General features: G+C 42.5%; 2 protein-coding genes across 2 annotated transcripts in view; both read left to right on the top strand.

Moving 5' to 3' along the window:
- The window catches only part of MORC3 (MORC family CW-type zinc finger 3), a 113,990-nt gene extending 75,592 nt beyond the window's left edge, over nt 1–38,398 (top strand). Inside the window, exons 11-17 of the mRNA XM_089677924.1 lie at nt 1,606–1,728; nt 1,822–1,899; nt 16,001–16,022; nt 16,114–16,265; nt 22,500–23,262; nt 25,549–25,673; nt 31,722–38,398. Of these exons, the coding sequence (XP_089534050.1) occupies nt 1,606–1,728; nt 1,822–1,899; nt 16,001–16,022; nt 16,114–16,265; nt 22,500–23,262; nt 25,549–25,673; nt 31,722–31,881 (1,423 nt within the window). The 3' untranslated portion in view covers nt 31,882–38,398. The remainder of the gene's footprint in view (nt 1–1,605; nt 1,729–1,821; nt 1,900–16,000; nt 16,023–16,113; nt 16,266–22,499; nt 23,263–25,548; nt 25,674–31,721) is intronic.
- An 11,157-nt stretch (nt 38,399–49,555) lies between these two features.
- CHAF1B (chromatin assembly factor 1 subunit B) lies at nt 49,556–135,090 on the top strand. Its single transcript, XM_089677923.1, has 14 exons — nt 49,556–49,624; nt 58,825–58,962; nt 70,730–70,862; nt 73,951–74,074; nt 75,228–75,331; nt 94,700–94,796; nt 94,977–95,061; nt 103,185–103,278; nt 103,373–103,442; nt 105,670–105,758; nt 107,007–107,169; nt 114,483–114,926; nt 119,513–119,610; nt 129,526–135,090. The coding sequence occupies exons 2-14, from the start codon at nt 58,840–58,842 to the stop codon at nt 129,654–129,656; spliced, it is 1,755 nt and encodes a 584-aa protein (XP_089534049.1). The 5' UTR covers nt 49,556–49,624; nt 58,825–58,839; the 3' UTR covers nt 129,657–135,090.
- Nucleotides 135,091–144,179: the final 9,089 nt, after the last annotated feature.

The raw sequence follows: 144,179 nt of genomic DNA, 5'->3' as shown, positions 1-144,179 counted from the left end.
CCCCCAAGTTGATCCCTTTTTGGAAAGCAGATACCCCCAGGATTTAGCAGAGTCATGTGAGTCCATGGAACATTTTATTTTTTACCACAATTTTATTGAAAATGACAATTATTTATTTTTTTTTTACATAAAGTTGTCACTTTAATGATATTTTGCTCACGCATGCTATTGGTATATATGGATTAACACCCCAAAACACATTCTTCTACTTCTCTTGAGTATGGGGATACCACATGTGAGAGACTTTTTGGCAGCCTATCTACATACAGGCCCCCAATATCCAATGACCAACTCCAGGCTTTCAAAGGGCATATTTCCTCATATCACTTCCCCACTACCTATCACAGTTTCGGAGGCTCTAAAATGCCAGGATAGTACAAGCACCCCCCAAATGACCCCTTTTTAGAAAGTAGACACCTCAAGGAGTTTGATAAGAGGCATGGTGAGTATTTTACAGATATCATTTTTGTCACAGGGTTTTGAAAATGAAAAGAAAAAATACATTTGTTTTCTTTCTTCGTTTTCCAAAAACGTAGCAACAAATGAGATCTGCAAAATACTCACCGTGTCTCTTAGCAAATACCTTGGGAGTGTCTACTTTCCAAAAAGGGTCATTTGGAGGGGTTGCTTCTACTATCCTGGCATTTCAGGGCCAACATTAGAAGCTTATGCCACACATCACTCTTGAAGACCAAGCCTTTTCTGACACTTTGTTCCTATCAAAGTTTTTTTTGCTAGAAAATTACTTTGAACCCCCAAACATTATATATTTTTTTTAAAGCATAGGCTTTTACATCACACATTATTTGCACAGTGATTTTTCAAATGCTAATCTTTTGGGAAAAATACACTTTTTGTAATTTTAATGGACAAAAACGCAATATATTGCCCAATTGTTTGATAGATGATAAAATATGTTACGCCTAGTAAATGGATACCAAACATGACATGCTTTAAAATTGCGCTTGCCGGTTCAATGGAAACAAAGTACCTTCCCGCTGCTTGTAAAAAGCAATTTAGCAGCTAATTGGCCACTAGGATTGCTTTTAATCCTAACATGGACATTGCTTGTCCATGTTAGGCATATATGTAACAGCAGAGAACATGGGTGTATGATGAAACGGGTCTGTGGACCACTATGACTGCAATTCATTCTTTTTTGTAATGCCCATGTTGAATGTAAGTCTCAAAAAAAGTTTTCAATTCAGAAACCGTGATAGGTTTCAATGCGAATTGTCTGGCAAGAGCTGTATTTGGGTGGGTGGCGATGTATTGTTGTGCATATAAATTGCCTTGGCCCACAATCGGTACAAATCATCCTTGAAAAACAGCGGAGGGCCTAAACGCTAGTGCTAGTGAGAACGGGGCCGATCCTGCTAACACTGTTTTTGGGGACACTATACAAAGGAAGCACTAGTATAGTTCTGTTCATGATCAATATATTGATCTGTACAGTGGTTGTGGGGCATGGGAGCTCCGGGGATGTGTTGTTGGGAATGTCTGTAATTTGATTTTAATTTCTGTACAAGAGTAGTGGTCAGGTCTAGTGTTTATATGCTTATCATTTTTTGAGGTGCTCTTACTGTGCATGTCTTGTGTGTTTAGGAAAAAACCTGATCAGAACTGGGTTCAGTGTGACAGTTGTCTGAAGTGGAGAAAAATTCCTGATGCTGCAGGCAAACTGCCATCTAAATGGTATTGTTCCATGAACGCCGACCCTCAGTTCCGGTAAGTGTAACCACTCTGTGCTTATGTGGTGGATTTGTTCATTGGTTTAAGTGTTTGTTTCCCGAATCTTCATCACTGATTTGTTTAAAACAGGGACTGCAGTGTACCGGAGGAGCCCGAGGACGACGATGAAATCACACATTCAACCTATGAAAAGACACACAAAAGAAGGTTTGTGAGGTTTCCTGTAAGCATTTCCCTTTTTATACTGGAGCAACAGACCCTGTTTTTCACTTGCATTACAGTTTAAAAAAAACATTTTTTAAAAAGAATAAAAAAAATGTAGTGCTATATGCCCTAATGCAGTCTTGCTCAGCCAGGGTTTCCGTGAGAGCCTAGAGTAGTTCCTCCAGAGATTTCTATGGTTTCTTGAGCTGTGGTTGATTGTCCTTCCATTTGATGGTACCTGCATAGTTCCATGGTCAATGCCACTTGGCAAAGCCATCAGTATTACTCCAATGATCCACTATCTTGCCGAAAGTATTGGGCCAGCCCTCCAAATCATTAGATTCATGTGTTCCAATCGCCTCCATGGCCACGGGTGTATAAAATCAAGTACCTAGGCATGCAGACTGCTTCTACAAACATTTGTGAAAGAATAGGTCCATCCGTGAGATTTCCTTGCTACTAAATATTCCACAGTCAACTGTTAGTGGTATTATAACAAAGTGGAAGAAACTGGGAAAAATAGCAACATAGCCATGAAGTTGTAGGCCATGTAAAATGACAGAGACGGGTCAACGCTTGCTGAATCGCGCAGTGCGCAGACATCGCCAGCTGTCTGCAGAGTCAATAGCTAAAGGCTATTGGATTAGCACAACAACCGTGTGTAGAGAGCTTCATTGAATGGGTTTCCATGGCCGAGCAGCTGCATCCAAGCCTTACATCACCAAGTGCAATGCAAAGTGTTGGATGCAGTGGTGTAAAGTACGCCGCCACTGAACTCTAGAGTGATGATTTGCACTTTTCTGGCAATCCGATGGACGTGTCTGGGTTTGGCGGTTGCCAGCAGAACGGTACTTGCCTGACTGCACTCTGCCGATTGTAAAGTTTGGTGGAGGGGGGATAATGATGTGGGGTTGTTTCTCAGGGGTTGGGCTGGGGCACTTAGTTCAAGTGAAGGGAACGCTTAAGGAGTCAGCATACCAAGACATTTTGGACAATTTCATGCTCCCAACTTTGTGGGAACAGTTTGGGGATGGCCTCTTCCTGTTCCAACATGACTGCACACCAGTGCACAAAGCAAAGTCCATAAAGTCATGGAGGAGCCAGTTTTGAGTGGAGGAACTTGACTGGCCTGCACAGAGTCCTGACCTCAACCCGATAGAACACCTTTGGGATGAATTAGAGTGGAGACTGTGAGCCAGGCCTTCTTGTCCGACATCAGTGCCTGACCTCACAAATGCAGTTCTGGAAGAATGGTCAAACATTCCCATAGACACCCTCCTAAACCTTGTGGACGGCCTTCCAAGAAGAGTTTAAGCTGTCATAGCTGCAAAGGGCGGGACAATTCAATATTGAACCCTACAGACTAAGACTGGGATGCCCTTAAAGTTCATGTGCGTGTAAAGGCAGGCATCCCAATACATTTGGCAATATAGTGTAAATTTAGCTGTCTGTAAGAACGCCAATCTGACCACCACTCTAATGGTTGCATTCTTCTTACTTACTGATCATTAATGTGGGGATTAATGTAGAGGGCATTTACCCGATTGATCCCCCGATTTTGGTTTAAGGGTTCCTGGGATCTGAAAATTATTTTAGAGGTTCCTCTGGGTTAGAAAGGTTGAGAAAAGCTGCCTTCGTTTGATGTGTACATCTGCACTTATAGTCTTCTCAGTCCCCCTGCATAGTCCTACAGATACCTATTAATCCTGCCAGTGAAGTCCACCTAATGCATCTTCCTTTGATGGTGTGGCAACAATGCGGCTTCCCTACTGAATTCACTCTTGGGTACTACAGTATACTGCACTACAGTGGGATGAAAAAATGTTGCTGATCTTGCTATCAGCATTTCATTCACTGAAGGACACAGCCTCTCTTCTTTATTCCTGGCCAACAGATGCTATACCTACAGATGTAGGACACTAGACAGAAAATAACTTGGCACCTCCTGTGGGCAGTCCTCTTTGGGCATAAAACTCCCATTTCTGCTATAGGCATGCCAGATATTCTGCCTTGTGGTTTCATGAGTATGGATCTGTCCCCTGCTGGGACTTGTGGTTCCAAAACTTTTTTTTTTTTTTCTTTCTATCCTGAGCTGGGCAACAGGCTGGATAATCTAGATTCAGTAGTCACCCCAGTCTGCCCAAAGAGCGCGACACAGCTTGATCTTGGACTGTGGCTGCCAGCAAGGTAAACGTTTTGCGGGGACACATGCCCGAGCGCCTATAGTCTGTGTCACAGTGTTACCTTGGCCAGCAGCCCCCCCCCCCCCCCCACTTTGGTGGAGAAGAGGATCTGTCATGGGAGCCTTACCTGCATACTCAACTGGATTGGTAAGTAGATGCTCCCCATTCCCTCCCCGGATGCATTGTCGGGTGCAGGTACTGCATGGGATGGTCAGTCCTGCAGTCCCCCCCCACACACACACACACTTCATATCAGGTGGCTCCGCAGGGGGGACACTGCCAGCCACAGTGGAGGTTGCAGGTTTGGGCTGTTTTGCATGTATAAAGGTGCAGCTCTGGTAGTGTCTGGTCCCTCTCCTACCTTCGAACCTCAACCCCCCTCCCTGTTCAGCCTTTGTGTATCTGGGGCACCTCTGGGCAGGGGGAGACTGTGCTTTGGAGGGGGGGGAGGGGTGCTGCTTAGTTTGTCTCACCTCTGGGGTTCGGGTGGGGACATGGTTTGTGCTGGATAGCCGGCGGCCTTGTTTTTGGTGCCGTGGTAATTCCAGCGGCCATCCAATAGAAGCAGGCATAGTGGCCATTTTGCCTGTGCTCTATGCTTGTATATGCTATGGGACCCAGCTGGAGGAGATCCTAAGCAGCAATTTTTATGTAGCTCGTGGCAACCATCTTTTTTCAGGATCTTGGGGTGTGGGGGTGTTCTCGGGGACACGGCGGGCAGCAACACGTGGGTCACTTCTACAGCTTCTGGTAGTCTGATGGTGAATCCTCCTTGGGGGTTTTCTCTCTGCTGGGTTAACCTAGGGGTTGACTCTTCTGGCTTTATACCTTTTTTGGGGTCCCTTTTGTGGCAGTGTCCACCTGACTTAGCTGGTCCCTATGAAGTTTCAGGAGCATGCTGCCCGTCTGGAACCGCTCCTGGAGGTGGCGTGTTCTTTGGTTCCCTTAGAAGCACTGTCTTGGAGTCATTTGTCTGCTGAGGGAGGCAGCATTCAGACGCAAAGCGAACAAGATGTGCCCCCTGCCATTACCCTCGCTGTCTTCACATTTGCTACAGATCCCAATCACAAATCCCCCGATTCCTTGGATGAGGACGACAGGTCCTCCACCTCTGTAGTTGTACAGGAGAAGGCATTAGTTGCCACGCTCATTGATTCTGAGCGAGAGACGTTTAAAATTGGGGTGTCTCTCCCTTTTGGTACGCACATTCTGCCTTGGACTACTAAGGTTTTTCCATACCTCATGTATTTTGACACATTTTGTCTAAAAGAACTGGGGTCGTCCAAAGCTTCCGTTTGTACTTCCTAAGTGCTTTGTGGTACATTACCCTTTTGAGGGGGCCCTTCTGAAGAAGTGGACTGCTCCTTTTGTGGTGGATCCCCCCATTTCCAGGCTTAACAAGGTCATGGTGTTCCCTGTTGCACAATCCCCCTCCTTTAAGGATCCTACAGACTGCAAGGCCGAGGCAGTGTCCGTTCTATGTTTACCATTGCCGGGGTAGCACTTTGGCCTGTGTTGGCAATTGCCTGGTGTTCCAAACACTGACTGAATGGGAGGATCAAGGTCCTGCAACAAGCCTTGACTTCTAGTCAGGCACGCTAAGCATATGTGAAACTGGCGGACCACTTCGTCCAGGGACGTACATTTGCGACGCTTCCCTTGATGTAGCTTCACTTCTTTCCAAACTTTCCGTTTTGGTAGTGGTGCTTCGGCGGGTCCTTTAGTTCAAGTGGTTGTTGGCTGGCCAGACTTCCAAAAAAGGCCCTGGAGGACCTGCCCTCTGAAAGACATGATCAAGAACCTTATGGGTGGCAAGAGTACCTTATTCCCTCAAACCAAGAAGGGGAAGGAACCGCGTTGGAAATCCAGGCCTACTTTCATGGCGCATAAGCGCATTTTTTCCTTCCCGTCCTCTGCCAAAGGCTCCAAGACTCCCGTGGGTGATGCCAAGAGTTCCTGACCCCAGAGGCCCTCCAATCATTCATTCAGTTTACAAAATTGTTTCATTCCTTTCAGCCAGTTTTTTTTCCCTCCAATCTGCAGCTCTCGCCGGCACACCTACAGACCCTGTAAGTCCTGTGGCCCACGGCTGGGCAGGACCTGCTCCTTCGAGGAGTGATTCTCCCGGTGCCCTTGTCAGAGCGGTTCTGGGGATTTTACTCCAATCTGTTCAATTCCCAAGAAGGATGTAGTTTGCCCGATCCTGGACCTCAAGGCCTTGAATGCCTCCATGCAGGTTCACAAGATGGAATCCATTTTTTTGGTGGTAGCTTCTCTCCAGCAAGGAGATTTCCTCGCCTCCACTGATATCAAGGACACTTACCTGCACATTCCCATTTTCTAGGGACATCAACCTTTCCTAGGCGTTGCAAAGCGCTTTATCAATTTGTGGCACTTCCCTTTGTCCTGGCCTCTGATCCCCGGGTGTTTACCAAGGTCCTGGTCCTTGCCTTGCTGAGACAATGAGGGATTGCTGTGATCGATTACCTGGACGACTTGCTTCTACATGCTGAGAGTTTCTTGTCCCCGATGGACATCCCCGTGTGGAGATCACCATGTGTTCCTTACATGATTTTGGTTGTATCTTGGACTTCAGGAAGTCCGTGTTGACTTTGTCCAAGCGCTTGAGGTATCTGGTGCTGATTCTTGATTTGGAGCAGGCCAAGGTGTTCCTCCTGTTGGACAAACCCTAAAAGCTCCAGTTGGCTGTTCAGCGGCTCTTGTCCTTCAAGCGTCCCTCCCTGCATTTTTTGCTTGCAGGTTTTGGGTCTGATGGTGGCTACCTAAGCGGTTCCGATTGTCTAGTTCCATACAAGAGCTCTGCAGAAGGAAATCCTATGAAGTTGAAACTGGTCTCCTGCTTCCTTGGACAATCTGATTTGTCTGGAATGGTCAACGAATGCCTCTCTTCTCTTGAGGCTGTGGTCACCGGTGCCCTGATTGGTCATGAAAAAAGAAGAGCGGCTGTGTCAGTCAGTGAACTCAGATAAAGGGATTTCGCAGTGAGTAACCAAAAATCCCATTTTCACCACTGATTTTATAAACCTGTAGATTGTTAATCAGCACCTGTCCACACCTAGACCTGCCCACTGCTTTCTGGACTGGCAGAGTGATCTCAGTTGCTGAAACCCTCCCTTGGCGAGCTGCAGTGTTTTTTTCGAAGAGGAGCTTGAGAGACACAAGTGAAGAATTTTGGCTCAGTTAGGGAAGGTGAAGGAAGTTTACTATTGCATAGTAACTTTAGTATGTGTTTAGACCAGGTATTCTGACTCAGATTGTTGTGATAGCGATTTATCCCTTGTGAGACCTCTCTGCCTAGCCTGTATAAGCAGATATAATCACTGTAGGCAATCCTTGTCAGATAGCTGAACTCACCAATACTGTGTTCATCCAGAAGTTGCTTTATTCTGTACATGTGAAACAGGATACAGCAGAATGAATGGTTTCCAGTATTATGCGGTCAAAAGATGATACTTTCTGTAGCGTACTATGCAGAATACATGTGTCCCTGTTACATGTGGTCTGTTAGCTGCATCCATGACACAGGAAGTGCTGAACTCAAGAAGAAGGGAGGAGCTTCATATACAAAGGAACTGTGTCATAGATCTCAGGAAGGCAACATGAAAAACAAAGTGTATACCAAATAAGACCACTGGATGGCAGCATTACTAACTATAGAAATGTCCATAGAAAATGGTACAAAAAATAAACTATATGAATTCTCATGTACAGTAACATAAATATTAACTGTGTAACAGCATACTCCCCGTCTGGCATTGTAAATGTCACTATTTAAACCATAACGGTAGTTATACAATTGAAAATAAACAACAGTGCAATTTGCTTGATGTCTTGAAGACCTGAAAGACATAAAAAAGAGAACATGCATATAGTGCAACAATTATAACGTAAGGCTTCAAGTTATATCAATTAAAGTTCAAGACACTTCCTTCTTGAAGTCACAGGTTGGATCCAGCAGCATACACAAGCAAGTTCATTCTCCAAAGGGCAAGAGCAGAACAAGTTCCGTGATAGGTCTGCTGAAAGTCTTTACAGTCCCTTGTCTTGCAACTTTCACCTCCACCTTGCGTACCTTGCCGTCATCACTAGGAATGCTCTTTACAATGAGTCCCATAGGCCACTCGATTCTTTCAGCTTGCTGGTCCTTCAGCAGAACGAGATCTCCAACTTTAATGTTAGGGTTCAGGCGTTGCCATTTTCTGCGTCCTTGCAGAGTAGAAATATACTCCATTCTCCAACGATTCCAGAAGCAGTTGGAGAGGTGTTGTACTCGCTTCCACTGGTCATAGCACATATTTCCTGTTTTAAAGTTTCCAGGTGGAACAGGAACGGACCCAAGCTTCTGGGTAAGTAGAGTAGCTGGGGTAAGGATAGTTGGGGTCTCTGGATCTGTAGAAACTGGAACAAGTGGTCTTGAATTGATTATGGCAGATGCTTCTGCCAGGAAGGTGGTTAGAATCTCATGGGTAAGTCTTGTGGAGTTCAAGTCCATAAACATAGAGTCCAGTATTTTTCGTGTGATGCCTATCATTCTCTCCCAAGAGCCACCCATGTGGGAAGAATGAGGAGGATTGAAAATCCATGTACAGCCCTTTTCAGCTAAAAGGTCTTGGATTGGCCTAGAGTTAAGCTGTAACTCTCGACAGGCTCCAACAAAATTAGTTCCACAGTCAGATCTTAGTGTCTTGACTGGTCCTCTGATGGCAAGAAATCGTCTTAGAGCATTGATGAAACTTGAGGCATCCATAGATTCTATGACTTCAATGTGTACTGCACGCACACTCATACAAGTGAACAGCACTGCCCATCGTTTGCTGTTTGCTTGGCCTCCTCGAGTTCTGCGGGCTGTTACCATCCATGGTCCAAAGACATCCAAACCAACATGAGTGAAAGGTGGGTCAGTACTTAATCTGTCGGCTGGTAAATCTGACATTTGCTGTTGCTGATGTTTACCTCTTAGTTTCCGGCACTGAACACAGCTGTGCAGTGTAGTTGTAATCTGTCTTTTTGCTCCTATAATCCAAAGGCCTGCAGCTCTTATGGCACCCTCTGTGAAGTGTCTTCCTTGGTGCTTAACCCCTTCATGGTAGTGCCGTATGAGCAGAGTGGTGATATGATGGCGAGCAGGTATAATGAGAGGATTCTGTTCCTGATCTCCCAACTCAGCCTTGTTTAAACGTCCACCAACCCTTAACATGCCATCACTGTCAATGAATGGGTTCAGGTTAGCAATTGAACTGTTTTTTGGAATGTCCCTCTTGTCACGGATACATTTAATTTCTGAGCCAAAGACATCCTGTTGTACATTGTGGATTATGATCATTTCACCTTCAGCAATGTCTTTTGCAGAAAGAAGCCTTTGGCACATGTGCCACCCTTGACATTGAACATTGGTGGGCTTTGTGTGAAAGCAGTGTGCAATATGGACTAACCTTGCGATGGTGCGTACAAGTCTTATCCACTTAGAAAAACGTTCAAAGCGTTGACAGCCCAAGACGAGTCTTTGTTCAGTTCTGGTGACAAGGGTTTTGACTTCAGGACGAATCTCTGGATCTCTGTCAGGTTCTAGAAGACTGAAGATATCAGCTGAGGTTTCTTCTGGATGATCCAGCAGGAATTCAGGACCTGTTAACCACGAAGAATTTGCAAAGACACTTGCAGACACTGGCCTGGTGGCATGATCTGCAGGATTCATTTCAGATGGGACATAATGCCATTGTTCAGGTTTAGATGATTTCCTGATTCTTTCTACACGGTTGCTGACATACACATAAAAACGTTTAGTCTGGTTGTATATGTAGCCCAGAACAACTTTGCTGTCTGTGTAGAATTTGGTGTCATCTATCTGAGTGTCCAACTCGCGCAGTATGAAATCGGCAATTTCTACAGCTAGCACAGTTCCACAAAGTTCAAGCCTAGGAATTGTGTGCTCAGGCTTAGGTGCTAACTTAGCTTTCCCAAACAGAAACCCTATGTGGGTTTGATTAGAGTCTATTACCTTGAGGTAGGCAACAGCTGCTATGGCCTCAGTAGATGCATCTGAGAAGATGTGAAGCTCTTTCCTCTGACTTGTAGCAAGGGAAGCTGAGGTGTAACAGCGTGGTATACTGATTCCATCTAAGGCATGTAGAGATTGTTTCCAGGACTCCCACTTTGGAAGCTTGTCTGTAGGCAGCGGAGCATCCCAATCTTTAATAGACTCCGAGAACTGTCTAAGTAAGGCTTTACCTTGTATGGTGATGGGAGCCACAAATCCCAATGGATCGTATAAACTGTTCACCACTGACAGAACACCACGCTTGGTAAATGGTTTGTCTGCAGAGCCGACTTGAAAGCCGAAGGTATCTTTTAATAAGTCCCACCGTAGGCCCAGACTTCTCTGTACAGGTGGCATGTCCATTCCAAGATTTAAATCTTTAAACCCAGTGGCATGATCGCCAGGTTGAAAGGCTTTCATAACAGCAACACTATTCGAGGCAATCTTGTGTAGTCTGAGGTTAGCCTCGGAAAGCATACCTTGTGTCCTTTGGAGCAGGTCTATGGCTTCTTCGTCTGTAGGTAAAGACTTAAGTCCGTCGTCAACATAAAAGTCTCTCTCAACGAAGTGTCGAGCATCCGCACCATACTCCTTTTCTCCATCAAGGGCAGTCCTTCGTAAACCATATGTTGCAACAGCGGGTGAGGGACTATTTCCAAAAACATGTACCTTCATGCGGTATTCAATTATCTCATTGTCCATGTTGTTGTTACGGTGCCACAGAAACCTTAGGAGGTTCCTATGGTCTTCACGTACAATGAAGCAATGAAACATTTGCTCAATATCAGCAGTTATGGCAACTGGTTCTCTTCTAAATCTCATAAGTATACCTACAAGGTTGTTGGTTAGATTCGGGCCAGTGAGAAGAACATTGTTCAGGGATACGCCTTGATGCTTGGCACTGGAGTCAAATACTACCCTGATTTGTTTTGGCTTACGTGGATGATACACTCCAAAGAAGGGCAGGTACCAGCACTCATCGTGTTTTTGAAGTGGTGGCGCTGGTTCGGCGTGATCATTATCAAAGATCCTTTTCATAAAAGCGATGAAATGTTCCTTCATTTCAGGCCTGTTCTTTAGTGTTCGTTGAAGTGAGTGGAATCTGGATAGAGCCTGTTCACGATTGGTTGGGAGTGTGGCCCTTGCAGCACGAAGAGGTAATGGTGCGATCCAGCTGTTAGACTCATCCTGGAAGAATTCTTCGTCCATTATTTTGATGAACTCTCTATCTTCGACCGACAAGGCTATTTTGTTGTCATCACTTGTAGTACAAAACACTGTGGTACCTAGGTTGTCATCACAAAGAACAAGAGTAACATCAGGTACTTGGATGATGTCAAGAGGCTTCTCCTTTACTTCATAATGGTGAGGGCACTGTTTGAAGTGGGATGCACGTCCATTTCCCAACATGTAAGTTTTGAAGGAGTGGATCTCAGTTGATGTTCTGTCCAGGCATACATCGCCCACTATTACCCAGCCTAGGTCAAGTCTTTGTGCATAAGGGGCATCGTTAGGTCCATCGCATTGGTCGCGTACTTTATGTACTCTGAGAATGTCTCTTCCTAGCAGGACCAAGATTTCAGCACTCTTGTCCATCGCAGGAATCTCATCAGCAAGGTGCCTTAAGTGAGGATGATGATATGCAGCTTCTGGAGTAGGAATCTCTTCTCTTTCGTCTGGTATCTGATCACACTCAACTAATGTTGGGAGGGGTATGCCTTCTCCATCCTTGATATGAGAGACCATGAATCCATCGACCCTTCTGCCAAAGGTCTCTACACGACCAGAACAGGTTCTGAGAGTATACGGTGTGGCGTGACCTTCTAAGCCAAAGATCTCAAAGAATTTAGGCTTAACCAAGGATCTGTTGCTCTGTTCATCTATTATGGCATACATCCTAGCAGCTTCCTCAGGATGATCCTTGGGGTATATCTTGACTAGGCATATCTTGGCACAGCATTTGTGATCCAGTCCCTCTCCACAGACTTCTGTGCATGAAGAAGAAACATTACTTTTGGCTAGAGCATGACTTTGTTGCTCCCCGCCATAATTTGGGACAGGGGTTGAGGTAGGTAGCTGCTGCGGGTTGTCTGGAAGTGGAGTAGGATGCATGGCTGTAACATGTCTGTCGCTACCGCATTCTGTGCACTTGATGACAACTTTACAGTCTTTAGCAAAGTGGTTATAAGAAGCACAGCACTTGTAGCATATTCCAAGTTTCTGGAGAATCTCCTTGCGCTCTTGTAAAGGCTTTGCCCTAAGCCCACGACATTTCTTAAGAGGGTGAGGCTTCTTGTGAATAGGACACTGACGATTAGGGTCTTTATCTCTGGCGTCCACAATGCCTTGGTCAGTAGGTGAGGTTGTGGAGGGTGAGATGTCTGTCCTTTTAACAGATATTGCTCTAGTATAGTCTCTACATTTAGCTGCTGTGTTATCATACCTTGATGATGATGAGGATGAAGCAGGCAAGTTTGGTTCACTGAAGCTGAAGCTGGGATCGTTTCTCGTCCAGGCATGATCACTAATGAACCTGCAAAAGTATGAGAATGGAGGAAAGGATACGTTATAGTCTCTTTTGTACCTTGAGCCCTGTTGTGCCCATTTCTCTTGCAGGCCGTATGGCAGTTTAGACACCACTGGGTTGACACCATGAGCGGTGTCCAGGAAGCTTAGTCCAGATAGACGTGGGTCTGTCTTTGCCAACTCTAGCTCCATGAGGAGGTCACTTAGATCTTGGAGCCTGCGATAGTCTTTGTTTCCTATTTTTGGGAAGTTTTGCAGTCTCTTGAATAGAGCGCTCTCTATGGCTTCAGAGCTACCATAGGCTTGCTCAAGTCTTGCCCATGCAGCAACAAGACCTGCGTCTGGGTGGTCAACATGTACTGTTCTCAGTCTTTTAACACGATCTGCAGATTCTGGTCCCAGCCACTTTATGAGCAAATCAAGTTCTTCCTTAGTAGTAAGGTTGAGATCAGCAATAGCAGCCTTGAAGGTTGATCTCCAGGCCCTGTAGCTCTCTGGACAGTCGTCAAACCTTGAGAGGCTGGTGTTAATGAGCTCACGGCGAATCATATATCTGGCAAAGTCATTCAAGTCTGATCTCTCACTCTTTGGTGCCAAAGTAACTTGTGGAACCCCTTGGGTGTGAAAGTTCTCTGGTGATGTAGGGTGAGGTTTACCAGGGTAAAATGATGTTGCATGAGCGTTTAACTGTGGTGTAGTCTCTAAGGCTTGTGCTTGCTGTGGCTTGAGCTGCGACTTGTCACTGGAAGTCACCTTGTTGTTGGCAAGAGTTGATGTGGTTTGCTGCATAGATGTACTTGTGTTGTAGATTTGAAGAGGCTTAGGCATATGGAGCTGAGAGGTCTCTGTGTTGAGAGTCAGAACAGTGTTGTTAGTAGGAGGTACAGGAGATGACTCTGTATCTTCGCAAAAGTTATGCTTTAATACGTATTCACTGGTGTGTTCAACTGGATCTTCCAGTTCTGCTGGGATAAGGCAGTCTGAATTAGTACTTTGTCCCATTGCTTGTTCAAGGACTTTCAGCCTTGCTAGGGAAGCTGCTTCCTCCCCTTCCATATGCAGAATCTTTATTTGGGAATCTGCCTCTGCTTGTTGAGAAGCCATTTGTGCTTGGAAAGCTTTGCTTTTAGCTTCCATCTCTGCTTGCTGAGCTATCATCTCTGCTTGCTGAGCCATCATCTCTGCTTGTTGAGCTTTGCTTTTAGCTTCTATCTCTGCTTGCTTTCTGGTAAAAGAGCTTTGCGCCTTTTTTGATTCAGCATCAGCGCGGGCCTCTATTAGCTTATCGCTTAACGTGGAACTTCTGGAGCGAGAGGATCTAGAAGAAAGTGCAGTGAGCTTGGTTGAGGTGGATCTGTGAGATCTGGTCTCCTGCAGTTGAGTAATGCGGAGTTCTGCTATAAACGTAGCATTTTTCACTGCAAGATCCCTTTGTTGGTTTAGTGCATCAGTCCTGGTCAGTTCTGCTGAAGAATCCTCTATATTAGAGTCCTGCAAGAAAGCTGAGTATTTTACAGACAGCCGCTGGTAGCGTTCATACGCAGCAGATAGGCGATTTATAGAGTCTCATAATTCAGCTGGTTGATCATTAAAGTGTGACAAAACTGACATGCATTGTGAAGTTCGGTCCCAGAGGTCTGACAGATTACTGGAGAACTCATCTCTAGTGGCTTCATAGTTTTCCCTGAGTTTCTGTGTCGGTTTTATTGTACATTTGGGTTTTACGCTCTGTTCGGGAATGTCTGCAGACTCTGCTCCCTGTACGTCTGCTGGTTCAGGGGAATTATGTATCTGCGTTGGTTCGGCCATAAAGGAGTGTTCAGAGCCTTGTCTAGACATTTTTTACTGTTCTGCAAAAATTGGTACTGTCTCTTTAAGAAGACGAACAGCAGCTTAGACAGGTGGGGTAACACAGTTCAATGCAGAGAAACAGTTTTCAACATTCACATGAAGTGCAGTAAGCTTGTGCGACCATGTGCTTTGCAAGATGGCGGATGGCACTGAGCTTGATTGCAGATTAGGCACACACATATACACAGCAGGCTGGAGGGATTCTATGCATCTTTTGACTATTCTGACTCAGATTGTTGTGATAGCGATTTATCCCTTGTGAGACCTCTCTGCCTAGCCTGTATAAGCAGATATAATCACTGTAGGCAATCCTTGTCAGATAGCTGAACTCACCAATACTGTGTTCATCCAGAAGTTGCTTTATTCTGTACATGTGAAACAGGATACAGCAGAATGAATGGTTTCCAGTATTATGCGGTCAAAAGATGATACTTTCTGTAGCGTACTATGCAGAATACATGTGTCCCTGTTACATGTGGTCTGTTAGCTGCATCCATGACACAGGAAGTGCTGAACTCAAGAAGAAGGGAGGAGCTTCATATACAAAGGAACTGTGTCATAGATCTCAGGAAGGCAACATGAAAAACAAAGTGTATACCAAATAAGACCACTGGATGGCAGCATTACTAACTATAGAAATGTCCATAGAAAATGGTACAAAAAATAAACTATATGAATTCTCATGTACATTAACATAAATATTAACTGTGTAACAGCATACCAGGGGTGGGCAAACTTTTTGACTTGAGGGCCGCAATGGGTTCATATATTGGACCCGGGGGCCGGACCAAGAGTAGATGAATGATGTGTATGTGTCATCCATAGTAAGTATAGTAATATTCCCCCATAGTAAGCATAGTAATTAATCCCCCATATAGTAATTCATCCCCCATATAGTAATTCATCCCCCATATAGTAACTCATCCCCCATATAGTAATTCATCCCCCATATTCATCCCCCATATTAAGTCCCCAAGTCCCCCCTGTGTCAATTCACTTACCTTTGCTCCGCGCGTTCCTCTCGCCGTGTTCCCGCGCCGTTCCGGTGTAGCATGAAAATCTGTCCCCCTCGACGTATCTGCGCATGTGCCAGTTTCAGGCATTAGCAGCCGATCGGCGATCTCCGGCACATGCACAGATACGTCGAGGGGGGACAGATCCTCATAGGAGACAGATTTTCATGCTACACCGGTCTTCAGGGCGGACTGTGAGAGGAGGCTAGCTCCGTGGGCCGGATTAAAAGGTCCGCCGGGCCGTAGTTTGCCCATTGCTGGTTTAGACTGTCATACAGGAGCCTTTAGTTGTACTTTAACACCATGTTGGGCAGTTTTACTTTTTGTACAGTTTTATTTTAATTAAAGGCAGAGCAAAATGTACATTTCTTAGTATAAACTCTGTGGTCTTTGTTTTGTCTTGGATTTAGTCTTATACAGCTGTCCAGTTTGTGTTGCTGAAAATTGAAACCGTTATTTTTCTGTTCTTGCAGGAAATCTGAACTGCTCCAACAGGTATTTTTTTTTTTTTTTAATATATAAACATCTGATAGTATATTTCATGTGAAAAATGTATCTTATTCCTCGTAAATTTATGCTATTGCAGGTTAGCAGTAAGATCATTCTGTCTACTCCGCTCAATAAAGAAATGCAAGCAGCTCTCAGTCATGTGCAAGCACAATACAGACCAGGACTTATGTCAGCACATCAAGCAGTAGCAACTGCAACAGCTGGGCAGCCCGGGTTCCTGGCTAACAGGTAAATTACTCTAGCCCCTTGTGCCATGTTATTATGAAATGTATACAGTGCAAATTTAAAGTGTTATTGAACCCACAACAGTAAAATCAGTCTGCATATGCAGTAAAGCATGCTGGTTATACTCATTGTGGAACCTAAGGGGTTAATCCTTTGCATTGTGTAAAAAGGCAGTTTGATCCTGACTTCTCTGATCCTCCCCTTCTTCCAGTATCCCCGTTATCTTCTTATAAGACATATTGTGTGGAGTCACTCTGCAGATGCTCAGTTTGTGGGGTTTTTTTTTTTTGTTTTTTTTTTCTTGGGGAGTGCATGTTGTCAGCACAGGGCCAATCAGTACTGTCGAGGCAGAGGTTAGGGATTCTGCATCCTCCTAAAGCAGAATGAAAATTCCTTCCACAAGCTTTAACCAGTTCTCTGCTGCACACTGATAGAAGTCACAAGACTGCTATATACTGCTGATGAGATATTTAGCAGTTTATATTTACTAAAATAATTGCACTTCCATGTTCTGTGTACTGTGGGAGACCAGATATAGTGACTGCAGGGTCCGGGGAGACCGGATATAGTGACTGCAGGGTCCGGGGAGACCGGATATAGTGACTGCAGGGTCCGGGGAGACCGGATATAGTGACTGCAGGGTCCGGGGAGACCGGATATAGTGACTGCAGGGTCCGGGGAGACCGGATATAGTGACTGCAGGGTCCGGGGAGACCGGATATAGTGACTGCAGGGTCCGGGGAGACCGGATATAGTGACTGCAGGGTCCGGGGAGACCGGATATAGTGACTGCAGGGTCCGGGGAGACCGGATATAGTGACTGCAGGGTCCGGGGAGACCGGATATAGTGACTGCAGGGTCCGGGGAGACCGGATATAGTGACTGCAGGGTCCGGGGAGACCGGATATAGTGACTGCAGGGTCCGGGGAGACCGGATATAGTGACTGCAGGGTCCGGGGAGACCGGATATAGTGACTGCAGGGTCCGGGGAGACCGGATATAGTGACTGCAGGGTCCGGGGAGACCGGATATAGTGACTGCAGGGTCCGGGGAGACCAGATATAGTGAATGCAGGGTCCGGGGAGACCAGATATAGTGACTGCAGGGTCCGGGGAGACCGGATATAGTGAATGCAGGGTCCGGGGAGACCGGATATAGTGAATGCAGGGTCCGGGGAGACCGGATATAGTGAATGCAGGGTCCGGGGAGACCAGATATAGTGACTGCAGGATCCGGGGAGACCGGATATAGTGACTGCAGGGTCCTGGTTTAGTAACACCTTAAGTCCTCTTTCAAAAGAGTAAGGTTAGTCACAATATTGAAATGTTATGCTTCATTCAAAGAGACTTTATCTTTGCAGGGAAGGAGTGGCAAACTGCTGCAGCAGCCTTCCAAGCCTTCCTGTCGCAGCCAAATTTCAGGGTGTTCCTAATTGCAAAGCTTCAGCACTTTCTGAAATTGCTCAAGCATACCTACCTGTTACTGCCCCCTGAACATTTCTATGGGCCTGCGAGTCTGCTCATTATTGTGTTGGACCAACAGAAAAGCAAGCTTTAACTCCACCAAAAGGTGGCAGGGCTTTACCTGGCAGAATAGCCGGACGTCTGCCTGGACAGGAGGTTTTGGGGAGGCTGTAGCAGGTATGTGAAGGCATCTATGCACTTCATACCTGCAACAATTGTTCCGCAACCCCCGCCGTGACAATTCCTTTAGAAGTTAGAGCTGTAAAAACAGAACATCTTTGTGGAAAAAAAAAAATAGAAAATGTGTTTAAATGTGTTTACCTTAGATGTCTGGGCTAGGGTGAAGTCAAAATCTTTCTGGAGAGATTCTGGGAATGATGAGGATTCCAAATCTCATAAGAAGATCCCTCCTACTGCCAGCATGCCTATGTTTTTCCCAGTGACCTAGGAGGATAGTTAGCTTTTTTTTTTTTCAGCTCTGCTTTTTAAAAGATCTAAATCTGTTTTTTTTTTTTTTTGTTTTTTCCCCTCAGCAATTTTTTCTTAAGACTGCTGAAGGATTGCTTTCGATTTGTCGTTATCCTGAGATGGTTGTCCTCATTCTGACTTTTGGACCACACTGCATCCGGACTCCACTGGATTAGACATTTCAGGGTGAGCCTGAAGTGACCTTCGGGTACTGCCTGGAGTGCTTTCCAGACTCCGTTCTGGTTAAAGTTTAGCTGTGTGGTGCTTTTTAGGTCCAGAGTCGCTGGCATTGCCTATGCGCTTGCTCTTATTCTGAAGACCCAGTGAGTAGGCCAGTGTAGCTGAGCACTTAGAGCGCCCTCATTTTTATCGGTTGCTGAGAGCCTTTATTTTTCATTTCATGTTGGCTTTGCCATGGAAAGGGTTTATGCTGTGGGTCAGAGTGCTGCATGGAGTATCACGCACACACTCGTTCCTGTCATACACTGTTGAACCACCTGCTCACTTTTGCGCCTATTGATATTTTTTGTCGCTTGCCTACAGTGACTTTGGTCCCCTCCTGCCATCTGACCCTCAAAGTTTTGTGAGCCTTGTAGCTTACTTTGAACCAGTACGTTGCCTAACCACACTGTGGCCGCAAAATGTCTAATTCTAGACGGGGGGACCCCATCTGTACAGGGTGCTCCCAGCTCACTTTACTTACCGGTTGAGGACTGCTTGCAATGCACCCACTGATGGTGCTGATGTCTGCAGCTTGGAGTCATGCTGTCTTCTACTGTCAAAGTTTTTCCCATCCTCCATTCCTGCTTGGCCCTGTTGGGTGTTGTTAGGTCCTCTGATCTCTCAACTGAGATTTTTACTAGTCAAGCAAGACTTTGACCCAACTGACTCTTATCGCAGAGGCTGCATGTGAGCTTCTGCACCTTCTCTGATAAATTCTGCATCTGATTTACCTGTAGCCATAGTGGCTTCTCCGCCATTGGCCTGCAGAGACTATTTCTGAGTTGCTCAGACCCTTGGCAGAAGAGATTGTTTTGACTCTTAGTGATGCGATGCACACATGCCTGGGGCAAGAGTATCAGCCTGCTGCTTCTGTCAGTCCGGTTTCCAGCCTTAGGTATTATCATTCCCCTAAGACAGCACTTTCCCTTTCCACCTTCTTTTCCAGTGGTTTCTATACAAAGATTTCGAACCTCCTGATAGGTTGTTCGCTCCCCCTAAAGTGTTTGCTGGTGGTGTAGCTTTTTGATATGGATTTTATTCAGAAGTGGTCTTTCTACTCTGAATCCAGCCACGTCTCACCTTAAAGTCACTACTTTGTGCAAGTGTGTAGGATGCAGCTGCATCAGACTTCAAGAACTGATTTTGAGATTTGGGTGGGGGGGGGGTACCATGTAATAAGTGGAGTTTTACTCAGAGCAGGATAGAAAAGGGGGTATATGGCATAAACAGTATTGTGTGTGTGAGTGTATATATATATGTGTGTATATATATATATATGTGTGTATATATATATATATATATATATATGTATATATATCTATTTATATAGATATATATCTATTTATATAGATGTATATATCTATATATCTATCTATATATCTATCTATCTATATATATATATATATATATATATATATATAGATAGATATCTCAGGGGCAGGCTGACAACTCATGGGGCCCCCGGGCAATAGGGGATCATGGGGCCCCTGTGTCCTTGCCTAAACTCAAAAAAGCCTATAAAAAAGGTACCAGGGGCATCTCATGAGGCCCCCTACAGACCCCGGGCAGTGCCCGAGTTTCCAAACGATCAGTCTGCCCCTGATAGAGAGATATAGATAGATAGATATATATATATATATATATATATATATATATATATATAGATATATATATATATATAGATATATATATATATATATATATATATATATATATATAGATATATATATATATATATATATATATATAGATATATATATATATATAGATGAGTTCAGAAAAAAAAATCTAAGTCCAGTTGGAACATTCCAGGCACCTTCTTGCTGGCCCCAGACATTTGATACAGCACCTCTTTAGAAACTGAAGTGGCTCTAGGTGAACAGATAGTGAGAGGAGAGGGTGCAATCTAAGTAAAAAAACTATTGGCAACTTTAGGCTGCTTTCACACTGATCCATTTCTCTTTTGCTTTTTGGTGCAGTGATTAAAAAAAAAAAGCACCAGAAATGCACCTCCCCAATTGAAATCAGTAGAATTTGCTGAAAAAGCGCACCAACGTGTTTTTGGTGTGATTTTTGAGGTGCATGTACGTTAAAAACGCACTGCAAGGCCGGTAATACCGCATGTGTGTTTTTGCAATGGATCAGTGTGAAAGTAGTCTTACACAGTTAAAAGAATTTGCTCATCAATCAGTTAGGGCTTCTGACGTTAATCTTCAGCATAGCAGGACACCTAGGTACAAGCAAATACACTAGGTGGGCTGATGGGTTACCAAGAAGTCACACCAGGGGTCACCAGACTAAGTGCAGTAAATTACAGCCTCACATGGTACATAAGAAATGTTGTTCTTTATATATATCATGGTCAGCAACTAGCTCTGGCATGTGGAGCATGGAGTCTGTTCTGTAAAACGTGCAGCCTTGTTGTCCACAGGAAGTGCCAAAAACTGGATGCAATTGAGAAACCAAAAAGATGGCTGCTGGACTCTAGTGTAGACCGCAGTGTATATATAACCACGCCATTTCTTATGTGCCATATGAGTTCCTAATACTGCCTGTAATTTACTGGCGCCCCCCTGGTGTATCTTCTTGGTTCTCTAGGTTACCCACCAGCCTAGCTAGTGTGTTTGCTTGTACCAAGGTGTCCGCTATGCTGAAGATTACCACCAGAGGCCTTGACTTATCTGTTGTTTTAACTGTTTGTGTAAATTGCCAATTGCCTTTCACTCCAATACATATATTTTATATTACACTTAGTTCGCACCAGGGTGGATTTGATTTAAATCAAACTGATTTAAATCACAATTTAAATCACTAGTCAGTAAGGCTTGATTTAAATCCTAGTTTTCTACATAGACTAATTCTTGCTGGTGTAACTTTAATATGCAAGTAGATGAAGATTTTTAGAATAACAACTTTTCATACTAGTTTTTTTTATCCGCAGTTTAATAGGTTAATCATTCATATTTGGACAACTTTTCTGTTGTACTTAGGAAGGAGAAAAATAATCATTACCTTAATAATAACAATTTAAATAGATTTATTCAACTGAAACAATAACATTCCAGCATATATTATTTGCTTAAACATCCATGTTTGTTAACTAATTTGGCTAAACAAAATATATATATTTTAAGAAACTTAGACTTAGCCCCTTCCTCCTCACACTTCATTTCACTTTCTTCTTGTGCAGATCTATTCCATTCCAAACAATCAGAAAAATATTGTTTCTATTCTATTCACTGAACTTCTTGAAACTTAGCACTGAAGGGGTTGATTCTGTATTCATAGGTTTGTAGAAGTTAGGATGAAGGTCTTTTTCTTAACTCTGTTCATGTTATAACATTTTTGCTGTGAAGAAGAGGCATGTGATCTCCGCTGAGTCAAATTCAGTTTTGAGAACTGCAAAAGTAAACCAAACATCTGTGATAATATCTTGTAGGCAGAGAAACTGCCCAATAATCTTACAGAAACCTCTGGAAGAGCATGACATTGTGAATGGATTCATGGAATTTATTTACCAAAAAAATTAAACATATACAGCCTTATTCTACATAATTAAAAAACTAATCTTTATTTCATGATGGAATAACCTTTGGATGGTAATATATTTTCCTCAAAAAGCATTTTATTTAAAAAAAAATCAGATTTAAATTTAAAAAATCCGATTTTTTTAAATCATTGATTTTTATCCACCCTGGTTCGCACCCCCTCCTCTCTATAACTTTTAGAGCAAGGTCTGCTTTGACATTTTGTACTGCTTCTCTGAAAGTGCTTCATTTGCCCCATAGGGATACTTATGGACATTAGGGTGTTTCATATGTGAAGAAATTTCCTTTCATAGAAGTTTTTTGTTTTCTTGTGCAGAAATATTACTTTAAAACGTTGAAAAAGTCTGATAGGTTAATTTCATGCACAAATGTGCTATGCTTCATTGTAAGGAGATGGCATCCTTGATTTTATACAGTAGATTCTCATCCTGGTTGTGTCTGCAGAGTAAGAAAAATACTATGCATATGGCCAGTTTCGCATACTCTGGTGTTTTTGAGGTTTTACTAATGTTACCTGCCTCCTCTTGTCACCATAGGCTCAAACGTCCAGGTGCTTTTGAATCTTCGATGACCCCTGCTAAAAAGTCTCATATGACTATACCAGAGACTATTGAGCTACCAGATGGCGATGATGATGAAGATACAGCTACTGACTTTGATGTTATCATCATTGAAGAGGACAGCACTCCCAAACCCAACGATAATTCCAAACCCTCAAACAGCACCGTTCCTAGTTTGAACACAGGAGTAATGACTGTAGCCACCACCCAGACAGACAGAGGAGTAACCAATATAAAACAGGAAGTAGATTCCAATGGCTATGCCAACTTGCAGGAAAGCCAGCAGGTGCCCAATACCGATTACAGCTATTGTAATGGAACCACCACACAAGATGGACTTCACCATGTAAACAACCAAAACTCTGCAGACTATTACCATAAGCAATGTGAGGCGCTCACTGCAAAGGTGAAGCATCTGGAGGACCAGTTAGCTGTGGCATTAGGCCAGCAAGTGAAGAAAGAGACTTCCCAGGCCTGTATTCAAACTACACTGGAGCCCATACAAGACATGTCCAGCAAACAAATGGTATCCAATTATGAACAAGCCCTAAAAGAGGTGCACAGGCTGAAAACTCTGTGCAGCACGCTGCAGGCAATGAAATCTGAGCCGGGGGCCAGCCAGGTAAACGAGGCCGAAGCAAATGCCCAGAGTGAAGTAGATGAAATGGCAATCCAGCTCGATGGAGTGTTCCGCCAGCTTGACGCTTGCTGCACTGAGCGGGATCAATACAAGTCTGAGGTATGCTCCTTGGACAATATGGTGGGGTCTTTGTTTTTTGTTTTTTTTTCTTTTATACATATTTAAATTAGTCTTCAGACATGACCCAAACTTGCCTCCAAAGCTCCACTCTAAAATATGTGTTAAAGGCTAAGTTCACCTTTTTGTAACCTGTTTATATTCAGGGTTGTTACGTTTAACCTGTTACAATTGCATCGGCCTCTGCACCCCCCGATCCCCCCATTGTGACAGCTAGGGGGGGGGTCGTCTTCTCACCCCGCTGTCTGTCACAATCTGAAAATCCGTTCACAGCGTTCTGTGAGTGAGAAAACAAAGTCCCGACAGCCTTTGCAGCTGTCGGCTTGTAGTTCTCAATGAACTTCCAGGGCGCTGTTGAGAGCTCTAGGTAGTCCTGTGTCGGAGGTACGGGCAGACAGTCTGCAGGACTGTGGCATTACACCCATGATCTGCTGATTGTGGGTACAATTCTTTACAGATCCCTAACAAAAAAATAATAAAGCAAAAAAAGTGCATTTATTCTTTTTTTTAATATAATAGGGTCATTTCACACCAGCCTTTACTAGCGCAGTCCCATTGCAAGACAAGTCAAAAGGCCTTGATCCCCTTGATGTAAGTTCAAACCACTATGTTGTAGTTGGGTGCATTGAAAAACGTATAGCACTGCAGGGTGGTGCAACACAATCCACTGCATCACATTGCAGCCAGTGAAATAAACAGAAAATTGTGGGGCCCTGGGTGGTTTAGGCCTAATTGTAGTATGCACCACATACTAGCACATCATGGCAGACTTCTCTTAAAATGAAGCCATTCAGCAGCACGCTATCCCCACTTACAGAGCTTCCATCTTCACATGGTCTTCCTTCTGGGTTCCCGGCTTCCGACTGTTTTGAATGGCCAAGCCTCGATAACATCGCTTCTGCCCATGTGCACGGTGGCCACAGCACAGTGTTTTGAATTAAGTTCCTGGGATGTTACCGGCTGCTTCCAATGTGAATATCTCTAAATGTTTAGGAGATATTCACTTTTCCTACAGTCAGCCAGTATTATAGGCTTACCAGTAAGTACAAGTACAAAATCTGAGTTTACTACTGCACCAATGAAAGGTTAGCAGGCTTACAATGCTGTGCACTGTTTATAGTGCATTAGCAGCTGCTGGTGAGAACTGGCTCTTGAAATCGAACTAAAAACAGCAATAGTTACTTCAATGGTCATGCACCCGTGAGGTGCCTCGCCAGCAGCTTCTTCCCAGACTTTTCAAGTGCCAGTCTGAATGGCCACTGGAATTATACCTCTTCTGTGCATGCGCAAGAATGTAAACTGAGCTGCAGGTGCACCTTCACTGTACATTCTACTGAAGACTGAGCAGGCAGATAGGTGTATTTTATTGCAGAAGAGACTCCACTTTTCTCTTCTGTAATAAAGAGCATGCTTGCTCAGTTTTTTAAAATTAGACTTTAGTTTCTCTTTATTTATTTTTTTTTGCCTCATTCATCGCCAGACTCATGAAATTCTTGCTTTTCTGAATGAATACAAAGCATTCTCTAATTAGACAAGATGGCGAGTGTGATATCACTGACCCTCCCCTATATCTCATCCACTCGCAGAATGATTTTATTTTTCCTTCCTTACAGGTTTTATTCCTAACCCCCTATTGCCCAGCAGACTGATTTTAGTGCTCTTCTGCAGATGAAGATCTCTAATGAAATCTAAATTTTGTTTTAGGCTGTTAGTGATTATAAAGGATTATTTATTTTTTAAATAACAAACATGTCTATACTTACCTGCTGTGTGCAGTGGTTTTGCACAGAGCAGCCCGGATCCTCCTCTTCTCGGGTCCCGCCTGCCGGTGCTCCTGGCCTCTCCCGCCTGCCGGTGCTCCTGGACTCTCCATCCTGCCGTTTGCCCCCGACAGCAAGCAGCTTGCTATGGGGGGGAACCTGCTGCTTGTTGTATCCAGTCACACATGGAGCCACGACTTGGACCCCCTCTCTCTTCTCATTGGCTCTCTGGCTGTGATTGACAGCAGTGGGAACCAGTGGCTCTCGCTTCTGTCTCACGTAATGAGGAGAGGGAGTCCGGGGATAGCCGAGACTCCAGTGCATATCGCTGGATCGAGACTGGGCTTAAGTGAGTATTGGGGTAGGCTGGGGGGGGGGGATGCTGCCCAGAGAGAGTTTTTTTACCATCATGCATAGAATGCATGAAGGTAAAAAAAAAAAAAAACCTTGAGCCTTTACATCCACTAAACGGGACCTTCTTCATTTCAGTTTTTCTCTCTTGTCACAGATTGAGCGGCTGAAGCAACAGAAATTTAAGCTGGATTCTGAAAATGGCAAACTTAGAACTAAAGTGGAACAACTAAAGAAGGAGATCCAGAACACGGCCTTAGCCAGTACATCAAAAGATGAAAGGTATCTCCTGCTTTATTACATGTTGTCTTTGTTTTATTATCTGATTTCCTAGCTGCAGGCTTCCATGCCGCAGATTGCTGTGAACTTCAACTAGGACTACTGACAACTAAAGCTGAGCTCCAGGAATGATCTTAATCCTTGGTTTGGTGCACCTTTGGTCCCAGAGCAACGGCTGGGAAGTTGACAATCACAGTAGTGATTGCTGTGATCTTCTGAGTCCTGTGACAAGTGGTTTCCCGACTGCGCACTGACCATAGGAGTTTTCTCTTGGCACTGCTGCCGTTTATAGAAAGCCTTGTGTTTTTTTTTGTTTTTTTTCTTCTTTCTTTTTAATTAACCACTTGAGCTCCTGAGGATTTACCCCCCTTAATGACCAGGCCTTTTTTTGCTGTTTGGCGCTGCACTAATTCAAATGATAATTGTGCGGTCATGCAATGCTGTACCCAAACAAAATTTACATCCTTTTTTTCACACAAATAGAGCTTTCTTTTGATGGTATTTTATCTGTGCGCTTTTTATTTTTTGCGCTATAAACAAAAAAAACACAAATATTTTGAAAAAAAACAATATTTTCTACTTTCAGCTATAAAAAGTATATCGTAAACTCAGTTACTCATAAATTTAAGCCAAAATGTATTCTGCTACATGTTTTTGGTAAAAAAAATACCGTGCATTAGCGGGCAAACTGGCGCTATATGGGAGGGGCGCTAACACTATCGGAAGTCACCAGTGACACTAATACAGTGATCAGTAAAAATCTGTTCACTCTAATCAATGACACTGGTGACAGGGCAGTGAAGGGGTTAACTGGGGGGGGGGGGGGGCGATCAAGGGGTTAAATGGGATTACTGGCGTACTGGCGGGCAAACTGGCGCTATCTGGGAGGGGCGCTAACACTATTGGAAGTCGCCAGTGACACAGATACAGTGATCAGTAAAAATCTGTTCTAACTGTAAATGTGTAGTGTTTTACTCACATTTACTGTGTCTTCTCTGTCTGGAACGGAATGTGTCCAGGCAGAGAAGAATGACATCATATCCTGTCCTGTGTAAATGTCAACACAGGACAGGGACCGATCATCTGATTTCAGCCAGACATCACTGGCTGAAATCTAATGATTGATCCCTCCGGGATCGAATGGTGTCACGGGTGCGCCCCCTGCCGGTGAAAACGTCGGGAGAGCGGAACCCGTTTTAAAACGTGGTTTTGCGCCCCAGTGCCGCCCTGCACACGTATATATACAGTGGCAGGGCGGCAAGCGGTTAATACAAGGTGTTCTCTGATTGGACAAAATGGAGATCATGACATTACCACCCCATTTGTTCACCTCATCCAATCAGAGCGGAGAATTTTTCATTACAAATTTGCCTAAGGTCTAAAATTTCAAGCCTCTATAAACCCCATCTGTGGCATGTGGAAGTCAGCACTGAAACAAACTGACCAGACAACACAATAGTCAAATTAGAGCACAAGGTATCCAAATAGCATTGATATCAGTGACAAATACTCTATTACTGTGTTCCATAGATGGAGTGAAAAATTGGTATTGGTGCATGCTTGCAGCTACGTATTCAGATTATTTATACTTTTTTTATGGAGAGTTGTAATAGATCCTTTTGGAGGTCACCTGTGTGTCTGGTAATATGATGAGCTCAGTTAGCCTTTATAGAAAGCCTATTGTTTTCAGACTTGACCTATAGACCGCAGTGAAGCACACTCGTTGTGCAGCACTACTGGGCAGGAAGCAGAACCTGCATATGTAAAGAGAAGATATGGCTGCCCCTATATAATAGAATTTAAACAGAAAAGACATGTTAAAACATTTACATTTATTGATATGAATATCTACATTAAAGAAAAACGTTTAGGTTTTTGGGTGCCTGGGTTGCAAATCGTTCTCAGGAAATGTATGTATCCTCCTGGATCACTGGCTGTTGCTTGCAATTCACGCTATCATTGATCGTCGATAGTATAGCTTTTGCTATACTTTCAGCTCTCCAACATGAGACTGGTGGTTCTACACAACAGCTATCTTGTCATTCGCTCACCCCTCCTCTCCTCTAGTCCATCCCAGAACGCTTCGTATTCTTTGAACCCAACTGGTGAACCTGACTGGTCTTCTAATGTTTCTCCACTCTAAGACTAAAAAAAAAAAATGCTTTGCCTTTTGGTTTTAGTGTCAGCACCAATTCCTAGCCAGTGGTGCTGATTGCATTGTCTTATATAGATGGACACTAGAAGGAGAATGTACAAACCGGTGTATGAAATAAATAACCTTGAAGATATAAATATATAACAAGCAATTATGTACTCGCATAAAAAAATAAATATTTTTCATGCAAAACTTTGCAACAAGTCAGAATGCAATACACTGATATACCCTACAGCTTAACCTCCCTGGCGGTATTCCCGAGTGTAGCTCGGGGTAAAATGTCAGTACCAAAAGCGGTAACCCCGAGCTACACTCGGGCTTACCATGCGGTGCTGCATAGGGAGTCCCTGCAGAGCTTACCTTGTCCTTCGCTCCCGCGATGTGTCCCCTGCAGCGTCCCCGGCCATCTCCTCCGGCCGATGCCGGCATCCGGCTTCTGTGTTCCGGTCCCTGTGACGTCGGGACGTACGGGCGGCGGCGGCGGGAAATTTGAAAATTTAAAAAAATGTCATTTTTTTCCAAACAAATTTTACATAGTAAAACATTGCTGTTTCAACCCATTTCACATACATTTTGTCTCGAGTGCTCTGTCCTGTCCCCTGCCTGCATTTTGAATGTTATTTCTGCCTGGAAACAGAGAAAAGTCCATGGCGTCCAAAAAGTGTCCCTTTAGGTCAAAAGCGGTTTTAGATCAGCTAGAGAACAGCGATAGTAAATCAGAACCACTTGCAGAATTGAGTGATAATGATTCGTGGGAGAAATTCGTCATCAGACACTGAAAACGATTTTGCGACTTTGCTCAGTGATGTGCGAACTTGGCGCTATATTTCAAATTTCAGTGTTTTTGGTTTGATTATATTATTGAATTAAATGTATTATTATATTATTTTTTATGATTATTAAATTATAATTTACGATTTCGTGTTTCAAATTTTATCATACCCGGGATGTTTACTAGACTCTTGTTCGGACAGATTTCAGTGAGTTATTCCTAAAAAATACAGCCTACAATAAAAAAACTACATATTTCCATGCAAAATAATGGTACCGCTTTCAGCTCCAAAAATCTGAAATAATCAGACCGCCAGGGAGGTTAACTGACCAGCCCACGCAAATATATTATGGGCCAGTGGCTCTTCTGCGCCAGATCACATACATGTACGTGATCTGGCATCTCCAGGTAGGGACGTGCGCGTGCCACTCTGGTTGTGCTGTTATTGACCAAAGCACAAGCCAATCTGCGGTCCTGGCCAGATTTTTCTGAGCGAATGACAGAAGAGAAGGGCTATATACAGACACCAACAATGTGCCGTTTTTATTTATTTATTTTTTTCTCCCTGCAAAGTAGGGAGTGAAAATAGGCACATTGCTCAGTAAAATCAGCACACTTTACACACAGTAAACATTAAGCATAAAATTAAGAATTTGATTGCCCCTTGATGTTAACCCCTTTCCAGCCAGTGTGTCATTAGTACATGGAGTGTGTATAGCATTAGCACTGATCGCTGTGATACTTTCACTGGTGATGTCAGTGGCAGTTAGTATCCACAAAGTGTCAGCGTTAGATTGCCTGCGCACTATCACAGTCCCGCTATAAGTTGCTGATCACTGCCATTACTAGTATAAAAAAATAAAAATTCCAGTATACACAGTGGATATAAAAAGTCTACACATTCCTGCTAAAATGTCAGGTTTCTGTGATGTAAAAAAATGAGACAAAGATAAATCATTTCAGAACTTTTTCCACTTTTTAACGTAACCTATAAACTGTACAACTCTGTTGAACAACAAACTGAAATCTGGAGGGAAGTAAAAATAAAAAACTAAAATAATATGGTTGCATAAGTGTGCACACCCTTAAACTAATACTTTGTTGAAGCCCCTTTTGATGTGATTCCAGCACTCAGTCTTTTTGGGTATGAGTCTATCAGCATGGTACATCTTGACTTGGCAATATTTGCCCGCTCTTCCTTACACAAACACTCCAAATCTGTCAGATTGCAAGGGCATCTCCTGTAGACAGCCCTCTGCAGATCACCCCACAGATTTCGATTGGATTCTGGTCTGGGCTCTGGCTGGGCCATTCCAAAACTTGAATCTTCTTCTGGTGAAGCCATTCCTTTGTTGATTTGGATGTATGCTTTGGGTCGTCATGCTGAAAGATGAAGTTTCTCTTCATGTTCAGCTTTGTAGCAGAAGCCTGAAGGTTTTGTGCCAATATTGACTGGTATTTGGAACTGTTCATAATTCCCTCTACCTTGACTAAGGCCCCAGTTCCAGCTGAAGAAAAACAGCCCCAAAGTATGATGCTGCCACCACCATGCTTCACTGTGGGTATGGTGTTCCTTTGGTGATGTGCAGTGTTGTTTTTGTGCCAAACGTATCTTCTGGAATTATGGCCAAATAGTTCAGCCTTGGTTTCATCAGACCATAACATATTGTCCCACATACTTTTGGGAGACTTCAGATGTGTTTTTGCAAAATGTACCCGGGCTTGGATGTTTTTCTTCATAAGAAAAGTCTTCCGTCTTGCCACTCTACCCCATAGCCCAGACATATGAAGAGTATGGGAGATTGTTGTCACATGTACCACACAGCCAGTACTTGCCAGATATTCCTGTAGCTCCTTTGGTACTGACTCCTATTTAAAATGATTTTGAATGTGATTGCTTAATTCTGAACACAGCTACATCCCCAGTTAAGAGGGTGTGCACACTTATGCAACCACATTTTATTTTTTTTTGTGTTTACATCCCCCCCCATCATAGATTTGTTTGTTTTTCAATTGAGTTGTGGAGTTATAGGTCACATTAAAGGTGGAAAAACTTCTGAAGTGGTTTATCTTTTTAACGGCTTCACCAGAAGAAGATTCAAGTTTTGGAATGGCCCAGCCAGAGCCCAGACCTGAATCCAATCGAAATCTGTGGGGTGATCTGAAGACGGCTGTGCACAGGAGATGCCCTCGCAATCTGACAGATTTGGAGTGTTTTTGCAAGGAAGAGTGGGAAATATTGCCAAGTCAAGATGTGCCATGCTGATAGACTCATACCCAAAAAGACTGAGTGCTGGAATCACATCAAAAGGGGCTTCAACAAAGTATTAGTTTAAGGGTGTGCACACTTATGCAACCATATTATTTTAGTTTTTGATTTATTTATTTTTACTTCCCTCCAGATTTCAGTTTGTTGTTCAACAGAGTTGTACAGTTTTTAGGTTACGTTAAAAGGTGGAAAAAGTTCTGAAATGATTTATCTTTGTCTCATTTTTGTACATCACAGAAACCTGACATTTTAACAGACTTTTTATATCTATATACCATTGTTTGGTAACAAAAAATCCCAATAAGTTTGTGTCAAAGTTATAGCGTCTACAAAGACATAGCAGAATACATTCTGGCCTAAATTTATTTAAGAAATTTCATTTAAATTTTTTTTATTAGGCATGTTTTTTTTTTTTTTTTTTATAGCAAAAAGTATATAAACATAAAAAGACTATAACATTTTTTTTTTTTTTAAATTAAAAAAACCAGTGGTGATCAAATAACACCATAAGAGAGGTAATTTTGTGGGGGGAGAAAATAAAAAATCCATTTTGTTCAGTGTTGCATGACTGCATTATTACTAGTTAAAGTAACGCAGTGCTGAATAGAAAAAAAAATGAAGGTGATAAAATCTTCCAAAGCTGAAGTGGAAATGGATATTAAAAAGGGTTGTGTGTTCTGGTTGCACAATGTCAAGAAGTCACTCCCTGCTTAGCTGGCATGAAGTTCCACGTTATTGGACAATGTATTGGAGATTTATGACTGTTTCACTTTGTGAGAATACGTTTCAAAAAATTGATTTTTTTTTTTTGTTTCAAACATAAATATATATGTATAAAATCTTTTGTCTTTCTAGCACAAAACTTCGGACGCTCAGAGTTAACGTTGCCCAGTTACTCACCATGCTGATGCCGGATCTGAATTTAGAACAGATGGACTATGAAGTTGATGTGATTGATGACATTCTACAGCAAGTCCTGGAACAGGCGGAGAAACAAGTCAATGGGAATGAGTAACTTTGACTGCACAATTGAGCATTTCCGATTGTCTGAACTGAACTCAATGCTGCCCCCTTGGTGCTGGGAAGACTGCAAGCTTTTGGATCGCTCAGCTTCCGCAGGATCAGCAAGCTATACCTTTCCAAGCAGACTGATGGTTAGATTTTATACAAGAGAAGATTTTTTTTTTTTTTTTTTTTTTTAAGGTATACAAGAGAAGTTTTATGCACTCTGCTGTTACCTCAGTTTTTATACAGATTTTCAGATGTTTTGCTGTATTTTTTTTAAAGCTTAAATTGCCAAATAAAACAGAGTGGTAAAATAACATTAATAACAAATATTCAAGGATTTTGGACAAACTATTAACTTTCAAACATTAGATAAAACTGCCATGTTTTGAACCTTGCGCAGCATAGACTGTTTCTGTTGTAACCCGTTGCCGGTGAGCTGTCATTTAAAACAGTATTGTCAAGCAAAATCTGAACTCTGTCAGCACTACGGCCAAAGTGGAAGATGGATTCCAGTGTATAGAAATGCCATCACAAGAGTAACTACACCCAGCAGAACCTCTCACAGCTCATAACTCAGCGATGCATGCTGGGATTTTTATTTTCTTTAGCGGGATTCTGAAAGCACAGTGAGCATGCCCTAAGCCAGTAACATGGCGGGTCATGCTAAAGTTATCATTTCTGGAAAGATTTTATTTGCCTAGATGAAAAGTGATTTCTGTTTTGTGTTCGAAACATCCTGTCTGTCGTTTAGAGTCAGTGCCAGGAGTCTTCTGTTGCCTAGATTGGCTTACACTTAAGTATTTCCATATTTCAGCCACTTTGTAATATGTGTAGACACACTATCAAATAAGTCCAATGAGGTGCATACCACGGCCTGGACTTATCTTTTATTTACATCTGACAGGTTTAGAGCTCTGCTGGAGGATACTTTGCCGTTCTGAGAGGAGAGAAGCACACATAACCGCTATGCCCAACCCTCTCCTCTGCTGCCTATTCACAGAAGCCTTTGTATGTTATGAATGCGTTTATATAATACAAGGATGTCTGTGATTGGGCGGGAGGAGCGGACGGGCAGGCATTGCAGCTGCAACGACTCTAAAGTTGAAGATGCAGAGATCAAAAGGTCCAGTGTCGGTCCTGGAACTACAGCGATGGTTGTCTTCTGGGAGTTCTGTAAAGCTGTCAGATCTAAATAGAGAAGTCCAGGAGATGTCCTGCACCTCGTTGGACCTAACTCATAGCATGTGTTCACTTTTTACAGAGGAGCTGAATTTCTGAAGCTCAGCTTTTAAAGCATTCTGCATCTGTAACAAACAACTGCTATGGGTATATAGTGCAGGCATCTGGAGGTACACCTCACTGCAGCAGCTTACAAATGTCTGCTAATATGGCTGAAAGGAAAATCTCCAAAATGTCCAGGAAGTTTTGGTGTCCCACCTCTCATGTCTCTAATGGCTTATCACTATGATGTTCTTTAACTGGCCAGTAAGAATGTGCAGGAAAGCTTCAGCGCTACTGGGACTTGTTATGCAGGGGTAGACAAATCTCAGCACTTCAGCTGTTGTGGAACTACAAGTCCCATGAGGCGTTGCAAGATGGACAGCCACAAGAACTCCCAGAGGCATGGTGAGGTTTCTAGATTCACCTGAGCTGGAGTGCTGAGGTCGCCTAACCATGTGTTAGAACGTTACCTATAAAAATGGCCCTGTATTCCACCGTAAATTGAGGCTTTTAAGGTTGCCGCTGCTGTGTGGAAGCAAATCCCCAAGTGGATGCACCTGCAGCAGATTTATTCTAGAGACCGTCTATACAGAGAACATACAGAGGCTGCCAGTTCTGAAAATGCTTGTTACCTGGCTGGGGTGCTGAATTAAAGTGATATTAAAGGCAGATTTTAATTGTTTTAATTTGTTTTTAACAAATGTTAAACTTGCCTGCTCTGTGCAATGGTTTTTCACAGAGCAGCCCCAATCCTCCTCCTCTTCTTGGGTCCCCCACCAGCGCTCCTGCCCCCTCCCTCCTGCCAAGTGCCCCCATAGCAAGCCGCCACTGCTTTGTGTGTCCATTCACACACAGAGCACTGCTCTGCCTTGCCCCCGCTCTCCTCATTGCCTCACTGGCTGTGATTTGACAGTAACTGGAGCCAAGGGCTCCCACTTCTATCTCAGCCAAGGTGGAGGAAGAAACCCAGGAGGCCGTTGCTCTCGTGCGCATTGCTGGATCAAAATGGGGCTCAGGTAAGTATTGGGGGGCTGCTGCTGCACACAGAAGGTTTTTACCTTCATGCATAGAATTCATGAAGGTAAAAAACCTTTAGCCTTTACATCCATTTTAAAGGCTCCAGTTCTTTTTGAGACATTGACTTGGAACACATGCTGGAATTACAAATTATGCTTTTTACTGATCTGCACATCCACAGCAAAGCATTGGGCATTTTTAGACTGAGATCAGTATTGGTGGCCTCTGTATTTCTCTGAAGATTTCTTTCTATACTGGACCAGAAGTGGAGTTGTGTGTTGCTTTGTGTAGCAATGACTGTATTGTTTTTCTTATGAAGGAAAAATGTGTTTTCTTCTCATCACTCCCTGCCTCGGAGAGCCCATATGTCTACAGAGCTTATACATGCAGGAGGGTCACTATACATACAATTTTTATCTTTTGGAAGGAAACCAGAGCATCCAGAGGGAACTTAAGCTCATAGTACATGGGCTCCTGGTTTCATTTGACCAAGACGTACTAATGCTTAGCCCACTGTGCTGCCTGACAAGGAGAGGCTTTTCTGACCAATGGGTGCAACAGCTTCACTTCATTTCTCCTTCCAATTTTCATAATTTCACATCTTTTTGCTTCTAATAATTCAGTATTGTCACCTTTTCCTTTGAATCTGATAGGATGTACATTGGGCTGGCCCACAAAAATAAATTCTTCAGATACTCTTCGTTGACTATACTGTGGCAACACTCCTATCATCTATTGGAATACAGGAATATGTTATTGAATAAATTTGAGATATTGTAATGTATTGTAAAGGAGTTTAGTAATACTGGGTCTCCATGATTAAGTCTCGGTTCACACTGTTGTTTGCGGGGCAGGAAACCGAAATCGCACCGCATTCCTGTTCAAATCACGTTTTTTTTTTGCAGTGTGATTTGAGCCATTCATTTTGCATGGGTCAAATCTTACCGCACCAGCAGGAAAGGTGCATGCACCTATGTCGCTGATCGGCAGTGATCAGCGACTTATTCCGCACTGGAATCAGATATCATGGGTGTTCACACCCATGCAATCCAATTCAGCCAATCGCACTGTGTTCTGCAAACTGTTTTTGGGGTGTCGTTCATGTAACAGAGATACCAGGCAGCCATTCACATGACCACAGTGGGATTGTGAAGCGTTGCGGGAAATGCACAGAATTCACTGAGAATCCCGCACCGCATCAGTGTGAACCGGCACTAAAGTGTATGTATGGGTAACAGAAAATATTCAGTACATCTCTGCAATACATCCACATTTTCCCATGTTTGGGTATTTATAAAAAAAACACTGCAAGTACACAATTAATACCTGTTGATCCTGGTTTGCACTGGTTTTCTGTGTTGCACTGGTTTTCTGTGTTGCACTGAAATGCCAAGCAGTGTTTTTTAGCTAACTTCTGTGAGCTGCACCATGCAGTATAGAGCGTGTTATCAGGAATGAGCAGCCTAAGGTGACAACAGTGTGCCTCCGGAATAAAGCACAGTGAATGAGCGTTGTTGCCCTAGGACAAAAAGTTTGTTACTGGCAGATAAAAATAAATGGCGAACAAAAGTCTTAAAAAGGGAGGGGGGGGGACCTAATGCAGCCAGCACACTTAAGGACTGGTAAGCTGAAATATATTAAATTTTCTTGGTTTTGGGAACACTTTGTCAGGACCCATTGGATTTTATCATCAGGAGTAATAAAATTGTAAAATGCCTGAGAAATTACCCCAATGCGTCCTGACAGCTTGAATTTAAACTTGAATGGACCAGCACACAGTGTCACTTAAACACCTAACTTTCCAATATTACCCTTTTGTTTTTTCAATTGGGCTGCTTTAAGGGGGGAATTTTTTTAAATTATTTGCTATGCATATGTCTTCACATTTGCACAGCCATCCAGAATAAGAATAAAGGGTTAATTTCTAATTATTTCCTATGATCATAAGCTCCATCTAGTGGCCATAATGCAGTGTTTTCCTGATTCCAGTATTTAAGGAAAATACAGCATTATGACCACTAGATGGAGCTGATGATAATTGGAAATCAATAAAACTGACATTTCTCCCATATTTCACACATTATGGGGATTATTTGAGATGGCTGAGACATTCACACACCCGTGGGGTCATGGGTCTTGTAGAGCCTCTTGTATGAAAAGTTAAAAAAAAAAAAAAAAAAATATGAAGATACATTTGATTTTGTTGTCCGTAACTAGTAAAGTGCACCTAAAGCCTGATAGTTTGCATGTCTCCGACAACTTTCCTAATTGATCCCACAACTGAATTAAGAAATCAATTAAATTAAAAAAAAAAAAAGTTTTGTCATTGTAGTCCAGAAATTTGGTGGCTGAAGATAACAAGGACCGCTCATCGCTGGAGCGATACCTCTGGAAATAGCTAACCTGCCTAGCTCCAGACTTCTTCTCCAGAATATATTAAAGCGAAGTTCCAGCCGGTTTTGTGTTTTATTTACAGTCAGCAGCTACAAAAACCATAGCTGCTGACATTTAATAAACACCCGGGGTCCAGCGATGTTCTCACCTGTCCCGTCTCCTCTTCACGGCACCGTCATCTCAACTGTGGGCACCAGGCTGTGACAGCTTGCGGCTTCACAGCCTGATGCCCACTGAGTATGTGCGAGTCACGCTGTGCCTCCTGATTGGTCTGGCAGTCTTCTGGGACCTGTGAAGGTTCCCAGGAGACTGCAGGAAGGAATGGGGCGGAACTTCCGTCTTACTTCGCTGTGGCAAACTGAGCCGGAAGTGGGAGCGGATACCTGTCAAAACCAGGTAACCCACCCCCAAAAGGTGCCAAATATTGCAGTGGAGTGGGGGGAGGAGCCAAACAAGCAGAGATTCCACTTTTGGGTGGAACTCTTTAAGTATATCTAAACCCAAGAAAAAAAAAACCTAAATATATCTCCTCTTACCATTCCTTATATGTGGTTGTTACATAATTTTTTTTTTACCTAGTGATCCTGCCAGTAATACATTTCCTGTCTTATAACGATTGCTCAGTTTACTGTATCTATGGAGGAGCGGGGTTGGCACCCTAGGACTGGGAGGTGTGCTGGAATCACAGAACAGTACTTCATATACACTGCTTGGAACAGCGCTGCAAAACAGCACGGGAACTGGCAAGCTCACCGAATATCCGGCAAGGCAACAAAACCCTTTCAAGTATATATTTATCGGACCAAAACGGGAGCAAATTGGAAAAATTGCCACATTTACATACCTTTAATGAAAGAGATGGGTCCTCATTAAGGCCCAACTCATACAGATGTGGAGGCCCGTACACCATAAATGGCCTGTTTTATGCAGGCAGCCAATGCAAGTCCATGAGGATGCAGAGGGTCCACAGACAGTCTCATGTCATCATTCAGCAGGTGTGCAGGGGGAGAGCGGCACCGAATGCAGACTGCATTCATGGCTGCCTCTCAAATTAGAATGAACAGTCTTTGTGCAGCTGCATCCCTATAGACTTCTATTAGCTGCCTGCATGCAGCTCATGGTGTATGTGCCCAATACGTCACATAATGAGGCCCACTTTGACTTTCATTCTCCAGGTCTTAGGTGTGATCAGCATTGGTGTGCTCTCGTATTTTGCACCTAATCCCATATGTGCAGATAACCGCATGGCATTGCAAGACTGATTGGTTGCTATAAAATCCTGCCATCCCTCGTTCTTTAACACCTTGTTCAAAATGAAATTTATTATACATATTTATGGCAATATCTGGCCTTTTAGTGTTGAATTTATGAGGCATTTATTACTTTTATTTATAAAATATATACATTTTGTTCCATTTTAGCCAGGTATTAATGTAGGGCTCCACGACTTGATGTGGAGCCAGCACGAGGGTCCGTTGGGGCATATTTCCCCCTCCTTAAATAAAGGTACATGGATAAGTGTTAGTTATCTCAGAGGTGACTATGCAAAATTCACTGGTATTAAGAGCATTTTATTTATTTAATGCTGTGAAGGCACTGACAAGGAGATGTCACGGCAAAAGTAATTTTATCCTTGATTTTTTTGGTCAAAGATTATAAAAGAAAATAAAAAAAATAAAAACAGCTGTGTTGCATCACTCTGAACCTTGGCTGAGTATTGTACATAGATGTAAGATTTTCTCTGTATACTTCTAATGCGACTTTGTAATGTTTTCCTATCTAGTGTTATCAGCAAAAGAGGATTGAATCAGAGTGATATTGTCTTCATACCTGTATTTATAATTCTGAGATTTTTTTCCATTTACCATTTCAATAAATACAATTTGATTGATTTTTTTTTTTGTGTGTGTGTATTTTTTTTTTGCAGGTCCCACACAGTGCTGTCGGCTTTCCTCCTTTCCCGCTTTCCTCTCCTCTCCCGACGGCTACTGCAGATACACAGGGCAGGGATCTTCAGGATGGAGAGCAGGGAATTACATTTACTGGCCCCTTTTTCTGAATGAACACCATGAGCGATCGCTCCCGTGTCCATTCATAATTGAAGCATTGTAAACCGTTTACTATGCTTCAGTTACCAATGAACAGGAGCGTTTTTTCAGCATTATCAATTTACCTACAGGTATAGGATTAGGTGTCTAGCTGCTGGTACTGTCGCTATATATTTGTATTTTCCATCTCAGCATGGGGAGACCCTCTAGTTACTAATGAACAGGAGCATCTGCCTCCTGTTCATTCATCTGCAGTGCAGCTGAGGCTACAGAGAAAGGGACTGGGGAATTTTGTTTCTTCAGTCCCTTTCTCTGTCTCAAATGTGAGACTTCAGGGGTCTGTTTAGATCCCTCATATTTCCCCAAAGCCAAATGTAAAAAAAATAAAGTTTTAAAAAATAAAATAAACTAGTGACATCAGACATATCTGCTCTACTGAATGACACCATCCCACTGCCCCACCCAAAAAAAAGCATTGTGAAAAAAAATGTAATAAATAAAACAAAATTGCAGCAAAACAAAGTAAAAATAAAATGTAAAAAATTCACACAGGTTATCTGGCCCATACAGTGTTTGTTTGTGCAGCTGGAGCCGCTTGTTACTCTAAGGGCCAGTTCACACCACAAAAATGTCCTCCAGATCTGTTCCAGATGCTTTTCTGCATGTGCTTTTTTGATGTGTTTCCGAATGAATTCCAGGTGCTTTTTTTCCCACCTTTTTGTTTCAGATCATTTCAATTGCAAAATCTTTATTTTCATAAAGACAATGCTTCCCGATCACTCTTCCTGTCAGATTGCGTCCTGTTTATTCCATGGAAGTGTGTTTTGTGTGCTGCTCTGTAGAGTAGATGTCTATACTGGCACCCTTCTTCATGGTTATGGCTAGAGATGAGCGAATCGAACTTGGCGAAGTGGAATTCGTTTCGAATATTAGGAAAAATTCGATTCGCACCGAATCCAAAAATTAGCAAACTTCGGATGCACGAATCGAATTTTTCCCGATCGGCCGATTTTCATCCCTTCTACAGCCGGCAAAAAGTGTCCCTGCAGAGAGCTCCGCTATTTCTGACAGTTCTCTGACAGTTCCTTCACATTTACAGCGGTTGAAACATTGTATCTATTTGTTTCCATTTAGGATACAGATGTTTTTATTCGGAAACAAATAGATACAATGTTTTAACCGCTGTAAATGTGAAGGAACTGTCAGAAATAGCGGAGCTCTCTGCAGATACACTTTTTGCTGTACTGGAATCCTCCCTCCTCCCTCCTCCTCCTCCCTAAGATCGACGGCACTCATCTGCATGTCATACTGACTGACAGTATTATTTCTCTTCCCCAGCAGACTCCAAGGGCATTTAAATTAAAGGTACAGTGTTCTGCACTAATATAAAGGCTCTCTGAAGCCTAGAAACCCTTTTAATAAGTTAAATTCGCATCGAATCGAATTTATTCGGCGAATCAGCCGAATCGAATTTTTGAATAATTCGCTCATCTCTAGTTATGGCCATTGCAGAGCTGAGAATGCACACCCACGAGAGAAGGTGTTGAGTACATTTACTGTTGATGGAGCCTATCAGTGTCCAGATACAGCCTTCTAAGCTCCATCTTGTCCAGATGTGCATGTGACCAGAAGAGGATCATGGGAGGAGTTAAAATAAAATTTTCTTCCCTTTCCTGTCACTGTTCTGGGGTCCAGTGCATTTTTGATGTGTTCTAGCAGTTTTGTGCAGAAAAAAAGCAGTATGAACTTTTTTTTTTCTGGAACGGAAATGCACTTGTGTGAACTATGCTATTGGATCCCTTCTAACATCCTTTCCATTCTTTTTGATGCAAAAAAAAAAAAAGCACTGCATGTGGTGTGAACTGGCTCCATAGGTACACAGCGGCTGTCAGATGAGTGGCCACGAATGTATGTTGTCTGTGTACATGTGCATCCACACACCTGTCAAATTAGGACCAATGGCTGTGTTTGTACAGTTGCTGCATCCCTATAGCATAACATAAGCTGCCTGTACATGTGTTAAGAAAGCATCTACAAGACAATTCAGATACTTCAGGCCTTCAGTTGGGAGTTCACCTTCCAAAACTCTGCTCTTCAGTCCTGGAATATTTGGGCCTGATTTTGGACACAGCCCCTGATTTGTAATTCTGCATTAATGGTGTTTTCTACACATTTATTGTTTTCACTTTTGTTTATACAGTGGGGCAAAAAAGTATTTAGTCAGCCACCAATTGTGGAAGTTCTCCCACTTAAAAAGATGAGAGAGGCCTGTAATTGGCATCATAGGTAGACCTCAACTATGAGAGACAAAATGAGAAAAAAAATCCAGACAATCACATTGGCTGATTTGGAAAGAATTTATTTGCAAATTATGGTGGAAAATAAGTATTTGGTCAATATCAAAAGTTCATCTCAATACTTTGTTATATATCCTTTGTTGGCAATGACAGAGGTCAAACGTTTCCTGTAAGTCTTTACAAGGTTGGCACACACTGTTGCTGGTATGTTGGCCCATTCCTCCATGCAGATCTCCTCTAGAGCAGTGATGTTTTGGGGCTGTCGCTGGGCAACACGGACTTTCAACTCTCTCCAAAGGTTTTCTATGGGGTTGAGATCTGGAGACTGGCTAGGCCACTCAAGGACCTTGAAATGCTTCTTACGAAGCCACTCCTTCGTTGCCCGGGCGGTATGTTTGGGATCATTGTCATATTGGAAGACCCAGCCACGTTTCATCTTCAATGCCCTTGCTGATGGAAGGAGGTTTGCACTCAAAATCTCACGATACATGGCCCCATTCATTCTGTCCTGTACATGGATCAGTCGTCCTGGTCCCTTTGCGGAGAAACAGCCCCAAAGCATGATGTTGCCACCCCCATGCTTCACAGTAGGTATGGAGTTCTTTGGATGCAACTCAGCATTTTCTCTCCTCCAAACACGACGAGTTGTGTTTCTACCAAACCGTTCTATTTTGGTTTCATCTGACCATATGACATTCTCCCAATCCTCTTCTGGATCATCCAAATGCTCTCTAGCAAACTTCAGACGGGCCCAGACATGTACTGGCTTAAGCAGGGGGACACGTCTGGCACTGCAGGATCTGAGTCCTTGGAAGCGTAGTGTGTTACTGATGGTAGCCTTTGTTACGTTGGTCCCAGTTCTCTGCAGGTCATTCACTAGGTCCCCCCGTGTGGTCCTGGGATTTTTGCTCACCGTTCTTGTGATCATTTTGACCCCACGGGGTGAGATCTTGCGTGGAGCCCCAGATCGAGGGAGATTATCAGTGGTCTTGTATGTCTTCCATTTTCTAATTATTGCTCCCACAGTTGATTTGCTCACACCAAGCTGCTTGCCTATTGCAGATTCAGTCTTCCCAGCCTGGTGCAGGTCTACAATTTTGTTTCTGGTGTCCTTCGACAGCTCTTTTGTCTTCACCATAGTGAAGTTTGGAGTGTGACTGTTTGAGGTTGTGGACAGGTGTCTTTTATACTGATAAGTTCAAACAGGTGCCATTGATACAGGTAATGAGTGCAGGACAGAGGAGCCTCTTAAAGAAGAAGGTACAGGTCTGTGAGAGCCAGAAATCTTGCTTGTTTGTAGGTGACCAAATACTTATTTTCCACCATAATTTGCAAATAAATTCTTTCCAAATCAGCCAATGTGATTGTCTGGATTTTTTTTCTCATTTTGTCTCTCATAGTTGAGGTCTACTTATGATGCCAATTACAGGCCTCTCTCATCTTTTTAAGTGGGAGAACTTGCACAATTGGTGGCTGACTAAATACTTTTTTGCCCCACTGTATGTAGACTTTTTTTTGTATTTAGTGAATTTTTTTTATTGCCACAGTTTATTTATGTACAGCTCCTCCCTTCCAGAGAACAAACTGCTCCATCTCAAATCTCGGGCTTGGGTCTTTAGATCAAAGAAGCGCCCTTCTGTGAAATTCTCTAAGAAAGTCCTGGGGATCAGGATGGTCTCCCCCAGGGCTGTCCTATTCACCCACTTTATTCCATATCCCTCCAACAAAACATTCTGTTGGCATGGAACAAGCAGACTCCTTTCAATCTAAAAATTCTCCTCTCTAGCCAGGGCAGGAACTCCCTGATCTGGTCGATTTCCAACCTTGCTCTGACAATGGAGAAGTTTTTTTCTGTTTTATTACTTGAAAATGATAAAGACAGATGCCAGGCTGACGGTTTGGGGAATAGTATTCCAATCTCCTATGGTCCAAGAAACATGGCCACCAAAGGAAGCCTGGCTCCCCATCAACATGCCTTGAAGGAGCCAAGTCAGACCATCTCATGGATAGAAAAACATTGTCCAGTGATCTCTGCTATCCACATTCCAGGACTGAAAAACTGGAAGGTGGATTACCGGAGCCATCACCTGAGCAAAGGGAATGGGCCCTTCACCCCAACATCTTCAGCTTTATAAGTTAGAGATGTGGGATTGCAGGCATTATTATTATTATTATTATACAGTATTTATAAAGCGCCAATGGTTCGCTCAGCGCTGTACATTACAAAGGGGGACAGAACATGTGACAGAACAATAACAATACAATGCAAAACATGAGGGGATTGAGGGCAAGTCTGGCTGAAAAAAGACAAAAGTCCATCCGGTTCAACCATAAAAAAAAAAAAGTTATAATCCTACACCCACAGTTGATCCAGAGGAAGGCAAAAAACCCAGCAAAGTATGAACCAATTTGCTCCTGCAGGGAAAGAAAATTCCTTCCTGATCCCCCAAGAGGCAATCGGATATTCCCTGGATCAACTTTACCTATAAATGTTAGTATCCAGTTATATTTTGTGTATCTAGGAAAGAATCCAGGACTTTTTTAAAGCAATCCACTGAGCTGGCTAGAACCAACTCTTGAGGGAGTCTATTCCACATTTTCACAGCTCTCACTGTGAAGAAACCTTTCCATGTTTGGAGATTACATTTCTTTTCCTCCAGATGTAAAGAGTGCCCCCTTGTCCTCTGTGATGACCTCAGGGTGAATAGCTCTACACCGAGTTCTCTATATGAACCACTGATGTATTTGTACATGGAGATCATATCCCCCTTTATGTATTATACATGGAGATCATATCCCCCCTTATGTATTATACATGGAGATCATATCCCCCCTATGTATTATACATGGTGATCATACCCCCCCTTATGTATTATACATGGTGATCATATCCCCCCTTATGTATTATACATGGTGATCATATCCCCCCTTATGTATTATACATGGTGATCATATCCCCCCTTATGTATTATACATGGAGATCATATCCCCCCTTATGTATTATACATGGAGATCATATCCCCCCTTATGTATTATACATGGTGATCATATCCCCCCTTATGTATTTATACATGGAGATCATATCCCCCTTATGTATTATACATGGTGATCATATCCTCCCCTTATGTATTATACATGGAGATCACATCCCCCCTTATGTATTATACATGGAGATCATATCCCCCCTTATGTATTATACATGGAGATCATATCCCCCTTATGTATTATACATGGAGATCATATCCCCCCTTATGTATTATACATGGAGATCATATCCCCCCTTATGTATTATACATGTTGATCATATCCCCCTTATGTATTATTCATGGTGGTCATATCCCCCCTTATGTATTATACATGGTGATCATATCCCCCCTTATGTATTATACATGGAGATCATATCCCCCCTTATGTATTATACATGGAGATCATATCCCCCCTTATATATTATACATGGAGATCATACCCCCCCTTATGTATTATACATGGAGATCATATCCCCCTTATGTATTATACATGGAGATCATATCCCCCCTTATGTATTACACATGGAGATCATACCCCCCCTTATGTATTATACATGGAGATCATATCCCCCTTATGTATTATACATGGAGATCATATCCCCCCCCCTTATGTATTATACATGGAGATCATATCCCCCCCCCCTTATGTATTATACATGGAGATCATATCCCCCTTATGTATTATACATGGAGATCATATCCCTCCTTATGTATTATACATGGAGATCATACCCCCCCCCCCCCCTTATGTATTATACATGGAGATCATATCCCCCTTATGTATTATACATGGAGATCATATCCCCCCCCTTATGTATTATACATGGAGATCATATCCCCCTTATGTATTATACATGGAGATCATATCCCCCCTTATGTATTATACATGGTGATCATATCCCCCTTATGTATTATACATGGAGATCATATCCCCCCTTATGTATTATACATGGAGATCATATCCCCCCTTATGTATTATACATGGAGATCATATCCCCCCTTATGTATTATACATGGAGATCATATTATTATTATTATACAGTATTTATAAAGCGCCAATGGTTCGCTCAGCGCTGTACATAACAGAGGGGGACAGAACATGTGACAGAACAATACCAATACAATGCAAAACATGAGGGGATCGAGGGCCCTGCTCTTTCGAGCTTACAAACTAGGAGGGAGGGGATGGTGGCACAGGAGGAGATAGCTGTGGGGGATGGAGTGGTGGGAAGAGTGGAGGAGGTCGGTCAAGTTAGCAGAGGGTGGGGTAGGCTTCCCTGAAGAGATGGGTTTTTAGGGTGCGCCTAAAGGAGAGGAGAGTAGGTGATAATCTGATGGGTTGGGGCAGGGAGTTCCAGAGGATGGGTGACACCCTGGAGAAGTCCTGCAGGCGGGCATGGGAGGAGGAGACCAGGGAACTAGAGAGAAGGAGGTCTTGTGAGGAGCGGAGAGTGCGTGCTGGGTGGTACTTGGATATTAGGTCGGTGATGTAGTTCGGGGCAGTATGGTGGACAGCTTTGTACGTCAGTGTTAGGATTTTGAATTTGATCCGTTGCGCAATCGGAAGCCAGGGATTGGCAGAGGGGGGTGGCGGAAACGGAGCGGTTGGAAAGGTGAATGAGTCTGGCAGCCGTATTCAGGACCGACTGAAGCGGGGATAGCCAGCGGCGAGGCAGGCCAGTGAGGAGGGAGTTGCAGTAGTCGAGTCGTGATATGATGAGGGAGTGGATGAGCTGTTTAGTGGTTTCTGGGGTTAGGAACGTGCGGATTTTGGCGATGTTGCGGAGGTGGAGTCTGCACGAGTTTGTTAAAGATTGGACTTGGGGCTGGAAGGATAGGTTGGAGTCCAGAATGACACCCAGTACTCTGGCCTGTGGGGTGGATTTGATATTGGCGTTGTTGGATGTGATAGAGAAGTCAATGGGGGGTGGTGTCCGGGCTGGGGGGAAGACAAGAAACTCGGTTTTGGAGAGGTTCAGTTTAAGGAAGTGGAGCAACATCCAGTCTGATATGTCGCTCAGTAGGTGTGTGATTCGGGCAGAGACCGAAGGGGTGAGGTGGGGGGTTGAGAGATAGATTTGTGTGTCGTCGGCATAGAGGTGGTAGTTGAAGCCGTGAGAGTGTATGAGTTGGCCAAGGGAGGAGGTGTAGATGGAGAAGAGAAGGGGCCCGAGGACAGAGCCTTGAGGGACCCCAACAGAGAGGGGGAGTGAGGGGGAGGTGGTAGCATTATAGGTAACGCTGAAGGAGCGTTGTGACAGGTAGGATGAGAGCCAGGAGAGAGGAGAATCTCTGAGGCCGAGGAAGTGTAGTTTTTTGAGAAGGAGGGGGTGGTCGACTGTGTCGAAGGCCGCAGAGAGGTCAAGGAGTAGGAGCACTGAATAGTGGCCATTAGCTTTGGCGGTTAGCAGGTCGTTGGAGAGTTTGAGTAAGGCGGTTTCGGTGGAATGTAGGGAACGGAAGCCGGACCGTAGGGGATCGAGGAGGTTGTTGACGTTGAGGTGAGAGCATAGGCGGGTGTAGACGAGGCGCTCGAGGAGTTTAGATGTAAATGGGAGCAGGGAGATGGGTCTGAGGTTGTTCGGGTCATTGGGGTCCAGGGAGGGCTTTTTAAGTATGGGGGTGATGTGTGCATGTTTCAGAGGGGAGGGGAAAGTGCCTGAGGAGAGGGAGAGATTGAAGATGTGGGTGAGGGAGCGTAGGATGGAGGGGGAGGGAGGTCGTAGGAGTTGTGAGGGGGCAGGTGGTGAGGCGGGCATCAGAGAGGATCTTGGAGACTTCCTCGATGGTAGTAAGGTCAAAGGTGCAGAGTGTTGGGGGAGCTTCAGTATGAGGAATGTAGGGTGGGGTGGGAGTGGAGGTCAGAGCAGTGGTGGGGCCATGTGAGAGGGGTGATGAGGGGGTAGCTGAGTGAGGGGGAACGTGGTTGGAGGGAGTTTGAGCAGTGACTAAGTCCCTGCGGGTTATGTCGAGGGGGAGGGGGGATGAGGGGGTAGCGGTGTGAGAGGGGACGGGTTGAGAGGCGTGTGAGTTGCGGCGATGTCCTTGTGAATTGTGTCAATCTTGTTTTTGAAGTGATTGGCAATCTCAAGGGCGGTGAGTGAGGTGCTGGGTGGAGGTGGGGGTGGCGAGAGTAGAGAGTTGAAGGTGGAGAAGAGTCGGCGAGGATTGGAGGAGAGGGTCTTGATGAAGGTCAGGAAGTAGGCTTGTTTGGCTGCGTGGAGCCCCCTTAATCTCCTCTTCTCAAGAGAGAATAAATTCAGTTCCTCTAATCTTTCCTCATAGCTGAGCTCCTCCATGCCTCTTATCAGTTTGGTTGCCCTTCTTTGTACTTCTCCAGTTCCCCAATGTTTAGGGATTGGATAACAAAAATGTACACAAGACATGATTTGCAGGTATAAAAGTGAGGACATGTTTTTTGTTGAAAGCAGAAGTGACCTAACATTCTTTTGCTTCCACTGTGTGATGAGACACCTAGTGACCATCGAATTAGAGGAATCTTGGCATGTTGGAAATTTTTTGAAAAACAACTAATTTATAATCAATGATGGGAGAAATGCAAAAAGAAATGCGCATGAACCATGACCTGGATTCCTGGCCACAACATTTCTTTTCTGTAGAAACATGACGTGAAATTGAAGATTTGGTTGGTTGAATTTTGAAATCAGTGGTGTCATCATACAATGAAAAAACGCACAAAATTTCTGATTTTTGAAAGAAAATTCATTCAGAATTCGACCTGTGTATGGTTGACTTAAAGTGTTACTAAACTGGTGTGACCTTTGCCATTGGAAACCATGTAGCCTACTATCAATGCGTTTTTCATGTAGAAAAAAAAAAAGAACTGGACTGCATGTGGTGTGAACTGGTCCCAAGGCTATGTTCAGACCTATGCAGGTGGCATTTGAGCCGTTTCTGCATTGAGTTGCGTTTTTGCCGTGTTTTTGATGCGTTTTGCATTATTTTTTCTATTTTCTTGTTGCTAGGCAGATTTACAAAGCAAAATGCATCAATAATGCATAAAAACACAGCAAAAATGCACTACATGCTTTTCTGCAGCATTTCCATTGAAGCCTATAGAACCAAAAATGCAACTTTTTTGTGATCAAAAAAGTCCCTGACCCTTTCCAAAAAACGCTCCGGGTGACAACGTGCAGATGTGAACCTGTCCTTATTTATTTTCATTTATTTCCTTTACTAAGTGCATTTCTGCGCGTTCCCAGGTGTCCGCACACATTCCTACTGCGTTTATTCTGCATTTAAAAATGCATCTGATTGCATCAGCTCTTAGGCTAGGTTCACACCTATGCAGTTTGAATTTGACCCATTTCTGCGTTGCGTCTTGCATTTTTGCACCTGCGTTTTTGCAGTGTTTTGTTTTTAAAATTTTCAAAAAATGTTCTTGTTGCTAGGCAGATTTACAAAGCAAAACGCATCAAAATGCGACAAAAACACACTACATGCTTTTCTGCAGTGTTTCCATTGAAGTCTATAGAACCAAAAACGCAACTTTTTGCGTAAAAAAATTCCCTGACCTATTCTAAAAAACGCACCGGGTGAAAATGCGCAGATGTGAATATGTCCCATAGGAAATCATGTTAAATGGACTGTTGTGCTTTTCTGCAACAGACTGTGGAAAGCGCTTAGGTGTGACCCTGGGGTAAGGCTCGGTTCACACCTATGCAGGTTGCGTTTGACCCTTTCTGCGTTGCGTTTTGCTCCAGTAATTTTGTCACGTTTTGCTTTTTTTCCATTTTTATAATTTTTCTTGTCGCTAGGCAGATTTACAACGCAAAACGCATCACAATACGGTAAAACGCATCAAAAACGCACTACACGCTTTTCTGCAGCGTTTCCATTGAAGTCTATAGAACCAAAAACGCAACTTTTTGCGTTTCAGAAAAGTCCCTGATCCTTTCAAAAAAAACGCACCTGGTGAAAATGTGGAGCTGTGAACGTGTCCCATAGGAAATCATGCTAAATGGACTGTACTGGGTTTCTGCAAAACGCTGCGGAAAACGCTTAGGTGTGACCCTGGGGTAAGTCTACACCTATACAAGTTGCGTTTGACCCGTTTCTGCAGTGCGTTTTGCGTTGCGTTTTTGCAGTGTTTTCTATGCTTTTTGTTTTTATATTTTTTCATTTTTCTTGTTGCTAGAAAGATTTACAACGCAAAACGCATCAATAGCGCATAAAAGCACACTACATGCCTTTCTCCAGCGTTCTCATTGAAGTCTATAGAACCAAACACGCAACTTTTTGCGTTAAAAAATGTCCGCGTTCCAAAAAATAGACTGAAAACGCATGAAAAGGGGTAGAAACGCGCAGTGAGCGCAGACATGGCGGATTGTATCCTCGGATTGTATAGTGTATGGGCGCCTGTAACAATGTAAAGCAGGGGTCTCCAAGCTATGGCCCTCCAGCTGTTGCAGTACTACAAGTCCCATCATGCCTCTGCCTCTGGGTGTCTTTCCTGTGGATGTCAGCGTCTTGCAAGGCCTCATGGGACTTGTAGTTCCTCAACACCTGGAGGGCCATAGTTTGGAGATGTAAAGGGAAGAAAAACAGAAAGGGAAGGCGATCCCCGCACTGCAACGCTCCCTCTTGTTGCCATGGAGACGGCTGCAGTTCTCCCGCCGTGCCGCTGGGTGTCGCTGTAGCAGCCTCTGCCGGGGCGGAGCAGAGAGAGGGGCGCGGGCGGGAAAGTTTCTCCAGTCAAACATTGCGCTGAGTGACGCACGGAGGAGGTGAGTGCCGGTGCCGGGAGTGGTGGAGGCAGGCAGCACCCCCGGCATGTGCTATACGTACCGGCCAAGGCCCGGACACAGGCGGGAGAGGGGACAGGGAGGGAGGGTGCAGGCTGGGCTCATTATCCCGGGACATGGGGGGGCTGTGTGTGACTCCAGACAGGAGGGGGTTCTTCCCTCATTGCTGCTTATGAGGATTTGGCTCCTGGGGGCCCCTGATGGTTTATACCCCCCCCCCCCCAGTCTGCCGGTCACCTGCATGGCTTCCTCCAGGCCTCCCAGTGTACACATCACACCACACCGGGCGATTCCACTTCTGGGTGGAGCAGTGAAGGGTTAAACCTGTGTCAGGTGACGTCACTGCTCTCTGTGTCCCATACAGGAACTTTCCCTTCACTTCCTGACCCCAGTGACACCACAGGAAGTCCTCTCCCAGCTCTCCTCTGTGGGAGGGTTTCCTCTTCCCTACCGGGCCAAGTCTGACACTTCTCTCATACATTTCACATACAAATCAATGGGTGTTGTGCTTAGAATCCCCAAATATATATATGGCTCATAAAATGAAAGGAACACTTTGTAATCAGAGTATAGCGTCAAGTCAGTTTAGCTCCAGGGATATTGATCTGGTCAGTTAAGTAGCAGAGGGGTTTGGTCATCAGTTTCAGCTGCTTTGGTGTTAATGAAATTACCAACAGGTACACTAGATGGGCAACAATGAGACGACCCCCAAAACAGGAATGGTTTTACAGGTGAAGGCCACTGACATTTCTTTCCCTACTCATCTTTACTGACTGTTTTCACTAGTTTTGCATTTGGCTAGGGTCAGTGTCACTACTGGTAGCATGAGGCGATACCTGGACCCTACAGAGGTTGTACAGGCAGTCCAACTCCCACAGGATGGCACATCAATACGTGTCATTGTCAGAAGGATTGCTGTCTCCCAGCACAGTCTCAAGAGCATGGAGGAGATTCCAGGAGACAGGCAGTTACTCTAGGAGAGCTGGACAGGGCCGTAGAAGGTCCTTAACCCATCAGCAGGACCGGTACCTGCTCCTTTGTGCAAGGAGGACCAGGATGAGCACTGCCAGAGCCCTACATAATGACCTCCAGCAGGCTACTGGTGTGAATGTCTCTGACCAAACAATCAGAAACAGACTTCATGAGGGTGGCCTGAGGGCCCGATGTCCTCTATTGGGCCCTGTGCTCACTGACCAGCACCATAGAGCTCGATTGGCATTTGCCATTGAACACCAGAATTGGCAGGTCCACCACTGGTGCCCTGTGCTTTTCACAGATGAGAGCAGGTTCACCCTGAGCACATGTGACAGACGTGAAAGGGTCTGGAGAAGCCGTGGAGAATGCTATGGTGCCTGTAACATGGTTCAGCATGACCGTTTTGGTGGTGGGTCAGTGATGGTCTGGGGAGGTATATCCATGGAGGGACACACAGACCTCTACAGGTTAGACAATGGCACCCTGACTGCCATTAGGTATCGGGATGAAATCCTTGGACCCATTGTCAGACCTACGCTGGTGCAGTGGATCCTGGGTTCCTCCTGGTGCACAACAATGCCCAACCTCATGTGGGGAGAGTATGCAGGCAGTTCCTGGAGGATGAAGGAATTGATATCATTGAATGGCCCCCACGCTCACCTGACCTAAATCCAATAGAACACCTCTGGGATATGTTTCAGTCCATCTGATGCCGCCAGGTTGCACCTCAGACTGTCCAGGAGCTCAGTGATGCCCTGGTCCAGATCTGGGAGGAAATACCCCAGGACACCATCTGTTGTCTCATTAGGAGCATGCCCCCACATTGTCAGGCATTCATACAAGCACGTGGGGGCCACACAAACTACTGAGGACCATTTTGAGTTGCTGCAATTAAATTTCAGCAAAATGGACTCGCCTGCTGCATCATTTTTTCCCTTTGATTTTTGGGGTGTCTTTGAATTCAGTCCTCTGTAGGTTGATCATTTCCATCAAACGATGGGACGTCCTTACATTCCTAACACATTACCCCGTCTATATCAGTATAGATATCCAGCAGGAGATTTCTCCCCATTGAGATCTGATGTGTATTCAAAGTGTTCCTTTAATTCCTTATGAGCAGTGTATTTTTTTTTGGTTGTAGCAGACACCCTAGAGAATAAAATAGCAGTCACTGCAATTTTTTATGTCAAACGGTATGTGCACAGCGATTTTTATATTTATTTTTTAATTTTTTTTTTTGGGGGGGGGGGTTGTTTTTTTAACACAATTTTTTTTTTGGAAGAAACACTTGAATGAAGAAAACAAAACACAATATATAACTTAATTTTTTTTGTAAAATGTGAAAGATGGTGTTACGCCAAGTAAATAGATACCCGACATGTCGCACTTGAAACTTGCTCACGCTCGTGGAATGGTGCCAAACTACGGCACTTAAAACAATCTCTATAGGCGACACTTTAAAAATTTCTACAGGTTACCAGTTTAGAGTTCTAGGAGATCTGGTGCTAGAATCATTGCTCTCAGTCTGATGTTCGCGGCTCTACCTCACATGTGTGGTTTGAACACAGTTTACATATGTGGGTGTGACCTATGTATGCTTTCACCACTGTGCGGAGGGATGGGGGCACTTACATTTTTTTTTTTTCTTTTTTTAGGTTGATTTATTAAATTTTTTTTATTTTTACAGTTTAAAAAAAATTTTGATCACTTTTATTCCTGTCACAAGGAATGTAAACATCCTTTGTGATTGAAATAAGCAGTGACAGGTTTTATGGAGAGATCTGGGGTCAGTAAGACCTCTACAATGTAAAGCTTTAGATCATAGGAAAAGCATTTTATCTAATGTTTAAAAAGAAAAAAAAAATGGCCTTGTTTACATTAGGCCGCAACCAGAAGTGACATCATGACGTCACTCCGGTCCTCTCTAGGCCATAGAGATGAGTGGAGGCCATCTTTCCTTCTCTCATCTCTATGCCCAGCCACCGCAGTCATCAGATGGGTTCTTGGGCTCACCGATCATCCAGGTAAGCCCAAGAACCATCAGCAAGTGGGTGGGGGGTGGCCCCTCCCGCCGCTTCTAAAAGAGATCCAGCGTCAAATCTGCTGCTAGAATCCCTTTTAGTTGAAAGGCAATCGCTGGCTGGAAAAAACAATACTGGGGTTATGTCACATTGCTGCAGCCATAACCCCGGTATTCCACTTGGGACGGTTAGAGTAGAACTATAAGCAATTTCTATTTCATTTTGGATGGAGCGTGGGAGGGTTATAACCCCTGACAGATTATTTTTTTCTATCTGTATCCTATTAGGGAGATTTCCCTTCATTTCCTGTCCCATAGCCAAATCAGGAAGCGACGGGAAATCCTTCCAAAGTGAGGGAATCCCTAGTTGTCACCAGAACAAGTGTCCCCATTGGGAGATTTTCCATCTATTCCTGTTCAGGTGACAACCCAAAATGTAAAATTTTCAATGATAATGGTAGTCTGGACAAATAGAGAGGGGGAATCTCTCTAATGGGGACACAGTGATCACATCTAACAGGGGGTCTAATCCCTCTCCACTCTATCCAATACTAAAGAAATACAATTTGCCTTTATCCCTGGTTCACACCAATGCCATTTGTCATGCAGTTTGACAGTTAAAAATCGCATGACAAGTCGCACACTGTTTGCATCGATGAAACCGTTTAATTCGTTGCGACTCAGAAAAAGGTTCCCGCTCTACTTTTTTGCCATTTCATTGCGATGTTAAATGAAGTCGGCAGCCGCAATAAAATTGTGAGGAAGTAGCGCGATTTGAAAGGCTAATTTATACTCTGAAGTGAACCTTCACCATGAGGCTGCACTCACCTTCACGTTTACAGAACATGCAAAGAAAACGCACGCCGCGTTCGCAGTGCCATTAATTGTTAATAGCACTGCAAGCTTGTGCAGATGCACATTTTGAACGCGCATCAAAAAATAAGTGTAGCGCTCCGTGCCTGTATTGGTTTTAGATTTTCTGTGGCACGTTCAAGTGGGGGCATCGCACAAAAGCACCAAAAAAAAAGCTGCAAATGGGAACATGTGCCCCTGCTATGCTAGGTATGAATGGGGGCTCATTTACACCAGCAGCTGCATTACAATGTAGTGGCGGGTGTGCAGTCCACTGCAGTACCAATGCGTTGATCTTAACACATCACATTGTTCACTTTTTTTTTTTATTACAAACTTTATATAAATGTCACACAGTTACACTTTTCTTGCTTAGGCAAAATGCTTTCCCCACCCCCTGCGTGTGTACAGCATGTGCTGCAGGGCTCAGTTCCTAAGAAAGTCCCACCCATCTGCACATGTGCGGGTATTCCCGCTAACATGCAGACCTGCAACAGGCAAGTCCAAAACCTTGCCCATCTTTGTGCACTTACACCCCCTCCATGTGTGCTAACGGGCCCAAAGGCTGGGTGGAGCCCCGTGGGTGCAACTGGACATACATTGTAACCACTTGAAGACCCACTAACATATATATACTTGAAGGGTTTCAAGTGTTGTAATGGGATATCTACAGTTGCAGGCATCATCCTGGTATCACTTTTTTTTTTTTAGCTGGCGGCTGGCTTTTTTCTAAAAGCCATCCGAGCAGTTAATTAGCCACTGGATTGCTTTGACAGGTGGTGGGAGGGGTTGCCCTTCCCGCTGGTGCCTCTCTGAAATCTCCATCCCACCAGAGATTCTGGAAGTGAAGCCAGCAGTTCCATCGGCTTACCCATAGAGCAGGGGTGGGCAGCTGTGGCCCTCCAGCTGTTGGTGAACTAGAAGTCCCATCATGTCTCTGCCTTTGGGAGTCATGCGTGTAACTGTCAGTTTTGCAATGCCTCATGGGACTTTTAGTTCTACAACAGCTGGAGGACCACAGTTGCCCACCCCTGCCATAGAGGACCAGGCAGTCTTCTATGAGCTCTACGGTATAAAAAAAAAACGGAAGCGACGAGTACCGTTGTCACTTCTGGTTTCCCGGGAAGTACACAGCACCATTTTTTTAAATCTTGAAAGCATTTGATTGCTTTTAGGGCACAGGAGAGGTCTGGAGTCTAATATACCCTGATCTCTCCATAAAGAGGACCTGTCACTGCCTATTGCTGTCTCAAGGGATGTTTACATTCCTTGTGACAGCATAAAACTGATTTTAAAAAAAATGAAATGGTGTAAAACAAGTGTGTGTATATACGTGATTTCGCATTTCCGGGTAGGTGGCGCTCACGCACCCCGCCCGCGCCATTTGCGGATGCCAATCAACGGGTCCCGGCCAGTGATTACTTGCCGGTGCCCAGTGAATGCCGAGCATCTCCGATGTGGAGAACAGCCCCATAGTAAAATACACCCAGCACACAGTTAACTCTTTGATTGCCCCACATGTTAACCCCTTTCTGTCCAGGGCCATTAGTACAGTATCAGTGCTTTTTTTTTTTTTAATCATTTGTCGCCCAGCCAATGGCCGTTTGGCGGCTGCAAAAGCGCTTCGGCATTCCGGGTGCACGCCATTTGGCGTGCTCCCGCACATGCGTAGTTTGCGCTCCTGCAGAGCCGCGCAGCGGCGCGATCTGTCACCGGCCGTGTACCTCGGACACGGCCGATGACAGATCTGAGTACCGGCCCCCGTTGCCGGTACCATGTGACCTGCTGTGCCAATCACAGCAGGTCACATGACAGTTGTATACAATGGATGGCTTCATTCATGCCATCCATTGTATACTAGTGCCTAGCTGTGAATGGTCACAGCTAATCACATGCACATGTCGTGATTAGCTGTGACCAAATCACAGCTATGCACAAAAAAACAAACCCTGAATGAATCGATGTCATTCAGGTAAATGCTTGCTTATAGCAAAGTAATTCTTTGCTATAAGCAAATTGTGTAAAAAAAAAAAAAATACTGATCACTTCCCCAAAGTAGTACAATATTACTATGGTAACATTGTACTACTTTGGTCATAGTAAAATATGAAAAAAAAATCTTTAAAAAAAAAAAATTAATAAAAAATTAAAAATTATACAAAAATTAAAAAAAATATATATTTTTTTTCATACTGTCACCAGTCAGTGTCCCTGATCACCGCCATGCCAGTTATATGATGACGCTGTACTGCACTGGTGACAGTATGTAAAAAACAAAATAGTGAAAATAATTTGTTTAATTTTTTCATTTTCCGAAAAATTATGACAAAAAAAATACAACTTCAAAAAACTTGCCATGCCTCTTATGAAGTAGGTCGGACTGTCTACTCTTCAAAAAGGGGTCATTTGGGGGATATCTGTACTATTCTGACATTCTTGGACCTCAAGAAATTAGATTGGCCGTCAGTACTTCAGGATTGATCAATATTCAGATCTATACCATAGTTTGTGAACTCTATAACTTTCCTACAAACTAAATAATACATCCTAATTTGGGTTATTTTCACCAAAGATATGTAGCAGAATACATCTCGGCCTAAATTTATGAAGAACAATTATTTATAACAGACATGACCAGAGACTGCGGACAGTACAGGGGATGACCAGAGACTGCGAACAATACAGGGGATGACCAGAGACTGCGGACAATACAGGGGATGACCAGAGACTGCGGACAATACAGGGGATGACCAGAGACTGCGGACAATACAGGGGATGACCAGAGACTGCGGACAATACAGGGGATGACCAGAGACTGCGGACAATACAGGGGATGATCAAGAGACTGCGGACCTTTGGGGAGGGAGGGGGAGCGGGTACCTGAATTTGACAGTACTGTACTGTGTCCGCAGTCTCTGGCCATCTCCTGTACTGTGTCCGCAGTGTCTGGTCATCCCCTGTACTGTGTCCGCAGTCTCTGGTCATCCCCTGTACTGTGTCCGCAGTCTCTGGTCATCCCCTGTACTGTGTCCGCAGTCTCTGGTCATCCCCTGTACTGTGTCCGCAGTCTCTGGTCATCCCCTGTACTGTGTCCGGGAAGATTTGACCATTCTTCCAGAAGAGCATTTGTGAGGTCAGGCACTGATGTCAGACAAGAAGGTTTGGCTCACAGTCTCCACTCTAATTCATCCCAAAGGTGTTCTATTGGGTTGAGGTCAGGACTCTGTGCAGGCCAGTCAAGTTCCTCCACCCCAAACTGTCTCATTCATGTCTTTATGGACCTTGCTTTGTGTACTGGTGTGCAGTCATGCTGGAACAGGAAGGGGCCATCCCCAAACTGTTCCCACAAAGTTGGGAGCATGAAATTGTCCAAAATGTCTTGGTATGCTGATGCCTTAAGAGGTCCTTTCACTGGAACTAAGGGGCCAAGCCCAACCCCTGAAAAACAACCCCACACCATAATCCCCCTCCACCAAATTTTACACTTGGCACAATGCAGTCAGGCAAACATCGTTCTTACTCCAGAGAACACATACGATTCATCACTCCAGAGAACACATCTCCACTGCTCTAGAGTCCAGTGGCAGCGTGCTTTACACCACTGCATCCGACTCTTTGCATTGCACTTGGTGATGTAAGGCTTGGATGCAGCTGCTCGGCCATGGAAATCCATTCCATGAAACTCTCTACACACTGTTGTTCTAATCTGAAGACCACACGAAGTTTGGAGGTCTTTAGCTATTGACTCTGTAGACAGTTGGTGACTTTTTCGCACTGTGCGTTTTAGCATGCGCTGACCCCGCTCTCATTTTACGTGGCCTACCACTTTGTGGCTGAGTTGCTGTTTTTCCCAGTTGCTTCCACTTTGTTATTATACCACTAATAGTTGACCGTGGAATATTTAGTAGCAAGGAAATTTCACGGATGGACTTATTGCACAGGTGACAACTGAAAGGTTGTCGCTAGCCACTGGCTATCTGTCTTTATCAGTCTGTTGAAAATACGGACGCGTCCGGAGGATTTGACTTCACCTCAGAAGCAACAGACACATACACACAGTGATAGGTGAAATCAATCTCTCAAGTTTATTAGCGGGAAGAAAATTAATATAACAGAAAAAAGAAAGATGGGGGGCACAGAGTATCAAAAAACTGCGTTGTCAGTAATTGATTGGCTGAATACAAATAATACAAGCATTGACGTCAATTCTGAAAAATGAGAAGCCGAGTTTCATTTTCCCAGGAATAAGGAAAATGTCTACATTGTTTTCAAAAACGTATCTACTACATACAATAGAATCTCGCTAGATACTTGTCAAGGCTGTAAACATGATTTTTCTCAGACCTTGAAATCAGTTACAAGTATCCAACAATTGTTTCCCATGGGACAGAAGTATTTGACTTTTAATTATATCATAACAGAAACAGGTGCTGTTAGTATAAAGAAATAATTGGATACTATCTGCGCCTCTGCGAAGGCTAAACTAAGATAAGAAATAGAAGAATATTGTGAGTACAGTTCTGTAACACAACTGACACAGCATATTTTCATTAACTCATTCTGGGTATAATACAAAACAATCAACATGTTAGTACAAAATATAGAATGGAGTGGGGGGGAAACAAAATGACAGACCTAAAAAACATACATTTCCTTTCAACAACCTATCATGGTACAAGGCTAAGTTTGCATTTGGGGCAGACATCTCTGAAAAGTGATCTGAGGTGGATCTTTTTTTTTGAACTATTTGTTAGGCAGTGAGGAGGCGATGTCTCCTCCTCACATCCTGTTGTAACCCTGTAAAGCCCGCACCACTATGCACTTTGCATTTTGTTGCAGGGTGACTCTTGACTTGAATAGGTCATGTTCAGCAGCGGTACTGCCTGACACATTCAGTGGGGAAGAGTATAAATTTCACCTTACAGCCCCTTCTGACTGCCTTTGCAGTGTAAGGAGGGCAATAAAAATGTGGCTCAACAACCTTCCCTGAGCATACATGAACCTTTACTTTGGAATAAATAGAAAATGCAGAGGGGCACAAATTTAGGGATGAGCACCACATCTGAGTGCCTGGTCATCTTATCATATATGTGGAACAGGATATATAGAAAATATTGGGTTTTTTTTTTGCATTGATCAACATAGCTCAACAGACAGTGTAAATGAGCCCTATGATAATATTGTCACCAGGATAGTAAGCAAGGAAAACATTTTATCATGGGGTCCTGGTAGGCAGAACTGAGGTTCCACTGAATTTTTTACCGAACTAAAAGAGGCATTCGCTACTTTTTCGGGTATTTTATTGAATTAATCTTTCTTTTCTGCTATTTTCCAGGTCCCAGCATTTAGAATGAAGGTCAACACCTGTGAGATTTCCTGGCATAACCGTGAGCCCATCTATAGTGTTGATTTCCAGCATGGGACAAGTAAAGTGAATAGAATGGCATCAGCAGGAGTGGACACTGCAGTGCGGGTATGTTACTTTTAGAGCTTGTTCACACTTGCCTCAAAATGTGACTTCGGACAAGCTTTTTTAACCACTAGCCTACAGGGCACTTATACCCCCTTCCTGCCCAGGCCAATTTCCAGCTTTCAGCGCTGTCACACTTTGAATGACAATTGCGCGGTCATGCAACACTGTACCCATATGAAATGTTTATAATTTTTTTGAGACAGATAGAGATTTCTTTTGGTGGTATTTAATCACATCTGGGTTTTTTATTTTTTCTTAAACCAAAAACCACTGAAAATTTTGAAAAAAAAATTTTTTTTCTTAGTTTTTGTTATACAATTTTGTAAATAAGTGATTTTTCTCCTTCACTGATGTGTGCTAATGAGGCTGTACTGATGGGGCACTGATAGGCTGCACTGATGGACACTGATGAGGAGGCACTAGTAGGTGGCACTGATGGGCACTGAAAGGCAGCACCCATGTGGCACTGATAGGCGGCACTGATGCACACTGATAGGCGGCACTGACTGGCAGCTCAGATGGGCACTGGTATGTGGCATTGATGCGCACTGGTAGGTGGCATGGATGAGCACTGACAGCTGGCACTGAATGATACTACACAGATCATCAGGGCACACTGAGCATTAGTGCTCTGATCAGTGTAGATGTCCCCTCTGAGGACCGGCTCTCCTCTCCTCACGAGCTGTCAGCGTGACAGCTCGTGAGCAGAGAAATGCAGATAACTGGCATTTCCCTGTTTACATGTGATCAGCTGTGATTGGACACAGCTGATCACATGACTGAGCCGACATCTTTGGCTCTTTCCGTTGATCGGTGATCCGCTGTGTCTGAGGGACACAGCGTTCCACGCATGCGTGGTTCGAATGGGAGGACAGTACATGAGAAATACAGTAACAATACAATACACGAGGGGTTCGAGGGCCCTGCTCTTTCGAGTTTACAATCTAGGAACGAGGGGGTAGAGGTACTGGAGGAAGTGGCTGTGGAGGATGGAGTGGTAGGAGGAGTGGAGGAGAACAGCTGTTAGGGTGGGGTAGGCTTCCCTGAAGAGATGGGTTTTCAGGGTGCGCCTGAAGGTGAGGAGGGTAGGTGACAGTCTGATGAAATGGGGTAGGGAGTTCCAGAGGATGGGGGAAGTCCTGGAGAAGTCCTGCAGTCGGGCGTGGGAGGAGGAGACCAGTGAGCTAGAGAGTAGGAGGTCTTGTGAGGAGCGAAGGGCCCAGGTAGGGTCGTATCTGGGTATCAGGTCAGTGAGGTAGTTTGGGGCAGCGTTATGAATGGCTTTGTATGTCAGAGTTAGTCATTTGAATTTGATGCGTTGGGCAATCGGGAGCCAGTGAAGGGATTGGCAGAGGGGGATGGCAGAAGTGGAGCGGTTGGTGAGGTGGATGAGTCTAGCCGCTGAGTTCAGGATAATCTGGAGTGGGGATAGCATGTGTCTGGGTAGGCCAGTGAGGAGGGAGTTGCAGTAGTCCAGGCGTGAGATGATGAGGGAGTGTACGAGTTGTTTAGTGGTGTCTGGGGTGAGGAACATACGTATCTTGGAGATGTTGCGGAGGTGGAGCCTGCATGAATTTGATAGTGATTGGACATGAAAGACTTGAGTCCAGGGTGACACCCAGGACTTTGGTGTGTGGGGTGGGATTGATGGTGGCGTTGCTAGTCGTGATGGAGAGGATGGGGGGGGGCGCGGGCTGGGGGGAAAACTAGGAGCTCGGTTTTGGAAAGGTTTAACTTGAGGAAATGGAGCGACATCCAGTCTGATATGTCATTTAGGAGGTGGGCGATGCGGTCGGACAGTGAGGGGGTGAGGTGAGGGGTGGAGAGGTAAATTTGTGTGTCATCGGCATAGAGGTGATAGTTGAAGCCGTGGGACTGTATCAGTTTCCTAAGGGAGGAGGTGTAGATGGAGTAGAGAAGGGGTCCGAGGACAGAGCCTTGGGGGACTCCAACAGAGAGGGGGAGGTGGCAGCGTTATAGGTAACGCTGAAGGAGCATTGGGATAAGTAAGAGGAGAACCAGGAGAGAACAGAGTCCCTGATGCCAATGGAGTGTAGTTTAGTAAGGAGGTGGACGTCCTCCCAGAACGAGAGAACCGCCTTGCGCCTGTCATTGTACTATATGGTGGGAGGCGGTTAAAGCGCTCTGAATGCCAGTCAAAGTCCCTGTCATTAAATAAGATGGTTGGCTTACAGTCCTATTTACACATTGCTTTTGCTTTGCTTCGATTCAACAATTATATCCCATGTCGCTTTCTTGGTGCTTCAGAGCATCTCCGAAGCCTCCATAGAAGTCTATGACAAAGCCTCACTTACAGCACCTGCGGCTTTTATTCAGCTTTAGCTTCGTTTTGTTTTGGAGGTATTGCAGGTATGAGATATCCCAGGAAGCACTGGGAAATCGAAAAGCAAACTTTGCCATCCAGATTTAAATCTATTAGAGCCACTGATGGACTTTTTAAAAATGTGTACTATTGAGGAAAATCATATATTAGAAATAAATGCAATATTTATATATAATATTTAAAGCATTTCTGCGTATTCTGTCTCCCTTTTCACTAGATAACAGGTTATGCTTTCAGAAGCAACAAAACGTATATTTCTAGCTCATACACTATATAGTTAAAGGTTTGTGGACACCTGACCATAATATCTAGATGAGCTTTTGTGGCTAAACATTCTTTTGGGAAGGTTTTCCATAAGATTTTTTAGTGTTAATGAAATTGTACGACAAAGGCTGTCTCTCGTCATCAGCAGTCACTTGTGGTTCATGTGTTTATATTCTGGGAGTATTTGGTGCAGATGTCATATCTGATGTGGAGCAGCAGAAAGGTGAGTGGGGTCCAGAGCAGAGCAGATGGCGCACATGGTGTGCAACATGGGAACGTTATAGCAGAAGGTGCGTGGGGATTGGGGGAGAGAGGACTGAGCGGCAGATGATCAGCTCAACTGGGGCAACAGAGCAGGAGAAACTAGCAATGTCACAAGTGCTGTGCGGCATTGGAGCAATATAGAGGGAGGTGAGCGGAGACCTGGGAGAAAGGAGGAAGAGCAAACCAGAAGATCAACAGAGCTGGGGGTTACTAATGAGTGGGGGATTAGCAGAGCTGAGGGTTACTACTAAGCAGGTGATCTGCTAAACAGGGGTACTAATAAACTGGGAATCTGATAAACAAGGGTACCAATGAGCTGGGGATCTGCTGAACAGGGGTACGAATGAGCTGGGGATCTGCTGAACAGGGGTACTAATGAGCTGGGGATCTGCTGAACAGGGGTACTAATGAGCTGGGGATCTGCTGAACAGGGGTACTAATGAGCTGGGGATCTGCTGAAAAGTGGTACCAATGAGCTGGGGATCTGCTGAACAGGGGTACCAATAAGCTGGGGTTTTACTGAGCCCCTTTAAAACAAATCGATAATCAACACACACACCGTGCATTTGCCATTGCGCATTTGAAGCATCAAAAAAGCATGCTGAAGCGGTAAGCGCATTGTGTGTTGAAGTCCAAGCAAGTGTAAATGAGCCCATACACTAAGGAGATCTAAATGTAACTTGAGGTTAACACTTCATTTAACTCCTTGCACAACAGTGTGTTGCAATGTCCCAGAGTGCATTGTAACACCTTTTTTCTCAGTTTCCAAGCATTAGGCTTGCATTGATCAAAGGAGATCAGCTGGTATAAACGAGCCTTTAAAGCAAGCTTTCCCCCATCTTGGAGAATAAACCTGATTACATGTAATCTATCTAGTAAAATTAATAAACTGAGGCTGGCCATTCATTGTATAATGTTCTTGTACAGTTGTCCTTTAGCTTTACCAAAAACATAATATGCGGTGAAACCTAAACAACACTTTACATTTTTATCCAATCGGGTAGGTCCTTGCACTACATAGCTGAAAGAAGGAAATTGTATAATGTATGGCCTGCTTTAGTAGTAATTACCTCCATCCTGCACTGTTTTCAAAGGTGCACCACTTCCAGGCGGAATCCCGTACCACCATTTAAAAAAAAAAGTTGGAGGCAGTCTTCTTATTTTTTATCCAGTGCCAGCCCACCAATGACATTTGCACCTCGTCTGATGCATGTGCTGTGCAGCCTCCGTTTGACCCTTGAAAAAAAAAAAAAACAAACCAACCCCTGAGATACTGCTAGATTATGCAAGATTGCGAGAAGGAAGGCAGGGGAGGTTTCTTTTTTCCCGCAGGTCGATGATATGTCATACTGTGCATGCAAGATTTCCCTGGATGGTTTTCATAAAGTAATTTTCTCAGGGGGTATTTGTGAGGCCTGGGCTATGTCTCCAGTGGCCTTAATCAGGAAGTAGAAAAAATAAATATAAGTTTACAGATAAAATATTTTGTAATGTGACTTAGGGATGTTCAATGATCAGTGTGTAGAGCTGCATGCACCTGAAATTATTTGCTTAACAGGGTAAAGGTCCACTTTACAGCAGAAATTGGTACATAAAAACTTTCATTTAAAGATACACCTCAATAACCAAAAGCATATACATCCACTTTGAGTGCACCAGATATATTTGCAAAGCCAGATATTTATTTGTAAAAGTAACACTGTGCTGCACATAGTCTTTACAGGGAGCAGAGCTGTGGGAGGGACCCAGCAGGCTTCCACCACTACAGACTGTCTACAGAACACTATAGGAGGGGGTGGAACAAGACCAGTCACCCTGCACAAAGAGAGAGCAGCAGTAACCGGTCTTTATTACAGGAAGCTCCTGCACAGAGGTAACATTTCACACTGGATTGCTGCAAAGATCTGGAGAAAATGCGCAAAAAACATGATTGAAGAATACACATGCCTCTTGTGTTTAGTTAATAATTGCTTATCCTAGAATTCAGCTATAAAGCAGAACTGAACTCAATACTGGCTTCCAGCACTGCAAACTTTTACTCCATGTTCTCCAGTTTGTCTTCTGGGTTCGGCATAATTACCCATCTTGATTAGATGCCACGGGATAACTTAACTCCCACACATATACCCCCGGAGTCAATTAATATTGGTACCGAGTCATATCAAGGATGTTTGCCAACAGGAAGGTGGGAACCATTTATTGCAGAAAATACCTAGTTTGTCTACTATTCAATTAAAACCCTTCGTGCGCCCTGGCCAAGTGTTCTGGGCTCTGCTTGCCTATCTGCGGGCCCGGGAGCGACATGGAGGGGAGGGAGGAGAGCAAACACCACCACTCTCCTCTCGTCACTTCCAGGTCACCCTGTCACTTTCCCCAACTAGCATAGCCGGGAAAGAATGTATTGCAATGTGATCTGCATCGCAATACATTTTTTAGACCCTGCATGTCTCATTAACCACTTGACGTCTGCCTGCTGTTTATAAACGGCAAGGCGGTGGCAGTCCAGGGGCGGGTTGCCGTTCATAAATGGCACCCGCCTTTTCTAGCTGTGCGCGCTCCCTGGGAGTGTGCAGCACCGCGATCCGGTGCCCGCTGTGTCCTCCGGACACAGTGAAACACCGATCGTCGGACGGGACCTGTGTTCAAGGTCCCGATCATGTGATCACTGATTGGCCAATCAGTGATCACATGCAAAGTAGTAAGTAAGATGTCACTTGTGACATCATTGCTTACTACGTGTGAAATCTGTGAATGAGCACAGAGGTCACATGGTACAAGGCTATTCGCAACAGCCTTGTACCTGTACCATGTGACAAGGTGTGACCAATCACAGCTCACTCAGTATTTCTCAATGGCTGCAAGAATGCAGACAGAGAGAAAGAGAAATGATTGCTTTTACATCCTATATGGGTGTAAAAGCAATCACTTAAAAAAAAAAAATCTTCATCACCCCCCACAAGTAGTACAGTGTCACCATGGTAACACTGTACTGCTAGGGTGACAGTATGTAAAAAAAAAAAACCAAAAAAACCCATAAATAATAATATAAAAAAATAAAATAATGTAAAAAAAATGTTTAAAAATTATAATTTTTGGTTAACTAATTTGGCTTATTTTTTTTTTACTAAAAATATAACGGAATACATTTTGGTCAAGATTTATGATGAAAGATTATTTATTTGCAAAATTTTATAAGAAAAACGCTTTTTTTCTAAATTTTTGAACTTTTTTATTTACATAGCAAAAAAAAAAAAAATCCCAGCGGTGAATAAATACCACTAAAATCAAGCTTTATCTGTCTCAAAAAAATGGTAAAAAATTCATATGGGTGCAGTGTTGCATGACCGCGCAATTGTCATTCAAAGTGTGATAGCACTGAAAGCTGAAAATTGCCCTGGACAGGAAGGGGGTAAAAGTGTCTGGATAGGAAGTGGTTAAAGAAAACCTGCCACCAAAAAAATCATCGCATATGGGACTTTTAGTCCACTTTAACCTCCCTGGCGGTTTTCCCGAGTGTAGCTCGGGGTAGAATTTCTATACCACAAGCAGTAACCCCGAGCTACACTCGGGCTTACCATGCGGCGCTGCTCTGGGGGTCCCTGCAGCACTTACCTTGTCCTTCGTTCCCACGATGTGTCCCCTGCAGCGTCCCCGGCCATCTCCTCCGGCCGATGCCGGCATCCGGCTTCTGTGTTCCGGTCCCCGTGACGTCAGGATGTACGGGCGCCGCTGGCGGCGGGAAATTTAAAAAATGTAATTTTTTTTTTCCAATTTTAAATAGTAAAACATTGCTGTTTCATCCCATTTCACATACATTTTGTCCCGAGTGCTTTGTCCTGTGCCCTGCCTGCATTTTGTCTGTTCTTTCTGCCTGGAAACTTAGAAATGTCCATGGCGTCCAAAAAGCGTCCCTTTACGTCAAAAGCGGTTTTAGACCAGCTAGAGAACAGCGATAGTAAATCAGAACCACTTGCAGAATTGAGTGATGATTTGTGGGGAAATTTTCCTAAAAATTACAGCCTACAATAAAAAACTATTTCCATGCGAAAAAATGGTACCGCTTTCAGCACAAAAAATCGGAAGGAATCATACCGCCAGGGAGGTTAATGGAAAAAAAAAAGTTAAGCAAAAAAAATTATTTTTTTTTATTGCAAAAAAAAGTTACACCCATGCACATAAAATTAAATGGATGACCCATAGGGGCTTTTGAAGCATCGCCTATAGAAAATATAGAGGAGTAAAGTTTACCATTTCATGGGTGCACACAAATTTAAGGTTTGAAAGGTTGGGTATTTATTTACTTGGTGTAACCTTGTCTTTTATATTTTACAAAAAAATTTGGTAATTTATTGCATTTGTTTGCCCTAAAATTTACTTTTGTGTCTTTTTCTCTAACTAAAAAATTTGCGGTAATATCGCATGACATAGAAAATTGGAGCTATCACTTTTTTATTAAATAACAATGAAAACTCTGCGCAACAGGCAAAACCAATTGAAAACAAAAATAAGGAAACACGGATGGATGTGATTATGACTGCTGCAGTCTTCAAAATGTGTCTAACTTCCACATTTGTGAACCCTATAAATGTGTATATAGACCGCGCCAAAATGCCAAAAATGTAAATCAAGGTTACTAAATAGTTTGCCGCACATAAAAGTGCCAAAAATAAACACCAGAAAATTCAACTAATGTCCAGTGTATCAGTAAGTCCCATTCAAAGAGTTGCTTGAAACTCCGAAGATAGGTGAACAGGTGCTGGTGCCATTAATAACAGATAAACAGGTGACCACTTTCAGATGCTCCAGGTGACCCCACATGGATTTACACTCACTACAACGGATGGACCTTCTATTACTAGACAGGTCTCATTGTACTTTTGTTTGGACCCACTGTGTGTCTTGCCACCAACTTGACCATTCACATGTACCAGGATGTGATTCCTTCCAATGCAACACACCGCCAATCGAAAAACAGTATCAGGGAAACGTTCATTGCGCAAAGCAGCCAACTTTATTAAACCATATAAAGCCTTTCAATTAGAGCGCACTCACGTGTGGCTAAGGACTGGCACCAGGTACATACAGCGCTTATGGCTAAGAGACCAGAAGCTGGCTTGCGCTCCAGGGCTGGGATGTGACGTATCGGCCGGGGAGCACTGCCTCAACTAGTTTCGTCTAGTTTAGTAACCTTGATTTACATTTTTGGCAGCTCAGTCTGTATACACATTTATAGAGACCACTATTTTATTCTCTAAGGCAGTCTTTTTCAAACAGGGCTCCTTGAGGTTTATTCAAAGGTGCCTTGACAAAATGTCTAAAAGATGCCCAAAACTTGTATACAAGCCAGCGGGTGGAACATACCTGACTTTTAGTTGCACAAAGCCACAGCTTTTCATCCTGGATGTCCAGTGCGCCCCTCTACCATTAAGTAGGAGTGGGCTCCTTCAGGCTCCCCTGCCCTCAGTCTATCCATTTACACATGTGCTCCTACTATGGAGGCTCTCAAAATTGATAGGAAATGCAGATTATTGGGCCGTGAATGGGCTCTGCAGCTTACGCATGTATTTGCAAATGTGTACTAACTAAACCCCTGTTTTAAATCAAACTGTAGGATCATTTGGTTGGTTGCAGGCTGGTTGGTAAATTGAGCTGGGAATTCATCTTTTTTATCGTTTGACATGCATTGCCCTTCTATGTGCTTCTTGATGTGAACGCTGGTTGTAGATTAGGGCAGTGGCCATTTTTGTACTGTTGAAACTGTTTAGCCAGTTCCGCGTCACCCTGTAGCAGAAATACTGCTACAGGGGGGCATGGGTGCACAAAATCACCTGTGTGTGTGTGTGTGTGTGTGTGTGTGTGTGTGTGTGTATATATATATATATATATATATATATATATATATATATATATATGATTTTGCAGGTCCAGGCAGGGGTTGTTCGCGAGCCCTATCCGCGCCGCCATTCACGGCCTCGGCTGTCAATCACTGGGCCCAGGCTGGTGATCGCTGAGTATCTCAGATGGGGGAGAAACTTGTATGTAAACAATACAGTTCTCTGCCCTGTCAGCTCCTGCACGCTGCTTTGTATGGCTCTGCATAGCAGAGCCATACAAAGCAGTGTGCTTTCAATGAAGCACACACACAGCCCCCACAGTGAAACAGCACATAGTTAACTCTTTGATTGTCCCAGATGTTAACCCCTTCATGCCCAGTGCCATTAGTACAGTGTCATTGCTTTTTTTTTTTTTTTTTTTTTTTTACACCACTGATTATTGATGTTACTCTGGATGTCAGTGACACCAAGTCAGTTCCCCCCCCCCCCCCGTGTCAGATTGCCCGCTATGGTCACTATTTTATTCTTTAGGGCAGCCTTTTTCAACCTGGGTGCCCTGAGGTTTCTTCAGGAGTGCCTTGGCAAAATGTCTAAAAGTTGCCCAAAACTTGTATACAAGCCAGCGGGTGGAAGAAGCCTTTTAGTTACACAAAGCCACAGGTTTTCATTGTCCATCATTATGACCTTCTAGCCGCCGGTGTCCTGACAACCAATGAAATCAGTTGATAAGGAAGATGTCGGTTGCCTGCACAGCATCCTTGTTTGACCGCCACTGCCTCTGTCAGTGCTGAGGTCACATTAGCTCAGTGAAGGAGAAAAACTGAGAGAAACGCTGTAATACTAGTCAGGACCAGTGTGCAAAAGTGTATTTGATTTGGAAGAATACATCACCTCTATCGTTGGATGTCCTACATGTGTGGGTGTTGATGCGTTATATAAAACTATTAGAATAGTTTTTTACATTTTAGAATGGGGTGCCTTGGAACTGTTCATAATTTTAGATGATGTCTCGACTGAAAAAAAGTTGAGAAACACTGCTGTAGGGTGTCTGCTTTCAGAAATAATCTATAATGTTTGGGGGTTTGTGTAATCTTCAGGCCTAAAATTATTTTTTAAAAGCATGCAAAAAACGACTCTGGCAGAGAAAGGTTTAATGCTAAACTTCAGTATGCAGCAATCTATACTATATACAGTTTCTCCCAGAAGTGAGTCCATCCCTCACATTTTTGTAAATATTTTATTCTATCTTTTCATGTGACAACACTGAAGAAATGACACTTTGCTACAATGTGACGTAGTCAGTGTACAGTTTGTATAACATGTATATTTGCTGTCCCCTCAAAATAACTCAACACACCGCCATTAATGTCTAAACCGCTGGCAACAAAAGTGAGTACACCCCTAAGTGACAATGTCCAAATTGGGCCCGATTAGCCATTTTCCCTCCCCGGTGTCATGTGACTCGTTAGTGTTACAAGGTGTCAGGTGTGAATGGGGAGCAGGTGTGTTAAATTTGGTGTTATTGCTCTCACTCTCTCATACTGGTCACTGGAAGTTCAACATGGCACCTCATGGCAGAGAACTGACTGAGGATCTGAAAAAAAGAATTGTTAATCTACATAAAGATGGCCTGAGCTATAAGAAGATTGCCAAGACCCTGAAACTGAGCTGCAGCATGGTGGCCAAGACCAAAGCAGTTGAGTGCACGAGCTCAGCATCATATCCAGAGGTTGTCTTTGGGAATTAGATGTATGAGTGCTGCCAGCATTGCTGCAGAGGTTGAAGGGGTGGGGGGGTCAGCCTGTCAGTGCTCAGACCATATGCCGCACACTGTATCAAATTGGTCTGCATGGCTGTCGTCCCAGAAGGGATCCACTTCTAAAGATAATGCACAAGAAAGCCAGCAAACAGTTTGCTGAAGACAAGCAGACTAAGGACATGGATTACTGGAACCATCTCCTGTGGTCTGATGACACCAAGATCAACTGATTTGGTTCAGATGGTGTCAAGCGTGTGTGGCGGCAACCAGGAGAGGAGTACAAAGACAAGTGTGTCTTGCCTACAGTCAAGCATGGTGGTGGGAGTGTCATGATCTGGGGCTACATGAGTGCTGCCGGCACTGGGGAGCTACAGTTCATTGAGGGAACCATGAATGCCAACATGTACTGTGATATACTGAAGCAGAGCATGATCTCCTCCCTTCGGAGACTGGGATGCAGGGCAGTATTCCAACATAATGACCCCAAACACACCTCCAAGAAGACCATTGCCTTGCTAAAGAAGCTGAGGGTAAAGGTGATGGACTGGCCAAGCATGTCTCCAGACCTAAACCCTATGGAGCATCTGTGGGACATCCTCAAACGGAAGGTGGAGGAGCGCAAGGTCTCTAACATCCACCAGCTCTGTGATGTCGTCATGGAGGAGTGGAAGAGGACTCCAGTGGCAGCCTGTGAAGCTCTAGTGAACTCCATGCCCAAGAGGGTTAAGCCAGTGCTGGAAAATAATGGTGGCCACACAAAATATTGACACTTTGGGCCCAATTTGGACATTTTCACTTAGGGGTGAACTCACTTTAGTTGCCAGTGGTTTAGACATTAATGGCTGTGTGTTGAGTTATTTTGAGGGGACAACAAATTTACATGTTATACAAGCTGTACATTCTCTACGTCACATTGTAGCAAAGTGTCAAAGGGGGTAAATCCTCTGGAGGGCAAGTGGTTAAGTAAGTTGCAGGAGGACACTTATTTGTTTATTACAGGTACTTTATATAGCACCATCAATTTATGCAGCACTTTACATATATATTGTACATTCACATCAGTCCCTAACCCTCAAGGGGCGTACAATCTAAGGTCCCTAACTCACATTCATACATACACATACTAGGGACAATTTAGACAGGATCCAATTAGCCTACCCACTTGTCTTTGGAGTGTGGGAGGAAACTGGAGTACTTGCAGAAAACCCACACAGGCACTGGGAGAACATGCAAGCTCCAGGCAGGTTGTGTCGTGGCTGGGACACTAGCAAGAAAAAGTTTGGTGTGTTTGTATTTTTCTAGATATGGAAGGTTGAAAAGTCAGAAGATGGAACAGCGCTTGTGGAATTCTTGTCTAGTCTTGTGCGGCACACCAAATCTGTCAACGTTGTTCGATTCTCTCCAAATGGTGAACTTTTGGCCTCAGGTGGAGACGGTAAGATTTCTATGAATTTCCATTTATCACAAATTTTTTTCAAACGTTTTGAACAAACAAAGACTAGAAAAGGAGGAACAATCCTCGATTGAATGTATTTCGTTAAATGCAAGCAGTGTAAGTATCTGAATTGGACTTTTTTTTTATCAACCTCTTACAGTTCCTGTACAGCAGAGCTCAGACTGGGAGAGGGAAAATGGCGCATGGAGCCAGGCTGTTGCGCTGATGCGCAAAACGGATGCTGATAAAAGCAGAAAGGACAGAGGGAAGAGATCTTCAGTTTGCTGCTTCTCCTTTGCTGTCCAGTCAGACTGGGGGGCGGCAAAGGAGACCTGCAAGTGAAACTCTAGCAGAGAAAAATCAGGTCCCTTCTGGTGCTACACAAGGTTATTCTGGGTGGCAGAGCTATGTAAATCTCAGAATTGGATGAACAGAAATACAAATCCTTTGGCAGGTAGAACAGCAGTCATACATGTTTCATCCATGTATTTAGCTGTTTGCATGGAGTTCAGCGTTTACCTATGCTAAACAAAATGCTGCAGTTTGCATGCTCTGCACAACAAAACACTTCTTTACATTGAATAATATGGACCAGCACAGTTTTAAATGGAATTAGCGAGGGGGTCAGTTATTGTGAAAAAAATATGAATTTGTGTGACTTGCGAGCCAAATGCAATTATCTATAATGGATCGTCAACATAAAGTACATAACTTCAACTGTGTACATAAAATATTTCACCGTTATATGTTGCGCTCCTTAATAACAAAAAAAATGTGATTCCCCTTAAATTAAAAAACAATATATATAAATAACCAATTAAAAAAATTATTAAATCATCAAATCAATTTAATGTAATTAATAGTCCCATCACTAAAAATAAAAGTCCAATAATAGTGACTTGGTGATTAATGCTCTTCAATTTGTGACTTTTTGTGAATCCTCCAATTAGTGAAGATGTATGCTCACCTCCTTTGTTGCCTACAATTAGGCTATACACACTTGTGGTTCACCTTCCTTGGAACCTGCCAGAATTAGCTCTTTATGGGTAGATTGAAGGGTCCTTCCCTTTGGATTAATGCAGATATCCTCTATGGGTTAACTATCCCTGCAGGGATTCATCCCTCCTTCAGCTGTGATAAACCACCTATTTATCCTCTTTAGATGTTTCTCCGCATGTAAAAAGAAAGTGATGACATAGTACTTTATCCTTTAAAACATTTTTATTCCCATCATCCGGGTAATGCACTCACATTTAAAATTATCAAAAATTGCACCTGGTTCACATAGCCACGTTCCTGCGGGCTGCGTTATGCATGGGCAAGAGAGCCCATTTATTTGAATGGACTCCCGTGCCCCGGGACACGCAAAGAAGTCCTTGCACTTCTGAAAACGCAGCCCGTGTGGGAATCTTGATTCCCAGTACGTTTGCGATTTCCAGTGCGGGCGGCGTGCCGTTTGAATTAATGGCACCCGCCCGCGGGTCCGCATTCTTCCATGTGGGTGGATTTTTGTGCGGATCCGCCGGGGCACCACCCGCACATATGTGAACCTAGCCTCACAGAGAATTCCTCTCACTTCCTGTTTTGGCTTTGGGACAGGAAGTGAAGGGAAATCTCCGCAACGGCATACAGATGGCAAACAAAAAAATTGACAAGGGTTATAACCCTCTCTTACTCTATCCAGAATGGGGAAAAACATTTTGGCTGTAATTCTACTTTAAAATGGTTGAAAAGGCAGAAGGATTTTTTTTTTTTTCTTAAACCTTCATGTATTCATTGCATGAAGGTAAAAAAAAACTTTGTGTGCTTGTCTCCTCCCCCCCGAAGCCCTTCTTGATCCAGCAATGTGCTTGAGAGCCTCATCTGTCCCAGAAATCCCTCTCCTCACTGGCTGACAGTGTCTTTTGGATGCATAGAGTGGGGCTCGAGAGTGAGCATGCACCAGTGCCTCCATAGCAAGCAGCTTGCTATTGGGGGCAGTAGTCAAGGGGGAGGTGCCAAGAGCGCCGTAGGGGACCCAAGAAGAGGATCGAGGCTGCTCTGTGCAAAAAAGTATGTTGTTTTTTTTTTTCTTCTTAAGCCAAACCTTTATTACCACTTATTTTTTAATCTTTTGTTAAATGTTATACTTACCTGTGCTATGCAGTGATATTGCGCAGAGCAGTCCCTTGCATCTTCTTCCTGAGTCCGCCGTCAGCACTCTCCGCTCCTTCTTCTGAGTGCCTCCAGAGCAAGCCATGTGCTAAAGGGGCAGTCATGCAGGCACTTTCCTGAGTCAAGTTGTGTGAGTCCATAGGCACACACAGTGCCAGGAAGCCACATCCCCCGCTCCCTATTCACAGGAGTTTGACTGACAGCAGCAGCAGCCTATGTCTCCTATGAGACCAGGAAGTGGAGGAGCAGTCCTGCAGAAGGGACAGAGCTGGATCAGTGAGAGGAGCCAGGTCAGTGTTCAGAGACGGGGATCTAGGACAGGCAGTGGTGTATTTTTTAACTTATAATGCATTAAGATAAAAAATGTTTTGACTTGAGAACCGCTTGATATTTCTTTATAGGCTAGAAGCTCTGGCCATACACGTAGTAATTTGATAGCTGTTTCAGCCACTTTGCACCATCTTTCAATTGTAAACTGTCTGGTTATTTTCAAATGGCGAATTTGCTGTTGTTGCTTTATGCGTTTGGTCATTTTTGGTATCAAAAGCTGGTTGAAAATAATTGTAGTAGAAATGACTGGAAAGTTGCTGTGTGTATGACGCATTGTATTTACAGACATCATTGACTAGATCTACAGAACACCCAAAGCTTCCTCAATTGAGCTGTGTAGTTTTGTTGCAGAAATGTATGGTTGCATATTATACGGTTTAGTAGCATATAGTTGACCATGGAGATCAGTTGTTGTTGCCCATAGCAGCCAGTGACATGCTACTGTCCTCCCACTGCGCTGGAAGAAAAGAGAAATGGAATGATAATGTGAAACAAAAACTGTTTTTCGTTAAAGACTTTTATCTTTTTGGGGTCTCAATCTCAAGGGGTACCTGGTGATTTAAATATGTCTACAGGAAACTCAAATGATCTTTCTGCACTGTAGATGCTGTGATATTGTTATGGAAACTAAATGAAAGCAAAGAGGCAAGCATGGAAATAACCCCATTCAATGAAGATGATGAAACAGAAATAAGCAAGGAGAACTGGACTGTGTACAAACACTTGAGGTATCTGCTCCAATGTCTTTAGCGTCCATTGATCCTTCTAAATGAAGTCTCCCTGCGTGTTAACACTGAAGGAAAGCAGAGGATAGTGGTGTTGGGTAATGATATAGGCACCGATCAGTCATGATAAATTCATGTCTCTCTTAATCCAGTCAGTCTCTCTGGATCAACACAGTTTGCATTTCACGGTAGTTTTTGATTGCATAAACCCAGGTTTAGCAATTTCTAGGTACCAGAAATTTGAGGAATTTTGGTGCTCAGGCCAAATCTTTGAATGACAGCTTTGTTACTCATGGAATTGTGGATCCATGATGGACACTTGAAAGCGGAACGTCACCCAAATTGGAAAGTTCTGCTGTTTCTCCTCCATCCCCACAGGCCCCCCCCCCCCCATCATATTTGGCAATTATTTTTTTTATTGGAGGGGGAGCAAATACCTTGTTTTGACAGTTACCCGCTTCCACTTTGATAGCCTACGATCAGAGTGGAAGTTCTTTCCCTCAGTCCTCTGGGACACTTCACAGGTTCCAGAAGACTGTGGGACCATTCACAAGGCCCAGTGCAGCTCATGCATGCGCAGTGGGCTGCTGATCCTGAAGCCACACGCAGTCACAGCTGGCTGCCCACAGTTAAGGTGACAGGGACCAAAGACTGGTGAAGAAATTAGGCCAGGTGAGGACGGCGCTGGATCCTGACACAGGTGAGTAGCTGTTTATTAAAAGTCAGCAGCTACAGTTTTTGTAGCTGCTGACTTTTAATTTTTAAAATGGTGACTGGAGAACCGCTTTTATTGCCATACAGACCGCTTCCTGGAAGTCAGTCTCCATTTGCATTCTGTACTTAAAAAAAGATGGAAATAAGAAAGGAGTGTAAATCTCTCATTTCTGTACTTCCAAACATTTCATCATGCAGTGTGCAGTTTAGCCTCCTGGACATTCTCCTGTGCATCTTTAACCCATTTCTTTTGGGGGAGATTGCTTTGTCTGGAAATGCACTGAGTGGATCCCTTAGAATGGTATATTAGGACGTTAGGAAGGATGGAAATAATACAAAGTTAGAATGATATCCTCTGGTCTCTACAAAATGATGTTCCCTTTTGAATTTCCTCATGTTGCTTAATCGTTTTGAGTTTTAATCTGCCTTTACCTTTTAACAGGGGTCATCTAGAAGATGTGTATGACATCTCCTGGACACAAGACAGCAACTTCATGGTCTCAGCGTCTGTGGACAATTCCGCCATCATGTGGGATGCTGTTAAAGGTGTGGTGGCTATCGATATTATTGGGTATTCTCAATACAAGTCTAAAAACTCTGTGGCTATTCTAGCGCTTGCCGCAATCTATCATAATTAAAACCCCCTAACTGGCTGAGCTAATTAGGGGAAGGTGGTTTGAAGAGATCAATCTTCCAAGACGCATATGGAATTTACTGACCAGAAGAGTTGGGGATCTGCTTTCTTCATCTTTACAGTGTTGCAGTTTTGAATTTGTAAAGCCATTGGTGGATGTATGTGGATTGTTTACTTCCACACACAGGGGTTGATTTACTAAAACTGGAGAGTGCAAAATCTGGTGCAGCTCTGCATACGAAGCCAGTCAGCTTCCAGGTTTTATTGACAAACCTTAATTGAACAAGCTGATTGGCTACCATGCACAGCTGCACCAGATATTGCACTCTCCAGGTTTAGTAAATCAACCCCATTGGGTCCACTTTAAAGTAGCACTGTAGGCAAACAATTTTTTTTCACCATCCATGTTCCATTGATGAGATTTCCCTTCACTTCCTGTCTCTTAGCCAAACAGGAAGCGAGAGGAAATCCCTGCATATTAAGAGAATTCCTTGGGAACCCCCAGGTTACCAGAGCTAGTATCCCCATTGCATTGGAAGACTTCCCTCTATTCCTTTTCCAGGGACAACCCAAATTAAGAATTTTCTTTCACTTGTAATAATAATGGTAAACAGGACAAATGGAGAGTATGAGTCTCCCTAACAGGGGTTTTGCCTTTTGTCATACTTTAAAAACTTGCCCACCAGAGGATTTACCCCCCTTCCTGACCAGGCCATTTTTCCCCACAAATAGAGCTGTTTTTCAGTGGTATTTGATCACCTGTGCGGTTTTTATTTTTTTTATGTTATAAACAAAAAAAGACCGACAATTTTGAAAAAAAAATATTTTTGACTTTGGTATAAAACATATCCAGTAAAAAAAATTTAAAAGCGCATATTTCTTCAGAAATTTAGGCCGAAATGTATTCTGCTACATGTCTTTTGCTAATAAAAAAAAAAAATCCCAATACCTGTAAATTAATTGGTTTATGTGAAAGTTATAGCATCTACAAATTGCGGTATATCTACTGGAATTTCTATTTATTTCTTTTATACTAGTAATGGCAGCGATCAGCGACTTACAGTATGGCTGCGGCGGGCATTCTGACACTAACTGCCACTGACATCCCAATGACACTAATACAGTGATCAGTGCTAATAAAAAGCACTGACACTGTACTAATGACACTGGGCAGGAAGGGGTTAACATCTGGGGCAATCAAAGCGTAACAGTGTGCTGTGTGTGTTTTACTAGGGAGGCATAATGTTTTGTATCTCTGCTGTGCACAGAAATACACAGCAGCATGTTCTTGCTAGCAGGAGAGAGACCTGTGAGACAGGGTCTCTCCCCTGTCTGTTCCACATGGCGATTTCCAGGTGCCGGTGGATTATCTCCGGCCAGGACCTGGTAATTTACATTCGTAGCTGCCAATGGTGGCATGGGTAGGGCAGCGCACACGTCCCCTACCCAGAAATGCAAATCACGTGTGTGTGTGTATGTATATATATATATATATATATGTGTGATTTTGCGCTGAATTGTAGCAGTAGTTCTACTATAGGGCGGCGGGAAAGCTGCTAACCTTTCCAAATCCATGCTGCATAACTTCCTCTCTCTGTCTGTGCTTGTTTAGAAATATTCAACAAATTATTTAATTATAGGAAAACGATACAATTAGGAACATACATACACATTTTCAATTAGTAAGATAACAAGATAGTTTGCAAAACCCTTATGTGAAAATACAAGGATCATCTGACTATAAGATAGGGTGTACCAATAAATAAATCCCATGTCATCTAATTTGGACCCATCATTGCCCAGGTAGACTGGTAGACTGGTAAAAGTGGTTAAAGTAACAGGACTTTTCTATGGACCCATAGATATATAAAAGAAAATAAGGATAGCGCCCTAAATTGGGGTATACTATTTGCTTTCTTTTGTCATGAGATTCACTTTTCCAAAGTAGGATGAAATATAATTGAAGACTGTTTAAAAAAAAAAAAAAAAATTAGACCATTTTTTTAAAATCTTTTGTCATTGGTTCTCCTTCATTACCAAAAGATCACCAAATTATAAACACACACACACACACCCCAGGTAAAATAAGTATTGAACATGCCACTGTTTTTCTCAGTAAATATATTTCTAAGGGTGCTATTGACATTTTCACCATGTGTCGGTAACAACCCATGCAATCCATACATACAAAGGAACCAAAAATAATACGTTCAGAAATTAAGCTATATGTAATAAAATGGAATGACACAAGGAAAAAGTATTGTACACGCTAACTGGAGTTTATTTAATAGTTTGTACACAATCTTTTGTTGGTAATGACAGATTCAAGACGCCTCCTATATGGAGAAACTAGTGGCATGCATTGCTGATGTGGGATTTTGGCCCATTCTTCCACATAAACAGTCTTCAAATCTTGAGGGTTCCATGGGCCTCTTCTATGAACTCTGATCTTTACTTCTTTCCATAGATTTTCTATTGGATTTAAGTCAGGTGATTGGCTGGGCCATTCTAGCAGCTTTATTTTCTTTTTTGAAACAAATTGAGAGTTTCCTTGGCTTTGTGTTTGGATCATTGTCTTGCTGAAATGTCCGCCCTCGTTTTAGCGTCATCATCCTGGTAGATGGCAGCAGATTTTTATCAAGAATGTCTTGGTACATTTTTCCATTAATCCTTCCTTCAATAAAATTACATTTGCCAGTACAGTATGCTGAAAAACAGTTCCACACCATGGTGTTCCCACCTCCAAACTTCACTGTTGGTATGGTGTTTTTGGGGTGATGTGCAGTGCCATTTTTTTTTTATATCTTTATTAATTTTTTTTAATGCAAATCCCTATTAAACCAGTTACATACAGTATAAAAATCTATATTTAGTTTCTATCCCCCTCCCTGTATCTTCTTGGTCTTGCCCATTACTTGTTCTTTTGTAAATCTCTTCAACACTATTTCACCTCTTTCTTTATCCTCTATTTTCCTTTCGGTTTCAAATTCTTGTTTATTTTCCTTTTTTTTTTCTCTTATACTCCATTCGCTTCTAAAAATCTTTTTTTTTTTTTTTTAAATTATTCCATCCCTCCCAGGTCTTCTTGAATTTTTCCATTTTATCCTCATCTATATGATACAATTCTTCCATTCTATATATATATTCCACCCTGTCCATCCAATCTTTTATTTTTGGGGGTTCTAATGTTTGCCAATAGGAATCAGGCCTTTGGCTGCATTTAAAAGATGGAACAAAATCGAGTTTTTATATTGCTTCACCGAAATCTCTGATTTATAAAATAGTCAAGCCCACGGGTCCATCGGTATACTAATCTTCTGGATCTCTGTATGTATTGCATTATCTCCCTCAAAAACTCTTGTATTAAAGGACAGTCCCACCAGATATGTGCCATTGTGCCCTTACTCCCACATCCCCTCTAGCACTGAGATGAAACTTCTGGCCTTAATTTATGCATAATATTGGGTGTAATATACCATCTTACTAGGTACATATAATTCATTTCGACTATATTCAGATTCACCGCCCCATGTGTTAAACTAAACTTTTAATTTTTTCCTTGTTCATTCAATTCTGTTCCAAGTTTGGGGATGTTAATCCCTCTATTTCAGTAAGTGTTCTATATATCCTTGAGATAGTATGTTTCTGTATTCCATTTATACTCCGCAATTGTTCAAATGGATACATTTCATCCTCATTCCTTAGTGTTTATGGAAGCTTTGCAACAAAGTGTCTTATTTGACAGTATCGCCACTCATCCAGTGTAGAAAATATTTATTTTTTACTCTTCAACTCATGTAACGAACATAATACTCCTCTATCCACAATATCTTTTAAACGTGCATATTTATCTAACATCCATTTCCCTGAAATATTGTCATTTCTGGACGGAAATAATCTGGTTCCCGCCAATGGGATTGACAGTGAATTAAATTTCCATTCCTTATGCTTGTGTATTTCATCCTAAATACATTCTGTGTCAAAGTGCTTGTATCCTCATCCAAAAGTGCGAAATTCCTGTGATATCCAAATAAACTTTTCTTTTGGTGCCTTACTAAGTGCGCCTTCCATTCTTACCCAACTTCTCCACTTTATAATGTGTATTCAATCCACAATTCGTGATAATAACTCTGAATTATAGTACCTCCTAAAATTTGGCATATTTAATCCCCCTTTTCCTTCATTGCAGCACAAAACTTCATACTTCACTCTTGTTTTTTTTTATTAGTCCACACATATCTAAGTATCATTTTTTAGGACCCTAAAGAAAGACCCAGGAAGGTATATTGGAATCATATTAAATTTATATTTCACTTTTTGTACCATGATCATGGTAACTATGTTTATACGACCTATCCAAGACAGTTTTCCCGTAGACATTTTCCTCAGTTCATCTTTTATCTAATATATTAGTGGGATATAATATGCCTGATAGATATTTTTTTTATATGCAAAGTTCATTTTATTCCCAAGTACTTTTATTTCTTTTTCTCTCCATTTAATTCTTTTTGCAGAATTTGTTTCTCAGCCTTTGGAAAATTTATATTTAACATCTTGCTTTTTGAGGGGTTCATTTTCAAGTCGGATAACTCCCCATATTCTTTCAATTTTTTCATTAGGTTTGGTAATGTTAATCTGGGACTTCCAACATAGAACAGCATATCATCTGCATACGCTGCCACTTTATGTTCAACATCCCCTATCCACATCCCCCTGACATCCACAGTTGCTAATAGTGGTTCCATGGATATAACAAACAGTGAAGGAGACAGGGGACATCCCTGTCTTTTGCCGTTGTACATCTTAAAATTTTTTGATAATGAACCATTTACCTTAACTGCAGCTAAGGGGTCTCTATATAACTCTTTAATCCACTGTATCATTTTAGGTCCGATTCCTAGTGTTGTCAACGTATCAAACATAAATCCCCAGTCAACTCTATCAAAAGCTTTTTCAGGAATAAACAAAAATAAACAAGCTTGATATAGGTTAGGCAGAAAGTGATAAGGAGCTGCTAGCATATAAAGGCATACCTCAGCACCTCAGTAACAAAATAGAGATCTTGGATATGCAGCGCTAGAATTAGGATTACAGTAATGTCATAAAAGGCAAGAATTGATACACGTTCATATAGTGTTCATATACGATAAGTATGAGTCCCAAATAAGATGGTATTCCAATCGCTGTTGAGGCCAAAAGGTGCAATTTAATCCTAGGTGTTCTGTGAAGTAATAGTACAATAATGCACTTACCAGAAGTACATACAAACTGAGTGTTGTATGTAAATAATCTGTGAAGGCGTCAAGGTCTGGTCACCGGTATGGCGTCATCTGGGGCTGTAGCGGACTCTCAGGGATGATGTCAATCACGCTTGGGGGTCACCTCAGACTCACCAGAGGGTCCAACGCCGTCCAGACTCCTGAAACTGCTCCACCTTAGAGGGCTTGCAGAGTAACGAGCCAGGGAGGCAAGATGGTGCTGATAGTGTAGTAACGTTTTATTGCAATTTGATCCAAAAATAAACTGTAGGACACTCACATGTAAACAGTAATGGCTTTCAGGCCTTCCTCATAAAATGCAATCATCAGAAAAAGCGTCACATTGAGGGATTCCCTGACATGTTTCATGCAGAACGCACGTTCTCAAAGGGGTAAATCCTCCCAGTGGGACGCCAGGTAAAATAGACACAGCCGCGCTCCGCTGTGTGCGACCGCACATGCCCGAATGATGTCACACGCCGCGGTCATTAGGAGCGAGCGTGCACTCGGTAGCGCACCGCTGGCCATATCCTCTCTGCAGACACGGCTCCTCCCTTAGCCACTGCGCATGCGCGGGCAAACGCACACGCAGAAAAGTGCTGTCATGCAGAGTCAATGCAAAAGGGATAATATAAAACCAGGGTTACCGTCCTAAAACCATAACTACCTTAATGGCTCATAAAATACAGGAGCATACAAATTGGAGTGCAATAAAATTAGAAGGTGAATGTCACCAATATAGAATGAACAGACTCCATTTTGTTGAAGCTACTTGATATATAGACATCATTGTTCACAATTCATGTGAACATACTTATTGTATAAATTAAAATACTAATGTGCAATCAACCACAATTCATGGGCATCCTAAAACCTTATGTCCTGCAGTGTGTAAAATTCATAAATAAAAACCCAACAAATAAGAAACACAATGTCATTAAAACTTACAAAAGTGCTACAATAATTAAAGTTGTTTAAAATTAACAATATATCTAATTGGGAGATTGAATACTATGTGGCTCCCTGAAGAGGCTTGATGCCCCTCAGGAGCCCAAATATGTAACTATGCACCGATGACATATTGTTAAACCATAGAGAATATTCGAAGTTGAAGCTGCTTAAGATCAAAGGGATAAATATAAAATGATAAAACCACTGAAACATATATCATACAAATACATAGTATGGGTCCCATCTTTCATAAATAGAGGCTACAACCCTAAAAGGTAACGCCTCAGATTACAAATCCCACATGACTTTGGTACGTCATAATACAATCCAACCTGCCAGATGATAGTTAAAATCAAGTAGACAAATGTATAATGTAAACCTCTAAAATTGTTATATTCAACTATTATCTATAAAGCAGTTTATGTCAAGATCCACGTTAAGCCCATGTGGAGACAGGGACTTCAAGTCCACTATCCATTTGGTTTCAAGCTGGGATATAGCTCTTCTCTTATAACCCCCTCTCCAGTGTTGTGTGATTGAATCAATGGCTGTAAACTTCAGTAATGTGGGGTCTCTATCATGATGGTCCCTAAAGTGTTTGGAGAGTGAGTGGTACTTGAAGCCCTTCTTAATGTTATTAAAATGTTCCCTTAGGCGGTCTCTCAAACGTCTTGTGGTCCACCCTACATACTGAAGCCCGCAGGAGCATTCTAAGAGATAGACCGTATGCGTACTGTTACATGTAATCAGTGGTCTTATAGTATAGCTCCTCCCCGTTACATTGGATTTGAATTCCTTAATCTTACTTTTATGGATACCATTAAACTGACAGGCAATGCACATGTTACATAGGTAAAAACCTGCTAGACCAAAACTTGAAGACATGTTTTTAAGTGGGTCCACTACGTTAGGAGCCACTGTGAGCTGTAATGGTGTGGACTTTCTGAAAGAGATCTCAGGAAATGCTGGAATCACTTCTCCCAAAACTGGGTGGTCACTTTTCAGGATGGCCCAATTCTTCCTAATAACTTTGGCTATATCCCTATACTGTATGGAAAAGTCAGTTATGAAGGGGCAGAATCTTTCAGGTCTAACTTTCTTAATTGATGTCAACAGAGCTGCCCTATCAATGCGACCAACTTCACTGATGGCTTGATCCAAAGTTTTTGTGTCATAACCCTTTTCCACAAATCTGTATTTGAGCATACTGGCCTGATCCAAATAGTCTGATAGATTTGTGCAATTCCTCTTGATTCTAAGGAACTGTCCCTTTGGGATATTGCCTAACCACGTAGGGTGGTGGCAACTATCTGTGAGAATGAAACCATTTCTATCTGTACTTTTGAAAAATGTTTTGGTGATAATATTGTTACCATTGTTAATTAAAACCAAGTCTAAAAAATGAATCTCTTTAAAATTATATTCATAGGATAGCTTAATATTAAGATTTTTATCATTAAGAGTGATGCATTTTTTTTTTTTAGAGAGAATTCATCTCCTTGCCATAAAAGGAAGCCATCATCTATATATCGCCTGTAGAAGTTGAGGAAGGGCCAATCTCGAGAATATATTAGGTCCTCCTCCCACCTGGCCATGAACAGATTGGCCAGGCTGGGGGCAAATTTAGCCCCCATAGCAACACCAGTGACTTGTAGATAAAAGGAATGATCAAACCAAAAATAATTACGGTGCATGGCGAAAGATAAATCAAGGATAACTTCTTTTTGTTGCCTAGGTATATCATCTATTGTATTAAAATAAAACTGAACGGCCTCTATTCCATCATTGTGCTTTATATTACTGTATAAGGCTGAAACATCAGCTGTAACCAGATAAGTATTCTCATTTACTGCAAAGTCTCTCAGATCCATCAATATTTATTTGGTATCTTTTAGGTATGCGGGTGTAGTTTTAACCAAAAGTTGCAGAAACACATCAATATATTCACCAATACGTGAATTAAGTGACCCGATACCGCTTATGATAGATCTCCCTGGGGGGCAGACCGGATCTTTGGGAGACAGTACAGCACTGGGAGCCTGGGCGTAACCGGCATAAATATGCCTTCTCTTTCTTATTGATAGCCCCCTTATTAAATCCCTGTGTAATAATCCTCTTAAGTTCCCTCTTATAATTAAGCAGTGGGTTATTATGAAGTGGTTGGTATGTTTCCTGGTCATCAGTCCGACAGCTTTATGACTATCTATTAGCTAAAGCTTGACCCCCTCTGTGTGAGTGTAGTATCCCCCCCCCTCCCCCCCTCGCTTTTGATGTATCTTATCTGTAGCCCTTTTTTTTTTTCTCTCAATCCCTTCTAACATTCTGCTTAAACTTTGTGATTTGTAATAGTACTGCTTAGACCTTGAAGAAGGGGACATACCCCGAAAGCTTGTCCTCAAAATTGTATGTTAGTGCAAATAAAAAAAGTATCACGGACAGTACTCAATTGTTTCTGTCGCAAATGCACTAATACGGCTACAATCACCTCAAGCAAAATGGAAGATACTACATATAGCCGCATAAAGAAGCAGTTAACCAACCTAATCACAAAGGAAACACAGATCAACAGTGATATTTTCTTTCTCTCAAGATGCAAAAAGAGGAATCTCATACCAAAAGGCCTGCGGATTAAAAATCCTTGCGTAAATACAATCAACTCTCCTTATGCAGAAGGACTTTGCAGACGCACCAGTGAGAGATTAAGGAATCACCTCATTCACAAACTGTATGGAAAAAGGGTAACTATCAGGATACAAAAGCAGTCTTTGTTTGAAACCCTAACATCATTGGACCCTACCAACATTAACCAAATCAAGAATGAATTGGAAACTTTACAAAGACAAACACAAAAACTTGCCATGAATGGGAAACAAAAAAAACTTCAGAAGCTGCACCAAGAGCAGACCTTTTGGATACAACCTAAACATAAAAGCAACCCAACATCTATACCTCCTACTATCAGTGACCTGGAATCTAATCGGGAATCCCAAGGGATCCCTTGTGTAAATGCTGACCCGACTGAAAATGTGGATATAACAGAGGAACTTGGAATCATCAACTTGTCAAAGCATAAACTTTCCGAACCAGAATTAACTATCCTCTCCAAAGGCCTTACATTCTGCCCAACCACCAAATTGGATCATTTACAAGTATTGTCAGATATGGAGGATTTCTTCAGGAGACTAAGGCTCAAGGAATATTTCCACAATAATGAAAGGAATCCTAGGACCATGGAGTGCTACACAAAGAAAAAGAACAGCTGCTTTACACCTCCACAAGGACGCAACCCCAAACTGGACACCTATGTTGATAGCTTCAGATTGCGAGCTACATCCCTGATATCCACCCAGCAAAAGAAAATTCTGTACAATCTTTCACCACTAGAGCGAAGGGCTATACACGATTTGCGCAATAATCAGGCCATCACCATCAAACCAGCGGACAAAGGGGGAGCAGTTGTTGTGATGGATACAAACAAATACATACAAGAAGGCCAGAGGCAGCTGGAAAATGCCATTTACTATAAAAAACTGGATTATGATCCGACCCAGGACTTTACAAAGCAATTAAAAGGTCTCATTAAAACACTTCCAGCCCACCTACATTCAGAACTTATAAATGCGATTCCGGATCATCCAGAAATCGGGGACTTCTACATGCTGCCCAAAGTCCACAAGCCAGGAAATCCAGGCAGACCCATCATAACAGGTATGAATACACTCACCGAACAAATCTCAGGCTTTGTAGAAAAATTTTTTAAAACCGTTAGTCATGAATACTGCTAGTTTCCTGCAAGACACAACTGACTTTTTGAACAAGATCAACAACATACAGCAATTACCATCTAATACACTTCTAGTGACTATGGATGTAGTATCCCTGTATAGTAATATCCCTCACAAGGATGGATTAGCTGCATGTCACAGATCCTTATCATCCTCACCAAACAACAAATACACTGCTGAGGATGTTACATGGCTCATTGAATTCATACTTACACACAACTACTTTGCTTTCAATAAAGACATCTATCTTCAATGTATGGGCACTGCGATGGGAAGTAAAATGGCACCCCAATATGCAAATTTATTTATGGCTGACATGGAGGAACAATTCCTGAACAGCATGGAACAAAACCCATACAGATACTTTCGCTATATTGACGATATTTTCATCATATGGACAGAAGGTGAAGAAAATCTAAAACAATTTTACTCATTGATGAACATTTTTCATCCATCAATCAAACTAAAAATGGAATACTCAAACACACACGTCAACTTCCTAGACACCACAGTATATATCAGCAATGATACGCTTCACACCTCAATATACAGGAAACCCACTGACAGATGCAACTATCTCCACAGTTCCAGCTTCCACCCCCAACACACGAAACGTGCCATCATACACAGTCAGGCCATTAGATACCACCGAATATGTTCTGACTCGAGACAGAGATAAACATCTTGGGACACTAGCAGACGCCTTCCATAAGAAGGGTTACAAGGACAAAACTATCAACACCAGCATAAACACAGCCTTGAGAACCCGAAGGGAAAATCTACTTCAGTACAAAGAGAAAAAAACAACCGTGTACCTCTGGTAACCACATACAACACAGCACTAGAAGGGATAAGAAAAATAATCAAAGATTTACAACCCATCATAACAGAGGATGGAACTCTGAAAGAAATATTCCAGCAACCCCCAATACTGGCTTTCAGACAACCCCCCAACCTCAGTAATAAACTAATCAGTAGGAAACTTCCTTCTGATTATGATGTCACAAATAATGGAAGCAAACCCTGCAATAAGAAACGCTGCAAGCTGTGCAACCAAATCAATCCATCAAAAAGTGTCAGACACTCAAAAGGGATCTTCAATATTTCTGGATCATACAGCTGCACCTCCAGTAATGTTGTATACCTTATCCAGTGCAGAAAATGCAGCAAAGGATCTTCTGTTGGCGATACAGGACAGAAGTTGCAAACAAGGATGAATTTGCACAGACATACCATCAAGGAACATAAAGAAGATGATCTCTGCACACCTGTAGGATACCATTTCTCACAACCAGGCCACAATATGGAAGACCTCAACATTTTAGTTCTGAAAGGAAAATTTAAATCCATCCAGGAAAGAAAAACATTTGAACTAAGAATGATAATTCTATTTGACACAAAAGATAACGGCCTTAATTTGGACATGGGATTTCTCAACCATTATCTGACAGCTTTATGACTATCTATTAACTAAAGCTTGACCCCCTCTGTGTGAGTGTTGTATCCCCCCCCCCCTCTCTTTTGATGTATCTTATCTGTAGCCCTTTTTTTTTTTTTTTTCTCTCTATCCCTTCTAACATTCTTCTTAAACTTTGTGATTTGTAATAGTACTGCTTAGACCTTGAAGAAGGGGACATACCCCGAAAGCTTGTCCTCAAAATTGTATGTTAGTGCAAATAAAAAAAGTATCACGGACAGTACTCAATTGTTTCTGGTCATCAAGTAATTTATATACTTGGGTCATATAATCCTTTTTATCCATGATGACCACACCACCCCCTTTATCTGCCGGTCTTCTAACAAGATCCTTGGTGGTCAAAAGGGACTTAATACTAGTACTTATCTTCTGTTGATGATATACATTCCTTATTTTCATCTTATCCAAATCCTTTAGTACCATACTTTTAAAAGTGTTGATGTGCGAGTGTGCAGGTGGGTTAAAAAGAGATGCATTCTTTAAACCCGAGTATTTAACCCCATCCCGTGCACTATTCATAACCTCCCTTGCAGGTGGTGGTGTTAAAATATCTCTTTAATGACAATCTGCGGGTAAATCTATGTACGTCAATGTACGTATGAAACTTTCAGCATCTACTGCCAGAAAAATTTCCAGTTCCTCTCCTCTTTCATATTTTTGTAGGATAAGCAATGATCTTAACTCGTTATCCTTTCCCCCTCTACCTGGAATAAATCACAGTTGGTCTAAGTGTATCCAGGCAGACATCAACTCTTTCATCCTGGTAGCAAGTACCTTCACATATAGTTTTGTATCAGTATTCAGTAAAGATATGGGTCTATAGCTGGGACACTGAGACCGATCTTTCCCATCCTTGGGGATTACTGTTATATATGCCTGTAACAATCCCTCCCTCATCTTTGTCTCCCCTCTTAGTGCGTTCATATATGAACATAGTTTAGGGACTAGGTTTTCTTTACATTTCTTATAGCATCTTACAATAAATCTATCGGGTCCAGGGCTCCTTCCTACAGCTGTACTTTTTAATGCTAAGTTGACGACTTCTATTAATATTGATTATCCAAAGCTGCCAGTCTGGTTTTATCTAATCTAGGTAAACTGGCTTCGTCTAGATAAATCTGCCTCCTATTCTTCCTTTCCTCCTCAGAATCTTTCTGGTTCTTCCCTTCTATTCCATATAGACCGCTATAATATCTCAGGAATGTATTAGCGATATCAGTAGTTGAACACACCATTTCGCCTTTTTCATTTTTTATTTTATCTAGAAAATGTCTTAATTTCTTTTCTTTCAACTTCTTCATCAGATGTTTCCTGGTTTATTCCCCCACTGATTTCTCTCCTTCGAGACCCCATTAAAAATCTTCCTTGTTTCTTGTTCCAAGGATTCCTTCAACTCTTCTCTTTTTAATATCTCTTGTAATTCTATAGTTTTCTTTTTATGTAGATGTTCCATCTGATATACGGTAGCTCTTCTGTTAATGTCCTTATTCTTTTTCCCCGTTCTTTTTTTTTTTATCATCTCCGCTTCTATTGCGATCAGTATATCCCTAATATAGACTTTATGTGCTTCCCATATTGTGGCGATAGAAACCTCCTCGGATTCATTTAACTCAAAATACTGATCTATTTCCTGCTTTACTCTTCTTTCTGCTTCCGGGTTTTGTAATATGGACTCATTCAAACGCCACAAATGTATTCTATTCCCTTCCAAACTGTATTCTCATTGTGACAGGGGCATGGTCCGATATAGACATTACTTCTACTGTATATTAGTTTTCAACAAAGACTCCAAGAGTCTATGTTCAATCAATATATAATCCAGTCTTGAATACCTCCTATGCACCGTATAGTCTCTTTCCTTTGGATGTTTAACCCTGCAGGCATCCATCAACTGACATTGATGTAACTTTTTTTTTTTTTATGTTTTTTAGACTCCTATCTCCTTCTCTCCATACGCACTTTGAGGCATCCATTTCTGGGTCCATGCAAAAATTAAAATAACCTGCCACAATCATACTACCCCTTTTGAAATCCATAACTTTAGCTAATATTCTCACTCAAACCTTGATCTCCCATATTAGATCTGATAGCAGTGTTAAGCTTCCCTACTACCCGCCATGGTGCTCTACCTTCTACCTCAGGGGGTGTCAAACTGCGGCCCTCCAGCTGTTGCGAAAGTACAAATCCAATGAGGCTTGGCAAGACTGATAATCACAAGCATTTCAAAGTCATGATGGGAACTTGTAGTTCCTTGACAGCTGGAGGGCCGCAGTTTGACGCCTGTGCTCTACCTGTACCTGCTCCATCTTCTTCCTTAACCATTTTCTTACCTATCTAACGCCCTTCTTCCTTACCCTTAGGGCCCCGTATAGTATAACCTATCTTCTGTCAAGGGGGGTTTAGCCTCTGCGTCACTACCAGACGTATGTGAGGGATATGGCAGCGAGGGGAACCATGAGGGAAAGGGGGGGAAAAAAGGTACCCCAAGGAAAGGGAAGTGAAGACCCCCAATTTGGATCCTCCATCTCCCACTTCTCTCACTTCCCCTCTGCTCCTCTGTCCCCCCCAACGCCTATCTCTTTTTAGAGACTCTTTGCCAGTTCCCCCCTGCTGATCTTATATTCTTTCTCTCCTAAAGACCACTCATTGATTATCAAAGTCTGTAGTTCTAATTTTTCACAAAAGTCACTTAGATCTTCTGGGAATCTCAGAACTGCCGATTTCCCCTCTTTCCATCCAGTCGAGCAAGCCAGGAATCCCCAATTATAGCGGATGTTTTTGTTCTTCATCTGATCTAACAATGGTCTCAATAATCATCTTGCTAGAGTCTCCTGCTCTATATCTGCAAAAATTTTCCAGATTTCTCTCTTCTCATAGTGGTGGAATCTTACTGTCACGTCTCTAAGGGTATCTGATGGAATTGTTTGAGATCTTATCCGATGCACTCTTCTTCTCAATATGGGGTTAAACAGTCTCATGATGTCCCTTAAATTTTCTTCTTCGGCCATTTCTGGTAGACCTCTGATAATTAAATTGTTCCTTCTGTCTCTATTTTCCTGCTCCTCCAGTTTATAGGCCAACAGTCTCTGCTCTCTTTTCAGTGCCTCCATTTGTTCTTCTACTTTATTAATTTCTTGAGCATAATTCTCCAACTTTCCATCCATCTCCTCTACTCGTGACAAACGTTGTCCAATATCACTATGTAACACCGTCATTTCACTTTTTATAGATCTTTCTAGTTTTGAGAACATCCCAGCTATTTCTGCTTTTGTGGGCATTTGAGATTTTACTTCTTGCTCCTCCATGCCCCCCCCCCCTCCGACTTTGAAATTTCTTTCAGCTGGTCTCCTTCTGCTGTCTCTAAAGGCAGTCTCCCATGACCTCCAAAAATACTCTTCTTGACTTTCTGTAGTTAGCTGCTGTAAACATTTCTCTTGTGGAAGCATGTATTTTTTTTTTTCATATTTGGATTTGACTGGGGGGGTTTTCCCTCCCCCTCCTTTTGACAGATCTCTTCATTTTCTCAGGCTTACGGGAAACTATGCTGTTAAATGCAGATTTATATTTCAGTCTGAGTCCTTAATATACTGTCCCATCCACATCTTGGCCTCTAGGACCCCCCAAAACACTGGTATTATTTTTTCTTGCCACACAGCCTTCACAGTACCATACACGGGCTCAGTTTTGGGGGTTTAACGCCTTCCCCGGTAACTTACCCTCTTCTGTGTGTGCTGTACTTGCTGCCGCCATCGAAAGTTCTTCTTTACTTCCTGGGTTGGGCTGGCTGTCTTTTAGTGTTTAGCGCTGGGTGTGGTCCCAGGCCTGGTGGTATTTTCCCCTGGGAAGCTACTCTCCAGCCGGTTCCATGGAGCTTTCTCCTTGCCTCTTGCACCGCACACGGTCCCCTCTCACACTCCGCTCCCTGCATGGCCTCTGCCGCAACAGCTCAAAGGCACGCGCTTGCGATCTGTTGGGGGAGGTGCAGCGGGGTTCCATCCACTTGGTTCCGGCTCTTAGCTCTCCAGCTTCGCCATCTGGTCACCTGACCTCGTTCAAGTCCTCCCGGTCCTCTCCTCCTCCTCTCGGATCCCTCCTCCGGCAGCCGCACCGATACTGTCCACCCATACGCCTCCCTCTGTTCACCGGTTCCACCAGACCCTCCACATCTAGTAGTCCAGGCAGCCAGATGGGCAACAGCACGCAAGGGCAGGCGAGCACCATCTTCGGCGGGTGCAGTAGCTCCTACACCACGCTGCTAGTGAGTGCCATGTTCTCGCCTCTCCCCCACAGCTTCCCCCTGAATTGATGTGCAGTGCCATTTGACCTCCAAACATGATGTGTATTATCGCATCCAAAGAGTTTAATTTTGGTCTCATCTGACCAGACTATATTCTCCCAGTATTTCACAGGCATGTCTAAATGTTGTGCAGCAAATTTTAAACGAGCTTTAACATGCTTTTTCTTCAGCAATGGAGTCTTGCGTGGTGAGCGTGCATACAGGCCATGACGGTGAGTGCATTACTTATTGTTTTCTTTGAAACAGTTGTACCTGCTAATTCCAGGCCTTTCTGAAGCTCTGGACAAGTGGTCCTTGGCTGTTGGACAACTCTTTTGATAATTCTTTTCACTCCTCTGTCAGAAATCTTGCGAGGATTATCTGGTCGTGGCCAGTTTATGGTGAAATTATGTTCTTTCCACTTCCAAATTATGGCCCCAACAGTGCTTACTGGAACTTTCAGTAGTTTAGAAATCCTTCTGTAACCAATGACATCAGTATGTTTTGCAGCAATAAGGTTGCAAAGGTTTTGAGAGAGCTGTTTGCTTTTACCCATCATGAGATGTGACACCTTGGTAATGAGACACCTTCCCTGTGTCATTCCATTTTATTACACACAACTAATTTCTGAACTTATTTGTTTTGGTTTCTTTTCAGGTATGGGTTGCATGGGTTGTCACTGACATGTGGTGTAAATATCATGTCAATAGCACCTTTTAGAAATATTTACCTAGAAAAACGGTAACGTGTGCAATACTTATTTTACCCGCTGTGTGTGTGTATATATATATATATAGATAGATATAAAATAGAGAGCTAGAGATAGTATACTCTGTGTTGTCTTCTATTAATAGTACAACAGTTCTTTTGAGACAGATATAGACACACACACACACACACACACACACACACACACACACACACACACACACACACACACACACACACACACACACACACACACACACACACACACACACACACACACACACACACACACACACACACACACACACACACACACACACACACACACACACACACACACACACACACACACACACACACACACACACACACACACACACACACACACACACACACACACACACACACACACACACACACACACACACACCACCGATTTGAAATGAAACGAACAAGATGTGCTTTAACTGCAGACTGTCAGCTTTAATTTGAGGGTATTTATATCCAAATCAGGTGAACGGTGTAGGAATTACAACAATTTGCATATGTGCCTCCCACTTGTTAAGGGGCCAAAAGTAATGGGACAGAATAATAATCATAAATCAAACTTTCACTTTTTAATACTTGGTTGCAAATCCTTTACAGTCAATTACAGCCTGAAGTCTGGAACGCATGGACATCACCAGACGCTGGGTTTCATCCCTGGTGATGCTCTGCCAGGCCTCTACTGCAACTGTCTTCAGTTCCTGCTTGTTCTTGGGGCATTTTCCCTTCAGTTTTGTCTTCAGCAAGTGAAATGCATGCTCAATCGGATTCAGGTCAGGTGATTGACTTGGCCATTGCATAACATTCCACTTCTTTCCGTTAAAAAACTCTTTGGTTGCTTTTGCAGTATGCTTTGGGTCATTGTCCATCTGCACTGTGAAGCGTCCAATGAGTTGTGAAGCATTTGGCTGAATATGAGCAGATAATATTGCCCGAAACACTTCAGAATTCATCCTGCTGCTTTTGTCAGCAGTCACATCGTCAATAAATACAAGAGAACCAGTTCCATTGGCAGCCATACATGCCCACGCCATGACACTACCACCATAATGCTTCACTGATGAGGTGGTATACTTAGGATCATGTGCAGTTCCTTTCCTTCTCCATACTCTTCTCTTCCCATCACTCTGGTACAAGTTGATCTTTGTCTCATCTGTCCATAGGATGTTGTTCCCGAACCGTGAAGGCTTTTTTAGGTGTCGTTTGGCAAACTCTAATCTGGCCTTCCTGTTTTTGAGGCTCACCAATGGTTTACATCTTGTGGTGAACCCTCTGTATTCACTCTGGTGAAGTCTTCTCTTGATTGGTGACTTTGACACACATACACCTACCTCCTGGAGAGTGTTCTTGATCTGGCCAACTGTTGTGAAGGGTGTTTTCTTCACCAGGGAAAGAATTCTTCGGTCATCCACCACAGTTGTTTTCCGTGGTCTTCCGGGTCTTTTGGTGTTGCTGAGCACACCGATGCGTTCCTTCTTTTTAAGAATGTTCCAAACAGCTGTTTTGGCCACGCCTAATGTTTTTTCTATCTCTCTGATGGGTTTGTTTTGTTTTTTCAGCCTAATGATGGCTTGCTTCACTGATAGCTCTTTGGATCTCATCTTGAGAGTTGACAGCAACAGATTCCAAATGCAAATAGCACACTTGAAATGAACTCTGGACCTTTTATCTGCTCATTGTAATTGGGATAATGAGGGAATAACACACACCTGGCCATGGAACAGCTGAGAAGCCAATTGTCCCATTACTTTTGGTCCCTTAACAAGTGGGAGGCACATATGCAAACTGTTGTAATTCCTACACCGTTCACCTGATTTGGATATAAATACCCTCAAATTAAAGCTGACAGTCTGCAGTTAAAGCACATCTTGTTCGTTTCATTTCAAATCCATTGTGGTGGTGTATAGAGCCAAAAATGTTAGAATTGTGTCAATGTCCCAATATTTATGGACCTGACTGTATATATGTTTATATATAATTACAATATCCCTACACTCTGGTAGTGCATAAGGTCACTGCTGCTTTCTGGGCCAGTTTTATAGAGATGACATAGGAAGCTGAATTTTTTATTCAGGAGCTACGTGTATTATTTGTCTGGCTGTGCAGTGGGAAAATGTGTGTGAGATTTCATATCTAAAATTAAAAATCCTTGGGCAGGGTACACAGTAAACCTATATGTATTTCAACTGTGCCTTAAAGCAGAACTACACTGCATCTGAGCATCAGAAACCGAAAAAAGCCATTGAATTCAGTTTTATTATTCAAAGCAAACTCATCCATCCATCCATTCCTATCTTTATCCTTTGTTTTGCTGAGAAATCACTTTGAAAAACACCCCCCTAGCTTTTTTGGCCAAGGCCATCTTGAATAGGGGCAGTTGATTCATGTACATTTACTTCCTGGAATCCATCTGCCCTTAGCTCATGCATTCAGAAGGATCGGTGTGCTTACTTGAGAGAGCTCCTCTTGAAGACTCCTGGGATGCATGACATAATTTTGGCCTAAGCCCGGAAACCAGGAAGTAATTGAAGAAATATTTGAAAAAAAAAAAGTAAATATGATATACTTTTTTTTTTTTTTTTGTACTAATGCTAGCATTATAAGGATTAAAAGTAAATGTTGATTGCGAGAGTGAAATTTCACTTTAAGTTGTTTGGTTTCACTGTAAGAATCGTTCCCTGTGTGCTTTCCAATGATATTAGGTCAATAGCTGTGTTTGTAGGCTGAAAATTATTGATACTACCAAAGCTATATGTATTTTTTGGTTTTATTACTTACAGGTCAGAAAATTTACATATTTAATGAACACAAGAGTTATGTGCAGGGAGTGAGCTGGGATCCTCTGGGCCAGTACATAGCTACACTGAGCTGTGATCGGTAAGAGTTCTTACTTGGGCTTTGAAGAGTTAGGTTGTATATACACTGCTGTGGTGTCATGATTCTTTATTATTTTTAATCAGTATTTCTGTGATACATAAAATCATGCATCCTAAGAGCACAAATTAATTTTATTTGCTCCTTTGAGAATCACCTAACAGTTCTTCTCCCTGCATGTAGTGTTATGAGGGTGTACAGAACAGAAACAAAGCGAGTGGCCTTCAATGTCAGCAAGATGCCATCTAAAAACGCACCTGAAGGAGAGGTATGTGGACACGGCATGCCATAATACATTTCTTTATGATACCGAGTATAGCGAACATAAGTGCACATTGTTTTGTTACTGTTTTTAAATACATTGTGTTAAAAAAAAAATGCTAAATAAAACAGCTAGTAATAAAGTCATAATGTTTACTAGCCTGTTTTCTTGCAGAGCTACACCTGCCAAGAATCTTCAGCATCCAACACTTCAGCATGTGTTGGACACGTGCTTCCACCACTGAACACTCTGCTTTCACCTGCCAGCCAATAATTCATTACTGTGTCCCTCTAGGACTGTAGGGATGTACACTATATTGCCAAAAGCATTGGGACACCCCTCCAAATCATTGGATTCAGGTATTCCAATCACCTCCATAGCCACAGGTGTATACGATCAAGCACCTAAGCATGCAGACTGCTTCTACAAACATTTGTGAAAGAATGGGTCGCTCTCAGGAGCTCAGTGAATTCAAGCGCGGTCCCGTGATAGGTTGCCACCTGTGCAATAAGTCCATCCGTGAAATTTCCTTGCTACTCAATAATCCACGGTCAACTGTTGGTGGTATTTTAACAAAGTGAAACCAACTGGGAAGAACAGCAACTCAGCCACCAAGTGGTAGGCCACATAAAATGACAGAGCGGGATCAACGCATGCTGAAGTGCACAGAAGTCGCCAACTGTCTGCAGAGTAATTAGCTAAAGACCTCCAAACTTTGTTTGGCCTTCAGATTAGCACAACAGTGTATAGAGATCTTCATGGAATGGGTTTCCATGGCCGAGCAGCTGCATCCAAACCCTTCTTCACCAAGTGCAATGCAAAGCGTTGGATGCAGTGGTGTAAAGCACGCCACCACTGGACTCTAGAGCAGTGGAGACATGTTCTTTGGAGTGACAAATCATGCTTCTCTGTCTGGCAATCCGATGGATGTGTCTGGGTTTAGAGGTTGCCAGGAGAACAGTACTTGCCTGACTGCATTGTGCCAAGTGTAAAGTTTGGTGGAAGGGGGATTATGGTGTGAGGTTGTTTTTCAGGGGTTGGGCTTGGCCCCTTAGTTCCAGTGAAGGGAATTCTTAAGGCATCAGCATACCAAGACATTTTGGACAATTTCATGCTCCCATCTTTGTGGGAACAGTTTGGGGATGGCCCCTTCCTGTACCAACATGACTGAGCACCAGTGCACAAAGCGAGGTCCACAAACACATGGATGAGCGAGTTTGGGGTGGAAGAACTTGACTGTCCTGCACAGAGTCCTGACCTCAACCCGATAGAAAACCTTTGGGATAAATTAGAGTGGAGACTGTGAGCCAGACCTTCTCGTCTCATGCCTAACCTCACAAATGTGCTTCTGGAAGAATGGTCAAACCTTCCCATAGACACCCTCCTAAACCTTGTGGACGGCCTTCCCAGAAGAGTTGAAGCTGTTATAGCTGCAAAGGGCGGGGCCAACTCAATATTGAACCCTACGGACTAAGACTGAGATGCCATTAAAGTTCATGTGCATGTAAAGGCAGGGGTCCAATACTTTTGGCAATATAGTGTAGCTGCTTGTGGCTGAAGCCAGAGCACATAATAGGGGATGCAGGCATTATACACACCCACTGTGGGATGTTAAGATTCTTTGACTGGTGTAGCTCTGCAAGATTGGTATCACTGATGGGATTGGTAGGGCTGGCTACATGTTGTGCATTTTTCTTTCTTTCAACCACGGGGAAAAAATTCCTTCCTGATCCCCCGAGAGGCAATTGGATATTTTCTGGATCAACTTTACCTGTAAATGTTAGTATCCAGTTATATTCTGTGTATCTAGGAAAGAATCCAGGACTTTTTAAAGCAATCCACTGAGCTGGCCAGAACCAACTCTTGAGGGAGTCTATTCCACGTTTTCACAGCTTTTACTGTGAAGAAATTTTTCTGTGTTTTGGATATTAAATTTCTTTTCCTTCAGACGTAAAGAGTGTCCCCTTGTCCTCTGATGGCCTCAGGGTGAATAGCTCTACACAGAGTTCACTATATGAAGCACTGATGTATTTATACATGGAGATCATATCCCCCCTTATGTATTATACATGGAGATCACATCTCCCCTTATGTATTATACATGGAGATCATATCCCCCCTTAATCTCCTCTTCTCAAGAGAATAAATTCAGTTCCTCTAATCTTTCCTCATAGCTGAGCTCCTCCATGCCTCTTATCAGTTTGGCTGCCCTTCTCTGTACTTTCTCTAGTTCCCCAATGTTCTTTTTGTGAATTGGTGGCCAAAACTGAACTGATATTCCAGATGAGGTTTTACTAATTGTGACGGGAGTCACTTTGGGTGGGGGGCCCATGGAACCTAGCTCACTTTGGAGAGGTGGGGAGACCCCTGTCTCAGCTCCCCATATCCCTATTATGTGTAAGTCACCCTGTGCCTGTTAGGGGTACAGGGTGATCTGCCCTAATATTTGGGTGGGGGTTGTTGATTGTTTAATGCCATGTGATTGCATCCCATTGTTCTATTGTGTGTCTTGCTTGGGAGCAAACTATTATGGGATGTATGTGTTTGTGTATTGACTTGGTGGGGGGGGGGGGGGGGGGTTGTCTACAGCAGCCCTCCCTCCTGATGGGACTATCTATTGGTGTGTCTCTTGTTACTAAATGTAGATTGCCCCGCCCTGTGTCATTATGCAGGGAGGGGGGGTTGATCCCTTGAATGTATATATCTTGTATCTGTGTTAAAATAAAGTAGTCTATTTCCTGGTTTACTTCAAGACTGGTGTTCTCTAGTCTTGTATGGTCTGCTGTGGTGTCTGTGGTCGGTGTTCGGACAGGGAAGCGGTATTCTAACGGAAGTACCCCAGTGCAATCTGGGGTCAGTTCTGTTAGACTAATGATTTGTACTGGGGTAATATATCTCTCTCTCTGTCTCTGGAGTCTATACCTCTTTTAATACAAGAGAGGATTTTGCTCGCTTTAGAAACCGCAGCTTGGCATTGCATACCATTATTAAGCTTGTGAGGTCGGCTTGTAAGTTGAAGACATCCTGTAAGGACGTTATTCCACTGCACAGCTTGGTGTCATCTGCAAAGACTGAAATGGGATTTATAATCCCAGACCCTATATGGTTTATAAATCTATTAAAAAGTAAGGGTCCCAACACTGAACCCTGACAACCCCAGACCATTCAGAGTATGAATTATTAACCATTACTTTCTGAATACGATCTTTTAGCCAGTTTTCTATCCATTTACATACAGATTTTTCCAAACCTGTAGACTTTACCTTACACATTAGCCGTGTGTGGGTAACTGTGTCAAACACTTTGCAAAATCCAAGTATACCACCTCCACCGCCACCCCTCTGTCCAAGTATACCACGTCCACCGCCACCCCTCTGTCCAAGTATACCACGTCCACCGCCACCTCTCTGTCCAAGTATACCACGTCCACCGCCACCTCTCTGTCCAAGTATACCACGTCCACCGCCACCCCTCTGTCCAAGTATACCACGTCCACCGCCACCCCTCTGTCCAAGTATACCACGTCCACCGCCACCCCTCTGTCCAAGTATACCACGTCCACCGCCACCCCTCTGTCCAAGTATACCACGTCCACCGCCACACCTCTGTCCAAGTATACCACGTCCACCGCCACCCCTCTGTCCAAGTATACCACGTCCACCGCCACCCCTCTGTCCAAGTATACCACGTCCACCGCCACCCCTCTGTCCAAGTATACCACGTCCACCGCCACCCCTCTGTCCAAGTATACCACGTCCACCGCCACCCCTCTGTCCAAGTATACCACGTCCACCGCCACCCCTCTGTCCAAGTATACCACGTCCACCGCCACCCCTCTGTCCAAGTATACCACGTCCACCGCCACCCCTCTGTCCAAGTATACCACGTCTACCGCCACCCCTCTGTCCAAGGTTTTGCTCACTTCCTCATAAAAAGAAATCAGATTTGTTTGACAACTTCTCTTTCGTGAATCCATGCTGTCTGTTGCTTAAAATATTTTTTCCAGCAAGAACTCTCTAATATCTTCCCAATAGAGATGAGCGAATCGAACCAGGCGAACCGGAATTCGAGTCGAATTTCAGGAAATATTCGATTCGCGGCGAAACCGAAATTTTGCCTACTTCGGGTGCGCGAATCGAACATTTCCCGATCAGCCGGCAAAAGTGTCCCTGCAGTGAGCTCCGCTATTTCTTACAGTTCTCTGACAGAAGGAACACATGTTTAGCGGTTGAAACATTGTATCTATTAGTTTACATTTAGGATACAGATGTTTCAACCACTGTTCATGTGAAGAAGCTGTGAGAGAACTGTCAGAAATAGAGGAACTCTGCACATACACTTTTTGCCGGCTTGGAATTATTCTTCTTTTCATCCTACTTCTTCTTCTTCTTCATCTTCATCCTCAGAAGAAGAGGATGAGGATGAGGATGAAGAAGAAGAAGAAGAAGTAGGATGAAAAGAAGAATAATTCCAAGCCGGCAAAAAGTGTATGTGCAGAGTTCCTCTATTTCTGACAGTTCTCTCACAGCTTCTTCACATGTACAGCGGTTGAAACATCTGTATCCTAAATGGAAACTAATAGATACAATTTGTATCTATTAGTTTCCATTTAGGATACAGATGTTTCAACCGCTGTACATGTGAAGAAGCTGTGAGAGAACTGTCAGAAATAGAGGAACTCTGCACATACACTTTTTGCCGGCTTGGAATTATTCTTCTTTTCATCCTACTTCTTCTTCTTCTTCTTCTTCTTCATCCTCATCCTCATCCTCTTCTTCTGAGGATGAGGATGAAGAAGAAGAAGAAGCAGTAGGATGAAAATAAGAATAATTCCAAGCCGGCAAAAAGTGTATGTGCAGAGTTCCTCTATTCTGCAGATACACTTAGAGGAGCTCTGCACATACACTTTTTGCCTGTTTGGAATTAATCTTATTTTCATCCTACTTCTTCTTCTTCTTCTTCTTCTTTATCCTCATCCTCAGAAGAAGAAGAAGAGGATGAAGAAGAAGAAGAAGTAGGATGAAAATAAGAATAATTGCAAGCCGGCAAAAAGTGTATGTGCAGAGTTCCTCTATTCTGCAGATACACTTAGAGGAGCTCTGCACATACACTTTTTGCCGGCTTGGAATTAATCTTATTTTCATCCTACTTCTTCTTCTTCTTCTTCTTCATCCTCATCCTCATCCTCAGAAGAAGAAGAAGAGGATGAGGATGAAGAAGAAGAAGAAGAAGAAGTAGGATGAAAATAAGAATAATTCCAAGCCGGCAAAAAGTGTATGTGCAGAGCTCCTCTAAGTGTATCTGCAGAGCTCCTCTAAGTGTATCTGCAGAATAGAGGAACTCTGCACATACACTTTTTGCCGGAAACCGCTGTATGGAGGGAATGTCCCAGAACTGTCAGAAATAGTCTATTTCTGACAGTTCTGGGACATTCACTCCATACAGCTGTTTCAACCGCTGTATGGAAGGAATGTCATAGAACTGTCAGAAATAGACTATTAATGACAGTTCTGGGACTGTCCTTCCATACAGCGGTTGAAACATTGTATCTATTTGTTTCCATAAATGGATCCATTTATGGAAACAAATAGATACAATGTTTCAACCGCTGTATGGAAGGACAGTCCCAGAACTGCCATAAATAGTCTATTTCTGACAGTTCTATGACATTCCCTCCATACAGCGGTTGAAACAGCTGTATGGAGTGAATGTCCCAGAACTGTCAGAAATAGACTATTTATGGCAGTTCTGGGACATTCACTCCATACAGCGGTTGAAACATTGTATCTATTTTTTTCCATAAATGACATTCTGCAAATACACTTAGAGGAGCGCTGCAGATACACTTTTTGCCGGCTTGGAATTAATCTTATTTTCATCCTACTTCTTCTTCTTCATCCTCATCCTCATCCTCATAAGAAGAAAAAGAAGAAGTAGGATGAAAATAAGAATAATTCCAAGCCGGCAAAAAGTGTATCTGCAGCGCTCCTCTAAGTGTATCTGCAGAATGTCATTTATGGAAAAAAATAGATACAATGTTTCAACCGCTGTATGGAGTGAATGTCCCAGAACTGTCATAAATAGTCTATTTCTGACAGTTCTGGGACATTCACTCCATACAGCTGTTTCAACCGCTGTATGGAGGGAATGTCATGGAACTGTCAGAAATAGACTATTAATGACAGTTCTGGGACTGTCCTTCCATGCAGCGGTTGAAACATTGTATGTATTTGTTTCCATAAATGGATCCATTTATGGAAACAAATACATACAATGTTTCAACCGCTGCATGGAAGGACAGTCCCAGAACTGTCATTAATAGTCTATTTCTGACAGTTCCATGACATTCCCTCCATACAGCGGTTGAAACAGCTGTATGGAGTGAATGTCCCAGAACTGTCAGAAATAGACAGAAACTGTCACAGAACTGTCCTTCTTCTCATCCTTCTCCTTCTTCTCATCCTTCTTCTCATCCTTCTTCTCATCCTTCTCCTTCTTCTCATCCTTCTCCTTCTCCTCATCCTTCTCCTTCTCCTTCTTCTCATCCTTCTCCTTCTCCTTCTTCTCATCCTTCTCCTTCTTCTCATCCTTCTCCTTCTCCTTCTTCTCATCCTTCTCCTTCTCCTTCTTCTCATCCTTCTCCTTCTCCTTCTTCTCATCCTTCTCCTTCTCCTTCTTCTCATCCTTCTCCTTCTCCTTCTTCTCATCCTTCTCCTTCTCCTTCTTCTCATCCTTCTCCTTCTCCATCTTCTCATCCTTCTCCTTCTCCTTCTTCTCATCCTTCTCCTTCTTCTCATCCTTCTCCTTCTCCATCTTCTCATCCTTCTCCTTTTCCTTCTTCTCATCCTTCTCCTTCTGCTTCTCCTTCTCCTTCTCCTTCTTCTCATCCTTCTCCTTCTCCTTCTTCTCATCCTTCTCCTTCTCCATCTTCTCATCCTTCTCCTTCTCCTTCTTCTCATCCTTCTCCTTCTTCTCATCCTTCTCCTTCTCCTTCTTCTCATCCTTCTCCTTCTTCTCATCCTTCTCCTTCTCCTCATCCTTCTCCTTCTTCTCATCCTTCTCCTTCTCCTTCTTCTCATCCTTCTCCTTCTCCTTCTTCTCATCCTTCTCCTTCTCCTTCTTCTCATCCTTCTCCTTCTTCTCATCCTTCTCCTTCTCCTTCTCCTTCTCTTTCCTCATCTCCAAGGGCATTTAAATTAAAGGTACAGTGTTCTGCACTAATTTAAAGGCTCTCTGAAGCCTAGAAACCCTTTTTATAAGTCATCTTCGCAGCGAAGAAATTCGCATCGAATCGAATTTCACACTGGAATTCGCCGAATCAGCCGAATCGAATTTTTGAGAAATTCGCTCATCTCTACTTCCCAACCTAGACGTTAAACTAACAGGTCTATAATTACTTGGTAAACATGTTGACTCCTTTTTAAATACAGGCACCACTGTCTCACACTGTTCTGCATATACTCAATTGGTCTCTATTTTTCGGTTTTGTGCTGAAAATGTAGAGGCCAATCTGCTGACAGCCTAAAGATTTACTGCTGCTCAGGGACTCTGGGCTTAAGCAAAATGTCATCCTCCAGCAAAAAGAGGAACAATGCTGGAAGCAATTTACAGCACACACTAATTTTGATAGCACAATTATTAATGGAAAATATATGTTCCTAGCTAAGGAGCAGTATTTTTTTTTATCAACTTGTGATGTGTAAAGTTCCACTCGAAGTATTCTGTAAAGTATACTTTTATAGGCTTCTTTCTTATTTCCAACCTCCCCCTTGTTTATTCTTTTCCTTTTGAGAAATGTTTGCTGTGTTTCGCAGCCACAGCGCAATCGTCCAGTTCTGGGAGGGCATCTATGAATGTCCTCCCAGAACCCTCCTATCGGGGATGCTCTGTGACCACTGTCCTTTTTGGACACAGCTGATCACAGATCTCAGTAAAGGGTCAATCACAGCGTGCCTTTACCATGTGATCAAATGTGTCCAATCACAGCTGATCACATGTTAACAGACTTGCCGGTTATGGGCCGTCCTTTCCTAATGCACTATGTCTGTGGAGGAGATATATGGTTTACAATGTATGTTTAGGTTGAAAAAAAAAATATATATATATCTTTGATTTGTTCTTCTTTTCAGAAAAAAAGTTATCGAATGTTCCATGATGACAGCATGAAGTCCTTCTTCAGAAGACTGACATTTACACCTGATGGCTCTCTCCTCCTCACTCCAGGTTTGGTTCCTATATGTAGTAAATGATTGATGTACCCATTCATATACAACTACTCGAAGATTTCATCTCGTGGTTCCTTCTCTGCTTTTTTTAGCTGGCTGTGTTGAGGTTGGGGATGCTCTTGTCAACACAACATATGTCTTCTCCAGGAATAATCTGAAGAGGTGTGTATTTCCTACTGTCTCTATTTGTAACAATCTGTCCAATAGAACTCCTTTTTTTTGGCATCCACTGAAGAACACAGGAAGTCTTTAACCTTGGGGTACACTAGGGGAAAAAAAAATTAGCCTACCTAGGACCACACATGCCACACTTATTTACTAATGTTCTAGGAAGATGAACATCTTTTCTCCAGCTCTGCTTTTTGTTAAAGGACTAATGTGATTTGTGAAGTCTTTTTCCTCATTTATTAACCTCCATGACGGTATTACCGAGTGTAGCTCGGGGTAAGGTTTCAGTACCAAAAGCGGTAACTCCGAGCTACACTTGGGCTTACCATGCGGCGCTGCTCCGGCATCTGTTCTTCACTTACCTTGTCCTGCGCTCCCGCGATGTCCCTCCTGCAGTGTCCCCGGCAATGTAATCCGGCGGAAGCCGGCATCTGTCATCTGGGTTCCGTCCCCTGCGAGCGTCGGGACGTACGGGGGACGGAACTGGCGGGAAATTTGAAAGTGATAAAAAGTGACATTCACTAAATACACTAAAATCACATAGTAAACCATTATTGTATCAAACCATTTCACATACATTTTGTCCCGAGTGCTTTGTCCTGTGCCCTGCCTACATTTTTGCTGTTCTTATTGCCTGGAAACTGAGAAACGTCCATGGCGTCCAAAAAGCGTCCCTTTAGGTCAAAAGCGGTTTTAGACCGGCTAGAGAACAGCGATAGTAAATCAGAACCACTTGCAGAATTGAGTGATAATGATTTGTGGGGGAAATTCGTCATCAGACACTGAAAACGATTCTGTGACTTTGATCAGTGATGTGCGAACCTGGCGCTATATTTCACATTTCAGTGTTTTTGGTTTGATTATATTATTGAATTAAATGTATTATTATTATATTATTTTTTATGATTATTAAATTATAATTTATAATTTCGTGTTTCAAATTTTAACATACCCGGGATGTTTACTAGACTCTTGTTCGGACAGATTTCAGAGAGTTATTCCTAAAAATTACAGGCCTACAATAAAAAAAATACATATTTCCATGCAAAAAAATGTACCTCTTTGAGCACAGAAATACTGACATAATCAGACCGCTAGGGAGGTTAATAAAAATATCCCTTTTGTTTCTCCTTCAACCTCCTGGGGTTTTCCTGTAGCACTGTCGAAAGCATCATCTGAATTTTGTATCTTTTGGAATAGTATTAACTAGTAGTGCAGCGAAATGAAAATTCTGGTGTCAAACAAAAATTCAAAATGCACTTGGCCGACAACCGAAATGCGCAGTTTTTAAAAATGAATGTATATTTTTTGGGAAAAAATACACTTTAAAAAAAAAAAAAAAAACAATATATACCCCAATGTTTTTGAAAATATGAAAGAGGATGTTACAGCGAGTAAATAGATACCCAACATGTCATGCTTTAAAATTGCACACGCTCATGGAATGGCATCAAACTGCGGTACTTAAAAATCCCCATGGGTAATACTTTAAAAATTTCTACACTTTAGTAGTGTAAAGTTACAGAGGAGGTCTAGTGCGAGAATTATTGTTCTTGTTCCTACGTTCGTGTCGATACCTTACATGTGTGGTTTGAACAGCATTTACATATGTGGGCGTGGCCTACGTATGCGTTCGCTACTACGGGGCACTTTAAATTTTTTACAATTTTTTTTTTTTTTGCACTGTCTCTTTTGAAAAAAAAAATGTAATCGCTTTTATTCTTATCACAAGGAATGCATACATCCCCTGTTATAGAAATAATTAGTGACAGGTTCTCTTTATGGAGAGATATGGGATTAATAAGACCTCACATCTCTCCTCTGCAATGTAAAGCATTAGATCAAAAAAAAAGCATTCATCTAGTGCTTTAAAAAAAAAAAAAAATGTCCGGAACTGGAAGTGACATCGTTACGGTCCTCCAAGGGCATAGAGATGAGTGGAGGCCATCTTGCCTTCACTAATCTCTATGCTCAGTGCCAGGATCATTAGATTGTTTCTCAGGTAGAACTACCGAGCAGAGGGGGCGGGGTTTTTTCGGCACCTGTATTGGTGCTTTTTTTTTTTTCATATCAGCCGAAATTTCGGTGCAACCCTAGTATTCACTTGCCTTTATGGATATGTTTTGCTTATACTGTATTGTGATGCATGGTAATTGTTTGGTTTTTTTATTATTTTTTTTATTCCTTTGTAATAGATTTTTATTTTAACTTTTCGTTCCAGACCTCTATCTCACTTGCCATGTCCAGCAAAAGCCACATTTGCTGTTCGATGCTCCCCTGTGTTCTATGAACTGAGGCCGGAAGTGAGAGGTAAAATTTACATTCACTTGCTGTCTCGAGGATAATCCTAGAATGGGGACAACTGCCCTTGCAATGCCTGTTATGTATCAAGGACAGGAAGTAAAATGAAGTCTTCCCAATAGGACATAGGTGTCCTTTTATGAAACAGAGATCAGCGGCGATCCTGAGGATTGTTGCTGATCTCTGATCATTAGTGGTTTAGGAAACCGATGATCAGTGGAGAACATGTTCTTCATGTTTACTGACGATCTGTGTTCTCCCTCCAGATTCTCCAGCTCGAGCTGGAGAATCGGAGGAACGGCAAATGAAGCAGCGATAATTTACCGCTGCTTAGTAAACGGTGTTTGACTGATCTCTTACTGTAATCTCACGAGATTATAGTAAAACCAGACGTTTTCCAGTGTTTTGTAGATCGTTCTCCCTTTATTCGGAGAACTGATCTACACCGCTTCATAAAAAGGCATTCACAGAAGAACTGTGTTCTCCGAGAATGCCGGAGAACTGAGCAGCGGTCATTTACCACTACATGATAAAAGAACACCATAGACGGGTAAAAAAAGAAAAGCCAATCATTCCCTCACTTCCCCCCCTTCCCATTGTGTGAGCTCAGCCTGCATATAAGCAGAAAAAGCTCCTTTCCCTGGCGATATGTTGGCATGTTAACCAAAAAAACTTCATCCTCCTCCCTTTTAGCTGTCAGTTAAGCAGAGGGGTGGTGGCAGGGAGAGGTAGCTGGGGAAGCAGCCAAAGCAGTCCTGTTCTATATGTCGTAGCTCCAGGCCACTCCCCCACCCCCCGAAAAAAAAAAGAATTAAACATCTGCAGCTACAAATCCTGTAGTATCTGACTTTTAAAATAAGGATACTTACCTGTCCAGAGATTCATTGATTGTCCTCACCCCAGCCACCGTCATCTTAAGTAAGGGAAACGGGCAGTGTAGCCTTGTGGCTTCACAGACGGTTTCCTACTGCGCATGTGGGGGGCTTCAGGGGAAGGGGCCAACTTCCACTACCAACTTCTGACTGGAAGTGGTAGTGGTTACCTGTCAAAACAAAGTACCTGCTCCCACCCCCCAAAAAAAGTGCCAAATGTGACAGTGGAGGGTGGGAGTATACAAACAAGAGGAACTTCCCCTTTTGGGTGAAGTTCTGCTTTAATAAAAGGGCTTTGTGCCTGTGTCACTGTTCAGTTCGCTCCTATGTGTTTATGTACATGGGGGGATTCATGATATAAGCAGTAATCTTTATTTCTTCTCAGGTGAAGATGGCAAAGCTCCTCCTCCTGGCCTGATCTCTCAACCCTATCGGATGGTCTTTGCAGTGGCCTGTGAAAATTCTGTGCTCTTCTATGACACCCAGCAGTCCTTCCCCTTCGGTTATGTTTCCAATGTTCATTATCATACACTAAGCGACATATCTTGGTAAGACTACCTCACCTCGAGTCAAAATATGCACTTTTCATGGTATGAATTAGCAGGTTGCCTGGGCAGTAAAAAAAAACCTAGTGTTTGCTGGGACAAGTTAGATGCTAGTTGTGGATGAAATTAACTTAAAGTAAATGTAAACCCCTACCTTGTCAAACAACCCATTCAGCTTAAAATACAAATGAAAGGCAAAACATTTGTGTTGGCATATAAAAAAACATTTAAATACCCTTTTCCCTTTTTTTTTTTTTTTTTTTTTATATGTGATCACATATTCTCTGTTCTCAGCTGCATAAGAGCTGGGGGAGGAGAAACAGCATACACTGAACTTCCCAGTGAAAATAAGAAAGGCTGTCAGAACAAGTCTGATCATTGGAGGAGAGCACACTAAGTTCCCAGCATAGCTAGAGTACTGACCCTGGTGTGTTCTGCTTAGTGTGGTCAAGTTTTTTTAATGGAAAGTAAGGAGACTGACAGGCACACCATGGATTTCACACAGAGGAAGCAATACAGAGAGAGCAGGATACTTTTTCATACAAGTACATGGTACAACAGACACATATCAGGAAAATGAGATTTTGGGTTTACATACTCTTAAAACCTGAAGTTTTGTGACATTTGTAGCACAGGTATGTAGTGGTCCAGCTTGGACCAATGCTTGTATTCATATATACCTGACCAATACTACAGTGATAGCAACAGTGTTCAGGGTCCTGTGCCAAATGACTGCTCATCTGCGTAGTGACCACAGGTGGTTTCTCACTCAGATTTGCTGAAATTCAATGATATCATTATAATATTGGGTAATGTGGAAACATCACGATCTCTACCTTTTCCGATCAGGGAATGCTTTGTATTCATTGAAAAAATTACAAGGTTTAGGAGGTTTCTATTAATGGCAGCAGCGCCAACTGTGCAACCCCCTGTGGTTACTGTGCAGAAGGGCAGCACTGGAAACACAAGACTGCTTCTTTCTCTGTAGTACCGGTGAGTGCTACAGTGATTTGCAGCTCAAATTCAAGACATGCATACTTACAGTGGTTCAAGCTATAAAAATCTTATTTAAACTTCAGCTTCTACATTCTTGATGCACACCATTCAGAATTGAAGCCTTGACATCAGTTCATGGTGGCGTAGTTTGCCTGTTGTGTTGTGCACAGCGCTATCCTGACCTGTCTGTTACCGGTTGACCTTAAAACATGTCCCTTTGAGATGCTGTGTGGGTTAAAGTGGGGATTGCTGTCCAATGGCTTTGGGTTTGTGTGGATGGCATCATTTGAGATCATTTAGAATTCACTTGAGAGGTGTATTTGACCTGCAGTTTGACCTTCTTTATGCAGGTTTGCACTTCTGTAGACTTGTATGGCAATACAGAACCCTGTTAAAATATATTGGTTATGTGTTAGAGAAGACACTAGTAGCTTGTAATGAGGCAGAATTTGGTTTACTTGTGTGGCTTAAGTTCCAAACATACAAAACATTTCAGCAAACTGTAACAGCAGACATCTTGGTTATGAAGAGAGAGAGGAAAAAGAACCAACAAGTTTTACAGATATGCAGAACTGGTAACCTTAGTGTACAGTGCCATCTACTGGTCAAGTGATATTAACACACAGTACTGTATATAGTACATGCTGTTGCATCCCCAACACCCCTTCTCAACGGCATGTGCATAATTATATGACATTTAGTCTCTTTTGTAGGAAACAATGATGTTCCCTTGGCAAAGGTTTGGTGAGTGCATCTGCAATCATCTCCTCTGATGGGCAGTACTGGATGTCGATAACCCCTTGTTCTTGCATGTCTCTGAGCAGATGATATCTTACATCAATGTGCTTGGTTCTTGGGTTAATCTTCTCAGAGTGTGTAAGCTTTATGCATCCCTGATTGTCTTCATAGATGGGTGTGGGTTGTGACATATTCAGTCCCATGTCTAGTAGAAGTTGACGAATCCAAATGGCTTCTTGACATGCATGTGCTGCTGCTATGTATTCCGCTTCAGTTGAAGAGAGTGCAACAGTCACTTGTTTCCGACTAGACCAGCTTATGGTTCCTTCTCCATACTGGAAGATGTAACCACTTGTAGATTTGCGGTCAGTGGTGTCTCCAGCTCAATCGGCGTCCACATATCCAATCAGTTTTGGGTTTGACGATGCTGGAAGTCGCAGCTTCATCCGATTTGTTCCCTTTAGGTACTGCATTACCCTCTTTACTGCATTCCAGTCGCGTTGACACGGTGTTGCGACTTTCCTGCAAAGTATTCCCACTGCTACGGCGATGTCTGGTCTTGTCACGGTGGCGATGTATAGCAATTTTTCGATTGCCCTGCGGTAATAATCATTGTTAGGTAACAAGTTTTCTGTTCCATTGTTTTTTTTAGATAATCTGGTTCCATTGGTGTTTTCGCTTCCTTTGCATCTTGCATGTGAAACTGTTGTAACATTTCTGTAATTTTCTGACTTTGGTTAAGAAGATAGCTTCCATCCTCTTCCCGCTCTATTTGAATTCCTAGGTAGTGAGTAATGTTCCCCAACTCTTTAATTTCAAAATTTTGTTTCAGTTTGTGAACTATTTGGTCATAGTCCTCTTCTTGTTCAAAACACGTCAAGATCTCATCGACGTATATTAGGATGTATGTCCATTTGTTCTCTTGATTCTTTGAATACAGACGTGGATCTGCTTTACTTTTTGAGAACCCTTCTTTTCTGAGTATTTCGTTCACTTTTTCATTCCATGCTCTCGCCGCTTGCTTGAGCCCATAGATGCTCTTTTGCAGTTTGCATACAAGGTTCTTTTCTTTCTCAAATCTTGGTGGCTGTTCCATGTACAGATCCTCCTTGATGTCTCCATACAAAAAGGCAGTTTTGACGTCTAGGTGCTTTACTTGCATTCTCTTTCCGGCAGCAATACTAAGGAGTGTTCTTATGTTGGAATGTTTCACAACTGGAGCAAATGTCTCATCGTAATCTTCTCCAAATTTCTGGGAGTATCCCTTGGCAACTAATCTTGCTTTGTATCTATAGATTTTTTCCTTCTGTATCATATTTCACTTTAAAAGTCCATCTGCTTCCGATGGTTTTGCGACCAGGAGGGAGTTCTGTTAGTGACCAAGTTTTATTTTCTTGAAGTGATTTTATTTCTTCTTCAGCTGCTTTTCTCCACTGATCGGCTTCCCTTCTTGGCAAAGTTTCTATGTCTTCCCAGGATGTTGGCTCCTGTGTTTGATGTGTTTTAGCAGCGTATGATAACCTGCGGGGTGGTATCCCTTTTGTCATTCAAGAGGATCCTCTGATTTCTTATTGTTCAGTGGGTTCTATTGGCTCGTTGATTGTAAGTTCCACTTCTTGTTCTGGCTCTTGTCCTGCTTCGCATGGGTCAGTGTCTCTTGCCGATTCAGCGCGTAAATCCTCTCCACATTTTTCAAGAATTGTATTATCTGGTGCTTCACTTTCATCAAAATAAACACTGCGGCTTACTGTGACCTTGTTGGTCTTTGGACAAAGGATTCTATATCCCTTACTCTGCTCACTGTAGCCCACCAGAATGCCTTCTATGGCTTTGTTCTCCAACTTGGAGCGTTTCTGACTTGGAATGTGGGCATATGCTTTACAGCCAAACACTCTGATGTGTCCTACGTTAGGTTTTGATCCATTCCACATTTCATACGGTGTACTCTCAATAGCTTTTGATGTGAGCCTGTTTTGTAGGTATGTTGCAGTCATTATTGCTTCTCTCCAGTATTTGTTAGGTAAGGCAGCGTCCGAAATCATACATCTTGTCATTTCTACAAGAGTGCGATTCTTTCTTTCCGCTACACCGTTTTGCTCAGGAGTGTATGTTACAGTTGTTTGGTGTATAATACCTTGTTTCTTTAGGTATGATTCCATCTCTTTATTCATATATTCCCCTCCATTGTCAGTGCGTATTATTCCAGGTTTCCTTTGAAACTTGTTGCTTGTCATAGCTACAAACTCTTGAAGTTTTTCTAATGTCTCACTTTAGTGCTTCATTAGATACGTTATTGTGTACCTGAAATAATCGTTGATGAAAGTCAGTAAATATCTGTTCCCGCCAGGTGTGATGGTTTTCATTGGTCTGCACACATCACTGTGTATCAGTTCCATGGGTTTAATGGTTTTACTCTGACTGGTCTGTGGAAGAGAGGTTCAGGTGGCCTTTGCTTTGATGCAACACGTGCACTTGCTGTGTGGCAAGGCAATATTTTCATGTCTTCTGATAGACCTCTCTTTGCAAAGTCCATTATAGCTTCTGGGTTTCGATGCCCCAATCTTCTATGCCACAGGTGGATGCACTTGTCATGTGGGTTATGAGTTGCCGCATTAGCCTTCTCACTTTCAGTGACGATTTTGTACAGATGTTCATTTAACCTTCCTCTTGCTAGAATTTGCTTTCCATTTTGAATTGTGCATTCATTACCTCTGAACTGGACGTGAGTCCATTGCTTGCAAGGGTTTTAACTGATAGGAGGCTTCCTTCTAGGCTTGGAACATAAAGAACATTCTTTACAAAGGGTGCTCTGCTTGCCCCCTGATGGCGCTTTGCAGTTCAGCAATCCCTGACCATTACCTTCCGCTGTAATACTTTTCCCATTTGCTAGGAAGACTTTATCTTTTACACTAAAATCAATTTCTGTGAAGAATGTCTCGTCGCTTGTCATGTGACTTGTTGCCCCTGAATCAATATACCATCAGTGTGAGGTACTATTCTGAGTCACTTTAAAAGTACCACTCCATGATGCACTTTCATTTTCTTTCATGACCGCTTTAGCTCTTTCTCTTGTGGGTAGCTCCCGCTTTCGCTGCTTAGCTTTCCAGATTGAACAGTTCTTTTTCAGGTGACCGGCCTTTTTGCAGTGAAAACATACCCTGGTTTCTTTGTTTTGTCTTATGCCTTCATGCACCTTCAGAGCTGCCTCTGTTCTCTCGTTCTCTTCACTATGCAAATTTTCCTTTCTTCCGCTGTATTCATCAATTAATTTTCCCTTAACATATTCTAGCATCAGTTCAGTTTCTGGTCTAGTTTCTAGAGCATTTATAAGGGCACTGTATGATTCTGGAAGGCTCCATAGAAGTAGTGCCACAACATGATTGTCTTTCATTTCTTCACCTATTGCATCCAGCTGGTCCACAATTTCTAGAATAGCATTTACATGTTCACCCATTTCCTGCCCTTTTTCCAGCCTCATCTTATACAGTTTGCGCAGCAGATAAAGTTTACTGTTTAGGTTTGCACGTTCATGCAGTTTTTGTAATGCAGTCCACATACCTTTAGCTGTGTTTTCTTTCCTTATATGAATGAGTTGATCGTCCTCCACTAACAGGCTTATGACTGCTTTTGCTTGCCTATTTTTTCTGTACCATTCTTCCGGGTTGTCATTGGGTCTGTGTGTATCTAGTACCTGCCACAAGTCATCTTTGGATAACAGCATTTCAAGCTTAAACTTCCATAGCTGGTAGTTGGTATTGTTGAGCTTTGCTATTGTAAACTTCATATCTGAAGCACTTGCCATCTTTCAGTGAATTGGATACAGCTCTTGTTTCCTCACACAGGATTTGGTAGGATTGTAAATGCAGCACTTACTTGCTTGTAGTTCTCCTTTTTCCAGTGTCTGGAGCTGGGCCCATAACCTATTGGTTATGTGTTAGAGAAGACACTAGTAGCTTGTGATGAGGCAGAACTTGGTTTACATGTGTGGCTTAAGTTGCAAACATACAAAACATTTCAGCAAACTGTAACAGCAGACATCTTGGTTATGAAGAGAGAGAAAAAGGAAAAAGAACCAACAAGTTTTACAGATATGCACAACTGGTAACCTTAGTGTACAGTGCCATCTACTGGTCAAGTGATATTAACACACAATACTGTATATAGTACATGCTGTTGCATTCCCAACAAAATAAACAAAGTCAGTCAATACAGGCTGTAAATTGTGGTTAACATACAGAAATTCAAAACCTACTCACTTTCAAAGGTAGGGCCGGTGAAGCAGAGTAAACTGTTGAAGACAAGAATAATTTTTTAACCTGTTTGTGTTTAAACTTTGTATGTTGATGACATTGTATATTGAGAAATTTTTTTTAACTTTACATAGTTGCAGTATTAACCTGATAGCCTTAGGCTGGCCATAGATTATTCTACTTTCTTTCATGCAACCATAGCCTGCAGGAAAGAAAATCGCTTTTGCACAACTATTGTGTTATGCCACCGGTCAACATGACCCAATGATTACTGCTAGTGGCTATAGCCGCCAGCAGTAATCACATCTGAAAAATCATACGGACTGGTTGAACTGAAGTCTTCAGTACAGCCAGCCTGATCAACTTCAGCACAACCAGCCTGCCCATAGGTGGATCAAATTTCGGCTGGTTCTTGCTGAACTGGCTGAGATTCGATCCATCTATGGCTGATTTTAGTAGCTCAGTTTGCTTTGTGTTTTCTGGAGTTGTTTTATTCAGTGCAAATCCCATCAAGGCTGTTTGGTCTCCACTGGAGTGGTTTGTCCTCCACTTTCTGCCCCAGTTTGATTACTGTTATTAAAAAGCAATTAAAGCAGGACTATAGGCAACTTTTTTATTTATTTTTTTCATTTTGGATAGAGCAAGAGAGCACTCCTGTCAATTTTTTTCGCCATCTGTGTCACATTGAGATTTCTCTTCACTTTCTGTCCCATAGCCAAATAGAAAGCGAGAGGAAATCCATGCAAACTAAGGGAATTCCTTGGGGACCTCCAGGTCACCAGAACTAGTGTCCTCATTGGAAGACTCCCCACTATTACTTTTAATGACAATGGTAAACAGGACAATTGGAGAGGGTGGATCTTCCTAACGGGTGCACACACAGCAATAAAAGCTGACAAGGGTTCTAATCCCTCTCCACTCTGTCCAAAACTAAAAAAAAAAAAGGGTTTTCCTTTAGTTTAAGGCTACATTGAGACTGCAAAATATCTGCTGCTAGTTTGCTGCTTTCAGGGGCAGGTAGACCTCTGGATACAGCATTTTCTATGGCCACATGCAAACTGGCTGATTACCAAAACTCTGCAGAACTGCCCTGCTGTACAGTGGTTCCATTCAAGGTCGGTCAGAGACTTTTCGAACAGATGGTTACATGTGAACATTTGGATGATTGGTTACATTCGAACAGCAGTGGCTCCTGTGTGTTGAGAGAGTTTACAACCGCCGGCAAGCAAATTCTTGCCAGTGGTTTTCCCTGACCGCAGATATTCAGCCATCTGAATAAAGCCTAAAACCTGATAGAAACCTTCTAATATTCCCTTTTTCTTTGTTTGCTAGGTCCAGCGATGGGTCCTTCCTAGCCATCTCCTCCACCGATGGATACTGCTCATTTGTCACTTTTGAAGAAGGCGAGATTGGGGTGCCACTTAAGGAGAAACCTGCTTTAATTCTAAGAACTCCTTCCACAGCGGAGAAGAAGATTAGGAAGTCTCAAGGTAGAAGGGTTTCCTCTCCACTTCTCCGAGCAGGGGAACTGGCCCCTTCTGCAAGGCTATTTGAGCAGTCCAGTCCGTGCACCCCGATCCACAGCAAAATCACAGCAGCCGCCACAAGTGGTGATAAGCCAACAACTCCGGTGGGCATAACTAGTGTTCCAACCACGCCCACCTCTGAGGACAGGAAGAGTGGACAAAACCGTAAAGCTGCACAGCCCAGGAGGATTACACTCAACACTCTGGAGGCTTGGAGCAGGCCCATCAATCCTATTACACCCAGCCCACGGTTAGTTGATGTCTTTTAATCTAGTGGGCCTTTTCATCAATGAACTCTAATGACTTATGAGGTGTGGTAGTAGTTATTAGAGGCATTTTTTTCCTTTCTTGTTCTTGGCTCTGACTCACTTCTTCTTTTTCTTATCTTATTAAAGAATAAGTTCACCTTTCTAAAATAGAAAATAAAATAAAATATACACACTCACACATATACATGCACATTTTTTTAGCAGGTAATTTATTTTTTAGGAGGCTGTAAAGCATTGCATGCGTGATCAGTAGATTGTGGATGCAATCTCAGGCTCCAGCAGACTGTCAATGCAGCTGTCTGTCCTTATCTCATACGGCAGGCATTTAGACAATGACAAGAATCAGTGGGCTGCCAGAGCGCTTACCAGGGCCTCACAGTTCATTAAAAACCATAAGACGTCAGCTGCAAAGGCTCTTGGTACTTTTAGTTCATTCACACAACTCTGTGAATGAAAGGTGCAATTGTTTGGTTGGGGTCCTGCACGGCCGCACTCTTTGCAAAATGTGACAGCAGGTGCAGGAGAAGATCCCTGGCCCACTGTCACAATGAGGGGGGAATTGATTAGGTAGAGGAGGCTCCAGGAACAGGAACATGTTACGGGTGGCACAAGGTGAACTTATCCTTTAATTTTAGCTTTTGAGTCGTATCCTGTGATTCAGTTTCTAGTTGTTCTTCTGTTAAGTATTGTTTACAAGAAATTAGTGTATGTAAAGCAATGCATTTTCTTTTAGTTTTGGGAAGAGTAGTGAGTGAGTAAAACACCTTTTGCTGTCTGTGTCCCCTTAGGGAAATTTCCCTTCACTTTCTGTCCTGATGACACAACAGGAAGTGAAGGGGAATCCCCTCTTAGACAGTTGTCACCTGAACAGGCTTTCCACTAAAAAATTTCTTCTCACCTCCCGATCCAGTGACAACTGTAAAATTTTGGATTTCCTAGCACTTTCTGGTTCATGACAATAATCATCAGGCCAAATAGGATGGATTTACCCAACAGAGACAGAGTACGAACTTGAAGCAGAACTTTACCCATAACAATGTGCTATAAAAGAATGTTCTTTAGCAAAGAACATACATTCCACATTAATAATTATTCTACCAAAATTATAGTGTGTTGTAACTTGCCTCCAGTATTGCTCCTGTTTCTTCTTGCTGGAGGCTGCCATTTTGCTGAAGCCCAGAGTCCCTGAACAGCAGTAAATCATAAAGCGCAACTAAACCCATCAATCCTGGAATGCTGGGTTTGCTCACTGTCACATTTACTTGTGTTCACAACCAAACTGTCAAGCTATCAAATGGCTAACTGATTGCATGTGCAGCACCATGACGGTGGCAGATCAAACATTAGCAGCTTCCTTAGCTAGAAGGGCCAATTCACACTGACTTGCGCTACAATGCATGTACGTTTCCATGCATTTTAATTGTGTTTGAATGCGCACTGACGTCCATTGCCATACATTTTGACGTCCGTTGCCATACATTTTGACGTCCTTTGCCATACATTTTGACGTCCTTTGCCATACATTTTGACGTCCGTTGCCATACATTTTGACGTCCGTTGCCATACTTTTTGACGTCCGTTGCCATACATTTTGCATTTTAGCACAGCGCAATGCAATGTTATGGTGTAAATAGGACACATTGGAAATTGTTTTTCAGATGCCCTTCTGTTGATCTGAGTTTTACAGCTGTGCTAAAACACACTGGTGTGAATTGGCCCTAAAGCATAGGAGGATTTAATTCCGCTTTAAGGCTGTCAGCAAATCAACCTCTACAAATTCAGTAGTGCCTAAAAATGGAGAGCAACTGAGCATGTGCAGAGCAGGGTGAGACAGTGTATTATCGGATTTTAAACAGTATAGACACTTACTTTTAATGCTTACAAAGCTATACCTGCAAAAGGGGCGAGCCTGAAGTGATAAAGCAGGACTTCATTTTCTGACTAAAGTTCCACTTTAAATAAAGAAAAGGGAGTGATGCCTGAATAAAGTCAGCCATAAATGAAACAAAGTTTGGCCGGTTCAGCAGAGACAGGACAAATCTTGAACCCAGTATGTGGAGGCTGGTTGCACTGAAGTCGATCTACCGATCGACATTTGTGCACCCAGCATGTCGGATTTTCCCTGCTTGATCAGTTTCTTCGGTTACAGTTGGCAGCGCTGATCTGTCTGTTCTGATAGCGAGGAGATTTCTTCACTGTCAGACTACAAGTAGCTCAGCGGGGAGTATTCCCCTATCTACATCCAGTGGGTTGATGGGGGAATCGGGTAAGCTTTTTTTGTTCAACATACTGTACTGGTTGTATGAAAAAAAAACTGAATCCCCTATGGGTTGCTTTATGAAAACAAGCTGTGCAGCTTTGACCAAAGTTGAATAATGTCCTTGCTATAGGTGTAGGCCATTTACATACCTTATGTAGCCTGACCTGAAAACTCCCAGGATGTTGATAAGCGAGGCCTAGTTATTGCTGCTCACCACCTTCATCACCGGAGTGAGCTCTCAAACTGCGTTCCGAGCTACTGCGTGGGGGGAGGGCACATGAAAGGGTCTGAATCAGAGAAAGAGCTGTCTCCTGTGATGCTAAAGATGACCAGTGATAGCTAGGCCTCACTTGGCAACGTCCTGAGAGTTTTCAGGTCAGGTCAAAGTTCATCTGCTGCGGTTAAAATCAGATCCTGTTACAGGGGGTCGATGTCAAGCCGCACTCTCTGTGTCTATGGACGAAGGATCAAGGCCGGGATCAAGCCATATGAGTACCCCCATAGGAAGCCACTTCCTATGTTGGTACTCGTCAAAGAGGAGGAGCCAGGAGCGCCAGCTGGGGACCCCAGAAGAGGAGGATCGGTTTAGAACAGCTTCCACAGATTTCTGTAAATTAATGGGGGGTGGCTCTGGAGCCCTGCACAGCTGCACCTATTTCAAATGTGGCTGTGCAGGAAAATCACAAGGGATTGGGCTCTGGGGGTGATATGAGGGTGCTTAGGAACATGTTGAACTCTCAATATGGTTTATAGCATGTTACTTATTTAGTTAGGTGTTATATACACTTTTTCTTTATTGAAGTGCGGGAATTTAAAAAAAAAAAAACCCCATAAAACTCCTGTATACTCACCCAGTCCAGAGCTGCAGCTGTCCCTCCCCTGCTGCCTTTATGTCTGTGAACTAAGCTATCAAGTGACTGCTGAATGTTTAATGTTTAGCTCTGAGAAGAGACTGTCAGTCACTGTTCTCTATTCTGCCCCTCCAGTGCTCACTGGAGCACGGGACAGGAGCAGCTGAGTCAGCAGTCAGTCAGGCATCTGGATGGACCCTGACATTATCGGGATCCTCTGAGTCTGAGGCAAATCCGAGATGTCAGTCGGCAGAGGGCTTTAGCCTGCTGTCAGCTAAATAAAGGTCACAGGAGTGATCTACATGAGGTGTAAGACAAGCTTCGACCACACTTCTATTTTTAAGCAATGATTGTTGTCGGTTCCAACAAAGTAAAATAAGATGATTTGTTCCTCCTTATGGTGGGAGGAAACATGCCGCCTTCTGCTTTAATTTATTGTTGTAAAGCTGACTCCATCCAAAATGTTCTCTTTTGTTTTGGATAGGGTAGGGAAGGGTTAGAGCCTCCCTGTGATATTATTGGTGTACCTATTGAGAAGGTTTCCACGTATTTGCTGTCAAAACAGGAAGTGATAAATCTCTCCAAAGTGTACAATGGCGAAAAACATTTGTTGTCTCTGCCATCATGTCCTGGGACAAGAAGAGAAAATCTATCCAACCTGGTTACAATGACAAATGAAAAACCTGACCGAAATTTTTACTTTTTTTTTTTTTTCTCCATCTTATCCAGAAATAAAAAAAATGACTATGGTTAAAGGATAAATTCATTTTTAAAAACTATAATAAAATAAATGCAGTTTTTTTTTTTTTGTAGGTAAAAAAATGTTCACGCGAAGGAGTCTGCAGAGCATTGCACTTGCAATCTCAGGCTCCTGCAAATTCCAGCATGAACTTATCCTCTAGGCTTTAGAGATGTCCTCTCCTGCCTACCTTTTAAGCTGCTAAGGAGGATCACCTTATTAGTGACCCAAACTCTGAACTCTCCCTCCCTGCAAGTCCTTCTAAGACTGGTTTGTGTAGTATTTCTAAACTTGCTATCCCAAAAAACTAGGCACGGGTAAATAACTTTTATTACATCTGACAAGCAAGCCATTTTGAAACTTTTCTTTAATTTCTAATCTGTAACTACCAATCATTATCTAAAGCTGTAAAAAAAAGATAAGTGTTCTCCCTCTTTCAAGTCTCATGTATGCGCAGGGCATTCTCCAACCCAATTGCATGCCTAATGTATAGGGCGTCTCAGATCACAGGCAGGATGGCACGGATCTTTCCAGTTACTAGTTTTTCAGCTAGGCTGTGGTTAAGCCACAATGAGCCTGCAAGTTTGGCATTTGAACTCCAAATTCCATATCTTAGTATGAGTATTTTTATAGGGGCTGTAAGTGTAATGTCAGCTAGTTTATAGTTTGCAGTAAATGATGACTTTGACCCTTCTCTTTCTATCTGCCACTATACAGGAGAATCGCCCTAATCCCTGTAAAGACAAATTCACCTAACACACACCAGCTCGCTCCAGTGTCCCCAGCACCCACTAGAATGGAGTGCAGTAGTACTGGTAAGTGATAAAAACCTTGTAAATCAAATGCATGTATGTCAAGAAAACAACTTCACCTTTTTTGCACTTTTCTGGAAAATAGTTACATAGGTAAAAAAAAAAATAAAAATACAAGGATTAGTGTTTTTGTTATATTTATACATTACTGTTATGCTTGTATGGGTGTCTGAGAATCCATTTTGGTCTATAAGAAATATTTAAATGAGTTTGAGTCTTGGCAGTTAAAATTATCCAGTTTCCTGTTGAAATACTCCAAAATTGAAAGATAAAATGGTCAGCCTTTTATGAAGCAGTGTGTTATATTATAACCTTAGAGATTCTTTCACTGGGGAGAGGGAGACAAACATCTGCTGGTGTGAGGTGCAGGGAACCTAGAGGTTCACATAGTTGCAGCAACCTTCCAGATCTCCTTGGTGTGGCCAAATGTTAGACTGCTGTGACAGGCAAAGCTCCGACATTGTCAGATCTTCCCAGTAAGCCCTTGACCCCATGCATTCCTACTGTCCCATCACTGTCATGGACAGCCTCAGTGACCAATAAGGGCTCGTTCACACTTGACTGTTTTTCCAACTCTTGCCAAACGCCCCTATAGCGTTTGACAAGCGTTGGTCCGGCGTTTGCGGAGCGTTTTTAACGCTCCGCAAACGCTGCATGCGTGGTTTAGCGGCGGTTGCTAGGCATTTGCCAAGCGTTAAACACCCCACAAACTTCTATAATGAAATTTCAATGGTGTAATCGCTCCACAAACTCCTCGCAACCGCACCGCAAACGCCGGGCGGGTGTTTGCGGAACGGCACTATAGACTTGAATAGGAGGCTTCAACTCCTCCTGACTCGACCAGAGGCGTCCGTCTTGCTGCAACGCAACGCTAACGCTCCCGTTTGAACAGCACAATGTGCTGCAATGTGCAGAATTTTCCCAGGCGTTTGGGAAATTGTAAAAACGCTTCTAAACGCCTGTCTGCTGCTTGCTAACAAGGCTAGTGTGAATGTAGCCTAAGAATGCGTGGGGTTTTTAAGAGGAAGGGCAAACGTCAGCAGGAAATGTCCAACTTTGCCTTTCAGAACTGCAGACCTAGGAAGATTTGGGAAGTTGCTGTAGGTTAGTGCAACTCTTCCTCCGAGTGATGAGTCTTTTTAACCTCTTAGTGACTGAGGGTAAAACAAATGTTAATGACTGAACACAATTTTGCAATTTTGATATATGTTATCAAACTGTATGTATCATCGTAACTACTTTGTGTATCCAGGTGGTTTATACCTTGTTTTTCAGGACAAATTGGGCTTTCATTTGATGGTAAATAAAAGTTGTCTCCTAATTATTATTTTTTTTCAATATCAAAGGAAAACTGCCACAAATTATTTAAAAAAAAATTGTTTTATTTAGCTTTATATTTCTTGCTGTTACCATAATTTACCACCAAAGGACAACCCAAAATAAATCTGCTCCTGACAATTGCAGTGATACCACATATGTGTATGTTGTTTGTTGCTTGTATCTGTAGTAAGGCCCAGAAACAATGGTGCATATTTTGCCTTTTATTTTTAGCCTACCTAAAATATACAGACACTGATAAAAATGTAACAAATGTTTGAAAAATTCTACTCAAAATATACTGACCCTAGCACTAACCCTTTTTATTTCCTTTTTTTTTTTTTTCACACACGTTCATTTGTTTTCATCTTCCTCTCCTGCAAGGAGAGAATGATGCAATGTATCTTTCTCTTCATTCAGAACAGAAAGTAAACACATGGGCAGGCTGCATAGTGACTGATCACAGTGATAGCCAATCAGAGGCTATCACAGCACTCAGATGACCTGGACCGGGAATCCCAGATCCCAATTGTTCGCACAAGACCCGGGTCTCCCGGTGAGAGCCCAGTCTGTGTCGAGTGCTTCAGCACAAAGAGAGATACGCATATACACTATATTGCCAAAATGATTGGGACGCCTGCCTTTACACGCACATGAACTTTAATAGCATTCCAGTTGTATTCTGTAGGGTTCAATATTGAGTTGGTCCACCCTTTGCAGCTAAAACAGCTTTAACTCTTCTGGGAATGCTGTCCACAAGGTTTAGGAGGGTGTCTATGGGAATGTTTAACCATTCTTCCAGAAGCGCATTTGTGAGGTCAAGCACTGATGTCGGAGGAGAAGGCCTGGCTCGCAGTCTCCGCTTTAATTCATCCCAAAGGTGTTCTATTGGGTTGAGGTCAGTCAAGTTCCTCCACCCCAAATTCTCTCATCCATGTCTTTATTGACCTTGCTTTGTGCACTGGTGTGCAGCCATGTTGGAACAGGAAGGGGCCATCCCCAAACTCTTTCCACAAAGTAGGGAGCGTGAAATTGTCCAAAATGTCTTGGTATGCTGATGCCTTAAGAGTTCCCTTCACTATGTTTTAATTGGTATTGATGAATCTTGGTTTCGTTATTCACATGACTGGACCATTAATATTCCTGGCTATGTTATCTTTTGGACAGACAGGGTAAAAAGGTGATGGTGCCTGTCTCTATGTGAGAAGTGATCTCAGAGTGAATGTGAAAGCGGACCTAGTTGATGAGAGTGTGATGAGGCTGAAGCATTATGGGTGGAACTGCATATGGGGGTGCGTACTACAAAGGTAATAGTTGGAGTTTGTTATAGGCCACCCAGTGTAAATGAGGAGGTGGAGACCCAGCTCCTTGCATAGATCGAAAGAGCTGCAAGAGCTGGGAAAGTGATAATAATGGGGGATTTTAGCTACTTGGAAATTAACTGTTCCTACAGTGCCATTACTCCAGTCAAATGGCAAAAATATACAAACCTAATACAGGACAATTTTATGGTACAGCTCATAGAGGCCCCAACTAGGACTGATGCTCTGCTGGACCTGGTAATCTCAAACCATGCAGAGCTTATTACTAATGTCTATATAAAAGTACATCTGGGTAGCAGTGACCATAACATGATTTATATTATCGTTAGCTGTAATCAACAAGCACATACGGGAAAAATAAAAACACTCAACTTTAAGAGAGCAAAGTTTCCAAGGCTGAGAGCTGCTCTGCAAGACTTAGACTGGGAGGGAATATTGACATCGATGAACACAACACAGAAATGGGAGTTCTTCAAAAAGACTGTATGTGAACACACTGCAAAATATATTTCCATGGGCAACAAATTTAAAAAGCTAAAAATCCTATGTGGCTTACAGCCAAAGTTAAAAAAAGGTATACATAATAAGAAAAGAGCTTTTATTAACTATAAAAATGAAGGAACGCTATCATCGTTTAAACACTACAAAGAATATAACAGAATATGTAAAAAGGAAATAAAGGCTGCAAAAATTGAAAATGAACGACAGATTGCAAAAGATAGCAGGACCAACCCCAAAAATTTCTTCAAATATATTAATAGTAAAAAGGTCCGGTCCGAGCATGTAGGCCCTTTACAAAATCTAGAGTAGGTGACTGGGGACAAAGAGAAGGCAAATTTATTAAATACCTTCTTCAGCTCTGTGTATACAAAGGAGCATGGGGGAGCTCTTGTCCATAATGGGCATGGTATTGACACAGCTCCAGATGATCCACGTTGGCTCACAATTGATATGATCCTGAAATATATAGACAGAATAAAGGTGAATAAAGCACCTGGACCGGATGGCATACACCCACGTGTCCTTAAAGAATTGAGCTCTGTCATTTCAAAGCCATTGTTTCTCCTTGTTAGGGACTCTTTAATGACTGGCATAGTACCACTGGATTGGCGTAAGGCCAATGTGGTTCCAATATTTAAAAAGGGGTCAAAATCTTTACCAAGTAATTATAGACCTGTTAGTTTAGCTTCTATAGTTGGGAAGATACTGGAGAGTTTAATAAAAGACCACATAGATGTGGTCTTTCTGGAAAAAAATATGCAACAGACAGCATGGATTCATGAAAGACAGAAGTTGTCAAACAAATCTGTTTTTTTTATGAGGAGGTGAGCAAAACCTTGGCCAGAGGGGTGGCGGTGGGCGTGGTATACTTGGACAGAGGGGTGGCGTTGGACGTGGTATACTTGGACAGAGGGGTGGCGGTGGATGTGGTATACTTGGATTTTGCAAAAGCGTTTGACACAGTTCCCCACACACGGCTAATGTGTAAGGTAAGGTCTACAGGCGTGGAAAAATCTGTATGTAAATGCTTAGAAAACTGGCTAAAAGATCGTATTCAGAGAGTAGTGGTTAATGATTCATACTCTGAATGGTCTGGGGTCATCAGTGGTGCACCCCAAGGTTCAGTGTTGGGACCCTTACTTTTTAATATATTTATAAATGATATCGGGTCTGGGATTATAAATCCCATTTCAGTCTTTGCAGATGACACCAAGCTGTGCAGTGGACTAACGTCCTTACAGGATGTCTCCAATTTACAAGCCGACCTCAATGCTCTGTGTAATTGGGCAACTATGTGACAAATGAGGTTTAATGTTGATAAATGTAAGGTTCTGCACTTGGGGGCTAAGAATATGCATGCAATGCCAAGCTGCAGTTTATAAAGCGAGCAAAATCCTCTCCTGTATTAAAAGAGGTATAGACTCCAGAGAGAGAGATATCATTTCCCCCGGTACAAATCATTAATAAGACCTCATCTGGAATATGCAGTTCAATTTTGGGCACCAATTCACAGAAAGAACATTGGGGAACTGGAGAAAGTACAGAGAAGGGCAACTAAACTGATAAGAGGCATGGAGGAGCTCAGCTATGAGGAAAGATTAGAGGAACTGAATTTATTCTCTCTTGAGAAGAGGAGATTAAGGGAGGATATGATCTCCATGTATAATACATAAGGGGGGATATGATCTCCATGTATAATACATAAGGGGGGGGATATGATCTCCATGTATAATACATAAGGGGGATATGATCTCCATGTATAATACATAAGGGGGGATATGATCACCATGTATAATACATAAGGGGGGGATATGATCTCCATGTATAATACATAAGGGGGATATGATCTCCATGTATAATACATAAGGGGGGATATGATCTCCATGTATAATACATAAGGGGGATATGATCTCCATGTATAATACATAAGGGGGGATATGATCTCCATGTATAATACATAAGGGGGGATATGATCTCCATGTATAATACATAAGGGGAGATATGATCAACATGTATAAATACATAAGGGGGGATATGATCTCCATGTATAATACATAAGGGGGGATATGATCACCATGTATAATACATAAGGGGGGGATATGATCTCCATGTATAATACATAAGGGGGGATATGATCAACATGTATAAATACATAAGGGGGGATATGATCACCATGTATAATACATAAGGGGGGGATATGATCACCATGTATAATACATAAGGGGGGGATATGATCTCCATGTATAATACATAAGGGGGGATATGATCACCATGTATAATACATAAGGGGGGATATGATCTCCATGTATAATACATAAGGGGAGATATGATCTCCATGTATAATACATAAGGGGGGATATGATCACCATGTATAATACATAAGGGGGGATATGATCTCCATGTATAATACATAAGGGGGGATATGATCTCCATGTATAATACATAAGGGGGGATATGATCTCCATGTATAATACATAAGGGATATATGATCTCCATGTATAAATACATCAGTGGTTCATATAGTGAACTCGGTGTAGTTATTCATCCTGAGGTCATCACAGAGGACAAGGGGGCACTCTTTACGCCTGGAGGAAAAGAAATTTCATCTCCAAACACGGAAAGGTTTCTTCACAGTAAGAGATGTGGAATAGACTCCCTCAAGAGTTGGTTCTGGCTTTAAAAAAAGGCCTGGATTGTTTCCTAGATACACACAATATAACTGGAAACTAACATTGATGGGTAAAGTTGATCCATGGAATATCTGAATGCCTCTTGTGGGATCAGGAAGGATTTTTTTTCCACTGCAGGAGCAAATTGTATCATGCTTTACTGTGATTTTTTTTTTTTTGCCTTACCCTGAATCAACTGTGGGTATAGGATTATAAATTTTTTTTTTTTTAATGGTTGAACTGGATGGACTTTTGTCTTTTTTCAGCCAAACTAACTGTGGAACTAAGGGGTCAAGAACAACCCCACACCATAATTCCCCCTCCACCAAACTTTACACTTGGCACAATGCAGTCAGGCAAGTACCGTTCTCCTGGCAGCCGCCAAACCCAGACGTGTCCATCGGATTGCCAGATAGAGAAGCATGATTCGCCACTCTAGAGAACACTCGTCTCCACTGCTCTAGAGTCCAGTGGCGGCGTGCTTTACACCACTGCATCCGCCGCTTTGCATTGCACTTGGTGATGTAAGGCTTGGATGCAGCTGCTCGGCCATGAAAACCCATTCCATGAAGCTCTCTACGCACTGTTGTTGTGAAGGTCACACCAACTTTGTAGGTCTTTAGCTATTGACTCTGCAGACAGTTGGCGACTTCTGCGCACTGCATGCTTCAGCATGCACTGACCCCGCTCTGTCATTTTACGTGGCCTATCACTTGGTGGCTGAGTTGCTGTTGTTCCCAGTTGCTTCCACTTTGTTATAATACCACTAACAGTTGACTGTGGAATATTTAGTAGCAATGAAATGTCACGGATGGACTTATTGCACAGGTGGCAACCTATCACGGGACCACGCTTGGAGTCACTGAGCTCCAGATAGCGACCCATTCTTTCATGAATGTTTGTAGAAGAAGTCTGCATGCCTTGGAGCTTGATTTTATATACTTGTGGCTATGGAGGTTATTGGAACACCTAAATCCAATGATTCGGAAGGGTGTCCCAATACTTCTGGCAATATAGTGTATGCGGCCCCACAGATAAAGACCTATTTCCGTGAGGCTGCATATATGCGTATGGTCAAGGGGAAGGAGTTAATGAGTCTGCCCCAACAGAGTGTTTACTTGTTCGAGCATCTGCTTTTATTGCCTAGGGTAAACTGCTACCTTTTACCAGAAGAGCAGATCTGTCTTTTTAGACTGCAGCATTCTAACTGTAAGAAACTGTCACAATAATAACTTCACATTGTACACTGTTCTGTGCATGCAAAACTCATGCAATCTTGGCATCTTCTGGGTGCCAGTATGAATAAATTCCTGTGCATGTCACGATGGCTAAAAACCCAGCACCTGGATGGAGCTGGGGAGATATCATCAGCAACAGCAAGGAAGCTGGGGGATATCGCTGGAGTGGAGGTGACTATTTGTGAACTTTCAGGTCATTTTCCCCATTGCTGTTGAAGTCCTTTTGGGTAACTCTTTCTTCCAGGACTGCTTTCATTAAGAAACCTGTAAGGGGTAAACATTACATTGCACTGTATACAGATAATATAGTTCACCTTTGGAACATGTTACATCATGCCGCTGCAGACAGCTTGTAGTTAAGTGTTCTTGCATGGAAAGACCACTTACTGTTATCTCACATATATATTCTTATTATTATAGCCAAATTTACCACCCTAACTCCTCCCACAGGTTTTACACTACATAGACAGTAATATACCGAAACGTGCGGATTGTTCCTGATTGGTGTGCTATTACTTTGTGGAATGTTTCGCCGAATGGTTCACAAAATATCGGCGTTTTTGTGGTGAAATTGGTCCCGTTGGAATGAATGGCGGAATGTTCAAAGCTAGAGTGGGAGCTGAAAAATCAGGACATGATCTCTAAACTGCCATCACTCCCTCATTTTCAAGCCCACCTACACAAATCTTATATCAAAACGTTCAGCTATCCCTGCTGCCACTAAAAATGTCCACAACTAAGCCATAGTCCTGATAGTTTTCACAATATGACCATTTGTTTGCAACTCACGCCGCCCATTGACATTCATTGAAACGCCACTCTAGCCACCTCAAATTTGAAGGGAAATTTCTAAACTGCGACTGTGCCTTCATTTTTAGTATTTCAGAGACATACTATGCATCAAAATGTAGGTCTGGGTCTTGTGATTCTCACAATATAAAGCGCTTCGTTTTAGGATTTAAAGTTTTTATAACTGCAACCATTTGAAGACGCCAGTGAAGGGAGCAAATTGGAGCAGTATGTTTTTAACCGCTCTTCTCTGCCCTATTTGAAATCTAATTTTGATTTTGTGACAGTTTGGCCGGCTTCTGGTTAAAGGTTTGGAAATAAGTTTTCTACAGTAGAGAATATTTGAGGTGTTTCAACGCCCACTGCAGTTGTAGACTACTGGTGGAGGCAAGAACACTTCACTCAATTTCCCCAGAAATTGTAGCTTTTCTAGTTTTTAATGGACTGCGATGGCGCTGATAAGTTCCCTGGTAGTCCATTCACTCTTCCTGCAGCTTTGAAACTGACAGCCCATACAGGGGTAGAGGGTCAGAACTGTTGGAAGGGTGCAGTGCTCTACAGGCTCATGTGAAAAAAAAAAAATAATAATAAATGCACATTTTTATTTCTGCAACAGTATGTGCATTTATAATTTCTTTTTTTTTTCCCCCCCTGTTGAACTTATCCTTTCAAGCAGGGGTGCCCAACCTGTGAGCCCTCTGATGTGGCCCTCGACCTTAAACCAGAGAAGTCCATGCTCTGGGTTGGCAACCCGTTGATCACTATATGGGCTTGCTGACCTGTCATCCCAGAGTATCCGAGTGCATTGAGTGGCACCACAGCAGAGTAAGCAATCGCCCGTGGAGTGAACAGGAGCCACATAAGCCGATGTTTCCTCTGTAGCCATGGCTGCTATCCTAGGCAGAGTGATACCAAGTGCACTTGGCCTGGGACCATTCTAGCAGCCAGGAGAGCAATACTAGCAGAAGCTGCAAGAGGAAAAGAAGGTCTGTGTGTGAACCATCACATACACTGGGCATATTAGCAGGTTAAGAACTATTAGGCTGCTTTCTCACTGATCTGCGGGTGCAGCGCTGTGCACCTTTGGCTTTCCTATGGGCTATGGTATGCACTGAGCCACGGACTTCTATTTTATCCTACGTGTTTTGTGTGCTTTCAGGAAGTGCACCTGCAAGATATAATAAAAGTCTATGGCAAAACACATCTGACCTGGTGTGGGGGGTGTTAAAACCCCATAGATGAGAAGTGTTTTTACCACACACCCCGAACCACTGGTGTAGCGTCAGGGGTCGCAGTGGTGACCCCGCCCCATGCTCCAGGGGGCCTGTGCGGCCTCCCTGTCATATTTTACAGTTAAGAGGGGCGGCATATGCAGGAACCAATCCTCTCCATTTTTCCTCCTGAAACCTCTGAAAGCTGGCTTCTCCTCTCTCTCCTATCAGCATTCAGTGACTAGGAGGAAAATGTTCATTATGCTCTTCAAAATAAAAAACTTCAAATACTGAACCATTTCATTTTATTGTGACCCATGACCGCTTACCAAATCACTTAAGTGGCCCTCGCTTTTCAAAAGGTTGAGCACCCTATCAGTATTTTTTTTATTTTTTTTTTATATTTACATTTAGTTTTAAGAGTACATGTGACAAAAACAGGAGAATAAACTTGCATCCAACTTAACAGTTTCAGACAGATTAGGTGCAAGGTTTTGTTTCCAATGCAGTTTTTGGTTTTGAAATGCAGGCACTGCGAGGTTTCTGTATGTACCTAGAATTTTAGCCCACTCTGTTGTTTGCACGGTCTGGGGTCACCTGACCCAGCTGCACCCTCAAGTGTCATTTCTTCCATGTAATTTGGCATGCCGTTTTCTGTTGGCTATCCAGTGGGGACAGCTTTCTGTGCCACTGACCTATGATTCTTGGTAAAACCCTATCAAATTTCTCCATTTGGAGAAAAGGGACTTAAGAAATGTTTTGATGAATCTTCATTTCAAACAAAGGTGCTCAAATACAACAAAAGTGCAGTCTGCCATAAAAATTGTTGTGTCTCTTATTTATGTCTAACACACATCCATCTGTTCCACAGATAACTCGCCAGTTCAGGACCCATTCTGCAGACCTCCAGAACCCAAGCGTTTGAAAACAGATGTTCCTCAAGCTATGGTAATAGATGACGAAATGCCAAGCTGTAGCAAGGATTGCGATGAAATGTCATAACAAAAAAAAAAAACGAACAAACAAAAAAAAAAAAATCTTGCTGGACCATGTTGGATGTGTTAAATGATATGTTCAGAACACAGCTGCTGGTCTCCCTACTGTGCAACTATCAATGGACCGGAGTCCTATCCGCACTTCCTAATGTGCCACATGGATAAACGTTGAGAACTGGCTCAGCTGCACTTCAGAGGATTTTCTGCATTCCGAAGCTTGATATTTGTTCTGATTGTTCTATTTAAATTGTAACTCCGCATTTTGACAAATTTGATCCAGTGTGATTGATCAATCCAGATATTGATTTTACTGGTAAATCATGTAGATGAGCTGCTTCAACAAGAGGAATAACTTTTATGTCGTAAACTTTATTTTTTTATCCATGGACTACAAGTGAATGCCTCACCTACTGGGTTTTATAAAAAATCTCATGGTTCCTCTGTTTTGGTCATCATGGGGCTGGTTGTTGTAATCAGTTCTGTGGTGTCTGCCATGCTGTCCTGAACCTGTACTGGGAAGATCTGGTTAGTGTACACAGTCCTGGGGCCAGATGGGTGTTTAGCTAAATGTATTCCAGGTGCATCAAAACAAAAGGTTTTCAATGTCTTCCTCTTGTTTTCTTTTTAAACCAGCCACAGCCTGAGTAGAAAAGCTCATTACCTGCCAGTATGCTGTAGAGAAGAGACTTGATCACTGTGGGGAAGCAGTGGTCTGTTTACAGAGCTCTGACATGCCCACTACTGCTGGCCATGGTATGCTGAAAACCCCGCTTCCACCGGTGCTGCCTAACAGTGCTTGCTTCTGATCAGATTGGATGCCGTTTCTGTTTGGTCAATAATTCTCCACCCTACTCAATCTATTTTGTCAAATGGTGGTGCTTGAAGAGCTACCCATGGCTCACGTTCTGGCTGTTTCACCTGGAATCAGATAAACTTTGAGCCGTGTGTGGAGACCTTTCCAGAGACAAACTGCCATGGGCTCCTTCTAGTGTTATATGGCATCATCTCCCTCTCAGCACAAAGACTGTCACTAACTCTTACCTCTTCTGGAGAAGGTAATGAACTGTGGCCTTCAAATAACTGAACAGAGATCAACATATTTAAAGGTAACTAGTAGTTGATAGACATTTTTACCATCCTATCATTTTAAGACATTTACCCAAAATTAATTTTTGTTTTTGGAGAATTTTATCTCTAGTCAGTGACCTCCTCCTATAAATATGCTTGATCTTGTGATGTGGACTTTCAGCACATTCTGCAGTTCAGCTATAGATGATGTGACTAGTCCAACCACACTTCATGCCTTTGTTCCTCAACGGCTTGCATTGTTGGAGCCGCTCCAATCTGCACTCATAAAAAGTTGCGCACAGCATATCTCAATCGTTACGAGTCCCACAGATTTTCTAAATATGATACGGCATGCCTCTTCAGTGCCACACCAGGAGCTAACACAGGACCTGGTTATGGACGCCAGTTTTTGCAGGCTTTGTAACCACTCCTTCAGCTATAGGAAGCTATATAGAGGCAATATGGGGTTGATCTAACACTGGAGAGTGCAAAATCTGGTGCAGCAACTGTGCATGGTGGCCAAACGGCTTCTAAGTTCAGCTTGTTCAGTTAGGCCTCTTTCACACGGGCGGTCCGTATGTCCATTTACAGATGAAAAACGGACATTCATGTATTTCTGTGGACTAGTGAATGTGAACGGATGATCATCTGTTTACATCCTTTAATGTCCGCATCCCTTAACATCCGTTTTTTTGAACGGAAGAAAACCCTTTTCTTCCGTTTACATCCGTTTTTCGTTTTTTCGTTTTTTTTTTTAAACGGACGAAAAACTGATGTGAACTGATCCGTTTTTTCTTGAAAAAAACGTGACTGAACTGATGAAAAAAAATGGAACACCTGTGTTAAAGGGGCCTATAACTTTGGGGGAAAAAAAACAAAAAAAAAAAACCTGGAAGCTGATTGGTTTCTATACACAGCTGCACCATATTCTGCACTCGCCACTTTTAGTAAACCCCAATGGCTGATTGCAAGGTTTGAACTATAGATACTTCAACAGCTTCTGTGAGCATAATAGAATGGGATAGGTAAGACATAATAAGTACAAAATTGACTTTTGTGTTCTGTTCAGTTTAACAGGATTTAAAATGTATTTTTAAGTCGATATGTCATTTTAGTGATGACTCAACCTCTGAGTGCAATATTTTCAGCACAGATAGGTGGTCCAATGTAAATCCGTATGCAGCACGTCTCTAAGGAAGTGTATAATACCATCTTTATAGGTTTCAAATGCTTACAATGGTTTTAGTTCTGGCAGCAAAGGTAACTCTTACCAGACATAAGGTTTTTCTTTGACAACTGCAGTGAGATTAACAGTAGTCCTCCATAGCTTAGGGCCTCGTGCACACAGATATACAGCTTGCAGAGCCTGCGGAGTGATATTCCATGGATCCGCTGCCACGGTGTACAGCTGCACATTGAGATGCATTAAGAGATGGTTGTATGTGGTTGGGCTCCGGGAGCTGCATAAAGCATCTGCATGTGACCTGACATGTTCTGAATGCAGACTATTTGGGTTTGGAACATAGATCAAGGCAGGTATGAGTGCTTTTCACATCCCCCAGTGCACAGCTGCCTCTTCTAATGGATCTCAATGGGCAGCGGGTCCAAGCGGCTTTGCATGCTGTATGGCCATGTACGATAACCTCTTCACGCAAATATGCGGCCTCTTGGCGCCTGGGCCTTGACGCCTAGCGCCCGCATATTTGCATACCATTTGTAAACAAACGTGCAGAGAGCGCGCGCTCCCAGCACATGTGCCAGTGTCCCACGAAAGGTCCTGATCTCTCCTTGCGATCGGAACCTTTCCGATCATGTGACTGCCGTGACAGCCAATCACGGCGGTCACTTGACCCTAAACCCTGCCCTGCCTCCCGGCGTCAGAAACCCCTTAAAGGGCCAGGAGGCGCCGGCGTGAAGGGGTTAAGCCTGAAAGCTGCTGAGGCAGGCAGTAGTAAAGCAGTATGGTGAATGAGCCCAGCCCTCTCCTGCTTTTTTTTTTTTTAAACCACAATCTGGAATTTCAAACTCCCATTTCTATTGCATTGCACACTATTGGTGAAATGTATTATTGCAGCACAAACCCAACTGAAGAGCGAATGTACTAACGCAGGGACTTTTCCCACTTACCATTGTTCAAATACCTCATTAGGTTCAATAAAATGAAATGTGAACTTTTTAATAAACTGATTATTTGAAGTAAACAGTGCTTTCAATGAAGATTAGAAACCCAGCTCTTTAAAGCCGAAATCAAACCAAAATGTATTTTATTTTTGCCAGAACTGGAAAGAGCTAGAGTCTCTCAACAATATAATTTTAGTATAACGGGGAAAGGTTGAAGCATCTGAAATGGTTTTTCATTTGCAATCTGTGCTTTCTAAGTGACAGCTGCTTCTCTCATTTACTTTTGGACGGGTGTCACAGACACAGGAAGTGAGGGAATTTCTATATAAATGTTGTTCCCATTCTATTTAAAGAAAGACAAAAAGCCGTAGCGAGGGTTTAATCTTCTGTACCTTTGTAAGCTATGGTTCCTCAATCCACCAAGAATGTAACCCAAGGAGTTGGAAGGGTGGGGGTAGTAGAAAAGGACAGTCCTTCAGCACTGAGCAGTCTTTCAGAAGCTGATGATTTCCATTTACAGTAGAAATTCTTTTGCTGTAATTGTTTGGTGTAGGTCAGGGATGGGCAACCTGCGGCTCTTCAGCTGTTGTGGAACTACATTTCCCATGAGACATTGCAAAACTGACAGTTACAGCTATGACTTGCAGAGGCATGATGGAACTTGTAGTCCTGCAACAGCTGGAGAGCCGCAGGTTGCCTACTCCTGGTGTAGGTAGTATGGACAAATTATTTATACTGTATGTTAGACACAGCTTTTTGGTTAAGTAGGGAAAAGTTAGGACTTCTGTCAGTTTTTTGTTTGTTTTTTCCCCCCCCCCAATGATGAGTTTTTCCTTCACTTCCTGAGTACTGTCTGTGATGCATTTTTATTTGCACTAACATCCATATTTTTACAACAAGCTTTCCGAGTGTACCTACTTCTTCAGGGCTCGTTCATGTATGGAAACTGGCGTGAAGGTACATCAGATTACATCTGTTTTTATGCACGCTTCAAAGAGTTTTATACACATTACAGATTTCTGTGCAGAACAAAATCTGCACGTGATACTAATGTGTTGTGAACATGGCACATAGAGAACAATTGATTTTGGTGTGCCCTTGCAGAACGCGCATGCAAAAACTAACATCTCTTCACTTGTGTGAACAAAGCCTCAAGGGCCAAAGTCTGCTTGGACTTTAAGGCCTCATTCACACCTTACGTGCTGAAAAACTTCTGGAAACTGACATGCAGATTTCACTTGCAGACACATCACTTTTCATTCGCACTTCAATTAGTTTTATACACCTTACAGTTTTTTTGCACAGAAAGAAATCTACACGTTACTAGTGTGGTGGTGTGAACAGGGCACATAGAGAACAATTGATTTCACCGTGCCCTTGCAGAACGTGTGCAGAAAAATTGACGTCTCTGCACCGTGGTGTGAACAAGCCCTGAAGAAGGGGGTACACACCCTGAACGCTTGATCCCAAAAATCAGATATTACTGCAAATAAAAACAAAAAAGTATCACAGACAGTACTCAGTTGTTTTTTTCTTGCAATACAGCTATGATCATCCCTTCACGTTACTGACACTGGAAAGTAAGAGGATATCCCACTTCCTGTTGCTGTGACAACGTACACATTGGATTGCAGATCACTTTGGTCTTGAATTTGGTGCTGAATTGAATCTTCCCAGCGGGCATATACAGCAATATAAACCTACCCTTTCCTTATTCTATCCACAAAATATAAAGTTTTGGCTTTGCATTGGTAGAGTGTTCCCCAACCAGTACAGCGGATGCCTACATTTTTGTGTGGGTTTTTTGTATGTGTATACAAGCATGTTCTCTTGGAGTCCCTGAGCTGAATCAAAAGAGCAATTCCAGCAGCAGTAGGTCATTGGCAATACCAGCTATCCTTCATGCCTGTTGCTATGGAAAGTTTATCTGATATTTGTCCACCTATGTCCTCTGATGTCATATGTTCTGCACTTTGTATTCTACGATACGGTCATTTTGTAAGTCCTCTATTCTCTGGCAGCATTGCCTTGTATGAGTACTCACCTCTGACAGATCAGATATTTACGCATTTTCAGTCTAGTTTGATACAGTTTTATATATATAAATATGTGTATGTTTAATAGTTATTTGCTCAAGCCGAAGAATGGATGCTAAGTGTATGTTTTGTAAATGTTTTTATTAAGAACATCATTAGTGGTTTATGGGGGATTTTTGCTACTCAGATAAAAATCACTAAAGATTTTTTTGCTCATATTATGTTTGTGTCATTTTTATTCTCTTTTGCTCCTGTTTTTTCTATGTAATTTTTGCCGTAGGTCAGTGCGATGAAATTAAGAGGGAAGGTGGAAATGCTCAGATTTTTTTTTTTTCCTTGGACAGCATGCTCCCAGCTAACATGAACTGCTCACACTTTATTGCAGACATACCACCCTTTCATTAACAGCCCTACCCAATATAGAAGCAACTGAACTGCAGTCCTTCTCTCACAAACTTGGATATGGAGTCCTGCCATGGAACTACAGACACAACAACATGCCTGTAAATGGCATTCTCTGGCAGCCTCTGAGTCTGCTCTAATAGAAGTCCAGAATGGGATGAACTGGTGACGTGACATGACGTGACGTACCGCGTTGCCTTAGTAAGCTCTGTGGCCAATGAGAGGAAGCAGTTATTTAAAAGTGAAGAATAGGTTCATTTAAAGCAAACCTTCCTTCCAAAATGTAACGTTTCCTCCCTGCACTACTACACCCAATGATATATTAAAGGATAAGTGTATCTTTTGAAAAGCAAAATATACATGTTTTTGCAGGGAAAAAAAAATTAGCATTTATTTATTTTTTTTCCCCCTAAGGAGTCTGCAGAGCATTGCACCCACGTTCAGCAGATCATGGGGTGCAGTCTCAGGCTCCCGCAGACTCTTTGTATAGCTGCCTGCCCGTACCCTACACAGGCAAGGCAGCAGGGTGGATTAGATTTAAATCAAACTGATTTAAATCACGATTTAAATCACTAGTCAGTAAGGCTTGATTTAAATCCTAGTTTTCTACATAAAGACTAATTCTTGCTGGTATAACTTTAATATACAAGTAGATGAAGATTTTTAGAATAACAGATTTTCAGATTAGTTTTTTATCCCCAATTTAATAGGTTAATCATTCATATTTGGACAACTTTTCTGTTGTACTTAGGAAGGAGAAAAATAATCATTACCTTAATAACAATTTAAATAGATTTATTCATCTGAAACAATAACATTCCAGCATATGTGATTTGCTTAAACATCCATGTTTGTTAACTAATTTGGCTAAACAAAATCTATATATTTTAAGAAACGTAGACTGTCAGCCCCTTCCTCCTCACACTTAGTTTCACTTTCTTCTTGTGCAGATCTATTCCACTCCAAACAATCAGAAAAATATTGTTTCTATTCTATTCACTGAACTTCTTGAAACTTAGCACTGAAGGGGTTGATTCTGTATTCATAGGTTTGTAGAAGTTAGGATGAAGGTCTTTTTCTTAACTCTGTTCATGTTATAACATTTTTGCTGTGAAGAAGAGGCATGTGATCTCCGCTGAGTCAAATTCAGTTTTGAGAACTGCAAAAGTAAACCAATCATCTGTGATAATATCTTGTAGGCAGAGAAACTGCCCAATAATCTTACAAAAACCTCTGGAAGAGCATGACATTGTGAATGGATTCATGGAATTTATTTACCAAAAAAATTAAACATATACAGCCTTATTCTACATAATTAAAAAATGAATCTTTATGATGGAATAACCTTTGGATGGTAATATATTTTCCTCCAAAAAACATTTTATTTAAAAAAATCCGATTTAAATCAAAAAAATCCAATTTTTTTTTTTTAAATCATTGATTTTTATCCACCCTGCAAGGTAGTTACTTGAGAGCAGGAAGAATCAATGGATTAGTGTTGCCAGAATCCTGCAGCATTTTTTTTTTACTGACAAAACATGGCATATTTACTGACGGAGCATTTTTTTTTATTTTTTTTTTTACTGCCAGCCTGATAAAATGACAACTCCTATTAAAAACTAAGACATTCAATATCTAAAAACCGTGTAAACACAATATGGAAACATTGACAATACCCATAACAAGTAGTTTGCCTCTTTTACACTTAAAAAATCAACCCAGCATGACAAATTATTAGCCCTTGATTTTTACAAACTGAAAATTTACTGATGGCTGGCAATCCTGCAATGGACTATGAGATCACTCACCAGCACCCTCTCGGTTCATTGAGAACTACAAGCCATTTGCTGCAATGGCAGACGGAACTTGTAGTCTATTTATTCACAGGAAACTGAATGAATGATGTAGCCGCGTGGGCTGCATTATTTTCAATATGTGACAATGGGTGCAGAGAGACGATACCTGTATTCTCCTATCCCAGGAAACAGGAGCAGGGAGAGACAGCATTAGGCTGATGAACCCGACGGTGCAACACTGGGGGCTAGCTGCAAGAACACAAAAAAGACAAGTCTGCTTCGGATGATACAGGAAGGAAAGATAAGGAACAGGTATGAGGGGATAGGAATGAAAAAAAAAAAAGAGGGTGAAGTTCTTCTTTAGAGGTTTTGTTTTTTGTTTTTTTATAAGTGGAACGACACTTCATCTGAGCACCACAAACGAACAATGCAATTTATTTCATTTTTAATATTTAAAGCAAACTTCCCCATCCATCCATGTCTCCATGCTTTTTCTGACCTTGGTCATTTTGGGTAAAGACATGATTTATGTAGCATTTGCTTCCCGGAATCCACCTGCCATTGGCTCAGGCAGGCAGGCGAGAGTGAGCTTAGCTGAGAAAGCCCCTACTGAAGACTCCTGGGATGTATGACATAATTTGCCTAGGCATGGAAACCAGGAAGTAACTGAAGAAATGTAAAAAAGTTTAAAACAAGCAAATACAGTCATGGCCGAAATTGTTGGCACCCTTGATATTTCTCCAGGAAATCATGTATTTCTCACGAAACGTATTGCATTAACACATGTTTTGCTATACACATGTTTATTCCCTTTGTGTGTATTGGGACAAAACAAAAAAAGGGAGGAAAGAAAGCAAATTCGACATAATGTCACACAAACCTCCAAAAATGGGCTGGACAAAAGTATTGGCACCCTTTCACAACTGCGGATAAATAAGAATGTTACAAGCATGTGATGCTCCTGTAAACTCACCTGGGGCAAGTAACAGGTGTGGGCAATATAGAAATCACACCTGAAAGCAGATAAAAAGGAGAGACGTTCACTTAACCTTTGCATTGTGTGTCTGTCTGTGCCACACTAAGCATGGACAACAGAAAGAGGAGACGAGAACTGTCTGAGGACCTGAGAACCAAAATTGTGGCAAAATATCAACAATCTCAAGGTTACAAGTCCATCTCCAGAGAACTAGATTTGCCTTTGTCCACAGTGCGCAACATTATCAAGAAGTTTGCAACCCATGGCACTGTAGCTAATCTCCCTGGTCGTGGACGGATGAGGAAAATTGATGAAAGATTGCAACGCAGAATAGTCCGGATGGTGGATAAGCAGCCCCAAACATGTTCCAAAGACATTCAAGCTGTCCTGCAGGCTCAGGGAGCATCAGTGTCAGCGCGAACTATCCGTCGACATTTAAATGAAATGAAACGCTATGGCAGGAGACCCAGGAGGACCCCACTGCTGACACAGAGACATAAAAAAGCAAGACTACAGTTTGCCAAAATGTACTTGAGTAAGCCAAAAGCCTTCTGGGAAAACGTCTTGTGGACAGATGAGACCAAGATAGAGCTTTTCGGTAAAGCACATCATTCTACTGTTTACCGAAAACGGAATGAGGCCTACAAAGAACAAAACACAGTACCTACGGTAAAATATGGTGGAGGTTCAATGATGTTTTGGGGTTGTTTTGCTGCCTCTGGCACTGGGTGCCTTGACTGTGTGCAAGGCATCATGAAATCTGAGGATTACCAAAGGATTTTGGGTCGCACTGTAGGGCCCAGTGTCAGAAAGCTGGGTTTGCGTCCAAGATCCTGGGTCTTCCAGCAGGACAATGACCCCAAACATACGTCAAAAAGCACTCAGAAATGGATGGCAAAGAAGCGCTGGAGAGTTCTGAAGTGGCCAGCAATGAGCCCAGATCTAAATCCCATTGAACACCTGTGGAGAGATCTTAAAATTGCTGTTGGGAAAAGGTGTCCTTCCAATAAGAGAGACCTGGAGCTGTTTGCAAAGGAAGAGTGGTCCAAAATTCCGGGTGAGAGGTGTCAGAAGCTTATTGATGGTTATAGGAAGCGACTGATTTCAGTTATGTTTTCCAAAGGGTGTGCAACCAAATATTAAGTTAAGGGTGCCAATACTTTTGTCCAGCCCATTTTTGGGGTTTTGTGTGACATTATGTCATATTTGCTTTTCTGCCTCTGTTTTATATTTGTTCCAATACATACAAAGGGAATAAACATGTGTATAGCAAAACATGTGTTAATGCAATACCTTTTTTGTGTGAAATACTTGATTTTCAGGAAAAATATCAAGGGTGCCAACAATTTCGGCCATGACTGTATATACTTTCCTATTTACTAATGCTAGCAACATAATGATTAAAAATAGTCAATGTTGGTTAACAAAGTGAAGGTCCACTTTAATATATACATATTATTGTCACAGGTGCTGTTACATCGTACTGTACAAAAATTTTAGGCAGGTGTGAAAAAAATGCTGGACTTCTGTGTTTACAAGTGATAGTAGTGAACAGCTGAAAAAAAAGATGTGTGTATAACGCATGCACGTATTGCCTCTCCAAATCATTGGATTTTTGTGTTCCAATCACCTCCATGGACACAGGTATATACAATCAAGCACCTAGGCATGCAGACTGCTTCTACAAACATTTGTGAAAGAATGGGTCGCTCTCAGGAGCTCATTGAATTCCAGCGTGGTACCGTGATAGGTTGTCACCTGTGCAATAAGTCCATCCGTGACATTTCCTTGCTACTAAATATTCCAAGGTCACCTGTTAGTGGTATTATAACAAAGTGGAAGCAACTGGGAACAACAGCAACTCAGCCACCAAGTGGTAGGCCACGTAAAATGACAGAGCGGGGTCAGAGCATGCTGAAGTGCACAGTGAGCAGAAGTCACCAACTGTCTGCAGAGTCAACAGCTAAAGACCTCCAAACTTGGTGTGACCTTCGGATTAGCACAACAACAGTGCGTAGAGATCTTCATGGAATGGGTTTCCATGGCCAAGCAGCTGCATCCAACCCTTACATCACCAAGTGCAATGCAAAGCGTCAGATGCAGTGGTGTAAAGCACGCTGCCACTGGACTCTAGAGCAGTGGAGATGTGTTCTCCGAACGCACACATCTTTATTTAAGTTGAAGAAAGAGAGGGAAATAAATGAACCAAAATGCACCGGAGCGCGTCAAAAACGTGCATATAGAAATGCACCTGGAACACATCCAGACTGCATTCCTATGGTATGAACTGGCCCAAAGTGATTTTTCAGAAGTAAATACAGTTAAGTCCATATATATTTGGACACGGCACAATTTACATACTTTTGGCTCTGTATGCCACCAGAATAAATTAAAAAGAAACAATCCAAATAAATTTGAAGTTCAGACTTTAATTCAATGGGTTGAACGTAAATATCAAGTACAAATTTTAGGAACCATTTTTATACACAGTTCCTCCATTTTCAGGGGCTCAAATGTAATTGAACAATTGAATATAATCATAAATAAAATGTTCATTTTTAATATTTTGTGGAGAATACTTTACTGGCAATGACTGCCTGAAGTCTGGAACCCATGGACATTACCAAAGACTGGGTTTCCTCATTTCTAATGCTTTGCCAGGCTCTAACTGCAGCTGTGTTCAGTTCTTTGTTTGTGGGTCTTTCTGCCTTTTAGTTTTGCCTTCAGCAAGTGAAATGCATGCTCAATTGGGTTGAGATCAGGTGATTGACTCAGCCATTGCAGAATATTCCACTTATTTTCCTTCAAAAGCTCCTGGGTTGCTTTTGCATTGTGTTTTGGATCATTGTCCATCTGTACTGTGAAGCGCCATTCAATCAACTTTGCTGCATTCGGCTGAATCTGCGTTGACAGTATATCTCTAAACACTGCAGAATTCATCCGGATGCTTCTGTCTTCTGTCACATCATCAATAAACACCAATGAGCCAGTGCTACTGGAAGCCATGCATGCCCATGCCATCACACTGCCTCCACAATGTTTTACAGAGGATGTTATGTGCTTTGGATCATGAGCTGTTCCAAGCCTTGGTACAGATTAATCTTAGTTTCATCCATCCAAAAAAAATGCTTTTCCAGAAATGGTCTGGCTTTTTTAGATGTTCACGCCCAATGATACGCCCACCTCCTAAAGAGTGTCCTTTACCTGTCGACGTTGTGAATGGGTTTTTCTTTACTATAGAGAGGATTCTTCGATCATCCACCACTGTTGTCTTCCGTGGACGTCCATGCCTTTTTATGTTGCTGAGCTCACCAGTGCGTTCTTCTTTCCTCAGAATGTACAAAACTGTTGATCTGGCCACTCCTAATGTTGCTGCTATCTCTCTGATAGATTTGTTTCATTTTTGAAGCCTTACAATGGCCTGTTGCACTTGCATGGACAGCTCCTTTAAACGCATCATGTAGGTTCACAGCAATAGATTCCAAATGCAAATACCACACTTACAGTGGGGATCGAAAGTTTGGGCACCCCAGCTAAAAATTTGTATTAATGTGCATAAAGAAGCCAAGGAAAGATGGAAAAATCTCCAAAAGGCATCAAATTACAGATTAGACATTCTTATAATATGTCAACAAAAGTTAGATTTTATTTCCATCATTTACACTTTCAAAATAACAGAAAACAAAAAAAATGGCGTCTGCAAAAGTTTGGGCACCCTGCAGAATTTATAGCATGCACTGTCCCCTTTGCAAAGCTGAGACCTGCCAGTGTCATGGATTGTTCTCAATCATTGGGAAGACCAGGTGATGTCAATCTCAAAGGTTTTAAATGCCCAGACTCATCTGACCTTGCCCCAACAATCAGCACCATGGGTTCTTCTAAGCAGTTGTCTAGAAAACTGAAACTGAAAATAGTTGACGCTCACAAAGCTGGAGAAGGCTATAAGAAGATAGCAAAGTGTTTTCAGATGTCAATATCCTCTGTTTGGAATGTAATTAAGAAATGGCAGTCATCAGGAACAGTGGAAGTTAAAGCAAGATCTGGAAGACGAAGAAAAATATCAGACAGAACAGCTCGCAGGATTGTGAGAAAAACAATTAAAAACCCACGTTTGACTGCACGATCCCTCCAGAAAGATCTGGCAGACACTGGAGTTGTGGTACAATGGATTCAATAAAATTTCAGCAAATTTTGGATGGTAACTTGATGCCATCTGTGAAAAAGCTGAAGTTAAAGAGAGGATGGCTTCTACAAATGGATAATGATCCTAAGCACACCTCGAAATCCATGGGGGATTACATCAAGAGGCATAAACTGAAGGTTTTGCCATGGCCTTCACAATCTCCTGACCTCAACATAATTGAAAATCTATGGATAGACCTTAAAAGAGCAGTGCGTGACAGACAGCCCAGAAATCTCAAAGAACTGGAAGACTTTTGTAAGGAAGAATGGGCAAAGATACCTCAAACAAGAATTGAAAGACTCTTGGCTGGCTAAAAAAAGCGTTTACAAGCTGTGATACTTGCCAAAGGGGGCAGTACAAGATATTAACTCTGCAGGGTGCCCAAACTTTTGCAGACGCCATTTTTTTGTTTTCTGTTATTTTGAAAGTGTAAATGATGGAAATAAAATCTAACTTTTGTTGACATATTATAAGAATGTCTAATCTGTAATTTGATGCCTTTTGGAGATTTTTCCATCTTTCCTTGGCTTCTTTATGCACATTAATACAAATTTTTAGCTGGGGTGCCCAAACTTTCGATCCCCACTGTAGCATCACCTCCAGACCTTTTACCTGCTTAATTGATGAAGAAATAACGAAGGGGTAGCCCACACCTGGCCATGAAATGGCTTTTGATTCAATTGTCCAGTTACTTTTGCTCCCTTGAAAAAGGGGGGATGGCTATTCTTAAGAGCTGTAATTCCTAAACCCTTCCTCCAATTTGGATGTACATACCCTCAAATTAAACCTGAGAGTGTGCACTTTCAGCCCATATCCATTATATAACTATAGCTTGAATAGGTATTGGTAAATACCTGAAAAAATCTAACATTGTGCCTGTGCCCAAATATATATATGGACCGAACTGTATAAAACCCTGTTTTTCAGGAGTAAACATCAGCTTTCTTGTGTGACCATTTCCCAAATGCCATTGGAACAAATGTTTGCACATACTATGCTCTAATACAGGGGGAAATAGATATCATTGTTGTTTATTGGACAAATGTAAACAATTCAACTGGGCAATGAACACATTTTTTCCCCATTGTTTAGGGGGAGTTCTGGTCATAGATTGCACCCAGGCTATGTAACAATACATGACCTGGTATATATGATGCTACTGTGCCATCTAGGGTTTGAGTTAGAAAATGCTTCTCTCATAGAAACTGATGTAGTAAGGAAGAGGTAAAGGGATAAGCTGATGTGCAAATGATTATTCAAACTTTCTAAATAAAAGGTCAGCGACATAAGCTGAAAGGGGAACGCCATAACACCAAGGAAGGTGTGTGACAGAGGGACACCATAAGAACAAAGATGAGTGTACCTGCGGGGACCTCTCCCGGTTTCCTGAAATAGCTTAAGTAGCCTGGAGTCCTATGGAGATCATGAAGCCACTATAACTCAAGCTAAGTGACTTTTTAGTGTATCCCTAAAGCAGGGTTCTCCAAACCTTTGAAACAAAGGGCCAGTTTATTGCCCTTCAAACTTTAGGGAGCCAGACTATGGCCAATGGAAGTAGAAAATGCCCTAACATCAATAGGAGTAAACAATGCTATAGGCCTGGTGGTCAGTTGGAGTAAAAAATGTCCATAACTGGTGTCAGTGGGAGGTATAGTGCCCAATCATTAGTGTCAGTTGGAGGAATAGTGCTCCATCATTGGTGTCAATAGGTGAGGTAGTGCTCCATCATTGGTGTCAGTGGGAGGAATAGTGCTGCATCATTGGTGTCAATAGGTGAGATAGTGCTCCATCATTGGTGTCAGTGGGAGGAATAGTGCTGCATCATTGGTGTCAATAGGTGGAATAGTGCTCCATCACTGATCTCAGTTGGAGGAATAGTGTCCCATCATTGGTATCAGTGGGAGGAATAGTGCCCCATCATTGGTATCAGTGGGAGGAATAGTGCCCC

The sequence above is a fragment of the Staurois parvus genome, unplaced genomic scaffold (assembly GCF_062004578.1).
Source record: "Staurois parvus isolate SC_StPar_1 unplaced genomic scaffold, SC_StPar_1.0 ptg000195l, whole genome shotgun sequence".
In the NCBI taxonomy this organism is placed as follows: domain Eukaryota; kingdom Metazoa; phylum Chordata; class Amphibia; order Anura; family Ranidae; genus Staurois; species Staurois parvus.
The sequence above is the reverse complement of the archived record's forward strand: the minus strand, read 5'-3'. Positions and strand labels throughout refer to the sequence as shown.

Excerpts from the sequence above, each read along its gene's own strand:
- CHAF1B (XM_089677923.1), top strand. The coding sequence starts at position 58,840 with ATGAAGGTCAACACCTGTGAGATTTCCTGGCATAACCGTGAGCCCATC. Across the intron at positions 75,332-94,699 it reads CATGTGGGATGCTGTTAAAG|GTCAGAAAATTTACATATTT; the intron begins GTGTGGTGGCTA and ends TATTACTTACAG. Across the intron at positions 103,443-105,669 it reads TCCAGGAATAATCTGAAGAG|ACCTCTATCTCACTTGCCAT; the intron begins GTGTGTATTTCC and ends TTTTCGTTCCAG.